This window comes from Chlorocebus sabaeus, chromosome 16, assembly GCF_047675955.1.
Source record: "Chlorocebus sabaeus isolate Y175 chromosome 16, mChlSab1.0.hap1, whole genome shotgun sequence".
Classification (NCBI taxonomy): Eukaryota; Metazoa; Chordata; class Mammalia; order Primates; family Cercopithecidae; genus Chlorocebus; species Chlorocebus sabaeus.
In genome coordinates, this window is record NC_132919.1 from 40,439,828 (window position 1) to 40,581,188 (window position 141,361).

General features: G+C 49.8%; 2 protein-coding genes across 5 annotated transcripts; both read left to right on the forward strand.

Moving 5' to 3' along the window:
- The first annotated feature begins 10,477 nt into the window (after nt 1-10,477).
- Nucleotides 10,478-104,910, forward strand: CUEDC1 (CUE domain containing 1). Of its 4 annotated transcripts, XM_008011345.3 has the most exons (11): nt 10,478-10,665; nt 80,591-81,243; nt 86,679-86,806; nt 92,577-92,703; nt 93,437-93,629; nt 94,925-95,008; nt 97,120-97,191; nt 98,032-98,125; nt 98,853-98,911; nt 99,720-99,790; nt 103,266-104,910. In XM_008011345.3, the coding sequence occupies exons 2-10, from the start codon at nt 80,908-80,910 to the stop codon at nt 99,785-99,787; spliced, it is 1,161 nt and encodes a 386-aa protein (XP_008009536.3). In that variant the 5' UTR covers nt 10,478-10,665; nt 80,591-80,907; the 3' UTR covers nt 99,788-99,790; nt 103,266-104,910. The 4 variants fall into 4 exon arrangements, with proteins under 4 accessions (XP_008009536.3, XP_072861008.1, XP_008009533.3 ...); XM_073004907.1 differs by lacking the exon at nt 10,478-10,665 and having other exon boundaries at nt 103,193-104,910; XM_008011342.3 differs by lacking the exon at nt 10,478-10,665 and having other exon boundaries at nt 98,853-98,930; nt 103,193-103,567.
- An 11,871-nt stretch (nt 104,911-116,781) lies between these two features.
- Nucleotides 116,782-127,037, forward strand: MRPS23 (mitochondrial ribosomal protein S23). The gene is made up of 5 exons (XM_008011341.3): nt 116,782-116,906; nt 117,442-117,612; nt 125,560-125,637; nt 125,770-125,896; nt 126,590-127,037. The coding sequence occupies exons 1-5, from the start codon at nt 116,863-116,865 to the stop codon at nt 126,740-126,742; spliced, it is 573 nt and encodes a 190-aa protein (XP_008009532.2). The 5' UTR covers nt 116,782-116,862; the 3' UTR covers nt 126,743-127,037.
- The last annotated feature ends 14,324 nt before the right edge of the window (nt 127,038-141,361 follow it).

The following is a 141,361-nucleotide window of genomic DNA, read 5'->3' on the forward strand; positions in this document are numbered from 1 at the left end:
AAATCCTTCTAGCCCGCTCAGTCCAGAGTCAGCCCTCGAAGCTCCAACTCCGCTCCCTAAGGTGTCGGGGACTCACTTATCCGAGAGAGGAACCAGCTCCACAGGGTACAAGGCAAATGTGAGTGTTGCCACGGCTGGATCGGTCACCTTGCTGTGGAGCCCAAACTGGCTCCACATTGGCCTGGCACTTGGTGCCCCTCACCATTTGGCCTGATCTACCCTGCCGACCTCCTGGCCTCCTCTCTGCCTCTTTCCTCCAACGGTAGGGCTGGAGGAGACCCGAGACAGACAAACAACTCTTGGGCGTGTGGGCCCTGCCCGATACTAGAGCATCGGTGGGCCGGGATTGGCTGATATCTCCCGTGTTCTGATTGGGCAGGCGGCGGCCTGAATCTCATTCACAGAAAGCATTGCTTCTCTTCTGCTGGAGCTTGGACATCGAATGTTGCTTCACTTTTTGCACTTTGCACAGTAGCTGTACCCATTCGATGTAAATAGATACAATTCAGCTATATGGTTTCCGCAGATGACGTGCCCCCAAATGCAGTGTTGGCCCCTCAGGGATGGCTGAATCTGTCCGTTTATTGTATCCCATGTCCAAATCACAGCTGTACGACTGAATGGGACCAGGCTTATGGGAACTGTGGGGGCTGCATTTTGCATACCCAGGTGAGGCCACGGTTTGTTTTGTTTTGTTGTTTAGACGGAGTCTTGCTCTGTAGCCCAGGCTGGAGTGCAGTGGCCGATCTCGGCTGACTGCAACCTCCGCCCTCCCGGGTTCAAGCGATTCTCCTGCCTCAGCCTCCCGAGGAGCTGGGACTACAGGCGCCCACCACCACGCCCGGCTAATTTTTGTATTTTTAGTAGGACGTGGTTTCGCCATGTTGGCAGGGATGGTCTCGAACTCTTGACCTCGTGATCTGCCTGCCTCGGCCTCCCAAAGTGCTGGGATTACAGGGGTGAGCCACAACGCCTGGCGAGGCCACGGTTTTATCCGGTGAGACCTTTGGCTGGGTTAGCCTTTCACCCACTTTCACCGGCAGTCCTTTCTACCATTTACACTTGTATTTCATATTTCTTTGTCTTTAGTCATGCTGTTCCACATACTAGGAAAGCTTTCTTCTCATTCACCTACTTTTAAAATGTGGCTAAAGTTCCTGCTCACTAGGACTCTTGGAGAAAAAGCCGATTGCAGGACTTGGACAGGGAAAACACAAAGTGAGCCTGGAATATTCAATATATATTTAGAAACAAAAACTTACAAAAAGTTGCAAAAGTGAAAATAGTACAAGAAATACCTATATACCCTTTACCCAAATTCACCTATTACTAACATTTTATCCCTTGCTTAATCACCTTATGGGGCTTTATCCAATTTTTTTTTCTGAACCATTCCAGGGTTTCATACATCAATTAGCTCTTACCCCTAAATATTTCTGTGTGTATTTCCTAAAAATAGAGATATGCTGTTACACCACAGCACAGTTAACTTTATACACTTACATTTATATAATATTTGTATTTAATCTACCATCCTTATTCCAATTCTGTTAGTTGATCTAATTATGTCCTTTTTCTTTCTTTCTTTTTTTCTTTTTCTTTTTTTTTTTTTTTGAGACGGAGTGTCACTCTGTCACCCAGGCTGGAGTGCAGTGGTGAGATCTCGGCTCACTGCAACCTCTGCCTCCCGGGTTCAAGCTATTCTCTTGCCTCAGTCTCCCAAGTAGCTGGGATTACAGGCGTGCACCACCACGCCCAGCTAAGTTTTGTATTTTTAGTAGAAACGGGGTTTCACCATGTGAGCCAGGATGGTCTTGATCTCTTGACCTCGTGATTCGCTCGCCTCGGACTCCCAAAGTGTTGGGATTACAGGTGTGAGCCACTGAGCCTGGCCCTAATTATGTCTTGTACAGCATTTTCTCCATTCCAGTAAAAGATCTAGTCTAGGGTCAGGTTATTCCATCTCCTTCATTCCCCACATTCACTACATCCAGAGAAGGCATCTGTACAGCTTCCCCTTATAATCTCACCGTCCCGACAATCACAGTTCATTCTTCTCTAGCTGCAAGCCTGGCACAGGCCTGACCTCCTCTTTCCTTCCTAAGAAGAAAAGGAGCGCCACCCACCTACCCAGTAGGGTGAGGGAGAAAAGCTCAAATCCTTCTAGACTGCTCACTCTTGAGTTGTCATGTCTCTCTAGCCTCCATAAATCTGGAACATGTACATAGCTGGCATTAAAAAAAATACAGACCCTGCCTTATTTTGTTTTTAATGGAACGTTCTCCATTTTGTGTTTGTCTGACTTTTCCTCATGATCAAGATGAAGTTTTGGCCAGGCATGGTGGCTCACGCCTGTAATCACAGCACTTTGGGAGGCCGAGGTGGGCCGATCACGAGGTCAAGAGATTGAGATTATCCTGGCCAACATGGTGAAACCTTATCTCTACTAAAACTACAAAAATTAGTTGGGTGTGGTGGCACGTGCCTGTAGTCCCAGCTACTCAGGAGGCTGAGGCAGGGGAATCACTTGAACCCAGGAGGCAGAGGTTGCAGTGAGCTGAGATCGCGTCACTGCACTCCAGCCTGGTGACAGAGCGAGACTGTCTCAAAAAAAAAAAAAAAAAAAAAGAGAGAGATGAAGTTCTACATTTTCAGCGGGAATACTGCATAGGCCACGTGTCCTCAGGATATTACATTGTGTGGAGACACACAATGCCCCTCTGTCCTACATACATGATGTTAACTTTGATCATCTGGTCAAGGTGTTACCCATTTTCTCTACCACATAATTACCGTCCCCTGCCCTTGCAACTAATAAACAGTCTGTGGGGAGACGTTTGAAGACCATCTATATATCCTGCTCCTCAACAAAATTTCGTCTTAGATTTAGCATTCATTGATGATCTAATTAAATCTTTACCACAATGGTTGAAATGTCTCTTTGCACAAGAAAGTAAGGAAGTGCTCAAAGAAGAGGAGGATTCAGCAGCAGAATGCCAGGAGTTGGCACATGGCCAAGTCCGAAACACTCTAAGCCAAAATAGATAAGGATAATAACAAATTATACACAATCGAAGGAAAATAGTAATCCATGAATTCATAAAGAAATGAGTGACTACATCTTCCTGCTCCCTTAAATCTCAGTTCAGCCTTCTTGTCCCTCAGTGGTAGATGTGCCCCTCTATGATACCATCTCCTGCTGTGCTTCTCAACCTGCCACAATAATGTGACACTTTCCTGACTGTAGAATGGAGCTGAACTGAGTCCTGGGCTCTACCTTCCCTACCCTAAAGGGAGCAGGCTCTACAGACTGGAGTGTGAGGCCTGAGGCTGAGGGTCTGGCTCCTAGGAACTCAGTCTTGCCATAGCTTCAAGGTCTTCTTGCCCCAGAGGCTCAGCCCTGCCTCTAGGAGGAGGTTTCTCTTTTCTCTTTTTAAGAAATAAGTTACTCTGAAGTCAGCTCTCTATAGGGTCCTCCACCCACCACTTTGCTGTGCAACCCAAGTGAGGCTCTTCCTCCAAAGAGTAAAACATTGTTGACATTTCAGCTAGTGCCCAGAACCCTGTTCAGGGGTCAATGATTTAGTGCCAGCTTTCTCTCTCCTCCTTCCCTGACCATGTGCTGGCCCAGCAGAGGTTCCCTCCCTCCAAGAAGGGAGGATTCTTCCCCAAGACACCAGGGCCATGCGGCTCCTCCACCTGCAGCACCTGCTCCCAAGTCCCACACAGGAATATTCATCCTGCTCCACCCCGCAACCTCCTCTAGGGAGCTTCATTTCTGGGAAGAACCAGATCTGAGCATCTAGACCAAATTGACCTCAGGTATCCTTTCTTGGAATTGGAAGAATGACAGTAGGAAAAACAGGCAACATTCATTGAGTATTAGAGTGATGAGGAGCAAGCCAAGGTGATGCTGGTGCGCACCTGTAGCCCCAGCCATTTGGGAGACTGAGGCGGGGGGATCACTTGAGCCCAGGAATTTGAGGCCAGCCTGGGCAACAGGAGGCAGAGGTTGCAGTGAGCCAAGATCGTGCCACTGCACTCCAGCCTGGGTGACAGGGTGAGACTCTGTCTAAAAAAAAAAAAAAAAAAAAAAAAAAGAACTTAGGTTAAGAATAATTATGGAGGAAAGTCATTTATGTTTAACTTTCCTCCTTCCAATTATAATGATTTTGAAGGCTAAATATAGACATATATACATAATCGATTATAAAGCAATGTATGTACAATGTAGGAAATTCAGAAAATCCAGAAAAATACTAATAACAAAATAAAAGTTATCTTTAAACATTCATCTAATGTTGTTAATATTTTGGCATATTTTCTTCAAGTCTTTTATGTTTATACTTTTATTTTTACCAACTAAAAATAAATAGGATCACTGCATTTTGTTTTGTAACATTCTTTTCCCCAACACTGTATCATTTTTTACATTCACTAACTGTTCCTTTCTTTTTTTTTTTTTTGAGACGGAGTCTCACTCTATCACCCAGGATGGAGTGCAGTGGTGCGATCTCGGCTCACTGAAACCTCTGCCTCCCAGATTCAAGCAATTCTCCTGCCTCAGCCTCTCAAGTAGCTGGGATTACAGGCACGCGTAACCATGTCCAGCTAATTTTTGTATTTTTAGTAGAGACAGGGTTTCACCATGTTGGCCAGACTGGTCTTGAACTCCTGACGTCGTGATCTATCTGCCTCGGCCTTCCAAAGTGCTGGGATTACAGGTGTCAGCCAACGCACCTGGCCTCACTAACTATTCTTTAAGAACAATTTTAATTATTACATGAGATTCCATTTATCTAGGTCTAATCTCCACCCCACTGCCTTGTAGAGGACAAGCTGGCAGCCTCTGTACAAAGGGGCAAGATCCCTGGAACCTCACAAACTGTTACCAACCAACGGGAAGACAGTGGTTTTTATAAAGGCAAACAGGGCATGTCTCACTCGCCTGTTAGAATTCAGGCCTTTGGCAAATATTTACTCAATCTCGTGGGGTGCAGACACTGACATAGATGGAAAACACCCCTTACCTCCCAGGAGTTCATGAAGAGACCAACTGTAATGGCACACACTCCGTCTCTCTATAGGCTGGTGGGATGGACACAGGGACTTCAAGGGAACAATTCCTTACACAAGGGAAGAAGGGCTCACAGGAACTACCGCAGGCATGATGTTGGTGCTGGCACCCTGGGGAAGGGGTGAAAGTCCCCAGAAATCCTTTCAGATAGTCATCAAATTGGCAAGCCCACAGGCAACCATCTAGCTATTATCTCACAAAGGAGTTGCTTATTTATTTATTTATTTTTTACGACGACTTCCGTGGTTCACCTGTGTGTTCTTTCAAATCCCCAAGTGATGTTACCAGTTCCTTAAAAGTTTCCTGGGCTGGGCCGGGCGCGGTGGCTCACACCTGTAATCCCAGCACTTTGGGAGGCCGAGGCGAAAGGATGGCTTGAGCCCAGGAGCTCGAGACCAGCCTGGGCGAGATGGCAAAGCCTCACCTTTACAAAAAAGTTTTTTTCTTTAAATAGCCGGGTGTGGTGGTACAGGCTTGTAGCCCCAGCTACTCAGGAAACTGAGACATGAGAATCTCTTGAGCCCAGGAGTTCGAGGTGGGAAGTTTCCTCTGAGTTCCTTGGTTAAATTGGTCAGAGGGAGAAAGGGAGAGGATTATCCAAATTACTTGGATGTTTACACTACTTGCTTTTCTACCTCTGGCCTTCTTAAGCTGTCTTTGGTGGTCCTAGGAGGAGGGGTGGGTCTCAGGGTGACAGGGGCAATGTGGTTGGTTGCAAAGCTGCTCTTCTTATCAACCATTCATGCCCTGGCATTCGCCCTGGGCTGGGGGAACTTCAGAAGGGAAATGTCCTGTTTTCCCCACAGTCCGATCAGAGCTCACCATTTCCAAGCCTGAGCCCAATGGATCTCCATCAACCTCATTCTCACAGTAGATAATGCCATATGCTCCAGTGATCTGAGCTTCATACAGCATACAGCCACAGACTTAGCAAAAGGCTTCTATCACCTTCATATTCAGTCTGTGGAAACAGCAAGTGTTCTTGGCTGGTTCTGTTTGTTTGTTTCTTTGTTTGAGTCTTGCTCTGTCACCCAGGCTGGAGTCAAGCATGATCTCGGCTCACTGCAACCTCCACCTCCCAGGTTCAAGCAATTCTCCTACCTCAACCTCCCAAGTAGCTGGGACCACAGGCGCCTGCCACCACCCCTGGCTAATTTTTGTATTTTTAGTAGAGATAGGGTTTTACCATGTTGGCCGGGCTGGTCTTGAACTCCTGGCCTCAAGTGATACACACACCTCAGCCTCCCAAAGTGCTGGGACTACAGATGTGAGCCACGGTGCCTGCCCTATTCTTGGCTGGTTCTAGCCTGGGAGTGGGTGGGTGGCATGAGGACAGAAATGGGAGGAGCTGGAATGGAAGTTAAGTGCACCCTGGGAAGGGCCTCTCTTAGGAGTTTAAATTTTGTTCTCGAAGCAGTGGGAAGTCATCCACCCTGTTCAGCAGGGCAGAGACATCACCAGTTTGTACTTTAGAAAAGTAACTGCTGGCACTGAAGAGGATGGATTGAAAGGCAGGGCCCTGGCAGCAGGGCCTGAGCCAGGGCAGAGGAGAAGGGGCAGATTCCAGAGAAACTCAGAAGCAGAAAGCCCTGAGTTTACTGAGGGGGTTGAATGTGGGAGGGGAGGAAGGCAGCATGTAACATCTGCAGCTTGAGTGAATGGGAGGCGCTCCTTATCCAGGACAGAGGATAAGGATGTGGAGATGATGGGCTCCAGGCTATCCACGCTGAAGGTGCAGTGGCTGTGGGACAGCTTGTCCAATGGCAGTAACACATGCCAGTCAGGGCTTGAGAGAGGGAGTGGGGTGCTTGGATAGGTCATCAGCACACTCCACTAGGAGCAGAGGGGGTAATATTAATAACATTTGGCTGGCCATGGTGGCTCACGCCTGTAATCCCAGCACTTTGGGAGGCCAACGCAGGCGGATCAACTGAGGTCGGGAGTTTGAGACCAGCCTGACCAACATGGAGAAACCCCATCTCTACGAAAAATACAAAATTAGCTGGGTGTGGTGGCCCATGCCTTTAATCCCAGCTACTCGGGAGGCTGAGGCAGGAGAATCGCTTGAACCTGGGAGGTGGAAGTTGCGGTGAGCTGAGATCGTGCCACTGCATTCCAGCCTGGGCAACAAGAGCGAAACTATGTCTCCAAAAAAAAAAAAAAAAAAAAGTAAATAAAATAAAATAAAATTAAAAAAAAAAAAAACAAAAAACAGCTGGGTGCGGTGGCTCATGCCTGTAATTCCAGCACTTTGGTAGGCCAAGGTGGGTGGAGGTCGGGAGTTTGAGACCAGCCTGGCCAACACGGTGAAACCCCGTTTCTACTAAAAATAAAAGAATTAGCTGGGCATGGGGGCGTGCACCTGTAGTTTCAGCTTCTCAGGAGGCTGAGTTGGAAGAATTGCTTGAACCTGGGAGGCAGAGGTTGCCATGAGCCAAGATCGCGCCACTGCACTCCAAGCTGGGCAACAGAGTGAGACTCCGTCTCAACAACAACAACAAAAAATGTTAGCAGTCTGCAAGTGGAGCCATGAGGGGTTGGTACCTGCCCCACTCTATTCCCTCTGTGAGAACATCTGGAAAGAGGGGTTGGTTAGAAAATTAGAGGACTCAGCCTTGGAGAAGCCCCTGGGGCAGGCAGAGCTGAAGAAATGAGGGAGTGGGTAGAAAGATGCAGAGACTAGGAAGCCATGAGGGTGGGAGGCATTAACAATATTCAGGGCTCCAATGGAGTGAAGGAGTAGGACAGGGAGGAGGCCCATAGGTTGAAGCAAAGAGGAGCCTAAGGGTGCCTCCCTTGAAATGGTATCTTCCCCTAGGATGAAGGGGAAGAAAGCCAGATTGCAGGAAGTTGAGGATTGAATGGGGCTTGAAGAAGCAGAGAGTGGGTCTGGTTGCTTCTTAGGAGAGGCCTACTGATGAATGCAGAAGAGAGAAACAGGACAATGACTTGAGGGCAGGGTAGGGTTGGGGCCAGGTTCCCTTAGAAGGGGGTATCCTGAAATGTTTGTGGTTTTGAGGCAGACGGGAGGAGAAAGAAGAACTAACAGAGTCTCCTGAAGCCTACACAGAAGGTTGGGCTGGAAAGCAAAAGGGACATCTCATCTTTGGAAGATCAGAGACAATAGGGCCTGAACCAGGCAGAAGTGGAGGAGTGGGGTGGGGAGAGAAGGAGAAATGAACAGGATCTGATAACCAGTAGAGTGCCAGGGAAGATACACAGAAGGCTGAGGCTTCCAGCCTCTGAGCCAGAGGCGGATTCAGGAGAGTAGGAGGAGGTGGCTTCGGGAGGGAAGAGGTCTCAGTTGCCTTTAGCCTCCTTGAGTTTTAGGTGTCTGGGAGACCCACAGGTGGCCCTCTGTAGGCAGCTGGTGTGAGGGGCTGGAGCCCTGGGGGCTCAGAGGCAGTGGTGGGAATGGGTGGAGGTGTCCGGGGGTGGGGAGGTTGTGAGAGGCAGGGAAAGGGTCTGAGAAAAAGCTTCCAGAAGAATAGACCCAAAAGGAGGAGTATGTTAGCAAAGCCCAAGAAAAGTGTGCTTCAAGGAAGAGTGCCCATTAGAGCAACTGGTTTTATTAATGACTATAATAATAATGTATTTAAAAATTTTATTAGCCGGGCATGGTGGTACCCACCTGTAACCCCAGCTACTCAGGAGGCTGAGGCGGGAGAATCGCTTGAACCTGGGAGGTGGAGGTTGCAGTGAGCCGAGATCGCGCCACTGCACTCCAGCCTGCGCGACAGAGCGAAACTCCATCTCAAAAAAAAAAATAATAAAAATAAAATAAAATAAAATAATAAAAAAATGTATGAGCAATCCACAGGTAAGTGCAAATGGAAATCTCCAAGTTTGCAGATGCATTTTCCTGCTCCTGAAGTGCCAAGGTGACAGGGATGAACTGCAGAGGGATCTTGCAAGTAAGCAGAAAAGTGACAAATGAACTGCACTAAGTAAGTATAAGGTAACACACTTGATAACATAATCTAGACTATATTGGCCAGGAGGACTAATCCTGAGCTCTCAGTTACAACCTCGGAAAGGAGCCAGGAGTCAGTGTAGACGTATGGGTTAGTCCCTCCGGATTAAGAATCTTTAACCTGTGGCCTGAAAACCATCTTCTGGGATTTCAAGCACCCTGCCTCCCCCAAATTGAGAAGTGTGGGGAGAGAGGAGCAGGAGAGAGGAGATCCTCAGAGGGGTTTGGAAACCCAGTCCTGGAGTTCCGTTCAACATGCTACCCTAATGTTGGGCCTCCCGAGGAGGGTGTGGTTCTGAGATTTCTCCCCCTCCCAGTTTCCCAACTTGCTGAAGAAACTTACCCTTGACATGCAAATGATGGAAACACATTGGTGTCTGGGGCACTTTGGTTTGTGGTTTTTACCATCAGCTGTCTCTGAGGCTGAGCGTGTCGATCTAGTCTCAGCAAGGCTAGCAAATTGCAAGCGCTCAGAAGGGAGAGAGGGGGCTATTCCTGGGGTCTGGGCCCAGATGGGCAAATGGGTCTGTAAGGCAGACTTTTCCAGGAGGAGGGTGCAGACCCTTTGCAAGTTGTTTGGGGACATAGCTTAGATTGCATCTGGCCTTCACCCTCCTCAGATCCCCTAGGTAGCAGGGTGCTTGGTGGTCACCACCTGATCCAGGCTACCCACTCCCAAATTGGAGTCTGAAACGAAAGCACGTGGGAAAAGAATAGCAAAGGTCAATTTCCTATTTATTAAACAAGTTCTTCCATGGAAAATCTTCCCAGGGCTCAGCAGCCCTTGAAGTGATCAGGGATGCAGGGGAGGTTGGGGGAGAAGAAAATGGGAGATGGCAGGTGTAGACGAGTGATAGCTTTGATTTGTTTCCCCTTCCCACCATCTCCTGTGGCCTCAGCATTCGATTTGGTTTCCTTTCCAGGGCCCTAATTCCAGGGAGCTGCCCCTCCTCCACACCTGTGTCCCAAGCCCCAGCTGTGCGTCCTCACCCTGGGTTCCTGGCACTGACCTGGAACCTGTCGGGCAGCCCTACTCTTAGCTCCCCGCGGAGTCTCGGAGGTCTCAGGTCTCCTCCGCCCACCCTCTCCGCAGCTGGGAGTGGCAGGATGCCCCGCATCCCGCTCTGCGCGGGAGGTCGAGGCGCCCCGCTCACGCCCTCCTGCCCACAAGCTGGGGAGTCACTGCGGCCCGGGAGGGAGGGACACGGAGGGCATTTTTCCAGTCTTCACCGGGTGCTCCCCTCTCCACCCCCCGCAACCGTGTAGGTTTCCGGACCCCCAGGTCCGCTTCCCTCCTCGCTGGAAAGGGGCCGGCCATCGGGAAACGGCCCGGGGTCGCCGCAGCCTGGCCCCCACCCCGCCCGCAGCCCCGCTCCTCCCCGCGCGGCCCCACTTGTGGCCCTGTCGGCAGCCGCGCAGGGACAGCTGCATTTCTCGCCGTCCGCCGCTAGGAAGCCGGCCTCGCCTCGCTTTCTCCGCCTCCCCGCGCCCCAGCCGCGCCGCCGCCGCCGAGCCCGGCCCCGCCGCCGCCGCTGCGGATTGCAGCCCCTCCCCCGCCCGGCCCGCGGCCCGGCCCCTGCGGCCCGCGCGGAGCGGACGCGCGTGGCGCTGCCCGGTAAGACCCCCGCGCTCCCGCGGCTCCCGCCCGGCCCTGGGCGCGGTCCTCGCCGGCGCCCCGAGCGCAATCCCGGCCCCGGCCCGGCGGCCCCACCTTCTCCGGACCCGTTGCCCAGGCGCCGCCGGGAGGGCCGGGCCGTCGCGAGTTTGATTCCCGGGACTGTCGGCGCGGCTCCCCGGGAGCTCCGCGTGCGGCAGGTCCCCGCCCGCCCTTCCTTCCCGAGCCCCCACCTCATCCCGGGCCCCGGGCGCGGGGGGCGTGCGGGCATCTGGGGGGTCGGGAGCGGGGCGCGCGATTAGACTGGGGGGGCGCGGGCCGGCGGCGCAAGGAAGGGAGACGAGGCCTCCCGGAGCCGGCGCCGCCCGAGTCCCCTCTCCCGCGGCTCCCTCTTTTGTGTGGGCGCCCCTCCCTGCAGTGCCCGGGCCTGGGGGCGCAGGCTGGGCGGCGACGGCAGGCGGGGGCGCCTGATGGGAGCTGAGCGCCTTTCAGGGGGAGGGGAGCTTCGCTTCCTGCCCCCGCCGATGTCACAGGTCGGCTCAGCCTTTTTTGGTCCCTCCCGGTCCCCTGGGAGCTGTATCTCCCGTCAGCTCGGCCAGAGAAAGTTGGGAATGCGCTGTCCCCGCCCCTGCTCCCCCGCCCCGCCGGCTCCTGTGCCCCGGGCTCTGAGCTCCAAGGGGCTGGTGTCGGCGTTTATTCATTCCGCCCTCTTCCATTTCTCAGTCGCATGGTCGCCTTACACCCAGCACTGCCCTGCCCATTTCTTTTCCCCTTAAAAAAAGTTTTAGCTCCGAGAAACGTGCACTGAAATGAAATTCCTGAGAAGGAATGTGTTTTAAGGGGAGACAGGGTTTAGATTTTCCTTTTTTTGGTGGGGCAGAAGGTGAGGGGACTCCCTGGGAGTTTAGAAACAGGATGTCCTAGAGGCGATAGATGCAAGAAGACCATCCACCGTGCTCCCCACCTGATCAGCAGGCAGCGTCTTGTAGCCAGAGGAACGAACCTTCCCTGGGTGATCCCGAAGCACCTGAGCCACCTGGCCCAGGAGAAAGGACTCAGGGAGATGTTCTGGGCCTCTCACCCCTTTTCTTTATAGCCAGCTGTGCCTGAAGGAGGTGAGGGGCCCCAGGAATTCTCTCATGGAGGAAGTCATGTCACCATGCGGTTGGGCCCCTGCTGGATCAAGTGTGAAGCTGGGTCCTCTCTGTTGTTGGGGGTCAGTCCCACTGGTACCTCAATTTGAATGGAGGGTGCCATCTCTGGGATGGAGAGGTGCTGCTGGGAGAAACCTGGCTCGGGCCTCCAGGAAGCTGGAGCCTGGGCAGGAGAGCTGGATGTGAAACCTCCCTGTCCACTTTCTGCAGCTGGAAGGGTCAGGACAAAGGAAACAGGATACTGCTACCGACCTGGGCACATCCTTGAATAGAAGAGAGACCCTGGACAGCAAGGATAGCCCAGGGATGTTGATATGACTAGAGCTGTATCCCCAGCTCCTGGGTCAGGCCAACTAGGGCCAGAGGTTGGAGTCATGGGCCCATTTGAGAATCTGGTGAAAGCTCTAACTCCTCTCCCTCCAAAATGCACGTGTGTAGGGAAACACTTGTATTCAATACGAGACAGTTAATATACCCCCTTGGAACTAGGACCTCCATTGAGACCCCTGCCCTAGAGTTACCGGCCTGACTTGGGCTATCAGGAACAGTTGTCACCTTTTTGGCTGGTCAGTGAATAATCCCAGGGTTCAAAGAGCAGACTGCTTCTAAGGTCTTTTCTCATGACCTCCCTATGCAACTCTGGGCTTGTGGCCATGGAGACCTGGAGTGTCTGGATGGATCCCAGCTCCCTACAGCTAGCTAGAGGATGGGGGCAGATGAGGTAGCCCTTTTCCCGGGGCTCATTTTGCTGTCTGTGTGGTGACAAGGCCCTGGGCACTGGGCTAGGATCACTGAATTAGAGGTAAATGGATTTGGGTGGAGGTGGATATTCTGGTGTTTCAGCTGGGTGTGAGATCCAGGCCTTTAAGAGCTCCAGCTTGTTCTTGGGGAAATGGGGTTGAGGTGCTTTAGTAGAGAGTGTTAAGTGTGAAAGATGCCTCTTAAGGAGGTCTTGGGGCAGAATTGTCCAAGGCTATGATCTGAGTATTGTCGGTTCCTTAGATCCCTTCGGACTCTTGAAGGCAAGTGGGGCCAGAGGGCTGCTGTCGCTATCCCCAGTGCAGCCCAGAGGAGGCCTGGCCTGCCTTTCCTTTTTTGGCTCACTAGGCCCTGGGCTGCTGCATAGGTGTTTGTGGCGTCTACACTTGCTAGGGAGCTGGAAGAGCTTTAGGAGGATCTGCCATTTGTGACTTCTCTACCTTGGCATTCAGAAGACTTCCTTAGGCTCAAGTTCCCCACAGAGACCTGTAGGGGATTTTTCTTTGTTTAAGTAGAGAGCACAGTGTTTGGCATATGGCACCACTCACACTGGTATTCTTCCTTTCGTGATTCCTACATTTGCTCTGGTAATAAGCAACAGAGGCAGGAGCATTCTAGAGCCTTGGGCACAGGAAGCTGGGTGTCTGACAGGGGTCACCTCTGACTATCCAAGGTGAGCTGGAGGAGGTGGTGCTTCCGTTTTACTAGCTCTTGCACTTACAGGAAGTAAGAGCTATAAAAGGCATTGGAGGCCGGGAAGTAAGAGCTATAAAAGGCATTGGAGGCCGGACTCAGTGGCTCACGCCTGTAATCCCACCACTTTGGGAGGCTGAGGCGGGTGGATCACGTGAGGTCAGGAGTTCCAGACCAGCCTGGCCAACATGATGAAACCCCGTCTCTACTAGAAATACAAAAATTTGCTGGGTGTGGTGGCGTGTGCCTGTAATCCCAGCTATGCAGGAGGCTGAGGCAGGAGAATCGCTTGAACCTGGGAGGCAGAGGTTGCAGTGAGCTGAAATTGTGCCATTGCACTCCAGCCTGGATGATAAGAGCAAAACTCCATCTCCTAAATAAATAAATAAATAAATAAAATAAAATAAAATAAAATAAAATGAAGGGCATTGGAGACCCTAAAGGGTTGTGGTCCAGTGGTCCTTGACTTGGGAATTGAAAGTCTCTTGGTGGCATGCAAAGATCCTTGTTGCAGTGTCTGAGGATTCACCTTCCCCAGTGGCCATGACTTCTCAGTCATGCTGTGGCCCTGGCTACCATGGGTTGGCGAGTTCAGGATGCTAGCTGTGTTGGCTCACTCAGTACTCCTCTGATCCCCTTGGCTTCCAGGCTCCCAGAACCTCTGATGTGTCAGAGCATTATCACAGACTCTTGATGATGCAGCTAAATGTCTTATCTTTAAAGCAGGTCATAAATGATAAATGTGATAACAGTCCTTGTAAACATAAACTCCCTTCTTATAAATGTGACCATTTCATTTCCATTGGGGCAGCACCAAGGGTCTTTGAGGAATTCTTGGTAGGATAAAAATGTTTAGGCTGGGCATGGTGGCTCCTGCCTGTAATCCCAGCACTTTGGGAGGCTGAGGCAGGTGGATCACCTGAGGTCAGGAGTTCAAGACCAGCCTGGCCAACATGGTGAAACCTGTCTCTACTAAAAATACAAAAAATTAGCCAGGCATGGTGGTGCGTACCTGTAACCCCAGCTACTTGGGAGGCTGAGGCAGGAGAATCACTTGAGCTCGGGAGGCAGAGGTTGCAGTGAGCTGAGATTGTGCCATTGGACTCCAGCCTGAACAACAGAGTGAGACTCTGTCTCAAAAAATAAAAAATAAAAAATAAAAATAACTAAAAAAAGTTCCAACTCCATTGGCCTACCTTCCACCCCCAGGAAGCAACTGAGTTATTTTTGCACATTTTCATCATAGCTTAGTTGTTTAGAGTGTAAGATCTGAAGTTAGGCATCCCCAGGTAGAATCCCAGCTCTCCATCTTACTCTAAGACTTTGCAAGTGCCTGAGTTTCCTATATTTAGAAAGAGTTAAAAGAGATGTCACATGTATGCCAGACAAAGAGGAAGTGTTCATTACATTGAAGCTATTATTATTATTATCATTTCTGCACAGGGGTACACAAATTCTGAGGCTCATTATTAAGGAAATCTTTGGTAAAAACTGTAGGGGCTGAGGATGGTTTTTGGAAGAGTGGGAGGGGTTGGGGTGAGGCGCTTGAATGATGAGCAGAGAGGGCCGCACACTGGAGGCGGGGGTGGGGAGACTGAAATGTCATGGGTGACAGCTAAGCATATTTGGGGGCAGAATGACTCAGCATCTGTAGCCCTGCTGTGGAACCAACTCTTCTCCCTTTTCTTTGGAAAATTTGCCCCAAAAGCTGGGGGCAGGGGTGAGGAGGCATAACCAGTGAGGAGGGTTGAATGGCATAAAATTAATGCTAACATTGGTCCAGAGGAACAGGGCAGAGTTCCCTGGAGGAAGGGAACCTAGTGAGGGGATGGGGGCAGGCCCAATAGACAGTCAAGAGTGCAAGCTGGCAGGGCGTGGTGGCTCACGCCTGTAATCCCAGCACTTTGGGAGGCCGAGGCGGGTGGATCACCTGAGGTCAGGAGTTCCAGACCAGCCTGGCCAACATGATGAAAGCCCGTCTTTACTAAAAATACAAAAATTAGGCCAGGCGCGGTGGCTCAAGCCTGTAATCCCAGCACTTTGGGAGGCCGAGACGGGCAGATCACGAGGTCAGGAGATCGAGACCATCCTGGCTAACACGGTGAAACCCTGTCTCTACTAAAAAATACAAAAAACTAGCCGGGCGAGGTGGCGGGCGCCTGTAGTCCCAGCTACTCGGGAGGCTGAGGCAGGAGAATGGCGTGAACTCGGGAGGCGGAGCTTGCAGTGAGCTGAGATCCGGCCACTGCACTCCAGCCTGGGTGACAGAGCGAGACTCCATCTCAAAAAAAAAAAAAAAATACAAAAATTAGCTGGGCGTAGTGGTGGGTGCCTGTAATCCCAGCTACCCAGGAGGCTGAGGCAGGAGAATCGCTTGAACCCAGGAGGTGGAGCTTGCAGTGAGCCGAGATCACGCCACTGCACTCCAGCCTGGGCAACAGAGCGAGACACCATCTCAAAAAAAAAGAAAAAAAGATGCTGGGCACAGTGGCTCACATCTGTGATCCTAGCACTTTAGGAGGGCGAGGCAGGAGGATTGCCCGAACTGAGGAGTTAGTTCAAGACCAGCCTGGGCAACACGGTGAAACCCCCATCTCTATTAAAGTACAAAAAATTATCCAGGTATGGCGGCAGGTGCCTGTAGTCCCAGCTACTTGGGAGGCTGAGGCAGGAGAATCGCTTGAACCCAGGGGGTGGAGGTTGCAGTGAGCCAAGATTGCACCATTGCACTCCAGCCTGGGTGACAGGGTGAGACTCCATCTCAAAAAAAAAAAAAAAAAAAAGGTGGAAGCTGTGGGGGCCAAGGGTTTCTGTGAAGGAATAGGCTTGGGAAATAACCATTGCGGCACTCACAGAGGGGTCGGACCCTTTCCAAGTGCTTCACATGGATCAGCTCGTTTAATCCTCGCAGGACCTATGAGATATTATACCAATTTTTCAGGTGAAGAAATAGAGACATAAGAGACATCAAGAGTTTAAATAACTTGCCCAAGATCACATGGCTAGAAAGTGGCTGACCCAGGATTTGAATTCAGGAAGTCTGGCTGCAGGCCCACACCCTTAGAGAAACTGTCAGAGAGAGCTGGGTGTGGTAGTTCATGCCTGTAATCCTAGCACTTTGAGAGACTGAGGCTGGTAGATCGCTTGAGCTCAGGAGTTCTAAACCAGCCTGGGCAACCTGGTGAAACCTCATCTCTACAAAAATTAGCTGGGTGTGGTGGCATGCATCTGTAGTCCCAGCTACTCAGGAGGCTGAGGTGGGAGGATCGCTTGAGCTTGGGAGGCCGAGGTTGCAGTGAGCTGAAATTGCACCACTGCACTCCAGCCTGGGTGTCAGAGCCAGACCCTGCCTCAAAAAAAAAAAAAAAAAAAAAAAAAAAAAAAAAAGGTCAGAGAGACCCCTACTGAGCTCAGGGAGTGGTCGTGGCCGGGGACGGTAGAGATGGGGGGTTGTGGGGTTTGTGTCCTGCTTGAAGGGCTGCCAGTGCAATGTCCAGCCATCACTGGAACATGCCTGGAGGGTTCAGCTTAACAGAGTCTGCTAAGAACCACAGGCCAAGTGCCAGATACTCTGCTGGGGCCCATCCTGGAGCACAAAGATCACCAAGCCGTGGGCCCTGCCTTCAAGATGCCTCCTGTCTAGTAAGAGAGACAAACATGTTAGCCTGGAATTTCAGTTGCTGTGGCAAGTGCTGCGATAAGACAAAGCACTGAGGAAGGGGGCACTTTGCCAGCCAGAAGAGGAGTTAGGGCAGGGAAGGCTTCCTGGAGGAGGGGCCGTCTGAGCTGAGTGAGGACAAGAAAAAGTGGCTGCTGCCTCCTGGGCTTTTGATCTGGCATGGGAGCACATTGTTCTCCCCCTTGGTGAACTCTGAGTAGAGCTAAGTGGCCAGCGTGTGGGTTTCAGAGAAGGGTCAGGTTTTCTGGATTCTGTAGCACCATTGCCAGGGTGAGGCAGGAACTGGGCAGTGTGGTCAGCTTTCCTGATGCCTTTGTGGTTTTTAATAGCTGAGAAACACTGCCACCTCTTGTAATGCCTGCAGTGAACGTGGTGAAAAAGACATAAAAGTCTCTTAAGAGTCATTGCTCAGAACGCAGTGATTCAGTCTTGTCTCTCTGCACTTAGAAACAGAACCAGAGGCAAATGAATTTAAACTACGGAGGGAGGATTCAAGTAAGGTATGAGGAAGACATTCCAGATAGGATGTGAGATGTAAGAAAAGTGACTCATAGGCACAGAGGGGAATGGCCTCCCCTGAAGGTCTTCAGAAATGGGAACAAGTTTCATTTGTCTTTGTGGTTTAAGAGGTTTCGTCTGGAGACAGGAAGATGAAGTAGAGGCCCCTAGAGGTCCATGTCAACTTGGTGATCGGAGGATAAAAGGAGCTGGAATTTTTGAGCTAGAAGATTACTTAAATCTGGCCTAACCTCGCCTTTGACTGTTGCAGTGATTGAAGAATGCCTGATAACACTGAGCAGCTCATCCATTAATGAGTGAGCCAAGGCACAAACAGAGTCTGCCCAACAGCTGGGACCCTTGCCTGCAGTGTTCCCGGTCAGCGTCAGCGGGGGTGCTCACTGGGAGGGACCTACAGCTCTACGGGATGGAGTCCAAGCCTTGTGAGGAGAGCTCAGGAAACCTGGAAGTAGTGGAGCATTTGTCTTGGTATTGGAATACAGAAAGCATCAGCCCCTATATACACCGTGTTTCTGAGAGTGGCACTCTCAGTTGGAGCTAGTGGGTTATCTCCTAGATGCACCTAGAAGAGTTTTAGACATATATATGGGGCCCTCAGTAAACTTTGTTGGATGAATGAGTAAATAACAGATAATCCAAGACTTAATCTCTCTTTGACCATACCATGCCCTTGTTGGACCAGTGCACTTAACCCTTCTTATTCTGTTTTACTTAAGCTGACATTAGGCTTTTTTCGTAATACTGCCCAGTCATAAAGAAAGGTGCCCACAAGTATGCTGGGGGCAAGGGTAGGAAGAGAAAACACAGGTTAGGATCCTTCTCAATATTTATACTTCTTTGAAGGATCATCAAGACCTGACATTATGTTCAGTCATAATGGCTTTTTCTTTTTTCTTTTTTATTGTTTCAAGTGCAAAAGTGTTTTTATTTTTTATTATTTATATATTTATGAGACAGGGTCTCGCTCTTTCACCCAGGCTGGGGTGCAGTGTGGTGTGATCTCAGCTCACTGCAACCTCTGCCTCCCAGATTCAAATGATTCTTGTGTCTCAGCCTCCTGAGTAGCTGGGATTACAGACATACACCGCCACACACAGCTAATTTTTTTGTTTTTAGTAAAGACGGGGTTTTACCATGTTGCCCTGGCTAGTCTCGAACTCCTGAGCCCAAGAGATCTGCCCGCCTTAGCCTCCCAAAGTGTGAGCCACCGTGCCTGGCCCAAGCACAAAAGTAAAAGCCTTCATTTTTCAAATTTAGGAAAAACATATAGTATAACAGTCTTAGCCACATTAGAGCACGATGGTTACAGGGATCTCAGAAGAGAACAAAGCTTGCTCTTGGAAGATAATCTGATTAAGAGTGAACCAAATATGAACGGATGCTGGACAATGAGTTTAAAAATAATACCGGGTGGTGAACTTTAGCTCATGGGGTGAACTGAAATAGACTTGTACAAATAAGAAGTAGCAGCAGCAAACATGATGGCAAGAACTTTTGCTTCCTCCTTGAATCCCATGATTCCCTATTCATTAAGAAAGTATTTGGTGTTAGGAGGGCACTGCAGAGCCTTTTTTTTTTCTCCTGGTGACCAGCAAGCTGGATTTGGAGCTCTGTTAAGGGGAAGCCTCTCTGTGGTCATGTAGGGTGATCAGGCTCCTGAAATGATTTCACTTTGCTCTGGTCTGAGATTAGTTTCAGTTTCAGGCTGTACCCACAGCTGGGAGAGAGCTAGTGAGCTCCAGGGAGGGTCAACTGGGGGAGTTTCACTGTTGGCTGTGTCAGCCGATGGCAAGGTACGTGAACAGGGAACTCCTGTGCCGAGCAGAGAGAGGAAGAAGATGCGTCTGAGATGGAATTTGGGAAGGCAGCACTTGTGTGTTCGTGTGTCCAGAGACTGGGCTGGTGATGATGAGGAGGAGGGAGCGTATGAAGTATCAGATGTGCAAAGGACAAAACCCCCACCCATATAGGACCACTGAGCCTCGGGCTAGGGAAGTCTTAAAACAGATTGCCTGGGCTGGGTGGATTTTCCCTGAGCCGGTGTACCCCTGAGAGGAAAGCAAGTGTAAGCATGCCACAGAGTCAACATACATCTTGTACTGGCATCCTTAAGATCAGCCTCTACGGTGCAGCATTTTCTTGCATATGAGTTTCCTCAAAAAAAAAAAAAAAAAAAAAAAAAAAAAAAAGTCAAATTAAAGTTTGAGAACTGATAGTTGTGAACTTGCAGACCATTGCATGTTGGTGGATTCTCTAAGAATTTCAAATTGTCATTTTTCCTGAGACGGCTTGAGGCCAGTCTGGTTGGTTCACAGGGCATCATTACCCTAGAAAATCAGCAGTTTTCCTCCCCTGACTGGTTCTGGGTGAGGCATACACAGATGTTTCCTTCCCTCTTAGCAGTACTAGAGCATCATTACATTTTATTTCTCAAAGTTATAAATTCATTTGATTTTGAAAAGAGAGAATCACTGAATTTTACCGCCGGAAAGGATTCTGAAGACTGCTTGCTTGGTTGCCTTCTGGAGGAATCTGAGGTTCTGGGTCGTTAAGTGCTTTGAAAAGACCGATGGTATGTAATTAAGAATACTGAATCAGAATGCCTGTGCTTCATCCCAGCCTCTGCTAGTTACTGCCGCGTTCTTGGGGCAAGTTACTCAATCTCTCTGAGTCTTAGTTTCCTGATCGACACAGTGGGACTGATAATATTACCAAATGGTTTCTTGGTTGGTGGTTTTTTTGTTTTTTGTTTTTTTTTTTAATTTTTGAGATGGAGTCTTGCTCTGTCGCCTACAGCTTCCACTCCCCAGGTTCAAGTAATTCTCCTGTCTCAGCCTCCTGAGTAGCTGGGATTACAGGCGCCCACCACCACACCAAGCTCAGCTAAATTTTGTATTTTTAGTAGAGACAGGGTTTCACCATGTTGGCCAGGCTGGTCTTGAACTCCTGACCTCAACTGATCTGCCCGCCTCAGCCTCCCAACGTGCTGGGATTATAGGTGTGAGCCACCATGCATGGCCAAAATATTACATAATGGTTGTTAATTAGTACCAAATACTTGTTAAGCCCCTAGCACAGTGTTTTGCATATTGTAAGTCCTCATTAAATGTTAGCTGCTACTGTTATTGTTATTATTTTCATTTTGTGAAATCACACAGCTACTTGGCGGTAAAGCCAGGGCTACAATGTTAAATTCTTTTTATTCCAGTTCTTTTCAGCATGGCCAAAAGAGTTCATCACAGTCTTGAAATATGAGAAGACCTTTACGAAAATGTTTTTGCAGATGTCTTCTAATGAATGTTCATAATAGAGCTAGAAGAAACGGGCTTAACCTATTTATTAGATGTAGTTAGACTTTGGGCATGAGGGCATATGTCTACCAAATAATTTGTTTCCACAAATATTATTCACTCGTGTTTAAAGGTTTCCTGAATGCCAGATTTGTTGCTTCTGCTGGAAGATTGGGGTGTTTTTAGATGTTTTCATTGAAGAGTTCTTCTCAAGTTGGAAACATCCATTTCAATGAGTTGTGGTGGCAAAGCAGGCTTTTGTGTGTAAGGGAAATATTTCTGTAGCCTGGCTGCTATTTATCAAGGGTGAAGACAGTGCAGATGTTTTGAAAAAATATATGGGCTTGGCAGAAGTCCATGTGTCTTAGGCCATGCCTACACAAATCCGTTCCCAAATGATCTGTACTGACCTTTGGCAAATCGCTGACAGCCTTGGAGCCTCCCAAGGGAGCCGTTTTTGTCTGAAACATTGTTGAGGCCAGTGTGAGCGCTGGCCTTGCATGGTCCTTGACACCTCTGACGGGGTGCCACCCTCTCCCTAAGGCAGCTTTGGTGTGTTTTCTTGGACTATGAAGAAGAATGGAAATGAATTTCGTTTGGTGAATCCTGAAATACTTCCTGGAGATACTGTCGCTCTCTAGAGATTATGGAATTGAAATCTGGTTTTGATGCTGATCCGTGGGACTTCTCAAATTTCCATGCCTGAAGGAGACAGTGTGTTAAAGTGTGAAATGTGTGAGTGTGCAAATTGGAGTTGACGACTGGAGTTCCAGTCTTAGCTCTGCTGTGTGTGGGCTGTGTCATTCTGAGCAGGTCACTTAAGCTTTATTTGTAGTTTTCTTGAGGCCAATCTATTATTATACTCCACAACAACACATGGCTATTGACTACATATGTTAAATAGAGCTGGTAAGAATAATCTCTGTGGCACAGGATTCTCGCGATAGTCTAATAATAGCTAATGGCCGGGCGCGGTGGCTCACGCCTGTAATCCCAGCACTTTGGAAGGCCAAGGCAGGTGGATCGTCTGAGGTCAGGAGTTTGAGACCAGCCTGACCAACATGGTGAAAACCCGTCCTTACTAAAATTACAAAAATTAGCCGGGCGTGGTGGTGGGCGCCTGTGATCCCAGTTACTCGGGAGGCTGAAGCAGGAGAATCACTTGAACCCGGGAGGCAGAGGTGGCAATGAGATCATACCACTGCACTCCAGCCTGGGTGACAGAGTGAGAGTCTGTCTCAAAAAAAAAAAAATAATAATAATAATAATAAATAAATAAATAAATAATAGGCTGGGCATGGTAGCTTATGCCTATAATCCCAGCACTTTGGGAGGCCAAGGTGGGCGGATTACCTGAGGTTGGAAATTTGAGACCAGCATGACCAACGTGGAGAAACCCCATTTATACTAAAAATACAAAATTAACCGGGCATGGTGGTGCATGCCTATAATCCCAGCTACTTGGGAGGCTGAGGCAGGAGAATCACTTGAATCTGGGAGGCGGAGATTGCAGTGAGCCGCGATTGCACCATTGCACTCCAGCCTGCGCAACAAGAGCGAAACTCCGTCTCAAAAAAATAAATAATAATAATAGCTAACATTTATTGCATGCTTACTGCATGCCAGTAAGCTTTCTAAGCATCTTGGGAATATTAATTTATGTAATCAATCCTAGATGAGAGAGTAGTATCATCACTTTATGCAGGAGGAGACCGAGGCACAGAGAGGTTAAGTTAACTTGCATAAGATCACACTGCTGGTTAGCTGAGGAGGCAGGATGTGAGCTCCAAAGCCAGGAGGCTGAGTCCATAGATGTATTTACAAAAGTGCTTTATAACTTTGTAGTGTTAGGATTCTTATTATTTGACTGTTACTGTTCTTATTTGACAATCCCAGGGAGGGATAAACTGAGCCTAGAGGTAGATTAAGTGTACAGATCACAGTGTTGGAAAGAATGAGGGATGGAGCATATGAGAGTTTTTTTTGGAGTTCTGGGGAAACAGCTGTTTCTAAGTGTGGGGCAGAGCTGAGGAGATCTGGCAGAGACAGAGAAGGATTTTTTTTTTGGATGGATTTTTACTTTCTGCTTTGAGGGTTGCATGTATGTGGATTTAAGAGCCATGCGAGTCTTGCCCCTCCTATCCCATTTTATTTGGGTACTTATCTTTAAATTCCAACTCACCTCTCCTCCCTGGCAGCCTTAGAAACTTAGAAAACTGCCTCTCCTCCCTGGCAGCCTTAGAAACTTAGAAAACTGCCATGGATGGTGAATTCTTGAGACATGAAAGGAAAGGTGAAGAGTGGGGTTCTTAGTGGAATTTCTTCCTTGTGGTAGCATTTCTATTAAGTGCATATGGGGAATGGGCCATGGGGTGGCTTATGTTTGGTGGAGAGAGGTATGGGAACTCTGGTGACTTCCCTTTTTCTCATGAGCTGATTTAATAAGAGAATGAATCATCCTAATAGCTTTAATTCTGGAAAAGAAAGAAAGGAGAGGCAAATGAGTGAGATGGCATTTGACTGAAGCCAGAAGCCTTCCACGTCAGTCTCCTAGGGCGGGCACTAGGCTGACACCCAGGGCCCTGGCAGTTCGTGCCAGTGGTGAGTTCCCTCCAGGGGCTTTGGGAAGGGCACCCAACTTCTGGTCACTGCCACTGTCACCATCAGCCCTCTCATCCTTGTGAGGCTCTGGAACCTAAGGCCTTGAAGGGAAATGAATAGGGAGGCATGTCAAAAATAGACTACTGGTAAAATTCACATATAGTAGTGATCATTTTGAAGACGTTAACATAAAAATTCATCTCATAAAACTGGACAATTTGGCCGGGTGCGGTGGCTCACGCCAGTAATACCAGCACTTTGGGAGGCTGAGGCGGGTGGATCACCTGAGGTCAGGAGTTCAAGACGAGCCTGGCCAACATGGTGAAAGCCCGTCTCTAGTAAAAATACAAAAATTAGCTGGGTGTGGTGGTGCACGCTTGTAGTCCCAGCTACTTGGCAGGCTGAGGCAGGAGAATCACTTGAACCCAGGAGGCGGAGGTTGCAGTGAGCTGAGAGCACACCATTGCACTCCAGCCTGGGTGACAGAGCAAGACTCTGTCTCAAAAACCGAATCAAACCAACACCCCCCCCCAAAAAAAAAAACAAAAAGCAAAAAATTAGACAATTCAAAAATAGTTTTTGACCTATGGGGATGTGAGTGGGCTATTCACACCCCATGGAGGTGGCAGGTGTCCTCTCTGTGCTAATGGCTGACCTCCTGGAACATCTTAGGAAAAGTCCCGTTCTCTTTTAGGACTTCAGATGTGAGCACTCCCAGGCCAGCCAGCCCCACCTCCCAGCTGCCTAGCCCTTCTCTGAGTTTGCCGGGAGGCTGGGAGCACATCCTTTTCTAAGCCACTCTTTGTGGCCTTTCTGTGGATCACTGACCTTAATTTGGATTCTGAGCCAAGCCTGGGGTCCCCAGGGAAGTGTAAAGGCTGCTAACGAAGAAGGGGTTGCATGAGAACTCCTTCAGACCAGCCCTGCCCCCCAAACTCAATTTAGGAACATGAATAGGGTGGTCGTATTTTCGGACTCTGACTTCTCGGCACACATTTCTCAAAGGCTTGCTTTTTTAGACAATGTCCCTCTGTCCCCATTCACCTCGTTTTCCTTCCTGGCCCCAGCCATCAGCAGTGGCTACTGTTAATAGTTCCCATTTGTAAGAGGACTTGCTCCATGTCAAACATGCTACTTATGTAATTTAATTTAGTCCTTATGCTGACCCTAGGAGCCAGGGATTATTGTCTTTTTGGATGTGGGAACTGAGGCTGAGGGTTAAGTAACCTGGCCAAGTAACACACCCACTCACTTGGTGGGGTGTTTATTTGGTTTTGGTTTTAACCTTTTACTGTGAAAAATGTCAAAAATCTACAAAAGTAGAGAGGTTAATATAGTAACTTCCCTTTGCTGTTATGGAGAAGCCCTGGCTCCAGTTCTTCTGTGGCATACAGCAGACACCTTTGGGTGAATTAGAAGAAGGTGCCCTTCCTCTAGGGCGCACAACTTGGTAAGCAGAGTGTAGGCTGGATTCCAGCTCCATTTGCCCCTTTGGATGGGTGCATTGTAGTGAACAGCCTGCATAGCTGTATATGGCAACCCTGTCTACCTAACTTCTTATCTAGCTTTTGGCGTAAAGAAAGGAGACTATACCCAGACACCAGTTCCTGACAGAGTAATGACTTCTCTGCTCAGTCCTCAGCTATGTGGGGTAGGGGGAGAAAAACTCAATCATGGGGGACTTTTCCAGTTAAAATGAAACAGGGAGATGATTCCCAGAGGAGATATTTCTGCTGCAGAGGAGGGTGGGGAAGATGAGCGGTGTCTTTTGCTGCTTCTGTTTTCCATCAGCCACCTGCTCTCTTGACGAATCCTTCTTGATGCCCGCTCCCCTCTGTATGTGCCCAGAGCAGGGGAAGCACTTGTAGAGTTGGTAGAGCCTTGGGTGTGAAAGCCTGGTGTGAACTCACTCTTGGCTGCCACCCTCCTGGAGTCACTACGACAAGCTGTCTTTGCCTGGCAGCTTAGCTTCTATGGGGCTCAGGTTAGCCAGGGGCTGCGTGGGAGTTCTGCTTTGCACCTGTAGAACTGTTTCTTTTAGTCCCAAGTGGGGCTTATGAGTCACCAGATAGGGTGCTGCTTAAGGGTAGCTATTGTATTTTTTAAAAAATGACTGTGCCCTTGATTATACCCATGACAGCACCTGGCACTGGTGCTCCAGAAATATTTGTTAGACAGATGAATGTTAAACAAATGAATGCAGCATCCTGCTGAAGGGCCCAAGCTGAAAAATTCCTGTGCTTCAGTCAGGAGAGGCTGGATTATGCTGCAGGAATAATCAAATCCTGACATCCCAGGGGCTTGACACCATCTAGGTTTATTTTTTGCTCATGGAAAGTCTTGTGGGTCGGGCAGTCCACCTCCATCTGTAGCCACATCATCTGGAATATAGGACCTTCAAGGTTACTGCGGGAGGGAAGGAGAGAGATGGAGGAAACTGACACCTGTTACTTCCATTCACATTGCCCAGAGCTGGTCATGTGGGGCCGACCTCACTGCAAGGAAGGTTGGGAAATGCAGAGGAGAGAAGAGCTGTCTTTGCAGTTCTAAAGAAGAGGATTTTGAATTTCTTGTTTCCACCTTCAATCCATTGGAGTGCCTCTGGCTGAATGGCTTACTGTGCCACCATTTTTTTTTTTTTTTTCCTTTTTGTGGAGAACGGGGTCTCACTATATTACCCAGGCAGGTCGCGAACTCCTGGGCTCAAGCTATCCTCCTGCCTCTGCCTCCCTGAGAGCTGGGATTACAGGTGTGACACCATTTTTTTCTAAGCACTGACAGAAAGGGAATACCTGCCACTCCCTTTAATCCAGGGAAGGAGGCATGGGATGGCACTGAAGGAGAGTCACATGGCAGGGTTTTTAATGGTTCCTTTATTACATGTTGACTATATGACGTTCATTTAGTCATCTCTAGAGCCTCTTTCCTCATCTGTACAGGGAGGATAGTAATGCCAGCTTGTTTCTCAGTTCAGACTCTACTGAAGGCAAGTAACAGAAACCAGCTTGAGCTATTTGAAGCCATGGGGGAATTGAAGACTCAAAGGAGGAAGTGCCTGGTCTCCCAAGTGCCGGGGGTGTGTGTGGGGGTGGTGGGGGTGGCTGGCACAGCTGTTCTCAGTGAGTCTGCATGGTGCCCCTGCAGGACGCCGCTGCTGCTGTGGACATGCACCAGGTGGTGTGGCCCCTCAGCTCCCAAATACACCTGTCTGCTTTCCAGTAACCCTCAGAGACTGAATAGCGTCTGAATCTTGATGTGAAATCCTGAGGAGAGAGTCTGATGGGCTCGTGTGGATCAGCTGTCTACCACTGGGCCAGTCAGCTGGGACCAGGAGGGCATGATCACACAGCACCATGGGGTAGGAGCTTTCCCCTGTGAATGGGAGTGGCGGTGGTCCTCACAGGAGGGATATGAGCTGGTCAGACACCTCCAAAAGCTGTTCAGGGCAGGCGAAATGGTTCGCCTGTAATCTCAGCACTCTGTGGGGCCAAGGCGGGAGGATCACTTGAGGTCAGGAGTTCGAGACCAGCCTGGGCAACATAGTGAGACCCCATCTCTACACATAATTTGAAAAATTAGCTGGGCAGGCATGGTGGTGTATGCATGTAGTCCCAGCTACTTGGGAGGCTGAGGTGGGAGAATCACCTGAGCCCAGGAGTTCAAGGCTGCGGTGAGCTGGGATTGCTCCACTGCACTCCAGTCTTCACCCAGACTGAGATCTTGTCTCAAAAAAATAAAAAGCTAGACAGGGCATGGTGGCTCACGCCTGCAATTCTAGCACTTTGAGGGGCCAAGGCGGGCAGATCACTTGAGGTCAGGAGTTCAAGACCAGCCTAGCCAACAAGGTGAAAGCTTGTCTCTACTAAAATACAAAAATTAGCCAGGCGTGGTGACACACTCCTGTAGTCCCAGCTATTCTGGAGGCTGAGACAGGAGAATCGCTTGAACCCAGAAGGTGGAGGTTGCAGTGAGCCAAGGTCATGCCACTGCACTCCTGCTTGGGTGACAGAGCGAGACTCCCCCTTAAAAAAAAAAAAAAAAAAAAGCCCAGGCACGGTGGCTCATGTCTGTAATCCCAGCATTTTGAGAGGCTGAGGCGGGCAGATCACCTGAGGTCAGGAGTTTGAGACCAGCCTGACCAACATGGAGAAACCCCATCTCTACTAAAAATACAAAATTAGCTGGGCGTGGTGGTACATGCCTGTAATACCAGCTACTCAGGAGGCTGAGGCAGGAGAATTGTTTGAACCCCGGAGGTGGAGGTTGTGCTGAGCTGAGATCGCACCATTGCATTCCAGCCTGGGCAGCAAGAGTGAAACTCTGTCTTAAAGTAAATAAATAATAATAAATAAAATTAAAAAACAAAATAAAAAGCTGTCGTCCGTGTTTAGCTGGTTCAAGGTTGCTGAGCTGGCTGGGTAATGTCTGTAAGAACACCTTGAACTGTCAGGTATTGCATACATGTGCTCTGGTATGGTGATGCCAGGTCTCTCATTAGGAATCATGGAGATTGCACCGCCCTGAAGGTGCATGGGAAGGATTATAACTCTCTGAGGGAGAATTTAAAAGTCTTGGTGGAGGCAGGTGAGCTGTTTGTTGGAAGGCCATGGAGCAGGGATGGGAGGGAGTGGTCAGGGCCAGGGCCAGCACAGGGCATTGCTGGGGTTAAGCTAGGTTTATAGGGTGTTAGGCCATGACATCATAAACCAGAGAGTAAATGTGTATTTATCACCTGTGTAAGTACAGATGCTTCTACACTTGAAACTGTGTCATGGAGAAAGGATGTTAGTCCGGATATGGCACTTTGGTCCCTAGACCAAAATCCATGTCCCCAGACTGTCTCAACTGGCTGTGTGCCTGTGAGCAAGTTACCTCATCTCTCTGGGCTTGAGGATCCTGTGTGTGCAGCCTGTGTCCATATAGCATAGGGGTTAAGGCCTGAAGACTGGGATTAGGCAGCTGGCTTTGAGTCTTATTCTTCACTCTCTGTGTGATCTAGGCAGATTATAACACATTTTTTATTACAATTATTTTATTATATTTTTTGGCTTCTCATGCTTATTTCCTACCGAGGCAGATTTTTAGATTTATTTTTTAGTTTTTCTTGAGACAGGGTCTCTCTCTGTCATCCCAGCTGGAGTGCAGTAGCACCACCGCAGCTCACTGCAGCCTGGATCCCCTGGGCTCAAGGGATTTTCCCACCTCAGCTTCCCTGAATAGCTGGGACTACAGGCACTCACCACCATGCCTGGCTGATTTTTAAAATTATTTGTAGAGACAGGGTCTTGCTATGTTGCCCAGGCTGGTCTTGAACTCCTAGGCTCAAGTGATCCTACCAACCTCCTAAAGTGTTGAGATTACAGGAGTGAGCCACTGTGCCCAGCTTCTAGGCAGATTTCTTTTCTGTGTTTTTGAGACAGGGTCTCACTTTGTCACCCAGACTGGAGTGCAGTGGCACAATTTCGCTTACAGCAACCTAGACCTCCCAGGTTCAAGCATCCTTCTACCTCAGCCTCCTGAGTAGCTGGGACTATAGGTGCATGCTGCCACACCTCACTAATTTTTGTATTTTTTTGTAGAGATGGGATTTCACCATGTTGCCCAGGCTGATCTTGAACTCCTGGACTCAAGCGATCCTCCCACCTCGGCTTCCCAAAGTGTTGGGATGACAGGTGTGAGCTACTGCATCAGGTCTCTGGGCAGATTTCTAAACCTCCCTGAGTTTCAGTTTCCTCATTTGTGAAATGAGGATATTCATAGTACCTGCTTTATGTGGTTATTGTGAGGATTACATGAAATGAATGTGCAATCAAATATTAACTAATATTATTAATAGAAGCTGAGGCCAGGCTGATTCCAGGGACCCATGGCAGGGTGCCCAGGCCCTTTAAGAGTATGAATGAGGCCCGGACGCAGTGGCTCACACCTGTAATCACAGCACTTTGAGAGGCTGAGGTGGGCGGATCACAAGGTCAAAAGATGGAGACCATCCTGGCCAATGTGGTGAAACCCCGTCTCTACTAAAAATATAAAAATTAGCTGGGCGTGGTGGCACGTGCCTATAGTTCCAGCTACTTGGGAGGCTGAGGCAGGAGAATCACTTGAACCCAGGAGGCGGAGGTTGCAGTGAGCCGAGATCACGCCACTGCACTCCAGCTTGGTGACAGAGTGAGACTCCGTCTCAAAAAAAAAAAAAAAAAAAAAGTGTGAATGAACACGGAGGGCTGTGTGGGGGCAGGATGGGCTGGGGTGCAGGAAGAAGCCCTGAGAAAGGATAGACAGGAAGCTGGAGTGGCAGTGGGCAGGAGAGTGGAGCTGCTGACAGAGGTGGGTCTGAGCCTCACCCAGGTTGTGGCTCAGGTCTTTCTATTAATCCAGTTCTGCCAGCACAGTAGTGTCATGCTCTATGGAAACAGCCCTGGAGCCAGCACTGCCTCCTCTCCTCCCACTGCCCATCTGCGTACCAGCCACTGTCCCTGAGGCCTCAAGATGTGTTGAACCATAGGGACGAGTCTGCAGAGTCCTAGAAGTTGGGTGCCTCCTTCTCTGCCATCCTAGGCCGGGGGCTTGAGAGGCACCTGGTTGTGAGGGCTGGGATTAGAGTGCTTCCATTGCGAAACTGTGGAGCCTGGAGAGTGAAAAAATAAATGAAGAAGCTCTGACCACAGAGCAATTTGAGGGCTGAATTATTTAGAGCCTCTGCTCCCTCTGGCTTCTCCTGGGGAAGGGCCAAAGGAGGAATGTGGAGCCCGGGAGGGCTGAGCTTCCCTGGCCAGGCTTGTGCTCTCTGGGGCCCTGGGAGTCCACACTGTCCCGCCCGCCGTGTCCTCAGCCGCCTCTGTCCTTGGGTCACAAGGCCCCTGTGGTTTCCCGCAGCCCACAGGGCCTGACAGGTTCAGGTTGAGGCTGAGAGGAGAGACCCCCGCTTTCCTCTTTGCCCCGCCCCCGGTCTGGCCTCCCCTGATGCTGCTTGGCTCCAGGACATAGCGATAATGAATGACATAAATAAGTCATTCTCATTAGCAGTAGGTGGGTCACTGGCCTAGGAGACAGGACAGCAGCAGTGGAGGTGGATGTGGGCAGGGCTGGTCAAGTGCCCTGGTCTTTCTCTCAGGAGCCCCAGAGGGAGGCTTAATCCTCTTTCAGTCTCTCCAGGATTATGTTTTCAGCTTGGGGGACTTGATGAAAATCCATGCTTCTAGCAGTCAAGGGGGCCCAGGAGAGGGGTGCCAGTAGGGTCCCCTAGGAAGGAGTTGGGGTGGGACGGCCAGGCGCTGAAGCTGCTCCAGGCAGGCCTGGCCCGCCAAGGTGGACCGTGGCCATGGCAACCCCTGGCTGCACCCGGGGTAAACACAGGCTTTCAAAGGGGGCCTTGTTTTGTTCCCTGTGGAAGCCTTTCAGTTCCAGCCTGCTGGGGCTTTTCAAACCTCAGGAGAAAAGGGAGGGCAGCGGGGAGGGGGCGGGCCTGACTATGAGGAAATGTCGGTCCTGGACCCCCTTCACCCCGGCCCCAGGCATATTTCCTGGAGGCCCCAGTTTCCAAAGCTCCTGCTTCTGGAGAATGAAAAGAAGAGTAAGCACCAGGAATGTGTCCAGTCTCTAGGCAACAGGGTGTGTGTGTGTGTGTGTTGTCTAATGGAAGGGAGGGAAGCTTAAAAAAAAAATCACTGTCACACTGGTCACTCAGGATGGAAGCCTTCAGTGCTCTACACTGATTTCAGCAAGCTAGCCGGGGCCGCCTGAAGCAGATCTTTAAGGATTGCTCATCCTGTTGGCATGGAATATCAAATAAGTAAAATCTCAGAGAAAACGCTAAACCATTCATTAAATGTAAGGTAAACAGATTGGCAATTTGCATTCTTGTGTATTAGCCAGTGAGTTTTAGTGAGAAAGCCGATCGCGGGTACTTGAATAGCCTTTGCTGTCTTGGGGAGCTTGGTCCCTGGATTCTATCCCCATCATTTTGTCTGTAAGCTTAACCCAAGTATAAAAATCGGGAACGGGCTGGGTGCAGTGGCTCATGCCTGTAATCCCAGCATTTTGGGAGGCTGAGGCAGGTGGATTACCTGAGCTCAGGAGTTTGAGACCAGCCTGGCCAACATGGCGAAACCCCGCCTCTACTAAAAATACAAAAATTAGCCAGGCATGGTGGGGCACACCTATAATCCCAGCTACTCGGGAGGCTGAGGCAGGAGAATTGTGTGAATCTGGGAGGCGGAGGCTGCAGTGAGCCAAGACCGCACCACTGCATGCCAGCCTGGACAACAGAGTGAGATTCTGTCTCAAAAAAATAATCAGGAAGGATGGCATGTCTGCCCCTCTAAGGTATTCTGTATGTATCTGTTAAAAAATGAGATGACAAATGCACTTCCACTTCTTAAAAAAGATGGGAGTTCATATCCAAATATTGTCTTCCTTTCCTTTTTTTTTTTTTTTTTAGAGAGACAGGGTCTTGCTATATTGCCCAGGCTGGAGTACAGTGTCACAATAATGACTCACTATAACCTGGCATTCGTGGGCCCAAGCAATACACCTGCCTCAGCCTCCCAAGTAGCTGAGACTACAGGTGTGCACCACCATGCCCGGCTATTTTTATTTTTATTTATTTATTTATTTTTGAGACGGAGTCTCGCTCTGTTTCCCAGCCTGGAATGCAGTGGCGTGACCTCGGCTCACTGCAAGCTCCAACTCCTGGGTTCAAGCCATTCTCCTGCCTCAGCCTCCCGAGTAGCTGGGACTATAGGCACGCGCCACCACGCCCAGCTAATTTTTGTATTTTTAGTAGAGACGGGGTTTCGCCATACTAGCCAGGCTGGTCTTGAACTCCTGACCTCATGATCTGCCCGCCTCAGCCTCCCAAAGTGTTAGGATTACAGGTGTGAGCCACCGCACCTGACCTTTATTTTTATATTGTAGAGAAGAGGTCTCGCTATGTTGCCCAGCCCAGGCTGGTCTCAAACTCCTGGGCTCAAGCAGTCCTCCAACCTTGGCTTTAAATATTCTTTCTTGACACTGCATTCCTCTTTGCCTTGTCTGAAGAGGTGGTGAGCAGGATGGGGAGAGGAGCAGGAGGCAGACATGACTACATTTGTTAACATTGGGTTGGCCTCTCTCAGCCAGGTCCCCAGATGCTCTTAGGGATTCTTGAAGGAGGTGTGGGGATAAAGATCCCAGCCCATAAGTCAGGCTCCGAATAGAGCTGTTCTGGGCCTGCGTTCATTTGTTCTCGAGTCACTGTCGGCCTGGGGAATGCAGCATCCGATCTGGTAGATGGGAGTTTACTGCTGAAGACCCCAGCCTCATGCCTCCCAGTCTGGCCAGGAGAGGTGGGGCTCAGGAAGTATGAGTATACCTAGCCCAGCATCCCGGCAGCTCAGCAAGCTTTCCCCACAGCTGGAAGAGAGCACGAAGGGTCTCATTGCAAGGCCACATCAGGTGGCTGGGTCCTCCTGGATTCCCATCTCTTCTGTCCCTTCCTCCCTTTGCAAATTCTCCCTTGTCATATGCTGTTGAACTAGGAGAGATGAAAGTGGCTTCTTCATCTGAGGGTGGGGTGGAGGGGGGCTCATGAACTTGCCCAGCTTTTTTGATTGGTATAAAATAAGAGGCACTGCAGACAGCTTTGTGGAGGCAGGGAAAAACAAGATACGGTTCCTGCTTCTGGAGAGATTTGGTCTAATGGAGGGACCGACCAACACATTAGAACATCAAGGCTATATAAAATTACAGACATTGTTGTTTACTTGTAGAATCTTAGACCGGCTAAGAGGTCCAAAATGTCCAGAGCAGCTCTGTTCAGTGGTTCTCCACCTTGCTGCCCGTGAGGCTGTCTGATTCTGCTAGTGCTGGGTGGGGCCCAGGCATCCGTAAGTTTTATGCGTTGCCCAGGTGTTTCTGTTGGGCAGCCAGGGTTGAGAACCATCTATCTAGTGCAGTGGTTCACAAGTGGGGATGATTTTGCCCCCAAGGAGGTATTGTCAGTGTTACAACAGGGGGTGATGTTACTATTGGCATTTGTGGGTAGAGGCCAGGGATGCTGCTAAACATCTTCCAATATACAGGACAGCCCCTTACTCTCTATTACTCTCTAGCCCCAAATGTCAGTTGTGCCTAAGGTTGAGAACCCTTGCTCTAGCGCCTGGACGAGACTTTGTTTTTTGTTTTTGTTTTTTTTTTAATAACAGAGTTTCGCTCTTGTTGCCCAGGCCAGAGTGCAGTGGCACAATCTCGACTCACTGCAACCTCTGCCTCCTGGGTTCAAGCGATTCTCCTGGCTCAGCCTCCCAAGTAGCTGGGATTACAGGAGCTCACCACCACACCCAGCTAATTTTTGTATTTTTAGTAGAGATGGGGTTTCACCATGTTGGCCAGGCTGGTCTGGAATCCTGACCTCAAATGATCTGCCCACCTTGGCCCCCCAACAGACATTTTTGTCTTTTTTCAGACAGAGTCTCGCTGTCGCCCAGGCTGGAGTGTAGTGGTGCGATCTCAGCTCACTGCAAACTCCGCCTCCTGGGTTCACACCGTTTTCCTGCCTCAGCCTCCTGAGTAGCTGGGACTACAGGCACCCATCACCATGCCCAGCTAATTTTTTTTGTATTTTTAGTAGAGATGGGGTTTCACCGTGTTAGCCAGGATGGTCTCGATCTCCTGACTTCGTGATCTACCCATCTCGGCCTCCTAAAATGCTGGGGTTACAGGCGTGAGCCACTGTGCCTGGCTTTTTTTTTTTTTTTCCCCAGACACAGTGTCACTTTGTTGCCCAGGCTGGAGTGCTGTCACGCGATCTCGGCTCACTGCAACCTCCACCTCCCGGGTTCAAGAGATTCTCGTGCCTCAGCCTCCCGAGTAGCTGAGGCATGCACCACAACACCCAACTATTTGTGTGTGTGTGTGTGTGTTTAGTGGAGACAGGATTTCACCATGTTGGCCAGGCTGGTCTCGAACTCCTAACCTCAGGCAATGCACCTGCCTCGGCCTGCCAGAGTGCTGGGATTACAGGCATGAGTCACCGCTCCCAGCCTAGAGATACATTTTAAGCAGAATTCTGAAAGAGGGAAGGACACAACTGGGTGAGAGGAGCAGGGATGGGGGCATTGTGTAGGGAAGCAGCACATGGCAGGGTTTGGAGGTAGGAGAATACGATCTGATATTTGCAAAGAAGAAATAGGCTCGTGGTTTCATGGGGGTCCTCTGCAATCCAGAGGAGGCTTGTCAGCTGGATCCTCCCTGGATTCACAATTGTGTCTTGTTGAGACACCTTTGGTCAGGACATGAAGCCCCTCTGACTGTGTTCCTTTGTGTGTTACTAACCCTCAGGCCTTTCTTGGCCCTCTGTGAGTAAAGTGAAGGAGATCTGTCAGCCACCATCAACTTCAATACCCAGTCCCACCCTGGGGCAGGCTTTCCCTGAGTCCATGCATATGTGAGAGCTTCTGCCCAGCAACTCCATTCCCCCCGCACCCCCACCCCTCCACCACTGCAGGAACAGCAGTGCCCTTTGACTTAGTTAACGGCCTCATGACCCGTTTATTGCTTATTCCCCACTTCTTTAGAGGAGGGTAAGGAGAAGGCCCCAGCCTGTGCCTCTGTGCCCACTTCCTGACAGTGCCCGGCATGTGGCAGTGGCTTCATCAATGTTTTTGAATGAATGAGCGACTGCCCTGAATGAATGGGAGATCTGGGGTTTTTCCTGCGAATTGCACCTCTCCCGCTTTTTTTGTTTCTTTTCTTTTTTAAACAGGATCTTGCTTAGTCACCCAGGCTGGAGTGTGAACACAGCTCACTGCAGCCTTGACTTCCCAGGCTCAGGCGATCCCACACTTCAGCCCCCAAGTAGCTGAGATTATAGGTGTGTGCCACCACCTCCAGCTAATTTTTGTATTTTTTGTAGAGACATGGTTTTGCCATGTTGCCCAGGCTGGTCTCAAATTCCTGAGCTCAAGTAATCTGCCTATCTCGGCTTCCTAAAGTGCTGGGATTACAGACATAAGCCACCGCACCCGGCCAGCCCCTTTAATAAGTCCTTCAGTCCTTGTACCAGAAATGGAACTAGGAGAGACTGAGGTTGGCACTAACGAAGGTTTTTAGTGTCAAGAATTTCCAGGGAGTAGAGCAGGTCATGGGAAGGTTACCTGCAGGAAGTGGGGACCGTTCCCCCTTTGGAGTTGGACTGTTGGTGGCTCTTTCTGGCTACAGGAGTGGTCACAGACAGGTCATTTCTGCCCTCCTGTGTTGACCACAGCACATCCCTTCCTCTGAGGCTTCCAGCTTTTAATTAGATTTCTCAGCTCTCACGATAGATGTGGATATCTTCTTCTTTTTAGGAAGTAGAAAGTGCTGTCCAAACACATGTGTGATTTTCCCAAGCCATCACTGTCTGAGACCCAGCTTCAGTCTGGCTTGAGCAGAACCAAAGAAGTGGGCACAGTTTTCTCAAAATGCTCCCTCCTCTTGGCTGTGGTTGTGGGTAGCGTTCCTCACAATGTTTGCAAAGGCTTCTGAGCTGCTTTTCTCTGCCTTCTGTTAAACCCCTGGTACTGAAAGGGCTTTGGTTTCTGACTCAGGATAAAAGGGCCCCTGGGCATCCCAGATGCAGCCTGGAGTTGGGGAAAGGTATTTGTGAGGGCTACCTTCTGGCCTCCTCACAGCCGGTGCTAACTGGTGAGCCTTTGCTGGAGTCCGACTTGTTTGCCAGGTGAAGTTCGCAGCATCAGCCTCGTTGGCTCCGGTCTGCTTGTACAGTTGGAGACTTGCTACCCAAAGTCAGGTCCCCAGACCAGCAGCGCTGACATCACCTGGTTAGAAATGGAGAATTGCGGGCCCCACCTTGAACTTCTTGAATCTATCTATATTTTAGAAGGTCCCCAGTGTTTGTGTGCACATGACAGTCTGAGAAGTGACCGTGCGCAGTGGCTTACGCCTGTAATCCCAGCACTTTGGGAGGCCAAGGCAGTGGATCACCTGAGGCCAGGAGTTCGATACCAGCCCCACAAACATGGTGAAACCCTGTCTCTACTAAATACAAAAAAAATTTGCTGGGCGTGGTGGCGCCTGCCTGTAATCCCAGCTACTCGGAAGATTGAGGCAGGAGAATCGCTTGAACCCAGGAGGTGGAGGTTGCAGTGAGCTGAGATTGCGCCACTGCACTCCAGCCTGGGCAACAAGAGCAAAAACTCCATCTCAATAAAGAAAGAAAGAGAGAGAGAGAGAAAGAAAGAGAAAGAAGAAAGAAAGAAAAGAGAAAAGAAAAGAAAAGAAAAGAAAGAAAGAGAAAGAAAGAAAGAAAGAAAGTAAGTCTGAGAAGTGCTGGGCTACAAGACTTTGGATGCTGCAGGGACAGCTGGGGACGTGCTGAACCTTGTTTGAGTGTCTTCTATGCCCCATCTTTGCAGTGCTTTAAAACAGTGCTTCTCAAAGTATCTGAGGTGAAGGACAACGTGTTCTGTTCCTTAGTTCAGGGACCGATGAGCATGACCAGTCTGAGCCAGTCTGAGAACATCCAGACTGGTCTATACCCTGTTCTAAGAGGGAAGTCCACAGATCACATGCTTGCATATTGTACTAATGTCAGATTGCTATAAACGTTTTAAAATCCTTCCTTCCTTTCTTTTTCTGTACTTATTTGGTAAGGACCCACAACTTAACAGTTTGCAGGTGGTCTGTGGACATACTTTTAGGGGCCCTGGTCTAGAGCCCTGTCTTTCGGGTCAGATAGATCAGGTTTGAATCCTGGCACTGTCACTGACTTGCGGTGTGTTCTTGGGCAGCTGTTTAACCTCTCTGGGGCTTAATTTTGTCATCTCTGAACTGGAGATGATAATGCCTCTGCCTCATAGGACTGGAGTGAGGATTAAATGAGATAAGTTTGGGTAAAGCTTATCATTAAGAGCCCAGCACACAGAATTTGGGCTTGATAATATTGGGTGTCAAATGTTGGCAGCAGCATCATTGTCATTGTTTGCTGTCTTGGAGCATCTGGAAATGAGGACAATGGCCTCAGTTAAGGAACACCGTTGTTTTTAGACAGACGGTGGCCTTTAAAACTGTAGCAAATTAGTATGGAATGGAAACTTTTTTCCCCGCCTGCTAATTTCTGATAGTTTGGGGCTGCCCTAATGAATTATTTTTCTCAGTGTGGATCCAAGTAAAACCCAGGATCAGAATTGGGACAATGTTGAAACTTGTTTTTAAGTGATGGAAAGAAGTAATAAACACAGTGTAGGAAATCTTTTAATCCCGCAGGACCTGACTGTTAACCCTTTCCCTCCCGCTCCCCACCCCGAGTATATATCCTGGATACTCTCTCCCAGTCAGGCTGGGTGGACTGTCAGTGCCAGGTGACTCTGATTCTCGAATGCCAGTCTATTCTCCATTTCTGGAGAAACTCAAGTTGCCCTCTTCGCTATTACTTGATAGCAAAGAGGTGGCCTGAAAAAGTAGAGGACTCAAATCGGAAGATCTGTGTTCTAGAATGGACTTCACAAGGCATCGGAATGTTGCTACCTTATTGGCCCTAGGTTCTTAAGCTTTTGTCTGGTCCCAGATTCCACGGATAATCTAAAGAGAACTTTGACACCCTCCCAAAAAGCATAGGCACACACAAACACATTAAATTGTGCATTTGATTTTGGGGATGAGGGGTTCCGTAGACCTCACAGAAACCTCACAGAGCCTTTGCTAAGAACCTTGTGCCAGGCTGTAAGCTTCACAAGGCATGTTTCTACTGCCCAGTGACTATCTGAGTGCCCCGTGGCATAGAATAGGGGTTAAATACACAGGCTTTGGAGTCAGGATGCCAGGGTTTGAATCCCTCCTCTGCTACTTGTGGGCTTGTTGACCTTGGGTACAGCTATTTATCCTCTCTCAGCCTCAGTTTCCCCATCTGTAAAGTGGAGGAAAGAATAGTACCTACCTCACAGGGTAGTTGTGAGGTGAGATGGGACAATATTTTTAAAGGCTTACATTGCATGAATTGTTTTGCCTACAGAATGTCCATTGCCATCCGGAGGAGTCTCATGTTGGTAGCAAGAACTTGTACTGTCTTTGTTGCAGAGCAACAGGTTATTGGGCTGTAGGTTAATGTGAGGCTTTCTTTGGATGGGTGGGGTTGGGGGGCAGACCCCCAGACATACCTCTTGGAAATATGAGGGGTTGGGAGCTTTGGAGCAAGGCTCCTAGAAGCCTGCTAGACCCAGCTGCTCCTGTTCAGTAATTTCCATGTGCTGTTGTTGATTTTGGCTTTAGGCATGGAGAGCCCTGCCTTGGGAGCTTCCTTGAAACTGGATGCCCCAACCCAGAGGGTGTGGGCAGGAGGGAAGCCTCAGTGAACACTGGAGAAGCAGACTTTTTTCTCTCTCTAATTAACGCTGGCATTTTTTTTTCCCCCCCTCTCTGGTCTTTCTGCAGCAGCCCCAGCAATTACCAGGAGTGTTAACCCGGGTCAGGGCAGTGGCAGGGCTTTGGGAGACTCCCGGGGGGCAGTGGGGAGGAGGAGGAAGTGCCTCTCAGGCACCCTGGAATGAGGGCTTCACCTCCTGCTGCCCAGGCCCTCCTGCCCCTGAATGCCCTTTTAACTGAGCTGCCCAGAAACCCGTTGGCACCATCCATAACAGCCCCACTCTCTGTCCCAGGCGTTCTGTGAGAATGGCAGGGAGTTAAAGGACTCTCAACATTGGCCCCCACCAAGCCCTTAATTACATTAACACACAAAGCAGCAGGGCCGGCCATCCCTGTGAACAATTGCCGGCCTGTTTCCCCCAGCTGCGCCTCCCTTTCATCTGGGCCTCTTTCCCAGAGATGCCGGGTTCCAACCTCCCTACTTTTCCTCCTGTTTCATTGGTTTTGTCTCTTCCTTTCCCTCTCTGAGTCATTCCTTTCCCGCTTTGGTCCAAGAGGCCTGGTGTGGCACCAGCCGCTGAGCCCCATTTCCTATGTTCCAGAAGCAGCCCATAACTCTGTTTTACAGTGGATACATGAGTGGTCTGAAAAGAAAACAATGCAGTTATTTTTTTTTTTTGCCTCTAATTTGCATATTGTCCTGAAAGAGAAGCAAAATGCCTTCACTTTATAATGACTTTCCATGCATCTTAATCACACTTTCCATTTGTTTCGATTTTAACAGCTTTACATTTATTTTTTATTTTAAAATTTGTAAATAGAGACAGGGTCTTGCTATATTGTCCAGGCCGGTCTTGAACTCTTGGCCTCAAGTGATCCACTCACCTCAGCCTCCCAAATTGCTGGCATTACACAGGTGTGAGTCACTGCACCTGGCCAGAATTTGGTTGTTTTTAGAAGTCCCATCTCATACATTTCTCACCGATCTGTAAATGTTTTGATGTAGTGTCTAGGATGGGTATCACACCTATTTCAGGGGGTGAAGGGGCTTGAATGGGGACAAGATCCGGCTAATCTGACTGCTAGGCCAGTGCTCTTTCCTCCTGCCCACCTTTTGGCTTGGTGTGGGCCTCTTTGGGTCCTCTCCAGTGTCTCAGCAAAATGCCAGCAACAGGAGGCCATGCAGAGGCACCTTTGGTGATGGTGAACTTGAGCTCCTTGCTATGAGTGGCAGGTGAGGGACCCCTGGAGAACGGGCATTTTTCACCTCTGCACTTGACTGTGCCCCTCCCGCAACTTCAAGGGATGAATACTTCACTTTTTTCCATTCCAGTGTTGGTGGGTCTCTAACATTTCCAGAGAAGGAAGTTCTCTAGTTATCCCCACGTTCCAGGGTCTCCTGGCACAGGGCCCCTGACCCTAGGATGAGGACATCCCAGTAAGCTTGGGGCCTCCCCACCCAGCTTGGGGAGCCATCAGGCCTGCAGTCCCAGCCAGACCACCCTTGCCACCTCTGGGCCAACCACAGGCGGCAGAGAACAGGCAGTCGAGGACAGGCGGCCGAGGACAGGTGGCCAGGTGAACGCTGAGCTTGAGAGCATCTTTGCTGGCAGTACCAGGCCTGACTAAGGCAGGACGGCCCTGTAATTAGTGTTCTTTTAGAGACAGCTGCTGCAGCTCCTTCTCTTTTGACCCTCTTCCTCCTTCACATTTGCACATGGCTTGGGGACCTGCCATTCTCCCTCATTCAGGCAGGCATTCCCAGGAGGTTCCTGCACCCCAGATGGTGAAGCTTATCTCTTTTATATCCTCATGCTTGGGGGTGGCAGCGCTGGCAGGGATCCTCATTGGCTGGGGGTCTCTAAGGGACACTGGACCCTGCAGTGGCAGCTGTCTTCTGTCTCTTTGCCTGGGGCAGAGCACCTGAGCAGGCTGTGTTTCACTGCAGCATCTTTGCCAAACTCCTTTAGAGTACTCCAAGGGCTAACGGGCTTTTGGTTATGTTCCCTGGAGAATTTCTGCCCCTGGGGAAGGGTAACCCACTGGCTTGCTTGTTTAGGTGTGACCACAGCAGAGCCCTGAGGGCCTCCAGATTGCAGCTGTGCCTGTCCCATCTCATTGCTGTGGGCTGCCTGGAGGGGTTTATGCCATCCCAGCAGCTCTTCATCCTGACTTCTCAGACACACGGGTTTTAGTCGGAATGTATTCCCTTTGCCCTCTGGGTAGTTTACGTGCTCGTTAAAGGAAAACTGGAAAACGTTTAATTTCCAGTAAAATCGATCATTCTGATAATTTCAGTACTACTGCTGAAAACATTTGGTTGTATTTCCCTCTGTTCTTTTTTTTTTTTTTTTAATGTGCACAGGTTTGAAAAACTAGTTGTGATCTTACTGATTTGCATACCTTTGAATCTAGCTTTTTGGTGTAACACTACATAATGAGAATTTTGAATGGAACGATGTGGTTTTAAGACACTCTTTTAAGTGGCTGTACAGTGTTTCATCCTGTGGCTGTACCACTGCTGACTATTGTTGACACCCCCTCCCCTCCAAACTCATCTTTATTTTAAGCCTCAGAACTTTATGGAGCGTGAAAGTCAGGAGCCATTTGTTTGGGTTCTCTTGGTGTAATATTAATCCAGAGTTGGGGCCTCTCCCCGCTTGCCAAAGCGCTAGCAGGAGGGACGTGGCTGTGGTACAGGTCTGGGGCCTTGATAGGACAGCGGCTTCTAGCATGGCCTCTTTAGCCCTCAGCTCCATAGAAGTGGGATGCTCATTTGCGCGCCCTTTGACAGCTTCAGGAAGCTTCTTGTGGCTTATACAGGGGTGGGGTGATGGGACCCAGGCTCAGGTTGGCTCTCGGTCATTCATAGAGTCTCATTTGCAGCCCTGGGCCTGGGGCTGGGTGCCTTGCTTAGCCACGCAACACATGGGATAGACACCACTTCCAGTTCTATTGATTTACACACTTTCCCCTTTCTTCTCTGCCCCAAATGAAAGGGTAAAATGAGTCGCAGAGATTTTTAAGAGTTTTGAGCAGCAACGTAAAGAAGCAGGAAGAGGCCAGGCACAGTGGCTCATGCCTATAATCCTAGCACTTTGGGAGGCCGAGGCAGGTGGATCATGAGGTCAAGAGATGAAGACCATCCTGGCCAACATGGTGAAACCTTGTCTCTACCAAAAATACAAAAGTTAGCTGGGCATGGTGGCGTCCGCCTGTAGTCCCAGCTACTTGGGAGGCTGAGGCATAAAAATCACTTGAACCTGGGAGGCAGAGGTTGCAGTGAGCTGAGATCACGCCACTGCATTCCAGCCTGGCAACAGAGTGAGATGCTGTCTCAAAAAAAAAAAAAAAAAATTAAAAAAAAAAAAGAAGAAGAAGAAGCAGGAAGAATTGGAGCACAGTGGTGTGTGCCTGTAGTACCAGATACTTGGGAGGCTGAGGCAGGAGGATTGATTGAGCCCAGGAGCCCAGCCTGAGCAACACAGCAAGAGCTCATCTCAAAAAAAAAGTAGAAGTAGGAAGTATTGGACAGGCTTGAGTTTCATTTCTGGCTCTGTCCTGTGTAAGTTCCATTGTTACTTATCTATCGAGCCTGTTTCCTCAGGTGTACAATGAAGATGATGGTGCCCGCCTTGCAAAGTTGATGTGATTATCAGATGAAAATATTTATGTAACATTGTCTGGCACATAGTAGGTGTCCAGTCAGTATTGTTTTGTTGATATTCAGGGTCACAAAATGCACCAACCTCAAAGCCAGAGGGGCCTGCCACCCAGCTCCCCACCAGCTCTTGTTTCATGGGAGCCCATCAACTGTGCCTTTACTTTGCCAGCTCCTGGTGGGAAGCTTTCCTGGTTGGCTGATCAGAGGAGTCTGGTTGACCAGAGTGGCCATTGTTTCAGCTCCTTCTGGCTGGGACATCCAGCCAAGGCAGGCCATGCTCTCTTATACCCTGCTTATCTGAGTGAAAATGACCAGGGCCCTTGTCTTCTGACTCTCCCTTGGATGATCTTGAGACGGTAACTCTACGTGAATGCAGGGTGTGGCACCATGATTAATTTGCTAGTGCATCTTTGTGGCCACACTTGTCTGCAGCTCTTGGTAGAACCCAAAAAGCCAACAGGAAACCAAAGAGAGAGAGAGAGTCACCTGGGGTCAAGCTTTGGTTCTGAGTCTTCGTGCCCCAATCATATAGTTGACTGTCTGCTTCCAGGAGGTAGTGCAATCTAGCTTGGCTGGACAGAGGTGGCCTTTGAGACTGTCCAGGGATGAAGATTCATACAGCCTTTCCAGGCATCTGCCCAAGATGTTGAGTCTTGGGTGCCATGGACCAGTGGCATTGGCATCACCTGGGAGCTAGTTGGAAATTGGTAAACAAAAAATAAAATTCACAGCCAGATGCCGAGGCTCATGCCTGTAATCCTAGCACCTCAGCAGAGGCCGAGGTGGATGGATTGCTTGAGCTCAGGAGTTTGAGACCAGCCTGGGCAACATGGCAAGACCCCGTCTCTACAAAAATTCAAAAAATGAGGTGGGAAAATCGCTTGAGTCAAGGCTGCAGTGAGCTATGTTCGTGCCACTGCACTCCAGCCTGGGCAACAGAGCAAGACCCTATTAAAAAAAAAAAAGAGAGAGAGAGAGGGAGAGGGAGAAATTCCCTAGGTGATTCTAATGTGCAGCTGGATTGGAGAACTGATTTAGACCCCTGTCTTTGGGATGGATGGTCTGGAATGACAGTGATCATGATGGTAATAGTTGCTGTTTATTGAGCTCTTACTATGTATGAAGAGCTTTATCCTTATTTGTAATCTTCCTTTTAAACTGAAAAGTGGTAGCACTCTTCCTGTCTTGCATATGAGAAAACTGGAGGCTCAGAGAAGTGAATCAAGTCACCTAAGGCCACTTAAATAGTGAGTCTGGAATTGTCTGCCCTGAGGCGTCCTTTGCCATTACTTTACCGTAATGAAAGCTCATACTGGTTTAGACAGGTCTGGTTCTCCATGGAAAATCTGGCTGGGGATTCTCTTCTGGGTCAGTTTAATGATACTTTCAGACTATGTGGTTTTAGGATTGTTCTGTTTGAGGAAAAGCACAGCAACTTTTAATCCCCGGATTCATGTCTCCTAGAATGAACAGAGGGGTGAGGTCAGTGACAGACAAGTTGCAAATGAATGATAGACAAGTCTTAAGGAAAGGAGGTTATTTCCAAAGGTCATAGAGGAAGCAAGGATAAAGAAGCCTGGACTTTGGGGCCAGCGAACCCCACCCAACTCTGTTTGTTTTAAGCCGGCTGTATGAGTTTGAGCAAGTCACTTTATCCCTCCATATTCAAACTCCACACCCTCCAGATGAGCGAGGGGTAGCATTTGCTGCTCTTTCTGCAGATCTGATTTCTTTTTGTTTTTTGAGACGGAGTCTCTTTATGCCCCAGGCTGTAGTGCAGTGGTGCGATCTCGCTCACTGCAACCTCCACCTCCTGGGTTCAAGTGATTTGCCTGCCTCAGCCTCCCGAATAGCTGGAACTACAGGCACATGCCACCACTCCTGGCTAATTTCTGTATCTTTAGTAGAGACTGGTTTCACCACGTTGGCCAGGCTGGTTTTGAACTCCTGACCTCAAGTGATATGCCCATCTTGGCCTCCTAAAGTGCTGGGATTACAGGTGTGAGCCACTGCGCCTGGCCAAGTCTGACTTCTAAGATAAAAAGTGGAAAACAGAGGCAGCGGTGAGAACTGAGCCGAACCACAGACCCCAAGTCTTTTGCTCTAAAAGCAACTGAGAGGCAGCACTGGAGACAGGTGCTGGTAGAAAGCCATGAAAGCAAAGGAGAGGGCAGCCACTGTGCCCAGACAGGAAGCACACAGAACACTGGGACAGAAGCTCCCCAGACTCATGAGCCTGCAGAGAAACCGGGAGAGAAGCACAAAGCAAATGGGTCAGACATTGAGAAATAGCCCTTTCTTTTCATGTTTTGAACCACGTCCAAGCCTAACTTCTAAGTTCGAATAAGGATTTGAAAATCAGCCTGAGGCTCCCACGGAATCTAAATCCAGGTTACTCTGTATATCTTCCTTATAAAGTCATGGGATATCTGTATTTGGGGAATGGAATGAGTGAGGGTGAATGTTTCACTGCTCTTTTTTTTTCATCTCTTTTCTTTTCAAGAAAACACTCGGCCCTTACATTGCCAAGCACCTTGCAGTTCACGAGGAACTTTTATGCCTTTCACTGCACTGTAGGTCCCTAAAAGGGGAAGGGGATTCCCCCCATTTTATAGCAGAGGAAACACAGGCCCATGGAGGAGAGCCTCACGATCGCACAGCAAATCAGGGGCAGAGCCTGGAGTGGAGTCTTCCAGCTCCAAGCACAGCGCTCCTTTTGTTCCACCAGTACCTCCCTGCTAACTCCCTACCTTGGCTTTCCAGAGTCTGAGGCCGGATAGCTGACAGTAACCTTGGATAGACGGAGCTCATAAAATACAGCTAATTCCCAGTGATCTGTACATGTGTTTTAAAACATGCTTTCCTTTTAAATTATATAACCTATTTACAACTATACCCTGTTTATTAAACATTTCAGCTGGGCATGGTGGCTCACGCCTGTAATCCCAACACTTTGGGAGGCTGAGGTGGGCAGATCACCTGAGGTCAGGAGTTCAAGAACGACCTGGCCAACATGGCAAAACCCTGTTCTCTACTAAACATACAAAAGTTAACTTTGCATGGTGGTGGTGGGCTTCTGTAATTCCAGTTACTAAGGGAGGCTGAGGCAGGAGAATCACTCAAACCTGGGAGGTGGAGTTTGCAATGAGCCGAGATCGCACCACTACACTCCCACCTGGGTGACAGAGCAAGACTCCATATCAAAAAAAAAAAAAAAGAGAGAAAAGAAAATAAAATTTAGATAATAAAAAGCCGCCTTTGGCTCCTCCTAATCCCCCCATCGCATCCCATTTCTCAGAGGTAACCACTGATGACAGTTTGATGTAGATCCTCTTAGCCCTTTTTTAAAAATGCATTTTGCATGTGTTGCTGATGGATTATTATAATCCCTGACCATCTTGCTTGCTTTAATTGCCAGCTGTGTATGTGTGTGTGCATGGAGAAAGCAAACATTACATTACCTTCAGCAAGATAAAACCAGGATGGTAAAATCAGCCAGACTAGAGGTTTAGAGCAGTGATGATTCTCAAACTTGGATGTGCATATGAATCCGTCATAGATTTTGCTAAAATGCAGATACTGATTCAGCATGTTTGGAGTAGCTCCTGAGATCCTGCGTTGCTCATAAGGTACCAGTCTCTGTTGATGCTGCTGGTCTCAGGCTGCACTTTGAGTAGGGAGGGTTTTTAGAGCACAGTCACTGGAATCAAAAAGACCTACTGGGCCCTTAATTGCTGGCTGAGTGAGTTGAGCAAGTCTTTAAGCTTTCCATGCCTGTGGATCAGGAGTAAGAATGGTACCTTTCCTGCAGGGTTGTTGTGAAAACAAAATGAGCCAGGGCCTGTGAAGCACTTAGTCCAGTGCCTGGCACGTAGTGAGCGCTCGATAAATGTTAGTTATTAATATTGTCTAGAGACAAATACCAAGTTGTCCAAGTCAAACAGAAAACGCCTGCTGGTTGGCTATTACTGGGGGCTGTTTGTGCTGATGCCCTTTCTCTTGTTCATTTAATGTCCTCCTTGTCATCAGGATTTTGAATATACCTTGTATGGTATTATCTCCATGTACTTAGGGAGAAACTGAGGCTCAAGGAAGATGGGTGACTTAACCTTCTGAGCCACACAGCTAAGAAGTGGCAGAAATAAAGTTATACCCAGGTTTCAGGTCTAGTGCTTGTTATATACACTGTAGCTACCTTCTCTTGAGAACTTACTATGTGTATGACTTAGTGGGTCTGTTGGTATGGGAGCTTAAGCCTTTGATCATGGCTCCAGGGAAGGAAAGCAACAGGCTTCAAACTTCTTTCACTCCTATACCTCAAAAGAATTTTGAACAACTGTGTATCCCCTCATATATTAAAACATTGGCATATATTGCTGGGCACACGCCTGTAATCCCAGCACTTTGGGAGGCCAGGGAGGGAAGATCACTTGAAATCATGAGTTCAAGACCAGCTTGGCCCACATGGTGAAACCCTCTCTCTACTAAAAATACAAAAATTAGCTGGGCATGGTGGTACATGCCTATAATCCCAGCTACTTGGGAGGCTGAGGCAGGAGAATTGCTTGAACCCAAGAGGCGGAGGTTGCAGTGAGCCGAGATCACGCCATTGCACTCCAGCCTGGGTGACAAGAGCAGAACTCTGTTTCACAAAATAAAAATTAATTAAGAAAAAAAAATTGACATATATTTGCTGGATGCAGTGGCTCACGCCTGTATTCTCAGCAGTTTGGGAGGCCAGGGCAGGAGGATCATTTGGGGTCAGGAGTTCAAGACCAGCCTGGCCAACATGGAGAAACCCTATCTCTACTAAAACACAAAAATTAGCCAGGCGCGGTGGCGGACGCCTGTAATCCTAGCTACTGGGGAGGCTGAGGCAGGAGCATCGTTTCATCCCGGGAGGTGGAGGCTGCAGTGAGCCGAGATCACACTACTGCACTCCAGCCTGGGTGACAGAGCGAGACTCCGTCTCAAAAAAATACAAATAAAAATTGACATATAAAATGTTTTATCATAACTTTAAGTGGAATGTATTTCCAGGCCTATTGTATGCCATATACTTGCTTCAAATTTATTTTTGTCAAAGCCTTAGAACGGCAAACCCAGCCCAGGCAGTTGTGGAAAACGTCCACCATAATTCCTAATTGCCCAGGCTGGATCTTGTGGTTAGACCAGCCAGCCAAATCATACTTTGTGTCGGAAAAACTCTGACTCCTCTTTTTAATTCAAATATTTATTAAGCAGGTTAAACAGGTGTCCCTGTGTCAGCTTCCTAATTCTAATCCTAAAATAAACAGATGGGTAGGTAAGATAGATAAGGCCCCCTTTCTCAACGTCTGAAGGAAGTTCTTTGTCCTGCTGGAACTCCTCCCATGAGGGCTGCATTCTTCCGTTGTCTCTTTGTTTGGTGGCTTCTATAACCCAGGGCAGGATACCAGGGTGAGGCTGGGATGGCTGGGGGTAGGCCTTTCTTTTGGGAAGAGTTTACGAGGGCCTTGGTGAAGAGAGAACTGGCAGACACAGAGGGTTCCCAGCTGATCAGTTTTAGGAAGAAGCACAGGAAGTGGAGCTTTTAGAAGTTGATTCGCTGGAATGCATCCATGTCTGAATACCCCTGGGAAGTCCCCAGGCTCCCTGAGGGTTTTGCACATGTACTCTGGTGGGAAGACTGTTGAGTAGCGGCCTGGAGATGCTACCTAGGGTTTTGCTCTGTGGACATTACAGAGCTTGTGGATCTTTGTGACTGAGCCTGCTTCTCCCACCAGCTCGCTAGTAACACCTTGAATGCACACCCCATGTTTCTTCTCAGCTCCTCTCCATGAGACAGCAGGGGCTCACACTCTTAACGATGCCACCTTGTTGCAGGGGGTAAACTGAGATCCAGAACAGGAAAGTGACTACACAGAGAAGTCCACATACACCACCAAGAAAGCCAGCTGGCATTCCTAGAGGAGGCCTCACAAGGCAAAAAAGCCTTGGGGTGGGTCAGGAGAACTGGTCTTCAGAGTTCAGCCTCTGCCTCAGTGCATGTCACCTGCCTTCTCTCAGCCTCACTGTCTCCACCTGTTAAATGAGGCTGATGTGGCAGGTGTTGAGCCTGCTGTTCACAGGCTCTGAAGTTGGGCAGACCTATTTTTGAATCCTAGCTTTGCCAGTTACTCGCTGTGTGACCTTGGGCGAGTTATTTACCTCTCTGTGCCTGTCTCCACATCAGTCAATGGCGAGAAGAAAGGCCTCTCTCTCATGGGTGGTTGAGAGGATCAATGAGACAAGTGTTAGCGTCAGGCCCACACGGCATGCTCAGTAAATGTTATTGTTATCCTTGGTTTTTGTTCCCTGTAAGAATTATAGTCAGGAAGAGACTCAGTGGAGTGAAGGCCTGGTTGAGACTCTCCAATGGCAGGGTTGTGTTGGTGCGTGGCCTTGCCTCTTTGTCCCAGGATGACCACATGTGCTAAGTGGCACTTAGTATGTGTCACCTGATGAACAGTGAGTGCCAGTCAAGAGGCCCTTATGACAGCCTCTGAGCCCCGGCCATCTGCTGGGCCTCCTGTTGGCATCTTCCTCCAGCCTTCACCCGGGGAGGCATCAAGCCACTGGCCTTCTCGTTGCCCTGGGGGAGATTAGGCTGACCCCACATTTCCTCATAGCCCAGTGGCTTTGAGAGCGCCTGTGTGCCCTGGTGGGACCTGTGGCAACCTCAGGGACCTAGTGGGACACTTGTTGCCGCCCAGCCTTCTCTGCTGTTCATGTTCCCATGTCCTCCCTATTGGATGGGCCTCAGGCACTCAGCCTGCTCACCTTTCTCTTCTAAAGCTGCCACGTCTCCATTTTCTTGTGGGCCTCTCCTAGGAGATGTTTTATGAACAGAGTCCAGTCCCTACCCCTCCATCCCCTCATCTCTTCTCACAAACTTTCCCCTGGAAGTTACTCCCTTGGCCTCTTCCTCCTCCTGTTCAGAGAAGTGAATACTGAAACAAAACAGACAGTGCACTCCAGGTGGGATTTTGCTGCTTGGAGGAATCCCTTAGTCAAGCAAGGAATCCTTTTGTAAAGTAAGTGCTTGCTGTGGATTTCCGTCTGGGACTTTTTGCGTGGACTGGTTCTCGAGAGTGGCGCCCAGGCGAGTTTGCGGGCCTGGGGGTGGGGGAGGCTGCTGGCCTCCTCTCTGTGGCCTGAAAGGGCTCCCAGTGTGGCTTCTAGATCCACTGATTACCTTTCATCCTTCCGCTGTCTTCCTGTCAGGGCTCTGGTCCGCCAGCATCGATCACACTGGCCTGGAAGGTGGTGACGGGTTTGTGTTTCTCCCTGTTTTGTTCCCTTGCTTCCCCGTCGCATCTCCATGGAAACAGGCGCAGCCTTTGTGTTGCCTTTGCTTTGGGCGAATCGATGCCAAGTGGGGACTTCTCTGGACTCTCCAACCCCTCCCCTCTTTGAGATCAAAGCCGGAGGAGGGGGCAGTGCAGGGCCTGACAGGAAGCCTTTTGGGGGCCTGGAGGGCCTGGGGTGGGAGACCCTGCTGCATGGCTGCTGTCCTGGCCTGCCCTCATGCCTCAGGCATCACAAGGCCATCGGGATGGAGCAAGAGTGCTGTGATTTATAAACACTCTCAGCCCCCCTCGGCCTTCTGTGTTCTCAGAGGCAGCTGCTGGCCACCTGCGGCGGGTTGCTGGGTAGGAGTCGGAGAGCTGGCACCAGCTCGGATTCTTTGGTGGGACCTTAAGGGCGAGGCCTTTAACCTTTCCGGGCCTTGGTTTCTCCTGAGAGGGTGGAGAGGTTTTGAACTCGTGAGAAGATGAGGCTTCGGTAACATGACTCCTCTTTTACCTTAAGGAAAACCTACATCTGGGTAAACTCTGCAAAGTTTTTTTCATATGGTTGTTCTACGGTGAATAGTAAATTCTGTATTTGATGCAAACCGGCGAGTTGCTTGGCAGGAAATGAAACCTTCGGCTTGGGAGCGTGTCTTTAGACAGCCTCCTGAGGCCCCTCCTCCCTGCTCAGCTTGTTCCACCTTCCCAGGCTCATAACAACCTATTAGGGAGCCTTCTGTTCCAGGCCAGAGCTCAAGTGTTGGCCCAAACAGCCGGGGGCAGCGGCAGCCCTGCCTTGAGTCCCCAAGGTCCTACCAGCATTTTAGCTGTGGCACGTGGGCGAGGGTGCCCAGGCAGGACAGGGCTCTCTAAGGCCAGGCGCCAGTTTTCTGCCTGAGCTGTTGCTCAGTCCCTGCTGGTTTGATAAACTGCATCATCCAACACTCATGTGCTAACTTTAACGTAGCCACAGTAACCTCATTGATGACACTGGCAAACTCCAAACCCTGCCCATTCATTAAAAGAAGACTTCATTTTAATATTTGAACTCTATGCCTATCTCTTTGTTAAATTTAGCAAAGGATGTGTTTCACTTTAGATTTTGCATTGTCCACAAGCCTCACTTGAGATGGGAGCTAGAGCCCAGTCACCTGAGGGGACCCCTGAGCATGCCTGTGGTGGTAAATGTCAAATTGTCCAGTCTCCTGCCTGCAGAATGGGCATTTGATGTGGTTGCATCTTTCAGGGATCTGTCCTAGGAAATGAACTTTCTAATACCTCTTTACAGTCAGGAAGGTTTTTTTGGAATCCAACCTAAATCCCATTTTATTTTGTTCTGTCTTTAAGAAAGATAGCAAATGAAGAGTAAGAATCCTTAATGCTTTACTTGAAGACCCTTAAATCTCTACTTGGCCTTGGCCAAACACCCCCAGGTTTTGAGGGTTGCCTCCTGGACTTCTCTCCTTCCAGCAGAACAATGCCTGAGTTTCCTGTTGGTGAAACAAGGAGAATAGTAGCTGCCTCGTTGGGTTGGTGTGAAAATTAAATCAAGACTGTGGGGACGCACCTTGCCAAGTGCCTGGCATATGGTTCATTTTCAATTACACTAGCTGACTCTGAATACATTTTATTTCCTGCCTACTTTAATGCCACTCAGAGTTCCTGCTTTTCTTCATAGTCTCCCTTGAGTAATGCACCCAGGATTAGTGGGCCTCCTCCTGCCTGGTCTGATCGTGGCCCCAGAGAGGCCAGGTGGGGCAGGTGCAGGCCACACCCCTCTGCTTCTCTCAAACCATCAGGCTAGGAAACTTGGAAGCCTTCTCTCTCCCCTGGGAGTCTGGACATGGGAAAGAAAAGCCCTTTCATGCTAAGGCCCCAGATAGCATTATCCTGTCCCTTTTCTAAATTGAGCTCCAGGAGCTCCCAGTTGGGACAGCTGACTCCCAGACCCTCCCAAATGGATGCAACAGGATCCCTGGTACCTCACTGAGAGAGACTTCCTGCAGAGATAAATTGCTCCTGTCCCTGTACACAGCAACCTGAACCTCTGCTTTATCCAAAGGGTGAAGTTGTAGAGTCACTGTGACCTCTAAGGCACAGGGAGCAAGGACTTCAGAGGTAGCTCCTCCTGACCCCCCAAGGTATAACTCTTTTTCTCTTTGAAGCAGAGATACCCTGTGGACTATTCACCACCTGTGTCTCAGGCTTCTCTCTCTGGCACACAGGACATGCTAATATAAGTATTTGCTATAATTTTCCTACAGTTCTGAAAAATGTGCCTAGGAGAACTGTTTGATTTAAAATCTCCTCCTCTCCCTTTCTTCTGATCAGCATAAATAGACATATTCCTTGCCTGCTCTATGCTGGGCACTGAGCAAGGTGTTGGGGACCGAGAACTGAATGAGATCCAATAAATCCCGCCTTCCAGGTGGGCACCATCTGTTGGGGCTACCAACGGGCACAGTGGCAATCATGAGAACATGTGACTCGTGCTGCCACATTGATGGTGGAGGAGAGAGAGGGTTCAACAGGCTAAAGCCACGTGGGAGTGAGCCAAGAAGAGCATGTGAGATGACTTTCTGGAGGAGGAGATCTACAACCTGAATCCTTGAAATAGAGAGTTGCAGTTGGCCAGGATGAGGCTTCTGGGATCAAGGAGTTAGAACCCAGGGCCAGGGAAATATGCTGGGGTGGGGTGCTGGCCAGTGGTGGCCAGAAGGAAGAGTGGCCCAGGACTCAGCCATGCATTGGATGAATCAGCAGGTCCCTGGAGGACCGGTCAATCCAGATAAGGATGGTATTTCCTCTCTAGAAATCCCCAGATGGGGGGCAGAAATGAGGGGTTCTTCAATGTTGACCTCTCCTCCCCAGAGTCCCTGGGCCCTGTCCCTGCTTTACAGCTCCTGCAGCCTCTGCTCCTCCCTGCACTCCTCTTTGACTTGCTTGGGGTCTTGGGGATGGCGTTTGGGTGCACCTCAGGAAATTCTGATTCAGTAGAATTGACAAAGACACCTGGGGCTTTTTCTCTGAAAAGCTCCCCAGAGGCTGGCACAGTGGTTCATGCCTGTAATCCTAGCACTTTGGGAGGCTGAAGCAGGAGTACTTGAACCCGGGAGATGAAGATCAGTCTGGGCAACATAGTGAGACCCAGTTTCTTTTTTCTTTTCTTTTCTTTTCTTTTTTTTGAGATGGAGTCTTATTCTTGTCTTCCAGGCTGGAGTGCAATGGCATGATCTCGGCTTACTGCAACCTCCACCTCCCAGGTTCAAGTGATTCTCCTGCCTCAGCCTCCCAAGTAGCTGGGATTACAGGCACCTGCCACCACATCCAGCTAATTTTTTTGTATTTTTAGTAGAGGCGGGATTTCACCATGTTGGCCAGGCTGGTCTCGAACCCCTGACCTCAGGTAGTCTGCCCACCTCAGCCTCCCAAAGTGCTGGGATTACAGGTGTAAGCCACTGTGCCTGGAGACACCCAGTTTCTACAAAAAAACTGTTTAAAGTTAGCAGCTGGACCTGGTGGTGTGTGCCTGTAGTCCTAGCTACTCTGGAGGCTGAGGTAGGAGGATCGCTTTTGAGCCCAGGAGGTCAAGGCTACCATAAGCTATGACTACACCACTGCACTACATACAGCTTAGGTGACAGAGTGAGACCCTGTCTCTGAAAAAGGCAAGAAAGTAAAAGGCTCCCCAGAGATTCTGATGCACCCATCCAGTTGAGAATCAGTGCGCCAGGGAGGCCTTTATTCTTCCAAATGGTGTCTTTGTTGTCGTGTGTGTGTGTGTGTGTGTGTGTGTGTGTGTGTGTGTGTGTGGTTTTTTTCTTGACTTTACTACTTTTTTTTGAGTAGTAAATATTAGTACATAGTGAAACTGAGGCACAAAGAAGTAAAAAGTTGTCTAAGATCACAGAGAAACTAACATCTACCTTCCAGAATCTATGATCTCTTCAGCCTGCTCCAAATGTCTCGCCTGGCAGAGGGCGTAAGTGTCCGGAACCCCAGATATTTGAAGAAATGGAACAGGAGTCTGTTCCTCCGACATTTACCGCCTATTAATTAGGAGGTAGTGTCTTCTTGACTCCCTCCAGCGGGTCCCAGGCCCGCCTGCCCGAACATCTGTTCTCCTAACAATGTCTGCCCATAAATCCTGTCCCTGAGTGCAGGGTGGCTTAGCTGGGGAACAATGGAGCCTATGATGGCAGCCAAATCCTCACCATGGTTACATGAGGGTGTGACTGCAACTGTGTGTGCTTGTTGGCAGGCACCAGCACCTGCAACTGGGGCCAAGGTTGTGTGTGTGTAGTGGTCTCCAGGGCCAGGGGTGGGGGCGTTGGACTGCATTTGGGAGGGATCCTCACAGAGCACCTTCTGTAGGCTTCTGCTGCCACTCATGCTATTGTAATTCTTGGCCTCTGTGAAGAAAAGAGGGTTTTATTTTGCATATCCTGACATACAGTAGGTGCTCAGTAAGTGTTTTTTTGGACTGCCAGTGAATGAGCGAGTGAATAATTAGAAGTCTGTTTGTGAATGTCACTGGGGTGCCTGAGAACGAGACAGATTCAGTTCACCTGGGACATGAGGAATGCCTCCTGGGTAATGAGGAGTCACTAAAGAAATGTCTGTCCCAGTCTGCCCTTAAGAGCTGATAGGGGACGGGCACGGTGGCTCATGCCTGTAATCCCAACACTTTAGGAGGCCGAGGAGGGCGGATCACTTGAGGTCAGGAGATCAGTTGAATCAGGCCTGGCCAACATGGTGAAATCCTGTCTCTACTGAAAATACAAAAATTAGCCAGCTGTGGTGGTGCGCGCTTGTAATCTCAGCTACTCAGGATGTTGAGGCAGGAGAATTGCTTGAACCCAGGAGGCAGAGCTTGCAGTGAGTCAAGATCTACCACTGCACTCCAGCCTGGGCGACAGAGCAAGACCCTGTCTCAAAAAAAAAAAAAAGAAAAGAAAAGAAAAGAAAAAGAAAGAGAACTGATAGGATGAAGGAGAGCCAGCCACACAAGACAGCAGGTGTTGAAGTGCTACACTGCCCCTGATTATGGCCGCTAAGTGCTCTCCCCAGTTACCAAACCACCCTTAAGAGGAACAGGTGTTCTGGGAGGGCAGAGAGAGATCAATATTGGCTGAAGTTCTCAGAGATTGCCTCATGGGACAGGGGAACTTGAGCGAGGTCTTGAAGGATGGACAGGGCTTGTTTAGGGAGAACAGGTGTGGTCCCTAGACCAGTGGCGTCAGCATCACCTAACAGCTTGTTAGATAGCAGATTCTTGGACCTCACCCCAGACCCAGGGAATCAGGAACTCTGGGGGTAGAGGCCAGCAATGTGTGTGTAACCAGCCCTCCAGGTGACAGTGATGCTCACTGAGCATGAGGACTGCTGACGCAGAGGGAGGGATGTGATTTTTTGTTTGTTTGTTTGTTTGTTTGTTTGTTTGTTTTTTGAGACAGAGTCTCGCTGTCTCAGGCTGGAGTGCAGTGGCGCGATTTCAGCTCACTGCAAGCTCTGCCTCCCAGGTTCACACCATTCTCCTGCCTCAGCCTCCCAAGTAGCTGGGACTACAGGCACCCACCACCATGCCCGGCTAATTTTTTGTATTTTTAGTAGAGACGGCATTTCACCGTGTCAGCCAGGATGGTCTCGATCTCCTGACTTCGTGATCCACCCGCCTCGGCCTCCCAAAGTCCTGGGATTACAGACGTGAGCCACTGTACCCGGCCTGGATGTGATCTTTACATAAGAGACCGAGAAGTTTGGAAGGGACCTGGCCTGCTCTTCTGTTGGTGGCATAGAGAGAAAATGGGAGGGAGATGGCAAGAGGAGCTTAAAGGCATCAGGGAAGCAGGCTTGGGAGGCTGAGGGTCTCAGCTGGATTGGTGGTAGCCATGGTAACAGAGCAAAGCCACGGGGTACTGTGAAGGCCTGGTGATACACTGGATCTCATGCCATACTTTAAGGGCACTCTTCTTTGAAATGTTTTAAAGAGAACTTGTCACCTCATGATCACATTATGATATGCCAATTGTGGAAAAATAAAGGAAGAAAAAGGGGGTGCTCCCAAAATTTCACCATCCAGGACAGTTATTGATATATTTGGCATATTTCTTTTCTTTTTTCTTTTCTCTTTTTCCTTTCCTTTCTTTCCCTTTCCCTTTTCCTTTTCTTTCCTTTTTTTTTTTTTTTTTTTGAGATGGAGTCTTGCTCTGTCACCCAGGCTGGAGTGCAGTGGGGCGATCTCAGCTCACTGCAAGCTCCACCTCCCGGGTTCACACCATTCTCCTGCCTCAGCCTCCCAAGTAGGTGGGACTACAGGCGCCCGCCACCATGCCCGGCTAGTTTTTTTGTATTTTTAATAGAGATAGGGATTCACCGTGTTAGCCAGGATGATTTCCATCTCCTGACCTCGTGATCTGCCTACCTTGGCATCCCAAAGTGCTGGGATTACAGGTGTGAGTCACTGCGCCCAGCCTGCTTTCCTTTTTATAAGAGACAGGATCTCACTGTGTTGCCCAGGGTGGTCTCAGACACCTGGGCTCAAGCGATCCTCCTGCCCCGGCCTCCTAAAGTGCCGGGATTACAGGTGTGAACCACTGTGCCCCACCCTAGCCATAGATCTTTTTGATCCTTTTCTCTATGCATTTTTTTTCTGTAGTTGAAAACATAACATATATATGTCAATTTGCATTCTGTGCTTATTTGCATCTTGTGTTCTTTGCTTAAACTACCATAAGCATTTCCCTATGTGCTTTCAGGTGTATTTTTTATTTTTATTGTCACAGGAGCCCCATGGGTTGAGCAGAGGAGGTCACTGAAGTTTAGCAAGAAAAAAAAAAAAAAAACTTACTCCATGAACTCCAGTCTGTGGGGAAGGCTAACATTGAATGGCCTGTGTTCTTTAACACAGAAGTTGTAAGGAAAAGAAAGGGATGGAGGGAGCTAGGCATGGTGGCGTGTGCCTGAGATCCCAGCTACTCGAGAGGCTGAGGCAGGAGGATTGCCTGAGTCCAGGAGTTTGAGGCTGCAGTGAGCTATGGTCCTGCAACTGCACTCCAGCCTGGGCAACAGAAGAGAGAGACCTCATCTCTAAAACAAAACAAAACCAAACCAGAATCAAACACCCAGTCATTGTGTTGCTAGAACCTCTTTCAGTTATTTCCTTAGCCTGACCATTGGGTTCTCTTTAATGTGCACTTACCCGCTCTCTACCCTCACACACATACATATCCCCGCCTCAGCTGCCCTTTTTCTCTAACTCCTTCCCATTGCTCTGGAGAAGCCCAAGAAAGCAGTTTTGCATTTGCACACCCAGGACAGGGAACAGGGGAGGAGCCTAGGGATGCTAAGACATCCTTCTCCCTGGTGAGGCAAACTGGGAGAGCCTTTCTGAGCCTGGTCCTCGGAGGCCTGGGCCCTGCCAGTATGGACATCAGAATTTAGGCTCCCAGCTGGACCCCTGCTTCTCTCTGCTTGGGTGTCAAGTTTCACAGGAAACAGCCAGTGCTTTGATCTCGGATGAGGCTGAGGACTCAGTGATGAGAGGACACAGAGCTCATCCCAGCCGTGTCTGCCCAGGAGATATGGAGGGCTCCTCTGCTGGGGATTGACCATCCGTAGTCCTTGGTCTCCCCCAGAGAGTCATAATAAAGCCCTTCCAGTTACAGTGAATCAGGGCTTATGTTCCAAAATACGTCCTGTTCAATATCATGGCCATTAACCATAATGGCTGATGAACACTTGAAATGTTATGGGATGACCAAAGAACTGCATTTTACATTTTATTTAATTTCAGGCCAGGTGCGGTGGCTCACGCCTGTAATCCTAGCACTTTGGGAGGCTGAGGCAGGCAGATTAAGGTCAGGAGTTTGAGACCAGCCTGGCCAACATGGTGAAAACCCGTCTCGCCATAACAGAATGAGATTTCTTCTCCAAAAAAAAAAAAAATTAGTAAATACATATTAATTAATTTTAATTAAAATTAAAATTTTTATTGTCACACATGACCAGTGGCTACCTTATTAGACAGTAAGTTCTAGAAGAAGTAGGTCTCTGAGACAGCCATAGTGGCTACATTATGATCTTTCTTTTTTTCTGAGACAGTCTCACTCTGTCACCCAAGCTGCAGTGAAGTGGCGCCATCTTGGCTCACTGCAACTTCCCCCTCCTGGGTTCAAGGGATTCTCTTGCCTCAGCCTCCTGAGTAGCTGGGACTAGAGGTGCCCGCCACCACGCCCAGTTGATTTTTTCTATTTCTAGTAGAGATGGGGTTTCACCGTGTTAGCCAGATTGGTCTTGGTCTCCTGACCTTGTGATCCACCCGCCTCGGCCTCCCAAAGTGCTGGGATTACAGGCATGAGCCACCACACCCAGTCACATTATGATCTTTCAAAACTGCCTGTCTTCTTTCTAATGCATGTAGACACACAAATGCACACATGTAGAGACAAATAATACCTGGCATGTTTCAGAGAGCCCCTGGATACAACATCCTTTTGTTTAAAAATCTACTCTTTAAATATCCTTATCTCAAGTGAGGCAGAGCTGCTGCTGACCACAAATGTGCTCCATGCAAGGCTTCTCTTAGTCCTTGCGTGATTGGAGATAAGTGGCTAAACCTCAGGAAACCATGCCCCTGGGAAACCTGTCTTGGCATCACAGTTCTCAGCATGCGGGGCCCTACTTGGGTGTGCCCAAGCTCCTCTGTGCTTCTCTCCTTCAAGAGGAACCTGATGGCCAGGAGTGGTGGCTCACACCTGTAATCTCAGTACTTTGGGAGGCCTAGGCAGGTGGATCACCTGAGGTCAGGAGTTTGAGACCAGCCTGGCCGACATGGCAAAATCTCGTCTCTACCAAATATACAAAAATTTGCCAGGTGTGGTGGTGAGCACCTGTAGTCCCAGCTGCTCAGGAGGCTGAGGCAGAAGAATCACTTGAACCTGGGAGGTGGAGGTTGCAGTGAGCTGAGATCACGTCACTGCACTCCAGCCTGGGAAATAGAGCAAGATTTCATCTCAAAAAGAACCTGATGCCTGGTGGCTGGCCAGTGGGCACACGTGTGAACAAGGTCCAGTCACAATGGTGTTCAGCTCACCCTGGTAGTTTTCATCTTATTCCCTATTCTGGATCCTATGGCTTGGCCTCAAATCACAGGAATTTGGGCCTTCTGCAAGAATAGGGGGGTGGGGTGCACTGGCAACTTTTTCATTCTCATTTTAGATAGGTACCATATATATATATATATTTTTTAATTTTTTTATTTTTTTTGAGACAGAGTCTCACTCTGTTGCCCAGGCTGGAGTGCAGTGGCATGATCTCAGCTCACTGCAAGCTTCACCTCCAGGGTTCAAGCAATTTTCCTGCTTCAGTCTCCTGGGTAGCTGGGATTACAGGCGCCTGCCACCACGCCCAGCTAATTTTTGTATTTTTAGTAGAGACAGGGTTTAGCCATGTTGGCCAGGCTGGTATCGAACTCCTGACCTCAAGTGATCTGCCTGCCTTGGCCTCCCAAAGTTCTGGGATTACAGGCATAAGCCACTGTGCCCGGCCCAGTATGTATTTTTGAACAAGATTTGTGGCGATACTGAAGATGTACAGAGGTATTTACCAGATGTAAATAGGGTCCTCTTATCCCTTACCCCCACTTTCCCACTACCCTGAACCTGGGAGCGTGCTCCTGTCTGTGGAGTGAATGATCCAGCCTGGCTGAGGGCCCTCTAGGACAGACTGTCCGCGGATGCTCTTCTCCCAGCCTCTCCTGCCCGCTTCCTCCAGCATCTCTCTTCCGTAGTCCCCTCCTGGCCAAGGTTCCCTGATGCGTGCTTTGTTTTCCAGCACACGAACCTTTTAAAATAACTGTTTCCTAGCGTATCATAACCCAAGGATTTCAAATGTCTGGAAAGTATCCCTGCAGTGCCGTCTCCCCCAGCCTTGTGGCATACGTGACTCTGCAGGCCATCTGAACAGCCCTCATCAACAGCGGTGTCATTGTCTTCCAGCCCACTCCATGCAGATGGGGACAGAGCCCCTCTGTGCAGGCCAGGATTTCCTGTGTGCTGGCTGCCCTCTCTCTAAATAGCCCAAGTAGTGCCCTCTTCTGCCTGGTGATGGTGATTCATGATGTTGTCTTTTTTTTTTTTTTTTTTTTTTGAGACGGAGTTTCATTCTTGTTGCCCAGGCTGAAGTGCAGTGGCACAATCTCGGCTCATTGCAACCTCCACCTCTTGAGTTCAAGCGATTGTCCTGCCTCAGCCTCCTGAGTAGCTAGGATTACAGGCACCCGCCATCATGCCCAACTAATTTTTATATTTTTAGTAGAGATGAGGTTTCACTATGTTGGCCAGGCTGGTCTCGGAACTCCCTACCTCAGGTGATCCACCCGCCTTGGCCTCCCAAAGTTCTGGGATTACAGGCATGAGCCACTGCGCCCGGCCTGACTCATAGTGTCTTCTACAACCTGGTGCCTTATTTGTCTTTCTCTCTTGGTGGTAAAACATACTAAATGTAAAACTTACCATTGTAACCATTTTTAAGCGTATTATTCAGTGGCATTTAGTACATTCACATGATTGTGCCACCATCACCACTATCCATTTCCAGAACTTGTTTACCATCCCAGACAGAAACTCTATGCCCATTAAATAACAACTCCCCAATTCTCCCCCTTCCCTCAGTCCTTGGAAACCTCTATTCTACTTTCTGTCTCCATGAATTTACCTATTGTAGGTTCCTTATATAAGTGGAATTATACAATATTTGTACTTTTATGTCTGGCTTCTGTCACTTAGTATAATGTTTTCAGGGTTCATCCGCATTGTAGCCTATGTCAGCATTTCATTCCTTTTTGTGGCTGAGTAATATTCCATTGTTCTAAGTATGTAGAGTACGTTTTATTTATCCATTTATCTATTGATGGACAGTTGGGTTGTTTCCAGCTGTGGACTATTGTGAATAATGCCACTATGAACATTGGTGTACAATGACCTATTTGAGTCCTGTTTCCAATTCGTTGGGGTATATACCCATGAATGGAATCACTGGAGCATATGGTAATTCTGTGTTTAACTTTGAGGAACCACCAAACTGTGGTTTTTCACTGTGTTTCACTATCTTTTTCACAGTGGCTGTACCATTTCACATTGCCACCAACAATGAACTTTATTTTGTTTAATATCTTATTTTAGACTGCAGAAATAATGCATATTTCTTGTAAGAACACCAAAGGTTGCAGAGGTACATGAAGCAAAGAGAAGTTGCCCCCATGCAACCCTTCCTCTTAGGTAACTGCTGCGTGAGATTTGGTGCATATCCACCCAGACGTCTTTCCTGTGTGTACCCAAGTATACACATGGACATCCAGACATTTGAACAAAAATGGTATAGTGTACACATGGCCTAGTCACTTGGTTTATTTCATGCGATCCTATTTGGCACTGGAAGGTGTCAGCTGCATGTGGTCATGCCCTGTGTTGTTTATTGCATATAGGGTATTGAGAGACAAGTGGGTGGTTCCCCATTTTAGCTCTGCATTTATGGCTTTGCACATTTGGGCCTACCTTTCACCAGATCACAGCCTGTTTGGGGAATGTGAGCTGAGCACGCACTGGGGAGGCCCTCCAGCCCAGAGCCAACTTCCCCACCAGCCTCAGTCTTTCCCGAGTTGCTTGCCACCCCCAGTGCAGCTAAACTGAGCTGAGCTGTGAGCTTCCTTGTGAAGGAGGGCCACCCACCTGGCCTCAGCATGCAGGCAGTGCAGCCAGGCATCCCCTCCCCTCTGGGAATACCGGAGTGACTTAGAGCTGGGTGGAGAGTTGAGCAGCAGGCTGGAGTGTGTGTGTGTGTGTGTGTGTGTGTGTGTGTGTGTGTGTGTGTGTCAGAGAGAGAGAAGCCGTCGCCATTAGCCTGCTGGTCTCTAGTGGTACCGGGTGGCACTGTTCTTCGTGGTGACTTGTAGGGCCCTCGAGGCGTACAGCCCCCTCGCTCACTCAGGAAGGCCCAGTTAGGCCTGGCAAAAGGCCACCTGTAAAGCCAGGGACCAGCCGGTCTTTCTCCAGCACCTTTTTCTGCAGAGCCCGGGGCAGCTGGTGGGAGAGTACAAAGGGGCCTGGAAATTCCATACACTGCATAATCAGCCCCTGCATCTTGGCCGCTTGACTCTGTTTATTGCTTCCTGTCCCCAAAAGCCCTTTACAAAAAGAGCCGCTTTGGTGAGGGGTGAGTTGGACCTGGTGGGTGGCCTGCCCCTGTGGTCCCAGCACGGACGGAGCAGGCAGCTTCCCTAAACAAGCCACCTCTGCTGCAGCCACCCTGCAGAGCTGAGGAAGGGTGGGAATGAGGTCGCCCCCCACCACCCCCCTGCCACGGTAGCGAGATCCACCCCCACGCCGGGCCCCTAGGGCCATTTACTTTGTAATTGCCAAAGGACAGGGTTCTCGTTTCTCCTAATTTCCTCGAAGGCCTCAAGGTTAAGCTCTCATGAAGTGCAGGAGGGGAGCAGAGTGAAATCTTAGCCTCTTGATGACCCCTGTGAAATGGGACAGGAAGCAAGGGCCCGTTCCCCGGGAACGAAGGACAGGCCTGGGCCCCAGGGCTTATGAGGCTTGCTCAAAGCCTGTTTTTTTGTTGTTTGCATTATGTTTTTCGAATCAGATTTTTCCTTGTTGACTGACTTTTTTCCTCTGGTGACCATATTCCCTTCCTTCCCTCCCACTTCCCCAGCCTTCATCCCTCTTCTCCAGAGTTCAGCCTTTCCCACCACTCCTGGTGAATGACGTGTGACTTTTTAAGGGAACAGCTGCAGCTCTGAAAAGTTGCCCGAGACACAGTGTTTCAGGGTTGCTGGGTGCCCGTGAGGACAGTTATGGGTGTTTTCCTCGCCTAGGAGATGCGGTGGGGTTGGGGGGCCAGGACACCTGCATGGTTGGAGGAGAGGTGCCATCTTTTGGCAAGGGGGTGTAGGAAGGCAGCCTTTGTAGAGCTGGGGCTGCCCCCTGCCAGCCGGGGCGAGGGGGTGTCTTTCATCTCTCCCAGACACAGGGCTCCCACTGGGGTCTGGCTGCGCAGTCCCATCCTTCCCTCTGTGGCCGGCCTTGTGTCTCCTTCACTTGGTCTCCTTGACTTGGAACACCTTTGACCACAAAACCCTGATTTTTATCCCTGTTGGAAATCCTCTCTGATTTCTGTTTTTGAAACAGGGTCTCTCTCTGTCACCCAGGCTGGAGTGCAGTGGAGCCATCATAGCTCACTGTAGCCTTGAACCCTGGGCTCAGGTACTCCTCCCATCTCACCCTCCTGAATAGCCGGGACTACAGGTGTGCACCACCATGCCTGGCTAATTTTTCCTTTTGTATAGAGAAAGGGTGTCTATGTTGCTCAAGCTGGTCTGAAGCTCCTGGCCTCAAGTGGTCCTCTCACCTCAGCCTCCCAAAGCACTGGGATTATATAGGTTTTCATATACTGTGCCCAGTCTCTGATTTAAAAGACAGTGGAGATGAGTTGGCCTGTACTTTCTCTGTGGACCTGCTATATGGGGCCGTGGGCTGGCCTGCACTTTTCTGCAGGTGGCCTGTCTAAGCTGACTTCCACCTGGGACCTGTCTGTGTTTGAGCCTGTGCTTTGATTGTGCAATTCTGAGCCTGCCCCACCCTCCTAGCTCCTTCCTGAAAGTGAAATGCTACAGTCTTTGCTCAAGAACAAAGGCCTCAAGCTCAGCCCTGCATGTTAATAATTTTCAAGTGTGGTCACTTCCTCTTGCCTGGCCTGACTCACCCTGGCTGCTGCCCGTTGTGGCTGCCATGGAAATACAACTCGACGAGAGCCCAGACCAGGACAGGGAGGCCATGCTGTGGGTGGCAGTGGAGCCTGGCAAGGTGCCCTCCTGGCCTGGGACTGCTGTGGCAGACAAAGCATGTGGTGGGGCCTCACCTGCCCAGCTCAGAGCTGAGGTGCCCCATTGCTTTTTTACCTCCCTGCTGCCTGGCTGGCCCACTGCACCTACACACTCAATGCAGCGGCTTCGCTCCTGCTCCTGGATGGCTGGAGGTGGGATCATTGCCAGGATGGCCTCATGTGCCCAGGTCTCCTGGAAGACTCAGTTTCCCTCTTTGTCCCATGCAGAGGTGCAGAGGTTCATTATTGTAAGTGGGGTGACAGCGTGGTGAGGGGTTGGAGTGTGGGCTCTAGGGTGGAATCCTGACCTGGTTACTCCTGGCTGCGAGGCTTGGGGCAAGGTATTTAACTCCTCTGTACCTCAATCCCCTCCTCTGCAAAATAACAGTCCCTGCTTCATAGGATTGTTGTGAGGATGGCATGGCACCCAGGCCAGCTCTCTGCTATAGGGTTTGTGCCCAGCCTGGAGCCTGGCTGAATGCAAAGGGTTTGGGGACTTTCCCGCAGCATCGTAAGCTGTTGAGTGCTGTGCACACATAAAGCACAATCATTGTGGATAGTCAGTGTGGTCAGAGTGAGAGGATGATCTCTCTTGGGATTCTCAAATGGCTAGGATCAGCAGATCCTGGCTACAGTTCACAGATGCTTCCCCTGTGGAAGCTGGGTTTTCATCCTTGCCTTTCCTGTTCATCCTTCCTCTTTAGTTATTTTGTACATGCACACAGGTTCACCATACACAAAGGTAGCATGAATCTCAGTTCATCCCGTGTCTGGGCTGTGGGTCTGATAATCCCCACAACTCTACTGTTAGGGATCCACAGACCTTGAAGAATGAGGCAGTCATATGTTTGCCACCAGCAAGCAGTGTTCAAGCCCTACCTGAATGCATCATGGTCTTCTTTTTGAGACGGAGTCTTGCTCTGTTGCCCAGGCTGGAGTGCAGTGGTGTGATCTCAGCTCACTGCAACCTGCGCCTCCTGGGTTCAAGCACTGAATGCATCATGGTTTTTTGTTTTTTTTTTTTTTTTTTTTTGAGGTGGAGTCTCACTCTTGTCTCCCAGGCTGGAGTGCAATGGCGCAATCCCAGCTCATTGCAACCGCTGCCTCCCTGCAACCTCTGCCTCCCGGGTTCAAGCAATTCTCCTGCCTCAGCCTCCCGAGTAGCTGGGATTACAGGTGCCTGCCACCGTGCCTGGTTAATTTTTGTATTTTTAGTAGAGATGGGGTTTCACTGTGTTGGCCAGGCTGATCTTGAACTCCTGACCTCAGGGGGTTAGCCCGCCTCTGCCTCCCAAAGTGCTGGGATTACAGGTGTGAGCCACCATGCCTGGCCAATGCATCATGTTTTAATGATGATCATCAGAGGAGCCAAGGGACTGAGAAATGTCTAGCTGCTTCTGGAAGATTCTAGCAACTGCTGGCTGCTTCTCATGCTGTTTTCTCACATCCCTTAAGTCTGATTAAACTTGTAACCCATTTGTAGGCTAGGGCCGTTTCAGCTACATCCTCTATACAGCCCAGTCCCTCAAGTCCATTCTGTGCTGGGAGAGGGGGAGCACACCATTCACACCTCCCAGGTGGCTGCTTCCCTGTGACAAACAGAGTAGGTGCAAGTTTGGGCTTGTGAGGTGATTTGGCAGTGCCTTTGTTTGATGACTGTTGACTAAGCCCAGGTGTGCAGACTCAATGTTTACAGAGTCCTGGTTGGCTCACGGCTGGGGCTGGAATGAAGAAAATAAATATTTAGGGGAGGGGTAGGTGGCATGGATGATCCAGAAGTCATCTGTTTAGGGCCTAGAGCCAGAGGTAAGGTATTTTTGCAGGTTTCCTTAAGTCAACCAGACAGGAAGTTTTTGTCATGAGTATCTACAGTGTGTGCTGGCTGCTATAGGGACCGAGCAGTCCGTGAAACTCAGTTTATATACCTGTGGACCAGCTGGGAACCTAGAGTGGACACAGAGGATGTTGGAGGTGAAAGGAGTCTTGGAGATTATTTAGTCCTACCCTCCCATTTTCCAGATGGAAACCTGGAGGCCCAGGAGGTAAAATGATTTGTCCAAGGTCACTTGGCTAATTAGTGATGGGACCAAAACCAGCATCCAGGTCCTGAACTGCATCACCTTGCAAGAGAGTGGTCCTCACACTTTCCTGTGCATGGGAATAACCCAGGGAGCTTGTTAGAAAGCAAATCCCCAGGCCATGTCCTCAGAGATTCTGATTTAATAGTGGGTTAGAGAATATGGGGAGTCTGAGGAAGGTGGTCGCCACCACCCTCTGAGATACACTGCTGTAGTGCAAAGAGCATTTGACTTCTTAGACTGATGGAAAAGCTCATTGCATTTCCTGAAGCCTCATCAGTAGCAGTGAGCGGAACAGGCAGAGATGCAAACAATTTGAGAGATGGGAGCATGAGGGATTAAACCCAGGCTTTAAAATGCATTGCAAGTAACTGGTATGTCAGGAGACTTGACATGTACATGCAATTTAAATGTGGCGCAGTCCTGGACAATCTCTAGGTCACACACGACTCGGTGTATCTATCTATAAAATGGTCATGATGATGGTGGAAGGTAATAACCTACAGTACTACATTGTCACGAGGATTAAACGATGTGATGCATGAGAAGCACTTTGCCTAGCACTCGCTAAATGGCAGCTTCTCTGATTATGCATAATTGCTGGGGGTGGATAAGGGCAGGTTTCTGTTTAATGCCTTTACATAATGGACTTCTGCTGAGGGTTTCATTTGAAGAAAGGGGTTCCGGTTCTGTAGCTAAAGAAAGTGTACAGACCCTTCCATCCCTGGGGGACTAGGATGCAGCAGGCTGTTTCTGCAGGGGACTCATCCCAGTTTGCACCTAGAAAAGTGGTACCTTTCTCTGGTCCTGACCTACTCCGCCAGCCCCCACCTATATATCCCTGGAAGATTTCAATGATCAGACCAAACAGGGACTGTTTCTCTCCATTTTCTAGAAGTAGAGATTGAGACCCTCGGGAGGCAAAGGAGGCTGGTTATGGGACCCCTAAGAGCTCTTGTTCCCTTCCCCTGATTGTTAGATTTGGGGCCGAGGTTACCAGCCCCAGCTGGCCTGAAGTCCTTCCCTGCGCTGCCTTCTAGGAGCTGGGCCTGCAGGGAACCAGGAAGCTGGTGTCTTGGCCAGGGTGTGCCACTTCCTGGTTCTGGCCAGTTTTGCTGCCAGTCAGGTCAGCCTGACCTTACCAATGCTGTAAAATCCATTCTGGGTGCAGATGGGGGAAGAGAGGGATCCCAAGGCCTCATCTGGCCCTGCTATTGGCCTAATGAAGGGGGTGGCTTGGAGGGTGGGCTGTGGGAGGGCTGAGGGTGCTGTCAGTGCACACTAGTGAGTGCGTATAGAAGAGTGACTGTAATTTTAGCTTCAGAGTTGGGTGAAGAGGGGAGTAGTACATTGAGTGCCTGGGCTGTGTGGGACGGTTCAAGAAAAACCCTAAAGCGGTGTCTGTGTCCTCTGGCTGCGAGGGCCTGGGAGGAGCATGTGGCACTGTGCAAGTGAATGGGGTTGAGGGAGCTGGTGTGTGTGGCAATGAGTGGGAGCCTGTGAGCACATGCATGGGAGCTGTGTGCTGGCATGTGTTGCTGTGTGTGCCCATACAAGGAGAGAGCACTGGCCAGGAGTCTCACGATCTGGGTTCGAATCCCAGTGCTGCAGCCACTGGGCTCTGTGACCTTTGGCAACATGCACCATCTGGAAGTGAGAACATGAGGTTTCTCCTGCCTCCCTAACCGTGGCAGCTCCAGAGTATATGTGTGGGCACGTGGGTGTGCGGATGGGCAGGAGAGGGGACCTAGGCAGCTGGCATCTGGGCGCTCCTGACTGTGCAAGGGGAGCTCTGCTGCTACACAGGCAGAGCAGGGGCCGAGGCCGGGCAGAGGGAGCAGTCTGTGGTTGGGGGGTGTAGTTGGCCCAGCAGTAAGTGGCTCTAAACTATCCCATCTGCTGTCTGGGCTGGGCCCTTCTCACTCTGGGTGGAATTTCTGATGGTGTCCCGGCTGCCTGAGGCGGGCAGCCTCCCAGCCGCAGCTGCTGCCTGCTCTTCTGAAGCTCAGCCCTGGGCCAGCCACCCCTCCCTCCCAGCCTCTGTTCCTCTGCCCTGGGCCTGCATTCCTCAGCTGCCAGAGAAGGCATTTCTGAGAGGGCCGCTCTGCCTGTGCTCCTGCTGCCCAGGGCCCATGGAGCCCCTCCCCTGGGGGGCAGTTCCAAGCCACCTCCTTCCCCTGGGTAGGAGTGGGCACCCTGCATTATTCCAATCACTTCTCCTACCCTTGGAAGCTTAGCTGGAGGGCAGGGTATTGGCTGCTGGCCCAGCTCCCTGCTCTTCCCTTAGGGTCCCTGAGCTCTCCCAGCCGGAGGTTGTAGAGGTCCCTGAGTAGGGAGGCCTTTAGGCTGCACATTCGCTCCCTTCAGGGCTGGACTCAAGGTCATATTCCCAGGCCAGACGTCTGGGCCAGACTCGAGACTCAGCCCCTTGGAACTATATGGCCTTGGGGTGCTATGGCCCGTGCTCATAGAGTCTTACCAATAGCTGCCCCTGACTGACAGCTTCCCTTGTGAGGTGCTGTGCATGCCACCACAGTGAATCCCCTGCAGGAGCCCCATCTGAGAAGGTATAGGTATCCCCATATTACAGATAAGGAAATATGCTCAGAGCAATCCTGCTTGCCCAGTAAGCTGCAGGATCAGGAGGTAAACAGAGGACTGCCCAACTCCCGACCACTCAGGCTAAAGCCCCACTCCTCACCACTCAGCTCCATGGCTTCCTACCCCAGACATAGCACCAGTAAACATCAACTTGTGGTTTCCCCTCCACCAGGAGTTTCCTGGCCAGACCCCCAGCCCTGCTGTGCCCCAACAGTCCCTCCACACCATGGTTCTACCTCTGAAACAGCTATGCTATGAGTCAGCACTTTGCCCACTCAACCCTCATTCCTTCCCTGCATCCCCAGCAGGAGGCAGGTGGGTCCCTGACCAAGGTTGGAGGGTGCCCCACGGGGGTGCGGTGACTGGAGAAAGCCTGCCTAAATGATCAGAGCAGGAAAGATTGGGTTGGGATTCTTAGGATTGAAAAGGTTTAAAGCCCTGGAGCCTCTGGGGTTTGCTTCCTTAAGATTTTTTCTACCATAATTCAGTTTTTTTTTTTTTTTTAGACCTAGTCTTGCACTGTCGCCCAGGCTGGAGTGCAGTGGTGCAATCTCGGCTCATTGCAACCTCTGCCTCCTGGATTTGAGTGATTCTCCTGCTTCAGCCTCCCAAGTAGCTGGGATTACAGGCCCCTGCCACCACACCCAGCTAATTTTTTGTATTTTTAGTAGAGATGGGGTTTCACAACATTGGCCAGGCTGGTCTCGAACTCCTGACCTCGTGATCCACCTGCCTGAGCTTCCCAAAGTGCTGGGGTTACAGGTGTGTGAGCTACTGCACCTGGCCATAATTCAGGCTTTTAAAAATTTTGTTTCAATTAGAGAGTAAAGACATTCTAGAAAAACTTTTAATTAGAGACACTATAGGTTGGAAGTTAAGCAGATTGTGGACTCCGGGGCCAGACTGTTTGGATTCCAAATCTGGCTCTGCCACTGACTGTGTGACCTTGTGTAAGTTATTTAATCTCTCTGAGCCTTAGTTTTCTTTTCTGTGAAGTGGATGCTGTACTGTGGGGATTCGATGAGATAATGCATGCCAAGTGTATAGAAAATACACGCACCTAGCAAGTGCTCATAGATGTTTGCTGTAATTATTATTAAATAGTAACTTATGTCTGTTGTAGATAATAGAATATGCAAAAGACATGACTGGGTGCGGTGGCTCACACCTGTAATCCCAGCACTTTGGGAGGCCTAGGCAGGTGGATCATCTGAGATCAGGAGTTCGAGACTAGTCTGGCCAACATGGTGAAACCCCGTCTTTACTAAAAATACAAAAAATTAGTTTGGCATGGTGGCACGTGTCTGTAGTCTCAGTTACTCTGGAGGCTGAGGCAGGAGAATCACTTGAACCTGGGAGGCAGAGGTTGCAGTGAGCTGAGATCACGCCACTGCACTCCAGCCTGGATGACAGAGAGAGACTCCATATCAAAAAAAAAAAAAAAAAAAAAAAGCAAAAGATATAATAATCACTGGCAATGCTATTAATGTTCTCAGTAATCCAATAATAATGGATTATTTGCATATTTTATTTTTAAATTAATAAATGAGTATCAATCAAAATTTTAAAGGTATATAGGAATCTATAGTGGAAAAGTTTCCCTGATCTATCTCTTATGACCCAGTTCTCCCCAGGGGAAACATGTAAGTTTCTTGTGAATCCTTTCAGAGTTCATACACACACACACACACACACACACACACACACACACACACCCCATAATGCACTATAGTAGAGTGACTATACTCATTGCTTTGTACCTTGCATTGTTCCCTTAGGTCTTGGGCTAAGGAGGCATATTGAAATCCCTCATTTTTGTTTGTTATTGAATAGCATTATATATAGAGAGGAGGATGCTGATAATGTATCATATTTTCATCAGCCTGCTACTGGGTAGACTTGTAGAGTGTTTCCAGTCTTCTGCTGTTACACTTACAAGGAATATCCTTATGCACATACACAGTTGCAAACATATCATCTGTAGGTAAATTTCATAGAAGTGGAATTCCTGAATCAGTAGGTCGGTGCAAAGTGTGCCTTAGTGTGGAGGGTAGGGGCAGGGGTTGGGAGTTCTGTTTGCAGGACCCTCCTCTGCCCATCCCGAGCACTCCTTTCTAATCATGGGTTCCTTGGCCTGGATTACCTGGGCATGTTCAGATGCTACATTGTGGGGCATTGATTGCTGCCTGTCCCGGGGGCCCAGAGGTGTCTCCTGCTGCTGTCCAGACCTCAGCCTGTTGGAGGACTTCAGCCTGACTGCCTATAGGAGAAGCCCAGGGAGGAGCAGCTGACCCCTTTTCCCAAGAAGCTGGGCCTGGTCCAGTATGAGCTCATGCCTGGAGCCAGCCCAGCTTCCTTGGCCGTGCACCTGAGTTACTGGTGGCCTCCTTCCTCCAGCATGGGCCCTTTGACTTGGTAGCATGAACGCGCATGTTCCTGCTAGCCCAGTGGGGTCCCCTAGAGCTGTGGCACCTGTGGGGGGGGGCAGGGGGGAAAGTAACCCCCCTCATCCACTGAGGTTTGATCTCCTCCCAGGCACCTGAGTCGAATATCTTGGCTGAGCTGGTGGCTTTTGTTTATGGAGAGAGGGACTGTTGTGGAGATAGTCCCCAGCCAGTCCAGGTTGTGGTGGAAAACAGTTGGTTGCTCAGGCAACTTGACAACTTCAGTAGGGTGGGAAAAAGTGTTTGTGAGGAAACTGCCACAGTGTTGTCTTCTCCCTTGCTTCCTGGACATAAGCACCATCCCTTATAGCTCCAGCGGCACCCAGGCACCCCCAGCCTCTCCAGGGGCAACCCTGCCCTTTAGAATTCAATTTAACTCCCAGTTATTGGGTTCTTGCTGTGTGCCCAGCTCTGTGCTTGGCTCTAGGAAGTATGGAATGGTGATCAAGCCCAGTGGATACAGAGCGTGAAATCTGGAATCGGACCTTCTGGGTTCAAATTTCAGCTTGGCCGCTTAGCTGTGTGACCTTGAACAAGTTACTCAACTCTTCTACACCTCATTTTTCTACTATAAAGTGGAAACAGCAGTAGTAATATGCACCTCATAGAGCTGTAGAGAGGATGAAGAGAGTTAACATGCAATAAGGCACTTCGAGTCGTGGCTAGCATATAAGGAAGAAGGCAATAAGTGTTATCTATTCTCATTATGACTGTTATGACCATTATCTTGCTAAGATGAACCAAACAAATAACATGTTTCTCTGCTGAGGAGCCTCATCTTGGATCTTTTTCACTGGAAGGCAGTGTTGGCTTCTTAATGGTGCCTTTTGTGGCAGCCACGCCTGATATTTGGGCCTCAGGAGCAGAGATGAATGATGATATCCTTAGAACTGAGGCTCTGGGACCAATTTGTCCATGAGGGACCTCATTCACCTCCTCTGAAACCTCTTGCCCTCGTCCCTGCCCCACATCTCCCATTGGCTACAGACATGGCCACAAGTGTTGAGGCAGGAGAGAGAAAAATTAGAAAAGAAAAGGTCTTTTTTTAATCTTTTTTTTTTTTTTTTTTTGAGACAGAGTCTCACTCTGTTGCCCAGGATGGTGTACAGTGGTGTGACCTTGGCTCACTGCAACCTCCGCCTCCTGGTTCAAGTGATTCTTGTGCCTCAGCCTCCCAAGTAGCTGGGATTACAGGTACGCACCACCACACCAGGCTAATTTTTGTATTTTCAGTAGAGATGGGGTTTTACCATGTTGGCCAGGCTGGTCTCGAACTCCTGACCTCAGATGATCTGCCCACCTCGGCCTCTCAAAGTGCTGGGATGACAGGCATAAGCCACCAAGCCTGGCCTTTCTTCTGATTTTTAAAGGTTAAAAACAAATCTTAAAGGAATGCCCCACCCTTACAGATCTAAGTGATAGGGGTGGGGGTGGCCAAGGCGTCATGCCATGCCCAGCCTGCACAGCTCATGGGGTAGCCTTTGGAAGGCAGGGGCTGCCCCTAGCCTCACCCCTGCCGGCAACCCTCCTGGGTGGGCATAGAAACCAGGTGTCGTGTTTCTCTGGGTGACAGTGGGGCTTCTTGCTGGCAAAGAGCTTGAGGAGTCCTTTCATCGAATCCTCATGGTTTGGTTTTGTTTTGTTTTTGAGACGAAGTCTTGCTCTGTCACCCAGGCTAGAATGCAGTGGCATGATCTTGGCTCACTGCAACCTCCACCTCCTGGGTTCAAGCAGTTCTCTGCCTCAGCCTCCCAAGTAGCTGGAATCACAGGTGCCTAGCACCATGCCTGGCTAATTTTTGTATTTTTAGTAGAGATGGTGTTTCACCATTTTGGTCAGGCTGGTCTTGAACTCCTGATCTCCTGATTCACCTGCCTTGGCCTCCCAAAGTGCTGGGATTACAGGCATGAGCCACCACACTCTGCCAAATTCTCATGTTTTACAGATGTAGAAGAGATCAGTGGTCCAGAGAAGTACCCAAGGTCACACAGCAGCGCATGACAGCATTGTCTGTCTCTCCCCTGCTCCTCCTCCTCCTCCCCTAAGGTCCAGCAGTCTCTTTTCTCCAATGGCTGTGCCCGAGGGTCCTCTTTGCCCTTCCTGGCTGTCTGGGGGCGGGCACAGGTGTGGCTGCCCAGCAGCTCTGGGAGCCTCGGGAATGAGGCTGGCTTTGTTGCAGCCCCAGCAGCTGTGGCCATTTGGGTCGAGTTTCCATTAAGCCTTTTCCGAGCCTTGGGCAGGAGCAGGAGGCTCAGCATTTAAAGGTCACTCAGCTTTTGAAGCTGCAGCGACATTAATAGCTTGGGAAGAAAACAAGCCTGTGCAGGGGCAGGAGGACAAGGCGTCTCTGTCAGGGCTGCCTGACACACACACACACACGCACGCACGCACGCACCCTGAGAGCCTCTATCTGTCTCTTGCTCTCCTCTCCCCTTCCTTTCACCCCCTTTTGGGGCCTCTTCAGCTCTGAAGCCAAGAAGCTCAGGCAGATTTCCCTGCACCCCACCCGCTCTGAGGTGACAATTGGCCGAGGATGCAGCTGCCCCAGCCCAGCAGCCTCTGCCATTACCCACTTGAGGTTTCCGCAGGACTCAAGCATGGTTACACAAGCCTCCCAGGGTCATATGACCTCATTCTGGCCCCACTGGCTTTTGCAGCCTGGATTCCTAATGAGACAGTGAGCCTGGGCTGCGTCTCCCCATACGGGAAATGAGAGCGCTGGCAAGTGGGTTGTCTTGCATGCCAATTCTAATCACTTGGTCGTGACTTGTGCAGAGGCCGTGTTGCAGAGGGTTCTGAGGTTGTGTGGGTTCTGTAGGACAGTAATACCTGGATGGATTAGTGATGTCTGCCAAGGACGAGGGCTAGAAGGTGGTGGCACATGTGCCACAGATCTCCCGCCTAGGACTAAACGATTTGACAACTCTGCAGGTCTTGGGTACTAAGACGCCTGAGGCAATTGGGTAGTTCTTCTCCCTTTTAATCAGTCCAAGGGTGGGGGTGGGGCACATTCTTGGGTTCTGAGAGAAAAGCCACTCTGGCCCTTTCCCTGGGAGCTGCCCAGGCCTGAGTTCTGGGACACCACCTAGTGGCCTGGCTTGGCAGTGCCACTGGGCTGGGCCCAGATCTTAGGCAAGAAGCAAATCCCTCTGCAGGTAGGCATCACGACAATCACAGATGGACACAGGGTCTGCTCCTTGGTGATTTTCAGAGGAGGGAGGCTGGGGTGTGCAGAGACAGAGCTGGTCTGAGGAGTCCTACCCTCCTTCCAGAAGAGTGACCTCTGGGTGGGGCACAGGAAGGTGCTGGCCGTTGGGACCTGTGGCTTCCTGTTCTAACTCCCACCTTTCAGGGTTGGGCCCTGATCCTCTTGGGGGGCAGAATGGAAGGTCAAGTCAGATCTAGGAGGGGGTCGACCTCCTGCCCCCGGTGCTGGCATTGGCTTGGAAAGGGGCAGCCTGCCATCAGCCTTGTGTCCATGTCACTGGGCTGCCTTGGCCCCAGACCCCTTGTCTCTGAAGTGAGATAATAACACATTTCCTTATATATCTTATAGGTTTGTTGTGAGGAGTAAATGAATGTGTGGGGGAGAGAGGGCTTTGGAAACTGAAAAGCCCCCCGCCCACCATTGCTGTGAGCCAGAGGAGGAAGGGAAGGGAGGGAAATGCACAGTTATTGCACTCCTCCATCTTTCCTTCCCTTCTTTACTCATTCGCCTAATAAATACCTATTGACCATGCCAGGCACCAATTCGGGCACTGGGGATACCACAGTGAGTATGGCAAAGCCCCTGCCCTCATGGAGCTTACATTCTTTTTTTTTTTTTTTTTTTTTTTGAGACGGAGTCTTGCTCTGTCACCCGGGCTGGAGTGCAGAGGCCGGATCTCAGCTCACTGCAAGCTCCGCCTCCCGGGTTTACGCCATTCTCCTGCCTCAGCCTCCCGAGTAGCGGGGACTACAGGCGCCCGCCACCTCGCCCGGCTAGTTTTTTGTATTTTTAGTAGAGACGGGGTTTCACTGTGTTAGCCAGGATGGTCTCGATCTCCTGACCTCGTGATCCGCCCGTCTCGGCCTCCCAAAGTGCTGGGATTACAGGCTTGAGCCACCGCGCCCGGCCGGAGCTTACATTCTAATGGAGAAGATATCAGTGACAAATGTATAATATCCATGGTGGTCTGTTTCATGAACAGGACAGGTAAGCCTAAAGGGTTAGGAACACTGGGATGTTGGGGGGTGGACTTGCCTCTTTGGTCCCCACTCAAGGTGATGGTTGAGTAGGGACCAGAAGGAAGGGAGCCGTGCAGATACGTGGGAGCAGAACATAGCAGGTGGTGGAAAAAGTAAGTTCAGAGGCCCCTGGGTGGGAGTGTGCCTGGCTCATTGGTGGACTAGCAAGGATCCAGGTAACTGCCGAGAGTGAGGCTCTCTCCATATGTGTGCATGCATATTTGACAGCAGGGTCAAAAGGTGTCATGGGCAGGACCATGTGGGTTGGCCACAGTAAAACTCTGGGTATTCTGGGGACATGGGAACCACTGGGAGGTGTGGAGCAGAGGAAGGGCATGACCCCTGCGATGAGGGGTCTCTAGGCTGGCAAGTGGGAGGCAGGGAGCTAGGGAGGGCGTGGTAGCTGTGGAGGTGGTGAGGAGTGGCCAGATTCAGAAATCATTTGGAAGAAGGGGAAGACAGGCTTTGCCATAGATTGGACACAGAGTGTAAGAGAATGAGAGCACTCCAAGATGGCTCCAAAGGTTTTGGCCAAAGCCAGGGAGAGTTGCCATTAACAGAGATGGAGAAGGCAGGGGAGGAACAGGTTGGGGTTGGAGGGAATCACAGGTCGGATGGATCCATGTTGTTGGAGCTGCTGTTGGGTGTCCAAGTGGAGGCAGCAGGAAGGCTGTATGAGTGTGGGGTTGAGGGGAGTGCCCACAGGAGAGGCTAGAGCACATGAGAGCCAGTGTTCAGTATGCACATGGTATTCCAAGCTGTGGGCTGGATGAGATTGCTCAGGGAGTGAGTCTACCCCAGGAAAAGGTCCCAGGCCTGTGCCCGAAGCCACAGCAGCCTGTCTCATTGGGTGCTTATTATGCTCCAGGTACCCATGTACGTTCTATTAATACTCCTTCCAAGGAGGTGCTATCCCTATGTCTACAAATGAGGTAGCTGAGGTTCAAAGAAATGAAACAATTTCCCCAAGTCACACAGCCTTACTAGGGTCAGAAAGTGCACCCAGGGCTCTGGCTCCCTGGCTCTCACAGCCCCCATGCAGACCGTCACTGGCCTTGATGCACCAGGCAGGAGGCTGGCTGGGATGACCTTGGGCAAGGCCAGATGAACTGCACTGGGGCAGCTTGCCCACCTCTGTGGGCCAAGCCGGGAGTGACTCAGGCCTTGGCTGCGTGCTCATGCTAGGAGAGGAGGTTGGCTGTTTGCCGCCCCTGCCAGGCCTGGATTCCTTTACAGGGGAGGTGGAGAGCCACTCTGATCCTGGCTCCCTGGGACCTGGAGGAGGACAGGTGTGGGGTTTCTGCTTCCCAGGCCCCAGGTCATCCACAACCAGGAGTTCGGGGGAGCCTTTGAGTCAGCTTCCGAGAGGTCTGATAAGCCCCGTGGGTTGTTTGCTTCCTTTTTCAGAAGCCAGTCAGGGGTTATCTCCCTCTGTTTCCCTACCAGTGCTCAGCAGCTGGGGTTCTGAGAGGTAGTATGGTTTCTCCAAGGTCACAGATCCAGCTCTGGAGCAGAGCCAAGAGACCTTGCTACCACGCTGTCTGGGTCATGTTTCCTCTGCCGAAGTGTCCTCTGGGCTATGCCCAGTCTCCTGAACCTGGGGCACACATGGCTGAATTTCTTATGCTCCTTGGCTCATAGCCCTGTGAGCCTTACTTGACATTTTTTGCCTCTTAGGAAGTGGGTTCCTAATTCTGGCCTCTCCACATACTGGCTGTGTGACTTTGGGCAATTTACCTAACCTCTCTGAAGTGGTTCCCACAGCTATGAAATGGAGGCAGCAACACCTGTCTCATGGAGTTGTGGTAAAGATTAAATGTGAAAGCACGTGGCACAAGCTCATAAACCTGTCGCCTACTTGCCTCAGTCCTTTCAGGTATTTTAAACTGCTTTTCATTTGAGCAGTGCTAGTTGCAAAAAGCAGCCTGGCAGGGACAACGCTGACCCTGCTCCCAGGCACACCACAGCCATGGCCTCAGACTCTGCCCTGAGCTTAGCCAGGGGGAGAAAGGGAAAGTGCTCTGAGAATTGGGAACCTCTATAGTCCACCTGGTTCTATAGGCAGCCTGGGAGTCTCAGACCTTATAAAGTCTTGTGGAAATGGTGCTTCTGTAAATCAAAATGTTTCCCATTACTGTTTCTGAGCCACTCTCCTCATCTACAGAACCACCCTTTAATAGAAAAGTCTAGACTTTGCCTTTACTCACTGTGTGTCCTCAGGCAACTCCCTCCTAGACTTGGGTCTCAGGCTCTTCACCTGTAATGTGAGGCGGGGTGTGGGCCCGGGCTGGAGTTGTCAGTCCTTTGCATTTTGTGGTCCCCACAAGGATGCTTTCAATGCTTTGCACCTGGGCCAAATGGAAGCGGCTGCACGAGCTGCTGTGTCTCCAGTTGTCCAGGCCAGCCCAGCCTCCCCCGGGGCCGTGAGGATCGATATTTCCTTCCAGAGGCCTGAAAGAGTTCCAGGGATTGACATCCAGGTGCTGGGGAAAACTCCCCTAGAATTTCCCTACCCCATCCCCCTGCGGGGGCGCTTGGCCAGTTTACCCACTGCTCCTGGCTCTCTACCAGCCTCCTGGGGCAGTGATAACTCGAATGCCACCTTCTAGGCAGTGTGCTGAGGATTATCTTATTTCATTCCCATTGAAACCCCCTAAGGGGTGCATCGAGATGAGGACATAGGGCCATGGAGAGGATGGGAGACTTGCCTGAGGCCCCACAGCTGGGGAGTGCGGACGGGGACCTGCAGCCCTGTCTGAACCGGTGTGCGCTTCCTATAAGTGGCTTCTGGAGCTTCTCAACACTCAGAGAGGCCCAGAACCCGAGGGAGCTGTCCAGAGGGCTGCTAATGGGGAAAATGTAGGTCTTGCCATCTTCCTTTTTCCTCCCCTGAGCGTGACCCAGGTCATCTTTCTCTGAGGGATTGCCTTTGGCAGAGTGAGAGCCAGGTCCCTCCATCTCTCTCAGTAAATTACCGGAGGGGCAGGGAGATGATTGATGGTTTTACTCCAGAAGGCCTTAACACAAGTCACTGACCCCTGTGTGTGATGACACTAGGGCAGCAGACAGTAGCCCAAGGCATCAGCTTCTGGGGCCTCCTGGCCCTGAGGTCTGTGTTAGAGACTTGAGGGCAGGTCCCCAGAGCCCAGGACAAAGGCAGTGGTCAGGGTGGAGCCCTGCCTGGGAGGGCATTTTGGCTGAGGCGAAGCTGCATACTCTTCTGATGTATGTGGGTTGGTGGGAGATGTGGGTGTGGGGGTGTTGGGGTGTCTAAAGCCAGCTATGGGAAACCATGTCATACTTGGCTACCTTCCTGTGTTCCTTCTCACAGCAAAACTGTCTTGGACTGATCATTTGAGGTGTCTCCTTGTGAAATGACTTTGGCCCCTCTGGGCTCTGACTTGCTCATGTGGGAAGAAATGGGGTAGAGGGAGTTGGATAATAAATCATGCTTCACTCAGTCAACAGAATACTATTCAGACACTAAAAATGATGGCGTAGCCCTACATATTCTGACATGGGAAGATGGCCACAATATCTTATGTGGAAAAAACTAGTTGCATAGAATTTATGGTTTGATTACATTAGTAAAATAAATTCATTTATGGTGATATATGCCAAAAAAAAATAATGCCAGGCGCAGTGGCTCATGCCTGTAATCCCAGCACTTTGGGAGGCCGAGGCAGGTGGATCACTTGAGGCCAGGAGGTTGAGACCAGCGTGGCCAACGTGGTGAAACCCCATCTCCATTAAAAATACAAAAATTAGCCCCAGGTATGGTGGCGCATGCCTGTAGTCCCAGCTACTTAGGAGGCTGAGGTGGGAGAATTGCTTGAACCTTGAAGGTGGAGGTTGCGGTGAGCCAAGATCGCGCCACTGCACTCCGGCCTGGGCTGGAGCCAGACTCCATCTCAAAAAAAAAAAAAAAAGAAAAGAAAAAATGAAAAATTGAGATGTAGACACACCAGAGTGTGAGTAGGTTTTCTCAGGGGTTGATGTGCTCACGAAAACATCTTGGCCAGGCGTTGAGGCTCATGCCTGTAATCCCAGCACTTTGGGAGACCAAGGTGGGCAGATCACTTCAGGTCGAGTTTGAGAACATCCTGACCAACATGGCAAAACCCCATCTCTATTAAAAATACACACACACATTTAAAAAAAAAAAAAAAAAAAAAAGGCCGGGTATGGTGGCGTGCACTTACAGTCCTAGCTACTTGAGAGGCTGAGACAGGAGAATTTCTTGAACCTGGGAGGCAGAGGTTGCAGTGAACCAAGATTGCACCACTGCAGTCCAGCCTGGGCGACAAAGGGAGACTAAAAAAAAAAAAAAAGAACATTTCTATATCAGCTGTTAAGATTGTGACTCCAAGTCCTAGAAAAGTGAAGACAAGTTTGCACTTGTTTCATCAAACTCAAGAATATTATTTGATGGAATGGTCTCTTAAAATCTGCCACTTTTCTACAATTAATGAAATTACTGTAAGGCTTGGAGCAGGCATGAAAAAGTCAGAGTTGGTGTTTTTAGGCACACTCTCTTCCCAGTGGTCTGTGCTAACAGAAATGCAACCTTGGCAGTGGTTTACATGCGTAGGTTTGAGTGGGCCAGGCAGTTTTCTGTGGCAGATTTAGGTCGCTCATTGTGCTTGATATTCAGTTCCACCCATACATGTTGTCAGGACACTGTGCTGACCCTGGGGGCTGAGGGACACACATTGGCTGGGGCAGGGGAACTGGGCGTGGTGGGGATAACAGAATTTATGATGTATATGGTTTCTCAAGACAACTTTGAGAAAAAACTTCTGGGATTTTAAAAAATATTTAGGGACACCGAGTGTTCCACAAGAACAAACGTGTCTGTGATATAAATAAAACATGTCGGCCTGACATTGGGGTGAGGATAATGAATTCCAGGAGCTGACAATGGCCTTGCATCTCTCTGTTGGGCTGGTGCTTCTCAGGGGAGCGGACTGAGTTTTAGGACCTGACATGAGTTTACCAAGAGTGGGAACTGGGCCTCCCCATCAGCCCGAGGCTCTGCAAGGATGGAACCCTGTTTCCTCTCTCAGGCCAGAAGCTCCCGGTGACACTGGAGGGTCCTGTTTCTCATCACTGCTGTCCCTGGGGTTTGGTGGAGCTCTGCACAAGATGCCTGCCCTGGTGGTGGGACCACGACGTTGGGGCAGTGATGTGAGAAGATGAGAACAGGGACTAGAGATCAGAGAGGCAGGACATCTTTAAGAGCCCCTCCTGCCTCAGTCAGCTCTTCAGGGGTCCTTGGCAGTATGTGTAATGGTAGAGACCAGTGGCTTGGGGGCCATATGTCCCAGATTCAAATCCTGACTCCTCCACTAACTCAGCATCTATACCTCACTTTTTCCATCTGCAGCATGGGGATACTAGTACCTACCTAACAGTACTGTCATGAGTTGGCCCCCATAGAACGCTTAGGATGGTACCTGGGTCAGAGGAAGCTCTTGCAGTTCTTTACTAGCTGTCCTGTGCTAGTAAAGAACTGCAGGGATTTCATTATTGAAGCTGGGGAGAAAGCAGGAGGAAGAAGCAAGTCTCCCTTGAGCATGGTAGGGGTCGCGCCTCCCTGCCCTCATTTCTTAATAGCCCTTGGCCTGAGCTCATGTTTTGCTAGTCTCGGCCCTGACTCCATCTCCCTCGGTTTCAGGTGGGACCATCCGTGAAGCTGGTGCCAGGATGCCCCGGGGGTGTGGATGACCGGCCGCCCAGCCCCAGCACGGCCCAGTCCCGCATGCCACCGCCCCGCGAGGACCACTCTCCGAGGGCCGCCTGGGGCCCCGCGCGCCCGTAGTCTCCTAACCCGGAGCCCTCGGCAGCCCATTCCTGCCTGGCCACCCGGGGCGGAGGAGGCGCTGGAGTGAGCCGCCCGAGGCCGCAGAGCAAGCAAGTGGCTGACCGCGGAAAGACCCCAGGGAAGGGGCTTTGCGGCCGGCTAGAAACATTTTCTCCAAGAGGCTCCGCAAAATGACCAGCCTGTTCCGCCGGAGCAGCAGCGGCAGCGGCGGGGGTGGCACAGCCGGGGCGCGCGGGGGCGGGGGAGGCGCGGCCTCCCCCCAGGAGCTCAACAACAGCCGGCCGGCCCGCCAGGTGCGCCGCCTGGAGTTCAACCAGGCCATGGATGACTTCAAGACCATGTTCCCCAACATGGATTACGACATCATCGAATGCGTGCTGCGCGCCAACAGCGGTGCTGTGGACGCCACCATTGACCAGCTGCTGCAGATGAACCTGGAGGGCGGTGGCGGCGGCGGCGGTGTCTATGAGGACAGCTCCGACTCGGAGGACAGCATCCCTCCGGAGGTAGGGGCGTGGCCCAGGTAATTCCAACCACCGTTGGAACCTCTAAGAAGACCTGGGTTACTCCGCTGTCTGGGTTCTAATTAGCAAGCAGCCTTACTTCCCCTAGGGAAAAGTACCATCCGTCAGTGACCTTATTTTATGGGCAGAAATCATGCAGTCATTCAAAAACACTGAGCACCCACTCAGTGGTGTGTGAGACGTGGCAGTAGACCCTGAGTCAGGAGGCATCACAATCAAGGTGCTTGTTACAAATGCAGGTGCCTGGGCCCCACCCCAACATACTGAACTCCACTTCCAGGCCTAGAGTCCGCTAGTGGCCACGTTAGACCAGGTTTCTGCCCTCCTGGAGCTCAGAGTCCAGTGTGGACTAGAAGCGCGAGTCCCATACTGACGGCCAGAGTGGTAAGTGCTCGATGGAGACGTGGAAGCAGCAGAAAGGGGTGGCTTCCCAGAGGAAGAGATGGCTAAGCCCAAACCCTGAGCGGAGACCCAAAGGAAGAGTGAAGCCGGGGGAAGGGTGTGTAGGCAAAGGGAACAGCTTGTGCAGAGGCTGGGAGGTGAAATAGTGTCTGACTGACTAGGGAACTGGCAGCAGGACCATCTGTCAGGGTCCTAGAGTGAGGACCCTATCAGTGAGGTTGACAAAGCCCTGACGCTGAGAAAAAAGAGTGTGGCTGTATCCTGGGAGCATAGCCATGGAAAGGTAGTGAGGAATCAGACTTGCCAGTTAAATCCCTCTGACTGTGGCCTGATGGAAGCAGTAGTGAGCCATAGCCAAGCAGTCTCTCCAGGGAGGTGACTGGAGAGAGGGGACCTGCGTACTGCATCAGTACCCATCTGCTGGAGGTTGTGAGTCCCACCCGAGTTCAGTGGACATCTGGCCTGCTAGTATCAGCAGAGCCTGAGGTGCTTGGTGCAGAAGGGTGAGGCACACAGAGCCTGTTAATCAGAGGGGTGCTGTCCACAGGGCCATCTGGGACTTGCAGCCATGGACAAGACCAGGACCCAGCAGGTGGAATTTAACTCCACTCTTTATTGAGTCCCGACCCATGCCAGGCATCATCCTAAGTGCTTTAGATGTATCATCTCTACTTTTTTTTTTTTGGGTGGCGGGGGACAGAGTTTTCCTCTGTCACCCAGGCTGGAGTACAATGGTGCGATCTCAGCTCACTGCAACCTCCATCTCCCAGGTTCAAGCGATTCTCCTGCCTCAGCCTCCCGAGTAGCTGGGACTACAGGCATATGCCACCACACTCGGCTAATTTTGTAGTTTTAGTAGAGACAGGGTTTCACCATGTTGGCCAGGCTGGTCTTGAACTCCTGACCTCAGATGATCTGCCTGCCTCGGCCTCCCAACGTGTTGGGATTACAGGCATGAGCTGCCGCACCCGTCCCGATGTGTCGTCTCTTCTAATCCTCACAAACTTTGTGCTGTGGCGTTATTATTACCCTTGTCCCTGTTCTCCATCAGTCATCCTGCAAGGCGAAGTCTCCTTGCTTTTCCTCCTTAGTGTGTGCTGCTGAGACTTCTCCTGGGGGTGGAGAAGCTCTGTTGGCAAAGACATCTGGCTTATACCTGTGTCATCTGCAGCACCCAGGACGATCCAGGCACATAGCAAGCACTTGGGGAGTGTTTGTTGAATGAATAAACGCTGCTGCTGTCTTTGTACAGTTTTCCATTGTCTCTCTCCTTGGGAGACCACTCCTTCCATCTACTTGGAGTAGGTGGTGGAAGGAGTATGGGAAAATATGGATCCTCTTTGTAGAAAGAAGGAGAGAGAGAGTGAGAGTGTGCGTGTGTATGTGTGTGTCTGCAGATACAATTGACCATTGAACAATGCAGCTGTTAGGGGCAGTGAATCCCCCCATGCAGTCAAAAATTCACTTTTTAATATAACTTTTGATTTCCCCAGAAATTGACTACTAATAGCCTATTGTTGACCTCAAGTCTTACTGGGTTTTTTTGTGTGTTTTTTTTTGTTTTTTGAGACGGAGTCTCGCTCTGCTGCCCAGGCTGGAGTGCAGTGGCCGGATCTCAGCTCACTGCAAGCTCCGCCTCCCGGGTTTACGACATTCTCCTGCCTCAGCCTCCTGAGTAGCTGGGACTACAGGCGCCCGCCACCGCGCCCAGCTAGTTTTTTGTATTTTTTAGTAGAGACGGGGTTTCACCATGTTAGCCAGGATGGTCTCGATCTCCTGACCTCGTGATCCGCCCGTCTCGGCCTCCCAAAGTGCTGGGATTACAGGCTTGAGCCACCGCGCCCGGCCAAGTCTTACTGTTAACAGAAACAGTTGATTAACATATATTTTGTATGTCATATGTATCATATATTGTATTCCTACAATAAAGTAAGCTAGAGAAAAGAAAATGTTAAGAAAATCATAAGCAAGACAAAATATATTTTCTATTCATTAAGTAGAAGTAGATCATCGTAAAGGGCTTCATCCTCATCGTCTCACATTGAGTGGGCTGAGGAGGAGTGAGAGGAGAGGAGGGGTTGGTCCTGCTGTCTCAGGGGTGGTGGAGGTGGAAGAAAATCTACCTGTAAGTGCACCCATGCAGTTCAAACTCATGTTATTCGAGAGTCAACTGTATACGCTTTAAGTGTGAACTGGAAAGAAAGCTCTCTGCAAGCTCTGACCCTTTCTGCAGTCTGATTTGCCCTGACAGTCTGGCAGGTAGGGTAGTATTTCCTCCTTTGTCCAAGGCCCCCACAGCCCTATAAACCTCTGCAAGGCTTCACCACCCCCTAAGTAGGCCCTTGCTGTATGTGCACTTCTGTTTTTCTAAGAATCTTGCTTTCCAAATTGAGCCCCCTCCCCTCCCTTGGCAGTCTCCCCAACCCCCCACCTTTGGAACTCTGCCTGGGCCCATAGGCAGGCAGCTCCTGAGCCAGCGGAAAGTGCTTCGGAAAATTTATGAGCCACAGCTGGAATGACAATAACTGCTGAATGGAAAAAAAAACCTTTCTGGGGGCTGATGGATGGTGGGCTGGCCCGAGGGGTATCCTTGCCATGGAGAAATATCTCCTGTCAGATAAATGGCCTACACCCTGCCCCCCTGGAGCACCTGGCAGGCATCCATCACCCACAATGAGTTAAGCCAGAAGGCTGAAAAGCCCAAAATTTCAGCACCTTTAGAGCCAGAAGAACAACCTCTTTGTGGCTGGTGGCAGTGGGAGGGAGAGGCCAGGGGAGACCAGCGGCGCTGCTGGGGTTATTCTCCTTGAGACTCAGGCCCTGCATTCTGGAGCTTGCCTGGCCGGCCATCTGCCTTCTCTGTGTTTCCCAAGTCCTCTCCAGGAGGCTCTGATGAATGTCTGTCTGGTCTTGCTGCCCTGGGAGGCTGCACGGAGGAGCTATGTGGGGGGGCCTCCTGGTGTGGCTGGGGAGGCCTGATTGCCCTGAGTCTGGGGGGCTGACTGCCGCTGGCCACGGTCAGAGGAAACCCCAAGCAGCTTCCTTTAGGGGACAGTTTCTACTGAGCTCTCCTCCCCTCCTCAGCCACCTCACTCCGACCCACATCAGTGGGAACAGCCCAGGCCAGTCACCCAGACCCAGCACTGCTAGCCTCAAGGCCGCAGCCCAGAGCCCTATGCCTCAGAGCAGAGGGGTCTGGGAAACAGGGTGTCGCGGCTGGGGGACAGCAGCAGCAAGTTCTCTGAATGAGCCAGGTACTTGCGGGGCCACTGTCCTGTGCCAGGCACCAAAGATTCGCCAGGGAACAGGAGCAGTGCTTACAGTGTTCTCTTTTTTCCTTTCTTGTGGAAATTTAGGGTAAGCAGAGCAGTGGCCTGCCAAGTGCTACATTCTTCCTTTCCTGCAAAAGCATCTGTTTAAATACTTTCGGCCTCAAAGAAAAGAACGTCAGTGCATTCCAGGGCGCGAGGCCTCCTTGGGTTGAGCTAGCTGTGTATGCGCAGAGCACTGCAGAGAGCACGTGTGCATATGTGTGCATGTGCGTGTGTGTGTGGGTATGTGTGTGTAGGTGTGCTCACACGCACAGGCTCACCTCCCTACCCACCAGGTGCCCCTGGGAGGCTGTGTGTGCTGGGCATGGCTGGTCTCAGAGCAGAGATATACCAGTGCAGCCTGGCCCAGCCCAGGCTTATACAGGCAGCATGATTATGGTGACTTCTGCAAACTCACTTGAGGTCTGGGGGCTCTGGGGCACCTGAGAGTCACAGCCTCTCTGAGCTCCTCCCATGTTCTTTGATCTTGGAGGAGATGGGAACAGAGTTGTGGGGAGTGAACGGGAGGTGAAGGTGTAGGCCAGGTTGGGCTGTGTGGTGAAGGATCTCCCAGTCAGGGGCCGCCTCCTGTGGTGGATTACTTGAGGTCAGGAGTTCAAGACCAGCCTGGTCAACATGGTGAAACCCCGCCTCTACTGAAAATACAAAGATTAGCCAGGGGTGATGGTGCACGCCTGTAATTCCATCTACTTGGGAGGCTGAGGCAGGAGAACATATACTTTGATGTCTGTGGAGTGTGCCAGAACTGGAGGGTCAGAGGTAGCCATGTGTTTAGCTGCCCCAAACTCCTCTCTGGGCCTCTGGGGAAGAATCTAGGTTGGTCAGTGGAGCAGGACCCCAGACTTTGCCCAGTCCTTGGCCTCTCCCTGGCCCTCTTCTTGGCTCCTGGAGAATACAAGGGCTTGGGAAGGAGAGCAGGCATCCTGGGCACTCCCCTTGCTACTCTCCACCCTGAGAGTCCAACCTGAGTGTGCAGCCAGTGTGCCTGAGGGAGGGATCCTTGTGGTCCAAGTTGAAGACTCTGTTCTAAAAAGCATGTGGCTTTTGCCATGTCACTTAGCCTAGGCCTGAGTTTCCTTCTGTGTCAAATGGGGTAATGAGCCATATCCTACAGTACCAGGTTGTTCGAGGTTAAGGTGACATCAGAGACGTGGAGGTACTTTGAGAGAGGGTATGAATGATGTTATCATCAAAGAATAGCGTGGGTACAGGAGCACATGAGTCACACGTGTGCAGCTCAGTGGAGTTTCACAGCGTGAATAAAACACATTATCAGCACCAGCTCAAGAGCCATCATCCCCAGAACCTGGAGTGCCCCTGGTGTCCATTCCCACCCTTACCCGCCCCACAGAGGGCACATCGCCCTGACCCTTACCACTGTGTGTTTGTTTCTGCCTGTGTTTGAACTGCACATGGAGGGAGAATGCTGCTGTGAACATTCTTTTGGGGACGTATACTTTGATGGCTGTGGAGTGCGCCAGAACTGGAGGGTCAGAGGTAGCTATGTTTAGCTTTTTCAAAAAGGCAGTTTCCTAAAGTGGTGATTGTATCGATTTACACTCCCACTAGCAACACACAGAGTTCCTTTATTATACCTGCCCTCCCACACTTGATTTTGTCTAAATGGTATTTAAATTCAAGGAGGGATGATTAATATTTCTTTCTCTGTTGCCTCTGATTTAGATCTTGGAAAGGACTTTGGAACCCGATAGCTCGGATGAAGAGCCACCGCCTGTGTACTCCCCACCAGCCTACCACTTGCACGTGTTTGACCGGCCCTACCCTCTGGCTCCCCCGACTCCGCCTCCCCGGTGAGAATCTGTCATGTCTCAAAGCACAGGGTGGTAGGGAAGAGGATCAGTGGCTGGGGCTGTGTACAAACAACAGGAAACTTGGCTGGACCCCTCAGTATATTCTCCAAGAACAGGCTTCTACTGCAGCAAGAGGCGTTTTAGCTAGATACCAAGGAGAACTTGCAAAAGGTAAGGATTGCAAGAGCAAACATTTCCTAAATTCCTACTGTAGGCTAGGCGGTGTGTCTCGTACCATATGGGACACAGAGTTAAGTAAAGCTCAGCCTCTGCTTTCTGGGAGCTTATAGTCAAGGGAGATGCCAGAGTAGGAATGACAAACAGGGAATGTGTACTGACACTTCCCCTCCCAAGCCCACAGCAAACATGACTGATTCATCACTGTGCTCTTTCCTGCTGAGTCAAGACAGAGCCTCAGATCCTCCTCAACACAGAACACAGCCTTCCCAGCCAGTCATCAGTAATTGATGGAATGGCTAGCTGCCATCCTTGGGCTAGGGATGTTGTGGGGATTTTTAAGCAGTGAGAGCAAATCTCTTTCATTAAGGTAGTTTGATAACTGGAGGCAGGGAGGTAGACTGCAAGGTCCCTGGAAACTTCTTCCAGGTTAGAGACTCTGTAATTTGGAAGCTTAAAATGAAGCTAGGCTGGGCACAGTGGCTTACGTCTGTAATCCCAGCACTTTGGGAAGCCAAGATGGGTGGATCACTTGAGGTCAGGAGTTCAAGACCAGCCTGGGCAACATGGTGAAACCCCATCTCTACTAAAAATGCAAAGAAGAGCCGGGGGTGGTGGCGCACGCCTGTAATTCCAGCTACTTGGGAGGCTGAGGCAGGAGAACCGCGGGTCTCTGGGGTGCTTGTTTTTCTGGGCTCCACGTTTGTGCTGGGGCTGCTGGAGCTGGGGTGTGGCTTCTTTGCCCTAGAGCTGCTGTTTCTTAGAATGGCTCAGGCCTGGAGTGGTAAGGGGGTGCGGAGATGATGGGACAGGGCACCTGCCGCAGTTGGATCTTCCCTTCTCCCCAGAACAGCCCTAGAGCAGTGGTGAACTCTGTTATCACACAAGTATAGCTAGCATTGACTAAGCACCCTTCCAATGCCAGAAGCAGAGCAGGTTCTTTACCTACACCATTACATTTAACGCAGAGGCGGGCACTGTTGTCATCACCCCTATTTATGGACGAGGAAACTGAGCCTTGAGAGATGCCATAACTTCCCCAAGACTAAGAGCTGGAGTTTGAATCCAGGTCATTCTGACTTAAAGCTAATCACTCTTCACTGCTGTGTCCTGTCACCTCCCGAATGAGAAAAATCTCTGTGATTGCAGCTTAGGGAGCTCATAGAGTCAGTCCTAGAAAGTTACTGAGGGAGGAGGGAGGGAAGTGTTTTGAGTCAGGGACAGGAACAGAGCTGGGATCTTTATCACGAATGGTACCAGGAGCTGGCAGGCTGTACTGGAGTGGGAGGTGGGGAGTGAGTGAGTGGGTCTGGGTGAGACATAGGCAGGACTTGCAGCCTGGGATGGATCACAGAGCCCCGGGCTAAATGATTTTCCTTTCTTTGACTTTTTGTTTTTTTGAGTCGGTGTCTCACTCTATCATCCAGGCTGGAGTGCACTGGCATGATCTCTGCTCACTGCAACCTCTGCCTCCTAGGTTCAAGTGATTCTCCTGCCTCAGCCTCCCGAGTAGCTGTGATTACAGATGTATACCACCATGCCTGGCTAACTTTTGTATTTTTAGTAGACGGGGTTTCACCATGTTGCCAGGCTGGTCTCGAACTCCTGATCTCAGGTGATTCGCCCATCTTGGCCTCCCAAAGTGCTGGGATTACAGATGTAAGCCACTGGACCTGCCCCGACCCCCACCTTTTTTTTTTTTTTTTTTTAATATTCCAAGATACTTTTGCAAAAAGTTCAGTTTCTGCTAGGCAGAGTGGTTCCACCTATTTTTCAGAAGGGAAAACTGAGGCCATAAGAGAAAGGAGTTTTTTTCTTTAAATAGAAACAGGGTCTCACTATGTTGCCCATGGTGAATTTGAACTCCTGGCCTCTAGCAGTCCTCCCGCCTCAGCCTCCCGAATAGCTGGGATTACAGGGCATACCATCATGCTTGGCTGAAAATCCCAGTATAAATGTGGTATGGATATCCATGCCACATCCTCCCTCGCTACTCTGGCTGGGTGTTCAGCCTGCTGTGGGGGCGGGGGGGCAGGGTGGTGCAGTTCAGTGATGGGAGTCCCACTTGGGGGCAAGGTAACCTCAGCACTAGACCAAGGCTCAGGAGACCCCGTGGGCTTTCGACAAGTTACTGCTCTTGCTTGAGGTTCTGGAGCCTGACTCAGGAAATGAAGGCTTTGCTGGGTTGGGAGTGGATGTACTGAGGAGAACTTGACTAGTGGAGTCAGACAGAAGCAGTCTGTTTTCCCCACCCCTTCCTTCACCTGCCTAGCTTAGAATTCTCCAGGCACCTTTGCAATGTGGCCTTTGGCTCATTGCTTGACCTCTCTGAGCTTTGTCTGCCTCCCCTGAAATGGGAATAGTAATTTCCACATTAGCACTGAGGAGGATTGAATGAGATGTGTGTGGAGCACTTAGCACAGTCCCAGTTATAGACCAGATCTATAATCAGTGGTTTACTGCTCCCTCCTGTCCCCCAGCTACACTGGCTGGCCTCTGAGTTTAGCTCTAACATTGAACATTGAGACCAGAGGCGAGGCTTCCCCCAGGGGCCAGTGTTCAGTAGAGGCACGGGTCCCTTTGCCCCAGGATGGCTCTGCTAGACCTGGGCCTCTAGGCCATCTCCAGTGCCTTGTCCAGTCCCTCTATCCAAGACATTCATTTCCAGCATTGACTGAATTGCCTGCTGTGTATGCAGGTGCTGAGCCATGTGTGTGATGAGGTGGTGAGCACAGCACTCCTGAACCATGTGTGTGAACCATGTGCTGAGCCATGTGTGTGATGTGGAGGTGAATACGGTGCTGCCTGTTTCCCCACACACTGCCAAGGAGATCAGGGTCTAGGGAAGCCCAAGACACAGGGGCAGGGAAGGCTGCCAGGAGAAACTGATATCCAGGCTGTGACCTGGAGGTCACATTGGCAGTAATGTGGAGAAGCAGAGGACAGGGAGGCGCTCAGGCAAAGGAAGGAGCACGTGCAGAGGCCTGGAGGCAGGAAAGAGGGCCCATCTGGGGACCTCCTGGAAGTATCTACCGGTGGGTAAGGCTGGAGAGGTAAGCAGATCAAGGGCCCTGTGGCCTTCCAGGGAGCTTCCATCTTTTCTTGCAGCCAGCCAGGGAGCCATTCAAGGGCCTTAACCTGGAGAGCGACACAATCAGGTTCATGTTTTAGGACTCTTCCTCTGGCTGCTGAGGGAGATCAAATTTGGGTGGGGGAATGGCCTGGCCCCCTTCTGCTACCTCCAGTCACTGGGGTGCCGAGAACCTGCAGATGGGGCAGAGTTTGGGAGCGTGGGCATTGGCCTGCTAGGGCAAAAGAGGCAGGGCCACCCCGGGGAGCATGCTTCAAATGTCATGATCCCTGGGCCCAGGTTTTGCCTGGATGATGTGTGTGTCCTGGGACATGGCTTGAACCACCTCTGGACTTCAATGTCCAGTTTTTACCAAAAATTTTACCTGGAAGGCCTGTCTCTGAAATCCCTTTCCATCAGGTCTGATGTTCCATGGGTAAACCTGGGGGTCTGATGGGGCTTGAAGTTGTAGTTTTGGGGTCCAGAGTCAGAGACTCTGGGCTGGGAAATCCTCCCGCCTCTCTCCTTCCCCTCCCCCAGCCTGTCCTTCCTTCCGTCTGTCTGAAAGAAAGACAGTCTCTGAAACCCAGGGGACCCATCCACACAGGCCGCCTGCTGTTTTTCCGTTAAAATTACAGCCTTGGAAGTTTTTTTTTTATTTGCGTCTCAGCTCATTTCTGACATTCCTTTCCGACCACAATGGAGTTGCCTGGGCTGCCTGTACTCAGGGCCCCCTGGCTCACGCAGCTGTGGGCTGACCTCATCTCTACCAGTGCCAGGCAAGGGGCCGGGAGGGGGCTGGGCCTGGCCTTCCTTCAGGACCACAGGCCCAGCAGCAAGGAAACTCAGCTGAGAACAGGGGCCTCCTCCACCTTGTCCCCTTCTGCACTTGGAGTCCTCATGGCTAGAGGAATCCAGATGCACCTCTGAGGTTCTCCCTCCGCTGCTTTCCTGGGTGGCTCCGAGGTGTGGTTAAGTTGGGGGTGGGCACCCGTGTCCCAGATGAAGACCCTGAGACCCCAAGAACGGGTAATACCCCTGGCAAGGGTCCCTCCCTGCTGTAGCCTGGGGTGGTCTGCGAGTCCCTGAGAGATGGGCTTCCTCTCTCCCCATCTCTGGCCTTTGGAGAAAAATGAAGCCTCCAACAGTGGCAGAAGGTGGCAGTGATGTAGAAAAAATTTGGCCTAGGAATGGGAGTCCCGGGTTGTGATGCAAGCTCCTCTCCAGACCATTCCCTCTCCCCTTGTGTCTGTGCAGCCAGAGGGTGGACGAGGCGTGCTGGGGTTCCCTTGGCTCCAGTCTGCAAGAGCTGAGCTCCCACCAGGCACTTAGCAGCTGGTTATCCCGTCTGCTGCCGCCCCCGCCCCTTCCCCTCGCCCCCGCCGCCGGCCACCCGCCCAAAATAGAAAAGGAAAGGAAGTTATTTCCATAGTCAGCTGCAGCCCGGAAAAGCTCCCCTCCAGTGAGGGGGCGGGCGGGATTCCTAGAGCTGGAGACCAAATCAAAGCCAGGCCCGAGAGAGCGAGAGCGGCCCCCACCGCCCGGCCCTCGGCTGCCTTCTCAGTGTGCCGTTTCCCTGACTCAGCGGAACACGTGTCCTGCGGTTGCCACGCTGCAGGCTGCCATGGAGCTGTGGGGAGCTCCTGGCTGGGCTCCGAGCTGCCCTCAGGCCCAGGGCGGTAGGGCGGGAGCCTGAGGGTCAGGGAGGGTGTGTGTGCCACCCCCTCTTCCTCTACTGCCTTGCCCAGCTGTTGGCTCTGCCATGGCACAGAGCTCCTGCCACACACACAACAGGCCTGGAAAGAGTGGTCCCAGAGCACCCTGAGAGCAAGATCCCTTCCACACTCACCTCTCCACACACCTTTTCAGAACATTGCTCGGGACACGGCCTCCTGAGGGGCTCCCCAGCACCTGGGCAGGGAGGCAGCAGTTTCTAGCTAAGGAAACCGAGCTGGAGAGGGGAACAGGGGCCCACCTAAGACTACCCCGTCGGCTGGTGGTTAAGCCAGAACTGGAGCTCGAATCTGCTTTACCCTCTGTATGGATCCTGGCGTCCCCATATGCCCCCTCTTCAGCAAACCAACATGCAGCAGGCTGTGCTGTTGGTGGCTTATGTGTCTGTTCCTTTGGACCATACCTGCCACTCAGCACCGTGAGCCTGGCACTGTGTAGGTGCTAGAAGCATGAAAGGATACAATCCCTGCTGTCTTTAGGGCACATTTGTAAACATCTATAGCTAGATCCACAGAGTTCCACGTGTGCACCATGGACAGACGGCGCTGAAGGTCTAGAGACCTGGGCGGGCATGTGACTGGACAGCATGAATGGCTGGGGAGTTCGCTGAGGCCGGTGGAGACATCTCCAGTGATGACACAAAGTGACGGGCCTTTGTTCTGGGGGCAGTGGAGGCCATGGGAATCTCTGAGCAGGATCTGACCTGCCTGAGGACCTGGTGTAATGGGGCCAGGAGACCTGGGGTTGGGCTTAATGACTCCCTCTTCCCTGTCACCTCCCATCCCCTAGTATTGACGTGCTGGGCTCTGCAGCCCCTACAAGCCAGAGACGCTATCGGAACTGGAACCCACCACTACTGGGCAACCTCCCGGATGACTTTCTCCGCATCCTCCCCCAGCAGCTGGACAGCATACAGGTAACGGGCCGCCCCCGCCTTCCACTCCCACCTGCCTGTCCAGCATCTCTCTTTGCCCACACAATTTGTGCCAGCCAGTTTTACTTCCTGATGTTTAAACCCAGGCTGAGCTATTTCTGTTGCCCTGGGTTCGTAGGGAAGGAATGCTGAACTGAAAGCGTCACTTCCTGCCTGGGTCTGGAGGTTTCCTGTTCTATCCAGGGAAGGTGACAGCCTAAGGAAGCTGTCTGCTGCAGCAGTCACCTCAGGCTGGAGAGAGGCGGGCATGGGGTGGCCAATGGTGGAGGGCCAGAGCACCCCCCTTCCTCCCTTGGGAAAGGGCCAGAGGCAGCTTCTCGATAGATGTTGGCATGCCCCAAGGTGCCCCACAGCGGGGCAGGTCCACCCTGAGGCTGCTGGTGCCGGGAGAGGGTTGAGTTTGGGAATCCACGTATAGGCTGTTCCACAGTTTGCAGATTTCTTTTCAGGATTGTTCAGGTTGTAGATGAAGGTATGAGGTGGTCCGTGGCGTGGAGGAAAAATAGTTTTTAAGCTACTGCTGTGTCCCCTGCAGTGAGGGCTCTGACCTGTCCATTGGATTTTGGCTCGCCACCAGGTTCCATTAGGAGGTGTGAGCCTCAGGTGAGGGCTAGAGGATGTTGGACAGGGCGTGTGTGCAACCAGAGGGATGTGGATGTTTGTGCAACATGTATCCTTGTGTGTACACGTTCAACATGCTCGCCCCCCTCCTCAGGGTAATGCTGGGGGCCCCAAGCCTGGGAGTGGAGAGGGAGGTCCGCCTGCCATGACTGGGCCAGGGCCCCGAGACCAGGAGAGCCGCTGGAAGCAGTACCTGGAGGATGAGAGGATCGCGCTTTTCCTACAGAACGAGGAGTTCATGAAGGAGCTGCAACGAAACCGCGACTTCCTCCTTGCCCTGGAGAGAGGTGGGCAGTGCCTGCAGCCACTTCTCCCTGGCTGAAGAAGGGAGGTGATGCTGGCTTTAGCCTTGGGGCTCAGAAAAGCACTGAGCTGGGGGCTGAGGGGCCAGGTGCTTTCTGTCCTACTGAGCCTTGACTCCTACCAAGTTATCACATGGGAGCCTCAGAATTTTGCCTATGGGGACCTGGGTCACTAACCCACCCCTTTCTCCCTCGGGACTCAGAGGAAGAAGGGTGTGCACTCTTAGGCCTTCTTCCCTTTGCATACCTGCTCTGTGCCAGGAACTGGCCTTGGCACAGGGCAGCAGGGAGAAGAGCACTGCCCCTCCTCACAGAGCCCCAGCCCCAAGGCAGGCGTGATGTGTCTGGAGCTCCGGGAACAGAATGACTGGGTTCGTGAACGCCAGGGTTGGGGAGGCTCTTGAGTGGAAGACCTTAGAGCAGGGGCTCTGGAACTTTGCAGGTATTTGGGTTGTCTCTGGGTTGGAGACCCTGCTCCCCAGCCTGGCTACCTTTTCCCTGCAGGGTGGGAGTACGTTTGGGATAGAGGAAATGAGAGGGCAGTGGAGCTCTGTCCCTGTGATGGCCACAGCGTGAGAGCTTGTGTGTGTAACTGATGGTGTGTTGGTGGGGGAGGAGCAAGTTGTCAGGGAGAAGGCTGGGCTGAGGCCCAAGGTTAGCCCCAGCTCTGCAGCAAAGGTGCTGGAAGGCTCAAGGCCTTTCCGTTTATTTTTTATTTATTTATTTTTTTGAGACAGAGTCTGTCGCCCAGGTTGAAATGCAGTGGCTCAGTCTCGGCTCACTGCAACCTCCGCCTCCCAGGTTCAAGTGTTTCTCCTGCCTCAGCCTTTCAAGTAGGTGGGATTATAGGCACACACCACTGCACCTGGCTGATTTTTGTATTTTTGGTAGAGATGGGGTTTCACCACGTTGGCCAGGCTGGTCTCAAACTCCTGACCTCAGGGGGTCTGCCCGCCTTAGCCTCCCAAAGTGCTAGAATTACAGGCATGAGCCACCGCCCCTGGCCGAGCCTTTCCTTTTAAATGAGGGAGTTTGGACTCTACAATCTCTCCGAGTCTTTTAATTCTGACATTTGAGATGGCTGTCAGGCAGTAGTTTCTCTTACTGCTGGTTCTTTGAGAGCTGGTAGATGTTGTGTGCACTCATATTTTGGGTGCCTGTGTGTGCTCATGTGCGATTCTGGGGACTTAGCCTCTAGCAAACTACTGTGTCCCAGCCCAGCCTGCCCCTGGGAGCCCAGGAGCTAACCTCCCTGACCTATGAATGTGGTCCTTTTCCAGATCGATTGAAATACGAATCCCAGAAATCTAAATCCAGCAGCGTGGCTGTCGGAAACGACTTTGGCTTTCCGTCTCCTGTCCCAGGTAACTTTGCCTTCTGGGGAAGGAAACCTAGAGGCATGGGGGGCTCATACCCAACTTTGCTTTGCATATTTGGAGTTTGGGAGTAGGGGGAAAAAACAGATTGTGGAAGGGGGCGTGGGCCTCCTCAACAGGCTGTTGGGGCCGCTTCTCCCCCCACCTCCATATCCACTCCATTTAGCTGCTCTGGGGTCTTTCCAATCCATCCACTGCTGGGCTTCTGAGCCCCCATTTGTGATCAAATAACATAGGCTGGCTGAACTCTCAACCTATGCCTTGAGTATAGGCTAGTCAAGGACACATGGCCAGGTGCAGTGGCTCACACCTGTAACCCCAACACTTTGAGAGGCCGAGGCAGGTGGATTGCTTGAGCCCAGGAGTTCAAGACCAGCTTGGGCAACAAAGTAAGTCCCCCTGTCTCTACCAAAAAAGTACCAAAAATTAGCTAGGCATATTGGCATGTGCTTGTAGTCCCAGCTACTCAGGAGGCTGAGGTGGGAGGATCACTTGAGCCCAGGAGGTTGAGGCTGCAGTGAGCTGTGATTATGCCACTGCACTCCAGCTTGGGTGACAGAGTGAGACCCTATCTCCAAAAAAAAAAAAAAGAAAAGAAAAGAAAAGAAAGAAAGAAAAGAAAAGGACTCCAAAATGCCTTATGGTAGGACTCAGAGACTGATAACTGTTGGTCTGTGTCCTGAGGAAGTTTATGGTCTTGTAAGGAGAAATGCCCAGAAAACAGGTAGAACGAACTAGCAAAGCTGAGGACTTATTGATTTTAGCAAATGCATGGAAAAAAAGGAGGGCAGGATTAATCTGGGGAGTTGACTCATTCATTCATGACGTAGCTGGAGAATATCTCCCATCTGTTGGACCCTGCCCTAGGTGTTGGAGGAAGAGGAATTTCTAGCTTTGTGTACAAGGTGGTGGGAAGTAAGAATTGCTGGTAAAGAGGGCCAGGCTCTTCTGCTTAGAAGCTCTAATGGCTGAAGGAGGGTTGGATGGGGGTGAGGGGTAGCAGTGCTCCTGGGATACACAGACTACTGGGTGGAGCCACAGCTGGGAATGACGACCTGGTGCCTGTGTGCGAACAGTGGCCCCTCGTCAGTCAGTGCCCCCTGCCCCACGCGTACACAAGCCGCCCGCCTCGCAGAAAGGCTCTTGCCTGGAATAGACCTTGCATCATGCAGTGGAGTTGGGGGTGGAGGAGCAGAGGGATGGGGAGCTGAGCTGACCCCAGCTTGAAGGGAGAAAATCCTGTGGAACTGACTCATAAGCAGCAGGCTGGGCGCTTAGGCCTCAGCAGATGTGCAGCTGGGAGTTTTAAGCAGGAGCCTCTTGTCCTTGATCCTGAATTAACTAGAGATACCGGGGCTGCTGAGATGGATCAGAATGACTCAAAGGGGACTTAGCAGGCAAGGTGACTGGGGATTAACCAAGTTGCGGGACAGAGAGCAGGGGTTTCAGAAAGGCAGCAAAAGACCCAAGCGGATGCTGAGCGAGCCCGGGAGACCGCGTGGCCGGCAGGGTTCTGACTCCAGGACTAGTCCCATTCTATTCCTACTCATTGTCTAATAGCCAGAAACCCTGTGGCTGGGAGGGAGCAGTGGATGGGCTTACCCTGGCAGGAAGGACAAGGGACTTGCTACAGTTGAATGCCAGCTCTGAACCAGCACCTCATTTGACCGTCACATGAATGTCGGGGTGCAGGAGGCCCCTCATGTGCTGGTGAATGTTTCACAGCCAACTCTGGGTGCAGCAGGAGCCTGATATGTAGTGCTTGGTGACCTCCGTGGTGGAAGTACTTCCAAGCTACCACAGTGATGTCATGAAACATGGAGTTGGTCAGAGCGTGGACAGTTGGGAGCAGACACGAGCTGGCTCTCTGCACATACAGTAGACCACTAAACCCTCCCCATTTTTACGGAGGAGGAAACAGAGTCCACAAGGGGAAAGAGGAGCTCCTGGAACTCCACATCCTCCTTGCTTTAAACTCCCTCCTGGTCAGGGAAGAAGCCTGCTCGCTCTTTGCATTTGTCCTCAGATGGGTGGGTATGGCTGGGACAGCGGCCATGGCTGGCCACACTGGCCGGCCTTCAGCAGGTGTCTCCTTCCAGGAACTGGCGACGCCAACCCCGCTGTGTCTGAAGATGCCTTATTCAGGGACAAGCTGAAACACATGGGAAAATGTGAGTCCCTCAGGCCCCGCTTCCCTCCCCAGCTTTTCTGAGACAGGCCCTGTGGCCTCCCAGGAGTAAGGGAGCCCTCTAGAATGTGTAATGCAGCTGACTCTTGGTGAACCAGTGACATTTTCATCACAGGCTGGCTCCCTCAGCCTTCCTACCTCACTTCCCTCTACAGCTGAGTCTAGAAACAAATTAAGTTTTAAATCCTCTTGAGCCAGATGTCTACAGAAAAATAACGTGCCGCACATGCTCTCACCACAGTCCTCATGTTCACATTCTCTGTGACTTGAGGAGGCTTGGCTGGAGCTGACTGCACAGAGAGGCCCTTGCTAAGCCTCTGTGGGGGTGGAGGACCTCTTTCCACAAAGTCCTAGCAGCCTTGAATGCCCCCTTCCCTCCCCCTCACCTCCCCGCCACACAGACCCACAGCCATGTGTGAATGAGGCTGCGATCCTCTCAGGCTCCATTTCAGGGAAAATCTCGGATTAGTCATGGAAATCCCAGAACCAACTTTGGAGGTGGCTAGGGGAGGGGCGGGAAGGCGGTGGTGGTGGGAAAGCGAGCCAAGATGCGTTGCAGTGTGTTGCAGCTGGGGAGGGAATACTCAGATCTTGAGCCGCCTGCAGTCCCTGGACCTGGCTCAGGGTGTCCTGTGCTGCCCCTGCAGGCTGACCCAGGATGCAGCCTCTCACCCCTGGGGTGGTATCCTCAGGGATCTGTGATTCCTGTCACCTCTCCCTCCCAAGGGGTCTGGGTCCTCCCCTGGCCTTGCCCACACCTGGGAGGAGGCCATCTGGTGTGCTGGCTGGCAGGAGAATGATTGACAGGTCTCTCTGCCCCCAGCCACCCGGAGGAAGCTGTTTGAACTTGCCCGAGCCTTCTCAGAGAAGACCAAAATGAGGAAGTCAAAGAGGAAACACTTGTTGAAGCATCAGTCGTATCCTTTCCAGCCTGGCACTGGTGGAGGTGGTGGAAGCCAAGGGCTACGGAGCAAGACCCCTGCTGAACTCCCTGCAGCTGTGCCCTCCCCTGGGAGTGGGACGAGGCTCTGTGGCCTCCCCTTCCTCCTCCCCTTCCCTCCATGAGCTTGGCCACCAGCCCAGTGCCCATCTCTCATTGCCAACCAGGGACCAGACCTAGGGACTAGGGCAGCAGCTCCTATCTCCCTTCTGTAGGCCCAGAAGTTGTCCTATAACTTTTTTTAGTCTGAGGTCATGTACTTCTTGGGAGAAAAAGTGGTTCTTCCATCAAAATCAAACCTTCCCCTCATTTCTCTAGTTGAACTAGTGCACGAGTCCTCCTCACTCCAAGCATGTTGGCCCTGCCTTCCTCGAGTAGAAATACGGCTTTGCACATTTTTACCCGAACTCCTATTCATGCTTCTCAAACAGGGCCTAGCATAGCAGAGACTCACAGCCAGAGGGAAACAGGGAGGAAGCTTTTTCTCCATCCCCAGAGATGTAAGCGGGGTGAGAGTGTCAGGGCCTGGCCACACCACTGACCTCAGGAAAAGGAGCCCGGGGGACAGTACTAGGGGTGTGGGGGGTCAGGTGGGTGTCCGATACCTCAGAGCCTTGAGGGGTGGGGCAGAGAGTGGGTGCGACTGGGAGGACTAGGGCAGTGTCCTCTCATCCCTGGGACGGTTTTCCTGAATGGCCTGGCAGGCTGGGGGCTGCCGCGTCAACAGCCAACCTCCTGGATGATGTGGAGGGCCATGCGTGTGGTGAGGCTGGAGGGGAGTCGTAAGCTCCAACTTCTCTATGATTGGTGATCTCCCAGCGGAGTTCCTGGGTGTTTTCATGGGAGCACCCACCCTGTCCCTTGGAGGAGCACACTGCGGGTTGGTGGGCAGGTGACCCAAAGAAATGGATCCCCCCGACTTGGTCGACATCACCTCTCCCTTCCTGCAACCCCCGAAAGGGGACCCTCCCCTACTTCCATGTAGATGTGTACCTGTAGCATGAAGTGCCAGGCACTGTTTCTGGGGAATATTCTCTTGGGTGTGAAGTGGCAGACAGGCCTACCCCCTTGGGGGACCCTCGGCCTGAGAACCAAGCACTGGGCAGCTTCCGTCTGTGGGCCCAGAGGCTTCTCAACTTTCACCCAGTCCCTTCCAAAGGCCACGTGGGCCAGAAGACTGCCTCAGACCCTACTGGGCCCCCAGCTGATCCTTGATCCTCACGCCACATTCGAGGGTCAGGAGGCATCCAGAAACAAGGACCGGAAGGGCCTTGGAGGTCATCTAGATAGTCCAGCTTTTCCATCCGTTTTATAGATGAGGAAATTGAGGCTCAAAGACGAGGGGAGAACTTGTCCAAGGTCTCAGAGCTCAGTGGTGGACCCTGGCCAGCACCTGAGTGTCCTGCTGCCTCTCTCCCTGGACCCATGCATCATCCACCTGGGGGGATCTTCATGGGCCCCAAATGAAGGGGGCAGAGAGAGTTGGGTCAGCTGTCTTGGCCAGTCTGGGGGCTGTGCCTGAGCGAGGCCCTGCGGGGTAGAGGATGAGGCAGCTTCCCTCTCCTTTTCAGACGAAGACTTCCGGGGACGGCATCAGGAGGTGCCCAAGGTGGAGGAAGGCCTGCGAGAAGGACAGTAAGAGGTAAGGCCTGGAGCCATAGCTACCCAGGGACTGCCCAAGGCCAGGGCCCCCCACACTGTGCACCCCATGTGTCGTCCCAGGTGTCCAGAGGCGCTGGGTTCAGGCAACTGGGTAGTACAGGCCCCACGTGTCTTCCCTTATAGTTGCGGCAGGGACACGGGAATGGGAATTAGTCCATTGCATGTCTTTTTTGGTTATTTATTCATTTGACAAAAGATAAGCACACCTGCCTATGACAGATGTTGAGAACAGGAAAATAAAATCAGCTTTGACCTTGAAGAGTTTATAGTCCAGTTGAGAAGACAGTCCAGGACACACATAGCACACTGAGAGGACAATTTAAGAAAAACTGGCTGGGCACGGTGTCTCATGCCTGTAATCCCAGCACTTTGGGAGGCCGAGGTGGGTGGATCACCTGAGGTCAGGAGTTCGAGACCAGCCTGGCCAATATGGTGAAACCCTGTCTTTGCTAAAAAATACAAAAATTAGCCTGGCGTGGTGGCATGCACCTGTAATCCCAGCTACTTGGGAGGCTGAGGCAGGAGAATCACTTGAATGTGGGAGGCGGAGGTTTCAGTGAGCCCCGAGATCGCACCATTGCATGCCAGCCTGGGTGACAAGAGTGAAACTTCATCTCAAAACAACAACAACAACAAAAATGAAACAAAAGAAAAACTGCGGTGGTCTCAACCCGGCTATGCACACACAGAGCTCTTTCCAGCCCCCTGCTTGGGTTGGGTGGGCTGCGATCTGCCACACCAGGATGAGGAAACCCCTCCTGAGGCAGCGGTTTCTGGCTGAAGCCCCAGGCCTCCAAGCCACTTCTCCTCCTCTCTTCCTGTGCACCCTGTTGGGGAGAAAGAGAAAATGCCAAGGCCTCCTCCAGGACTTGGCCAGGACAGCTGTCCCTCTTCCAGCCCCCTTTCCCATGGGAGAGGGGAAGCTGCCCGGCCTTCCCCAGCCACTGGTCTGGTCCCAGTGGGCAGCATCTACAAGGCTTTCTTGAGTTGATGGCGTGGCAGGCATGGCCCTGTGGCAGACCGTGGAGAAATACTCGCCTGCCTCAGGATAGTCACAATGGAGAGAAACCAGGAACAAGTAAATACAAGTGTCCTCTCCCCTCTGCCTGGGCAGCTGGCCCCCACACCTGTTCCACCTGACTCCCTACCACATCTACCAGGCACTGCAGCCCCTTCCATTCCCCTCAGGCTTTCCTCAAGCACAGAGCCGCAGCCCACTTCCCACTGTCCTGGAATGCCCAGAGAGAGCCTGCCAGGGAAACGCCTCCACTGTCACCCCACGCTGCTACTGTCTCCACGTCCTTCTCCTTCCTACTGGTCCCCAGGGAAAACAGGTCCTGTCCAAACCATGCCTACATCAGAACCTTGCTCATCATTCATTCATTCATTCACTCATTCATTCATTCATTCATTCATTCATTCTGAGATGGAGTCTCCTTCTGTGGCCCTGGCCAGAGTGCAGTGGCGCAATCTTGGCTCACTGCAAGCTCTGCCTCCCGGGTTCACGCCATTCTCCTGCCTCAGCCTCCTGAGTAGCTGGGACTACAGGTGCCCGCCACCATGCCCAGCTAATATTTTGTATTTTTTTAGTAGAGACGGGGTTTCACCATGTTAGCCAGGATGGTCTTGGTCTCCTGACCTCCTGATCTGCCCACCTCGGCCTCCCAAAGTGCTGGGATTACAGGAGTGAGCCACCATGCCCGGTTATTTATTTATTTATTTATTTTGAGACAGAGTCTCACTCTGTTGCCCAGGCTGGAGTGCAGTGGTGCAGTCTCAGCTCATTGCAACCTCCGCCTCTCAGGTTCAAACAATTCTCCTGCCTCAGCCTCCCTCGTAACTGAGATTATAGGCACCCACTATCATGCCTGGCTAATTTGTTTTTGTATTTTTAGTAGAGAAGGATTTTCGCCATGTTGGCCAGGCTGGTTTCAAACATCTGACCCCAGGTGGTCCGCCCACCTGTACCTCCCCAAGTGCTAGGATTACAGGTGTGAGCCACTGCACCCAGCCTCATCTATTTCTGTCCTAGGACTTCCAGCTTGTCCCTTTCCAGCTCGTTCCGCAAGTTGACATCCTCTTCCTCCTCCCCTTAAACACCAGGGGTCCTCAAGTCTCCCTTGCTATCCTCCTTCATCCTCTACAGGCTAACAGCCCCTCCCATCATCCAGATTGACTCGGAGGTTACCCAGCAGCTCAGGGCCTTAACCTATTCTGCATTCTTCTGGTGCTCTTCTACACACCCTCCCCTGATCTTTCCCGAAACTGCCCTCCTTTGGCTCCTGTGACCCCACGAAGCCTGATTCTCCTTCCTCTGACTGGCTCTCCTTGTTGCTCTGCCCTTGACCCTCTGTGAAGTCTCCTCACTGCCCACTCTGGCAGTGCCTCCGCCCTCTTTTATAGCACCAGCAACACTTCTGTGCATCTGGCTCCTACATCTGAATCTCCATCACAGTTAGGCTTCCAGAGCTGCTTCGTGTCCCCAGCTGCACCCAAGATTTTCTTTTCAGCCTTGGGTGGCAACTCAGTCTCTCCTGCTGACTGCCCCCTTTCATTCTCTTTTCTGTTCCTTCTATTACCACCCTGATTGATGCTCATCACCTAGGTCACAGCCCTGCTCTCTTCACTGCCCCTAGCTACTCTGATTATCCCACCACCAAAACCCCACTTTAGTTCCATTTCTCCTATGCTCTTTGAATAAATCCTTTTTTTTCTATTTTTTTTGGGGGGGAGGGATGGAGTCTTGCTATGTTGCCCAGGCTGGAGTGTAGTGACGCAATCTCTGCTCCCTGCAACCTCCCCCTCCGAAGTTCAAGCCATTCTCCTGCCTCAGCCTCCCAAGTAGCTGGGATTACAGGCATGCCCCACCACGCCTGGCTAATTTTTGTATTTTTAGTAGAGACGGGGTTTCACCATGCTGGTCAAGCTGGTCTTGAACCCCTGACCTCATGATCCGTCTGCCTTGGCCTCCCAACGTGCTGAGATTACAGACGTGAGCCACCGTGCCCAGCCTGAATGAGTCTTCTGAGTAAAGTCTTAGGATCTCTTCAGCTTGGTGTCTGAGGCCTACCAGGTTCTGCCCCCAGTTTACTTTTTTCCACCTACAGATCTCTGTGGCCTAGCTCTCTTGAGCTATGACATATTAGAATGGGCCAGGTACCCTCCCACCTTGAAGCCCTCCCCTATAGCTGCTTCCCCCCAGGATTCCATTCCTCTACTCCATCTCCTGCTGCCAGAGTCCCTGCAGCTCCGCAAGCTGGAATGGTTCTAGGAATTCGAATGGCGGGGATGACCCAGGCAGAGTTCTACGGTTGACCTCGAGTCCCTGGAGAAAGGGGAGGGCTTAGGTCTTTGGTAACTTCTCCCAAAACTGTCTCTCCAGGAACCAGTGACCAGGAAAGACCATTGGGCTCCTTTGAAAAAGACTCCTCCCATCCCCTTTTTCCCTCTGCCAGATGCCAGCAGCTCTTCCTTGCCAGAGATGATCTGAACCGGTGGGGGCAGCTGGAAAGCAACACTGGCTCCCAGCTGAAGGGCCCAGCTGCAGCCGGACAGATGGTGCTTGAGAACCGAGGCCCAGTGATCCTCCAGCCACAGTCCAGCCCAACCACTGCCACTTTCCATGGGACTTAGAACTTCCGAGTTGCTGCCTTGCAATTGGAGGAAGGACCTGGGGCCCCTAGAGGCAGCAGCCAATTACAGCTCCTTTTGTAGCCAGGCGTTCCTATGGTCAATGAGTGGAAATGCAGGAACCAACCTCCCTTGAAAAAAAAAAAAAAATCCAGAAAGCAGATAAAAATTGGAATATGGAAAAGGGCAAGATGACCCCACCAGAGGCTCTTTGGCCAGAAGGTGGAGTCCCTGCCTCCCTCCGTTCCCTATCTGTCCTGTCACAGACTCTGCCTGACCCCCTGTCCACTTCCTCAGCTCCCTCCAGGCACTCCCTTCCAGGGCCTCCCATATCTCAGCCTTCCCCCAGGGCTGCTGGCCCAGCACACAAGCCCTGCACCCAGCCTGAGTGGGAGGTCCCCGGCCAGTCCCGCAGGCACTCTGAGGCGCTATGGGCTGCTGCAGAGAGCATCTCTTGACTGCCCCATCTGGCCTCATCAGGCTGCTGCTGTTGGGGATGGGCTCACTCCCAGCAGCTCCCCATCACACAGCAGGGGTGGGGAGGGTGGCCACCCCAGGGTGGCAGGGTCTTTAATTCGGCAGCAGACAAAAGCCAGGTCTGGAGTCACACCACAGTGGAGGCTCACAGGGGCTCTGACTCCCCAGCTGGACTGGAAGCCCAGCTGTCCGAGGGTGGACAGCAGTGGGCCCTGGAGTGACCCCTTTGAGCAGGTAGCAGGGCTGAAGAGCAAGGCGGAAAGGCCGCCAGCCTGGGTGGGAGCGCCTAGGGCAGAAGGGCTTGCTGGGTGCCCCTGAGAAGGGCGGGTGATCTGAGGAGGAGAAGTCTGATTCTAGGAAGGCTTACAGGGCACTCACCACTGCCACGGGGAGGGAGGCTGCCCAGCCCGTGGCCCCGCCCTGGACATGGGAGCGCGCAGACCTTCTGGAGAGCCGGGAAGCCTGGGCAGGCACGAGGCTTCGGCGCGGCTTCGGGAGGTTGGGAGTGGGATCCGATCCTTGGCGCGGCCCTGGTGGCCTCAGTGACCCCAAGATCACAAGGGCGTAGCGAAGGCGAGCCGGCGATTGCACCTCGTCCCACCCACCCTGCCCGGACTCCCGACGCCGAGCTTCCCCTCTCTGGGGAGGGCCGGGACGCGCCGCCGCCGCCGAGCGTGACCAAGTTTGGAAACGCGCACGGCGCTGGGACGCTGGCTCAGGGGCCCTGCCGAGGAGCAGCTGCCCCCTCCACTGCGCCTCGCGCCAGGCCTGGGGTCCTGGAGGGAGGGGAAGGTCTCCGAGGAGTGCCTCGGGTCCCCAGCTCGAGTTCCCGACGGGTCTCTGAGCCTTCCCCGCGCCAGGACCGGGCGCGCTGCGGGGGAAGCCCCAGCCCCACGTCTGTGAGTGTTGCTTGTTATTTTTTTTCCTCCTATGTGTGGGTTTTTTCTTGGAGCTGTTTCATAGGAATTCCTGTAATAAAGAGTTGGTGTTCTCTTGGTGCTCTGATGTGGCCAGCGGCGTGGGCTGGATCCTCCTGCTCCCTCCTCCCTCCCCGCCTGGGGCAGGGTTTGTCCCCTGGAGCCCCGCATCGCATTCCTAGGGTACCCCTGCCTAGCCTCGCCCATTCACCCGCAGCGCTCTCCGACTGCACTCTCGAGGTGACACCTGCGGCACCGCTGCACCGCTGCACCGCATCCTTGCGGACCGGCCGTTTATGTCTAGCGCTGTCGCCTTCCTGTTTGGCCCAGGACAGTAAACCGCTTGCTGATAGGCAAGGGAAACACCCCTATGGGGAAAGCCAGTCTGTTGCGAAAGCTCCAGACGGCCACCTCCCTAAATAAACAGCTTCTGGATTAAAGGCAGACTGGAGGCTGCAGGGAAGTGCAATTGCAGACTTCAAAGGGAGCTCAGAGATTGCCCAGTTGATACATCTCTCCTTCCTCCTCCTCTCCAGCTCAGCTGGACTACCCCCCATCCTCCGCCACAGGGACAGGGCCGTCGCTGCCAGAAGAGGAAGCTGGTGCCGTTTCCAGACAGGGCAGTTCTCAAGGTCGAAGTTTTTCCTTGTGTTGAGCCAACGGCCTTCTAGGGCTTCCAACCACACGTCTTGCTCCTGGGCTCTGGGTCACCGTTGCCAAGGCTGCCTCTCTTGCCCCTGATGCCATGTTTCAGCTCAGTGACCTCACCCTCTCTCTTCCCTGACAACTCATCTGCTTCCTGCACTCCCTGCGGGGGCCTCCCCACCCATCAGGGTCTGGCCCTACCCCCAGTCAGACCCAGGGGGCTTGTAAAGTGGCACACCTGCGACAGGGTGATGCTCCACATGAGCTGTCCTGAGCAAACCAGGATTATCCTCTAGCCCTGGTTCTCTGCATCGTATTCATTGCCTGGGAAGCTGTTCCAAATGCCAATTCCGAGACCTACTTAGTCAGAAACTCTGGGGGTGCAGCCCAGCAACCTGTGATTCTGATGTGCACCACGGTTTGGGAATCATGGTACCAGGCCAGTACCTAGCACTGGCTGTACAGAATTACTTGAGTAGCTTTAAAAAAAATCCTGGGCAAGACTAGGCTCGGTGGCCACACTTATAAACCCAGCACTTTGACAGATTGAGGCAACAGGATCGCTTGAGCCCAGGAATTCAAGACCAACCCGGGCAACAAAGTGAGACCCACCCCCGCAAACCCCCACATCTCTACAAAAAAAAAAAAAAAAAAAAAATAGCTGGGTTGGTGGTACACACATGTAATCCCAGCTACACGGGAGGCTGAGGTGGGAGGATCGCTTGAGCCCAGGAGGTCGAGGCCGCAGTGAGCTGTGATCATGCCACTGTATTCCAGGCTGGGTGACAGAGCAAGACCCTGTCTCAATTAAAAAAAATAGATCCTGGCCAGCCCTTGTGGTTCATGCCTGTAATCGCAGCACCTTGGGAGGCCAAAGTGGGAGGATTGTTTGAGGTCAGGAATTTGACGTTACAGTGAGCTATAATTGAGCCACCGTACTTCAGCCTGGGTGACAGAGCAAGACCTCATCTCTATTAAAGAAAAAAAAATCCTGATGTTCAGTACCCTAGACCAATTAAATCAACTATGGGTTTTTTTGTTTTTTGTTTTTTTAAAGCTCCCAAGGTAATTAAATTTGCCATCAAGTTTGAGGACCAGCCCACTTGGCAATCTGTTAGGTGTTTTATATTAGCCCATTTGATCTTGCCCAGTAACGATCACTTTACAGATAGTATAATTACAGTTCAGAGACATTAAGTAACTTATCCAAGATCACAGAGCTAGAATGTCATGAGGCCAGAAAAGGAGGCCGAGGGCTGCCTGACTCCAAAACTTGTGTTGCCTCCTCTGCACCCCTGCTGCTCAAAGTGTGCTCTGTGGACCAGCAGCATCGCCATCCCCTGGGAGCTTGTTAGGAATGCATATTATCAGGCCCCATTCCAGATCTGAATCTGAAACGGGCGTGCATTTTAACAAGCCCTTCAGATCATTCTGATACATGCTTAAGTTTAAGAACCACAGCTCCACAATCTGACTACTCACAGCTTGGTCTATGGACCAGCAACATTCTTTATTACCTGGGAGCTTATTAGAAACACAATCTCAGGCTCTGCCCCAGCCTTACTGGATCAGAATTTGCATTTTAACAAGCTCTTCGGGTGACTTCTATGCACATTGAAGCTAGAGAAACACTGCTGTAGAACACTGGTCCTCAAACTTGCTGTACATTAGAATCATTTCTGATGTGTGGGTCTCATTCCCAGAAATTCTGATTTAATTGGTTTGGGATTTAGCCTGAGAATCAGATTGTAAAATCCCAGGTGCTTCTAATATGCAGCAAGTTTGAGACCCTTACACCATTTTGTCTGTTAGTGTAGACGACACTGGAGATGACTATAATCAGAGAGAGAAAGAGAGGGAGAATGCTTACCAGGTCTACCAAGGAGTGCAAGAGATGAAGCCTCTGCTGGAGCCCCTGACTCCTGGTTAAAGATGGCTGTGGGTCCGGGGATAGGGACAGGCTGGACCAGATGACTGCCTTAGCCACCTACCCTCACGCTGCTTGCTCATCTGCAAGTGCTGAGCTCCTGGTATCCACAGGTGATACCTGCAGATTTATCCTCTGCAAAAATGCAGAGCTGGACTATCTGAAGTCTGGTCCAGCCAGGTCCCCTTCCCCATCTTGAGATGCTTTGATGTCCTCAGGGATCAACCCCAACTTGAAAGGCGATCATAGGTCTGGAAAATGCTGTGCCCACAAGAATTGGCCTGGTTATTACCAGGCTGGGGTCTCAACCCTCCCTCTGTTTTCTTGAAGCAACTGGTTGGAGATAGGGTCTGGGGGAAAAACAGGAGAATTTGCTGAATTTGCTCTGAAGAATGAAGGAGGCAGGCAAGGTATGGTGTGATGAAGATGGTAGCTCTTTATCGAGTGTTTATTGTGTGCCAGACACTCTCCTAGGGTACTTTACATGCATTATTTCACCGAATCCTTCACAACAATTATATGAAATCAGTATTACTACTTGTGTTTCGCACAGAGATGTTAAAGGCCTTGCTCAACATCTACCCTCAGTAACAGGTGGTAGGACCTGCATATGAACCCAGGCAGCTGAGCTCCCAAGATGATACCTAAACACTAAGCATGGTGGGGTCGGGTTGGGATGCAGGGGGATGGGGTTAAGATGCAGCACCCCTGCACAGATGCAATCTGTGGAGCACAGAAAGGGCCCACTTGCTCAAAAACGTCACCACAGTGATCCGTGATCCAACAGAGTGCCTGGAACGCCTCCATTAGCATTCTTTATCTAGTTTTAAAACCAATCTCTTAGCATTTCCATTAAATGGCAAATATGCTATTGAGAGAGAAGCACAGGAACTCCTTACACCCATTATCACAGCATAGATTAATTTGTTGGATTAATGGGCTGCACCGGCTGGAGGAAGAGTTGGAAATTTCTGGAGGTGGCCAGGTGGGAGAGGGCGGGCATGTGAAAGGGGCTGTGTGAATCGACTGCCACCTGGTGGTCATCTTGCAGAAGTGGCAGTCACTGGCCACTGAGACACCCAGAATGATTTTCCCAGAAGGAAGATGTGACCACCTGTTTGACCTTAGGCCAAAGAGACAGAGGGAAATGTACTCTGTTCACATGGTCATATGTTTTGTAAAATTTGCAAAACAAAGATATTTTCTTTTTCTTTTCTTCTCTTTTTTTTTTTCTTTTTGAGATGGAGTTTCGCTCTTATTGCCCAGGCTGGAGTGCAATGGCATGATCTCAGCTCACTGCAACCCCCGCCTTCCGGGTTCAAGCGATTCTCCTGCCTCAGCATCCTGAGTAGCTGGGATTACAGGCCCCCTGCCACCACGCCTGGCTAAATTTTTGTATTTGTAGTAGAGACGGGATTTAGCTATGTTGGCCAGGCTGGTCTCGAACTCCTGACCTCAGGTGATCCACTCACCTCGGCCTCCCAAAGTGCTGGGATTATAGGCCGTGAGCCACTGTGCCTGGCCAGATTTTTTCTTTTTCTTTTTTTTTTTTTTTGAGACAGAGTCTCGCTCTGTCGCCCAGGCTGGAGTGCAGTGGCCGGATCTCAGCTCACTGCAAGCTCCGCCTCCCGGGTTTACGCCATTCTCCTGCCTCAGCCTCCCGAGTAGCTGGGACTACAGGCACCTGCCACCTCGCCCAGCTAGTTTTTTGTATTTTTTAGTAGAAACGGGGTTTCACCGTGTTAGCCAGGATGGTCTCGATCTCCTGACCTCGTGATCCGCCCGTCTCGGCCTCCCAAAGTGCTGGGATTACAGGCTTGAGCCACCGTGCCCGGCCAGATTTTTTCTTAAGAGAGCCACTAAGATTAGATAAGCTTCAGGCCCCACAAAACCAGCATCTACCCTGAAGAGCTGAGGCTTGGAGTCAGGTGTCCTTTCCAGAGAGTAAAGGGTCACAATTCTTTATCAGGACAAGAGGATTATTCCAGGGACTCCAGTAGGAGGAACTGTGAAGCTCAGTACAAACAGCACGTGCTTCTTTGCTCTGACCTTGCCATTCAAAATGTGGTGTGTGGATACAGCGACCAACTGTCCTAGTTTCCCTGGATGCAGAACTTTCAGTGCCGAAACTGGGAAAGTCGTGGGCATACTTGGGTGGGTTAGTTATCCCAACTGCAGATTTGCAGCATTGGCATCAACCTGGAAGGTTGCTAGAAATGCAGACCTAGACCTACTGAGTCACACTGCATTTTCCAAGATCTGCAGCAAATTCATGTGCATATTAAAGACTGAGTTGCTGTGACTTCCCCAGGAAGAGAAGGGCCCACATTGGCCCTGAAATGTATGCCTTCAAGGGGTTTGGTGGGCTGCAAAACCCCACAGAGTGATTCCAACTGGCTTTGAATTCCAACAATAAAAGGCCAGCTTCTTGCTCCAGGCCAAGCTGGCCCCTTTTCCCCTGGTCACAGTGACATAGGCCCCCCAGGGCGTAAAGTACTTATTTCTCTTCCTGAACTGGATTCTTCCTGGAGGCAAGCCCAGGTTTGGTGAAGAAAAGAGTGGGTGGCTAAATGAAAATAGTTTGTAGGCTGGGGGCACGATGGCTCACACCTGTAAATCCTAGCCCTTTGGGAGGTCGAGGTGGGTGGATCATCTGAGGTCAGGAATTCGAGACCAGCCTGGCCAACATGATGAAACCTGGTCTCTACTAAAAATACAAAAATTAGCTGGGCGTGGTGGCGTGCGCCTGTAATCCCAGCTACTCAAGAGGTTGAGGCAGGAGAATCACTTGAACCCAGGAGGTGGAGGTTGCAGTGAGCCGAGATTGTGCCGCTGCACTCCAGCTTGGGTGACAGAGCAAGATTCCATCTGAAAAAAAAAGGAAAGGAAAGAGGAAAGGAAAATAGCTTGTATGTTGTTAGGTGAGTTATTTTCTTTTTTTTTTTGAGAGAGAGTTTCAGCTCTGTCACCCAGGCTGGAGTGCAGTGCCACAATCATAGCTCACTGCAGCCTTGACTTCTGGGGCTCAAGCGATCCTCCCACCTTAGCCTCCCGAGGAGCTGGGACCACAGGCTCCTACTACTACGCCTGGCTAATTTTTTGATTTTTAATAGAGACAAGGTCTCTCTGTATTGCTCAGGCTGCTCTCAAACTCCTGGGCTCAATTGATCCTCCCACCTCGGCCTCCCAAAGTGCTGGATTACAGGCATGAGTCATGGCAGCCAGTCTCAGGTGAGATTTAATTCAAGGACATTGTTGCTCTTAAACGTAGTCAGAAATTGCCATCACTCGTATTTATTGAGTAGTTACCATACACGGGATACTGTTTTAAGCACTTAACAAGTATGAACCCACTGGTGCCTCACTACAAACCCTCTGCTAGGTGCTATCATTATCCCCACTTTACAAATGAAGCTGAGGCCCAGGGACTGTAAAAGAGAACTACCTGTCAGTGAGGCACACAGGACAGTCAGACCGGAAACGCTCACGATGTGCAGTGAATGGTGAGGTAGGGGATTATTTCCGTTCATCCACAGCTCTCTCCCTATCTGTGTATCTGGGGAAGGCCTCAAAGGAAAGCTGGGCTTGGGAGGGGCGGAGGGAGGGCTGGGTGTGGACAGGCAGTGAAAGGAAGGCGGAGATGACAGCATCCTCATTTGTCCTAATTTGGCTTTATTTATCCATGAGGTTCACTAGAAAACTCTAAGTAAGAGCTGTGGGCCAAGCACCAGGCCTGGTGTGGGGAGGCAGAGCTAAAAGTCCTAGTTCCTGCCCTCAAAAAGGCCCCTGTAGCCAGACTCAGACAGGTAAACAGACTTCCAACACATACAGAGCCCTGAAAGAGATAAGCATAGGGAGGGAGGGAGCAGGTCTGGGCACTCACTCGATCTTACTGAGTGTGTGCTGGGGGCCAAAAGCTTTCCCACCTGAACTTGACAGTTCCTTGAAGCCTAGGAATGGGGTCTGAAGGGGAACTCTCAGAATAGGGGCACAAGCCCCGCAGCCGGAAGAAAAGAGAAGGCACTCTGCCTCCTTTTTTTTTTTTTTGAGATGGAGTCTTGCTCTGTCACCCCAACTGGAATGCAGGGGCGCGATCTCAGTTCACTGCAACCTCCACCTCCCAGGTTCAAGCAATTCTCTTGGCTCAGCCTCCCAAGTAGCTAGGATTGCAGGCGCCCACCACCATGCCTGGCTAACTTTTTGTATTTGTAGTAGAGACAGGGTTTCATGATGTTGGCCAGGCTGGTCTCGAACTCCTGACCTCAAGTGATCCACCCACCCCAGCCTTCCAAAGTGCTGGGATTACAGGCTTGAGCCACTGCGTCTGGCTGCCTCCTCCTTTAATAGCCCTCCCTGCCCTTCATCCTCCTGGTCCTCAGACTCATGAAGCCTATAATTATTTATTGATTTATTTATTTTTAACTGATCCTGATATAATCCTCTCTCTCTTAAAGTTCTCACTTTGTCACCTAGGCTGGGGTGCAGTGGCACAATCATAGTTCACTGCAGCCTCGAATGCCTGGGCTCAAGCAATCCTCCTCTCTCAGCCTCATGAGTAGCTAGCACTACCAGCTTGTGCCACTGCACTGGCTAACTTTTTTCTTTCTTTTCTTTTCTTTTCCTTTTTTTTTTTTTTTTTTTTTTTTTTGTAGAGACAAGGTCTCGCTATGTTGGCCAGGCTGGACTCAAACCCCTGGCCTCAAGTGATCCTCCCACCTCGGCCTCCTAAAGTGCTGGGATTACAGACATGATCCTCCACAGCTGGCCTGATATAATTCTTAAACTGCGTATTGAATATACTGTATTGCTTTTCTCCCTTTAAAGCTAATTGCTCCCTGATTTTAGCTGTCTGCCATAGATGAGTAGCAGCATTCATGATTTCATCAATATGCTGGGAGTTTCACAAAGCTGTTCCACTATTGGGGATGATGCTGTTCCTCATTTTGTCTGACAAATTCCCACACACTATTTATTTATTTATTTTTGAGATGGAGTCTTGCTGTGTTACCCAGGGTGGAGTGCAGTGGTGCAATCTTAGCTCACTGCAACCTCCGCTTCTGGGGTTCAAGTGATTCTCCTGCCTCAGCCTCCCAAGTAGCTGGGATTACAGGCGTATGCCATGACACCCGCCTAATTTTATTTATTTATTTATTTATTTATTATTATTTTTTATTTTTAGTAGAGACGGGGTTTCGCCATGTTGGCCACGCTGGTCTCAAACTCCTGACCTCAAGTGATCCACCCGCCTCGGCCTCCCAAAGTACTGGGATTACAGGCATGAGCTACCACGCCTGACCTCCACGCACTATTTAAATAAGGGCATTGTCACAAAGATGCAGGCAGAGTGATGGGAAGCCACAAGGGATGGCCTAGACCCCATGGTTAATAACAGAGGGGCACAGCTTGCCAACTATGTCTAGGCTTGAAGGGGCAGGAGAGGGACAGTGGCTGGAACCTGGTGAGAGAGCTGTGATTTTGTGTTCTAGAACTTTATGTTCCAGGAGGGAGCCAGTTGGCAGTACCAACTGGAATCCAGCCAGAAGCAGAGGGCAAGGAGCTGGTGGATGCAGGCCACAGAAGCCAGCCTCCCGAGGCACAGAGCAGGGCGAAGGACGGCAGAGAGTGGGTGTGGAACTGCTTGGGCAAATGGGAACTATTCAGCACTTAACTGATCAATGTTAGGGGCTGAGTTGTGTCTCCCTGAAAATCGTATGTTGAGGTCCTAACTCTCAGTACCTCAGAATGTGACTATAATAGGAGGTAGTCTTTGAAGAGGTAATTAAGTTAAAAATGAAGTCAGTAGGGTGGACCCTAATCCAGTAAGACTGGTGTCCTCATAAGAAGAGATTAGGACAAAACCTTCCCACAAAGAAGAAAGACCATGTGAAGACGCAGGAGAAGAAAGCTGTCTCCAAGGCAAGGAGAAACTAGCCATGTGCACAATAAACTAAACTTGCAGACACCTTGATCTTGGACTTCTGGCCTCCAGAACAGGGAGAAAATAAATTTGTGTTTAAGCCATCCACTCTGTGTGCAAGTGGTGTTAGGGCAGGCCTAGCAAACTTCATACAATCAATACGCTATTCAGCACATAACTTAATATGTATGTATTTGCCTCTGTCTTCCCTACTGGACAGTTGGATTCTCTAAGACTCAGAATAGTCAGGGACGTGTTTACATGCTTCTGGAATGAATGGATCATCTAACAAGAAAGTAAAACAGTAAGGCAATCTATGAAATATTATCAAAATGCTGCAGTCCAGGTGGCAATGGGTGGATGACACAGCACAACAGCAATAGCGATGCCATTACAGTCACCAGGCGTGTCGCTGCTCACAGGCACTCACTATGTCCCAGGTGCTGTGAATAGTGCTTTACATGAATGATCTCTTTTACTTTTGCCACAAGCCACGAAGATAGTTGACACTGCCATCCATATTATTATTATTATTATTTTTGAGACAGGGTCTCAGCTCTGTTGACCAGGCTGGAGTGCAGTGATGTGATCATGGCTCACTGCAAGCTTGAACTCCTGGGCTCAAGCCATCCTCCCACCTCAGTCCCCTGAGTAGCTGGGACTATAGGCATGCACCACCACACCTGGCTAATTTTGCCCAGGCTGGTTTTGAACTCCTGGTTTAAGCAATCCTCCCACATTGGCCTCCCAAAATGTTGGGATTACAAGCACGAGCCACTGAACCCAGCTCCACATTTTAACTGTTGGAGAAACAGAGGCTTGAAAAGTTACATAACTTGCCCAGAGTGATGCAATTAGTGGGCACATCTACAATGAAACAGTGGGATTAATATGAGGCTGAGTGGTGGTGTAGTGGAAGGAACATGGCCTTTGTGAGCTTACAAGCACCACTTCCTTACCTGTAAGATTATCAGGACATTACCTATGGCAGCATGTGGTTGAACAACTGAATGAGACACTTGAGGTTCCTTTGTACCTCCTGCGGCACGGTAGTGCATGGTGTAAGTGCCCCAGCCCCTCACAGCCTTGGGCGGCTGTGGTCCCTACTCAAGAAGACAGCCTCAGATGTCCATTCTGCCTGCCTCCTGCTGCCCAGCAACTCCCTCCTGTATTATGAATGAATGTTTCTTGGGTGTGTACTTCTTATGCAGCCTCGGAAGGCTGTTATCCCTAAAGTACCCACAGTCTGCCCATCAATATTCTGCTCTCAGTCACAGAAGCAGGCTGGAAAGGCAAACTTCAAAGGCTTGGAAGAGGAAGGGACTACCCCAAGATTAGAGAGAACATTTCTGCCTTGCAGTTCTTCCCCTATTGAGGGTTTGCGTCTTTGTTCCCCCTCCTTGTTCTTAGAATAAACCCTTTAACTCTTTAGCTGCAGTGACTGCACTAACCTACAGTAGCAGTTCCTGGTGGGAGAAGAGAAGTGTGCCTGTAATCTGGGCTGGCAGATAGTGCTGGCTGGGACAGAATTAGAAAGTTGTTAGGAGGCCTGGGAAGACTATATTTAGCTGGGAGCATGTTTACTCTCCCCAGAGCATGGCCTTTTAGACCTCCTGAGGGCTGGGAGACTACAACCTTTACACTTGGCCTGGGGCCAGAGCTGTGCTGTTTCTTCTCTGTTCCAGAGGATCTGGAGGCAGCAGTGAAATCCACCACAGGTTAGCCCTGGGCCTCAAATCACTGGATTCCTGCTCTGTGTGTGTGTGTGTGTGTGTGTGTGTGTGTGTGTGTGTTGTGGGGAGGGGGGCGGGGGAGCAGCCTTCTGCTGGACTCTTGAGCCTACCAGCCTCCAGCTTTAGGCATAGCTTAGGCAGCAGTGTGAGGTCTTGGAAAAGGCCCTGTCTGCCCCGCCCCCCCAGGCTGGCTCTATCAGTTGCTTATCAGACAAGTTTAACTTCCTGAGGCCTTGCTTTCTCATCTATAATGAGGATGTTAATAGCTACCTTATGGGAAGGTATGTGGATTCAGTAAGATAACACACACAAGTAGTAAGTACTCATCAAACAGTCCCTTCCTCCCCCTCACCAGCCTCTGAGTGGGAGGACTCTAGCATGACTTGACTAGGTTCCCAGGAGACATTGTGTGTGATTCAAAACATTCATTGGATTAAAAGTTCAAATATGAATACCATCTCTTTACAAGTCAAACTCTGAAGCACGTATAAAGGAAGAAAAAATTCTCCCTTCCCTGCCTGCAATTTCACTCCGAGATACCCAATGTTCACAGCCTTGGGTGTCCTTCTGCAGAATTTCTATCCTCAAACACAAACATATATAGAGGTGTTTCTTTTTCTTTTTCTTTTTTCCTAACATGTTGAGATTCCATTAAACATGTTTCTTTGCCACTTCGTCTTTCATTTAAACATAAGTCGTTTCTTTTTCTTTTTTCCTAACACGTTGAGATTCCATTAAACATGTTTCTTTGCCACTTCGTCTTTCATTTAAACATAAGTCATGTACGTTAACCTAGGTAAATACATATGGATCTAGCTCATTCATTTTAATAGCTGCATAGGGTTTCAAAGAAAGTATGAACAATAATTTTCCAGCCATTTCTCATCTGATAGATTTTTTTCCCACTACAAACAATGCTGCAACGATGATCCTTGAGCAAACATCCTCATGAATTGATGTTTTAATTTCTACGGGATTCTTTCCCCGAAATCTGATTACTGGGTCAAAGGGTATACGCTACACACAGTTTATATTTTTTTTACAGTTTAACACTGAGAGATGACTTTCTGCAGATTTTTTCGTTTTCTTCTCGGCGTTTGTTTGTTCCGGACACTTTCACTTTTCGAGTTCCAAGGAGGAGGTAGCCCGCAACGCCGGCCGCGGGAAACACGAGTTGCAGCCAGCATCCCAGTTAGCGTGGATGCAGGTGGCACTCCGGGGACGAGGGGCTTAGTGGGAGCACTACACAGCCAGAGGCGGAGGCCCGAAATCTAGCACGACGCTGGGCAAGTGACGGCCCCTCTCCGGCCTTCGTTTTCTTCTGCGTAGTCTGTGACTCTGAACAACATTAGGCTCAGCCTGGGCCTAGAGCTGGTGACCTCAAATCTCGGCCTTTGTTGGCTTCCCCAGGACCGTAGGCTGCGCCTCACCCCTACTCTGCCCCACTACTTCTCCTCCGCGTGGCTCCACCTTTTCAGAGGAGTTGGCTCAACAAGTCGATAGAGAGTAAAGCAACCACCATAATGAATCCCTCCCCCAGCTCGGTCATTTATTATTTCTGTCCGGCTTTGGCTCGCTCCCTCCCTTTTGGCTCTGCTATCGAGTGCTCCTGCCTGAAACTGGCAAGTAACCTCGGAGCGCGCCCGTTCGGCCTATCACTTGCTTCTGCCTGCGCCGCTCTCCCGCAGGGGCTGTGGTGAAAGCACAGTGATCCTCGGCTCGGCCAGCAACTTATGCGCCCTTTATCTGAAGCAGCCGCTTCCGGTTCCGGTAGCAGCTAGTCACGCTTGATCCCAGGCGCAGATCATGGCAGGCAGCCGGCTGGAAACCGTAGGGAGCGTCTTCTCGCGGTGTGTGCTCCGAGCCACGGTGGGCTGAGGGTGCTTCCCCCAGGCTGGGGTTCTCAGCTGGTCACGCTCTTCCTTGGGGCGGACCTGAGCAGGGCGAGGCGTTCTGCAGGGTGCGGGGCTGAGCTGGGTGAGATTCCCATGTTTTCTTCTGGCTCCGAATAGTTGTGCCTGAGGATGCCTCTCCTTGAGTTTATGTGTCACGTTAAAGATTATTGCAGCCGCCTCTCCCCGAGTGGAGGTCTCTGGGAAGAGGAAGGGAGGAAGAGCCCGATGGGCCTGACTAGACCGCTCTTGCATTTTTCCGTGACCGAACGTGGGTGGGACGCACAAAAGAAGATAGAGGGATTTAACCCCTGAGCGTTGTTAGTTTGGTTTGGGATGTGGACAGACCTTCCCTGTAGGTGGGGAGCAGTCCTCCCCCGATCTGTGTTGCAGACCGCGTAATACCTTTAATGTCCCAAGCTGTGCTAGACTGATTCAGGGGCTTTGGCAGGCTACTGCAAGTGACCCAGTTTCATTCTGTTTCCTCTCTAAGGACTCGGAACCTGATTCGGGCCGGGGTGCTGAAGGAGAAACCTCTGTGGTTGGACGTATATAACGCCTTTCCCCCGCTGAGGGAGCCCGTCTTCCAAAGAACCCGATTGCGATATGGCAAAGCCAAAGCTTCCATCCAGGACATCTGGTACCACGAGGATCAGATTAGAGCGTGAGTGCTCAGCCCTGTAGTGGACAGGAGGCAACAGAACTTAAGAAGGGGAGGTTTCGGTAGCAGTCTGGGAATTCAAATATGAAATTGAGTCAGGGGCTTGCCCTGTGGAGAAGACTTATCTAGCCAAATTAGGGAGTCAGCACCCCTTCCCCATAGTGAAACTGAAGTTCTGAAAACTGGAATCTGGAGCCCAGCAACTGAAAGATCATTGCAATTATAGCTGCCTGTTTCTGGGCATCTGCTTTGGGCCAGGAACTGTACTAAGCTCTTTGCAAGCATTATCTCATTCTCTAAGGCCTTACTCTAACTTGTAAGGAAGTATTGTTGTTTCCATTTTATTCAAGGAGAATGCGAAGCTCCAGGAAATTAGCTAACTTCTAGTAATTACTAAATACATAGGAGGGTGGCAGATCTGAGAATCACATCTCTGACTCCAAGCTTATGGTGATCATTATGCCTGCCTTCTCCAGGAGTAGAGATAGGAGGAACGTGGTCTATGGATCTAGTAGTCCGGATCTTTGAAGCCACTCAGATGAAAGGATGCTTAAAAGTCTAAGAGAGGCCGGGCGTGGTGGCTTACGCCTATAATCCCAACACTTCGGGAGGCCAAGGCGGGCGGATCACCTGAGGTCAGGAGTTCGAGACAAATCAGACCAATATGGTGAAACCCCGTCTCTACTAAAAATACAAAAATTAGCCGGGCATGGTGGTGGGTGCCTGTAGTCCCAGCTACTCGGGAGGCTGAGACAGGAGAATTGCTTGAACCTGGGAGGTGGAGGTTGCAGTGAGCCGAGATTGCACCACTGCACTCCAGCCTGGGTGACAGAGTGAGACAAATCACTAGGAATTTAAAGGAAAATCATGTGTTCTTTGTTTATTTTTTTTAGCATCCCTTTTCTCTTTTTTTCTTAAGCTCAGTGGCAAGAGTATTTCCTCTTTTGTTCTAAAAGCAACACATGCTACTTACAGAAAATTTAGATACACGAGGAAAGCATAAAGAAGAAATCACAGGCTGGATGTGGTAGCTTGTGCCTGTAATCCCAGTGCTTTGGGAGGCGTAGGCAAGGGTAGCTTGTGCCCAGGAGTTTGAGACCAGCCTGGGCAACACAGCAGGACTTGTCTCTACCGAAAAAAAAAAAAAGGGTTGTCTTAGTTTACACTCTGATTAGCAGTTTCTGAGAGTTCTTACTTTATCCTTGTCAGTATTGGTAATGATTATTTAAGAATTTTTTTTTCTGAGCCAGGTATGGTGGCCCATGCCTGTAATCCTAGCACTTTGGGAGGCTGAGGCGGGCAGATTGCCTGAGTTCAGGAGTTCGAGACCACTTTGGGCAACATGGTGAAACCCTGTCTTGACTAAAATACCAAAAATTAGCCAGGCATGGTGGTGGGTGCCTGTAGTCCCAGCTACTCTGGAGGCTGAGGTGGGAGAATTGCTTGAACCTAGAAGGTGGAGGTTGCAGTGAGCTGAGATTGCACCACTGCACTCCTGCCTGGGCAACAGAGGGAGACCCTGTCTCCAAAAGAGACAGGATCTTGATCTAGGTAGGTTTTTTTTTTCTTTTTTTTTTTTTTTGAGTCGGAGTCTCACTCTGTCTCCTAGGCTGGCGTGCAGTGGCGCGATCTTGGCTCACTGTAAGCTCTGCCTTCCAGGTTCACGCCATTCTCCTGCCTCAGCCTCCCGAGTAGCTGGGACTACAGGCGACTGCCACCATGCCTGGCTAATTTGTGTATTTTTAGTAGAGACGGTGTTTCACCGTGTTAGCCAGGATGGTCTCGATCTCCTGATCTCATGATCCGCCTGCCTTGGCCTCCCAAAGTGCTGGGATTATAGGCATGAGCCACTGCACCTGGCTGATCTAGGTAGTTTTAAAATAATAACCCCAGCACTTTGGGAAGCCCACGCAGGCGGATCACGAGATCAGGAGTTCGAAACCAACCTGGCCAACATGATGAAACCCCGTCTCTACTAAAAATTAAAAAATTAGCTGGGTGTGGTGGCCCGGGAATGTAATCCCAGCTGCTTGGGAGGCTGAGGCAGGAGAATAGCTTGAACCTGGGTGGCGGATGTTGCAGTGAGCTGAGATGATGCCACTGCACTCCAGCCTGGGCGACAGAGCAAGACTCTGTCTTGGAAAAAAAAAACCAGTAATTGTGTCTAGAGATTTTAATTTCTGTTTCTTTGACAGGTTTCTCTACTTTCATGATTATTGGCCATTTGAATTTATTTTTGAAATATCTGTCTTCTTTACCTATTTTAATAATTGTTATTATTGATCAGTAAGAATTCTTTATTGAATTGAATATACTAAGTCTTTGACATACACTCCAGACATTTATTTATATGTTATTTGTTATTAATAATGCTTGTTTAATTTATAGAAGCTAGTTATTTCATTCCACTAATTTTTTTGGTGCCTTCTATGTGTTAAGCATTGTGCTAAACATTGTGCTAGGCACTGAAGTATTTTATGTATTCAAATCTACCCACTTTTTCTTTTTGCTGGCTTCGTTGCCTTTAGGCTTAGCGGGTTTGGGAAAGTCTTTTTCAGTAAACTCAACTTTCTTTTTCTGAGTTATCTTTCAAAGTGCAAATGAGGGGTTGAAACTAGTAGAAGCATTCATTCCTTAATTTTCTTTCCTCCTTCACTCTCCTTTTCCCAAAACTTAGTCACAGAAAATGTGCTTCTAATGGTTTCCTAGCAACATTCTTTGTTGTTGTTGTTTTTGAGATGGAGTCTCGCTCTATCACCCAGGCTGGAGTGCAGTGGTGTAATTTTGGCTCGCTGCAACCTCCACCTCCCGGGTTTAAGCAGTTCTCCTGCCTCAGCCTCCTGAGTAGCTGGAATTACAAGTGCACGCCACCACGCCTGGTTAATTTTTGTATTTTTAGTAGAGATGGGGTTTTACCATTTTGGTCAGGCTGGTCTCGAACTCCTGACCTTGTGATCCTCCTGCGTCGGCTTCCTAAAGTGTTAGGATTACAGGTATGAGCCACTGTGCCCAGCCTTCTAGCAACTTTCTTAAAAATGTCTTTAAAGTTCTCTATTTTTTTCATACTAAAAAAAAAAAAAATAGATGTCACAACTCTTTTGGGACTACTTTTCTGCTGCCAGTCAGTTTTCATGTTTCCCCTTTTGCATGCCCTGAGAGCTTTGTTCATACTGCCCCTGTTGTGGCCTTAGCTTGTCTTTAATAGCTCTACATTACAAATGCCCTGTCTTTATTCAGTAACAAACATTCATTAAGCACTGTCATAGGCCAGGCATTGTCACATTCATTCCTGTAACTTTAGTGCCTAGCCCAATGTGTGGCATATAAGTTGCTTATTAATTGTCTCTTGAATGAAGAAGCTAATGGATTAATGAACAGATGAACTACGAGGCTGGTAGAGAGAAATGCAAGAAAATTCCTTGGAGAGGAGTGGTGGAGGGCCAGAACTGGGACTGTTTGGAGAATGGCCATCGGAATTTTATTAGTTTTCTGAAACAATTTCAGGAACAGTAGGCTGGAAACCACTTCTGTGGCCACATTTAGCATCCCTATACATTTATCTGAGATCTAAATAAGTGGTAAATCTCTCACTAGGAGTTTACTGACAAAGCCCCTCCCCTTGAATACATGTTAGCTTTTAGTACCTAGATTTGTCTAGTTCCTTTTTCTCTTAAATATTTAGACCAATGAATGTGCCTAATTGACTTTGATAATACACATCCGTTATTCTTACTGTTATTTCAGGATGCTAGAAAATGGAATTTATAAGGTCATTATGTTCTGAATTGGGGCCCAGGCTTCCCCCTGGGACCCCTAACCCCAGCATTCTTTTAAGGTAGCAGAACAAGTATGTTCTTGCTCTACTTGGAAATTTTCGGCATAGGACATGAGATCTTTAAGGAGATTAAATGCTTTTTCAGCACCTTTCTTCTCAGACCCATTGCATGCACTTTGTGGTTCACTGATACATTAAAATCATTTGTGCTTTGCTCTCAGGTATAATCCCGGCACTTTAGGAGGCTGAGGCGGGTGGATCACTTGAGGTCAGGAGTTGGAAAGCAGCCTGGGCAACATGGTGAAACCCCATCTCTACTAAAAATGCAAAAATCAGCCAGGCGTGGTGGCGTGCACATGTAGTCCCAGCTAATCTGGAGGCTGAAGTGGGAGGATTGCTTTAACCCAGGAGGTGGAGGTTACAGTCAGCTGAGTTTGCACCACTGCACTCCAGCCTGGGCAACAGAGCAAGACTCCGTTTCAAAAATAAAGAAATAAAAAAAAAAATTAAAAAAAAATCATTGTGCTTCTGCTCTAGATAGCATTGGAACTGGGTGATAAATGATTGGAGAATGTGGAATAGTTTACTGGTCTCTCTTGTTAAATACTACCTTTTTTTTTTTTTTTTTTTTTTTCGACAGAGTGTTGCGCTCTCTCTCTCTCCCAGGCTGGAGTGCAGTGGCTCAATCTCAGCTCACTGCAACCTTCACCTCCTGGGTTCAAGCAGTTCTCCTCCTTGGCCTCCCGAGTAGCTGGGATTACAGGCATGTGTCACCAGGCCCGGCTAATTTTTTTTTTTTTGTATTTTTAGGGAGATGGGGTTTCACCATGTTGGCCAGGCTGGTCTTGAACTCCTGACCTCTAGTGATCCACCCACCTCGGCCTCCCAAAGTGCTGGGATTATAGGCATGAGCCACCATGCCCAGCCTGTTAAATATTATTTCTTTAAATTCTTTTTTTATTCTTAAATTTTTTACTATTGTCAGAACATATAAAAATTATTTCTATTAATGCCAAAATATTATCTTGTATTTATATAATTTATTGAAGCTCTTTGTGGCCCTCTTTTTTTTTATTTTGGTGTTTTTGATATTTAAAAAAGCTTATAGAGTGGTTGTACATGCCAGTAGTTCCAGCTACTTGGGAGGCTGAGGAAGGAGGACCATTGGAGTCTAGGAGTTCAAGGTTGTAGTACACTATGATTGTACCTGTGAATAGCCACTGCACTCAGAACAGCCTGGCAACATGGCAAGACCCATCTCTTAAAAAAAAAAAAAAAGAACTTACTTACAACAAAATAAATAAAATAAAAAGATGTATTAAAACCTAAGTGTAAAAAGTGAGATCATAACAGTACTGGAAGAAAACATGGGAGAATTAAAAAATCATCTGAGTGATAAAGGTCTTTTTAAGCATGATATAAAACTCCGAAGCCATAAAAGAAAATGTTAAAATTTTCTGTATAAAAAAGTACCATAAGCAAAATCAAAAGACAGCCAACAAACTGGGAAAGATCTTTGCAATGGACTTTTGCAATATGACAAAGGACTAATTTTGTATGTATGTGGCTACAAAGTTTGCTTAGAAATCATTAAGAAGAGACCACTGTCATAGTTTGGGCTGCTATAACAAATTACCCTAGACAAGGTGGCTTATAAACAAACGAAATTTCTTTCTTATAGTTCCAGATGCTGGGAAGTCTGAGATCAGGGTGCCAGTAGGGTCAGGTTCTGGGTAGGACTGTCTTCCTGATTCCTCACATTGAGAGGAGCAGAGAGTGGAAGCAAGCTCTCCTATCTCTTATAGGGGCACTAATCGCATCACGAGGGCTGATTACCATGACCTGATTACCTCCGAAAGGCTCCATCTCTAAATAACATCACATTGGGGATTAGGATTTCAACATACTAATTTTGGTGGGACACATTTAGTCCATAGCAGCCATCAAATCAAAAAGCGGACAAAGAACTTGGACAATTCACAGTAAAGGAAATTCAGTTTGCTTTTAAACTCGAAAAGATGTCCAGTCTCTTTCAAAAGAAAAGCAAATTAAAACTATAAAGAGTTCTGGTTTCTTACCTATCAGGTTGGCTAAGATCAAAAAGTTGGAGAACGTGTGTGTGTGTGTGTGTGTGTGTGTGTGTGTGTATTTTCTTTTTTTTTTTTTTTTGAGACAGGATCTCACCCAGGCTGGAATGCAGTGGCACCTATCATGGCTTACTGCAGCCTTGACCTCCTGGTCTCAAGTGATCCTCCCACCTCAGCCTCCTGAGTAGCTGGGACTACAGGTATATGCCACTATTCCTGGCTAATTTTTAATTTTTTTGTAGAGATGGGGTCCCACTATATTGCCCAGGCTGGTCTTGAACTCCTGGCCTCAAGTGATCCTCCTGCCTTGGCCTCTCAAAGTGCTGGAATTACAGGCATCAGCCACCACACCTGGTCTAAATATATATATATATATATTTTTTCACTGGGATTACAGGTGTGAGCCACTGCACCTGGCTCGTGTATGTGTGTGTGTGTGTATTTTTTGTTTGGTTTTGTTTCTTTTTCTTTTAGAGACAGGGTCTCAGGTCTCACCATGTTGCCCAAGCTGGTGGTGAGCTTCTGGCCTGAAAAGATCCTCCTGCCTCAGCTTCCCAAGCGGGTGGGATTATATGTATGAGCCTCTATGCTCAGCTGGACAATGTCATTTGGTCAGGGTGTGCGGAAATAGGCACTCATATATTACCGATGTGAATGTAAATTGGTGCGGCCACTTTGGAAAGCATTTTGGCAATTTGGAAGGCTTAATTACAAAGGCATATACCTTGATCCAGTAATACCACATTTGTGAATTTATGCCACAGACTTATTTACGTGGTGTGCTAAAATTATAAATAGAGATAATGATTGCAGCATGGTTTAGAGTAGCAAAGGACTGGAAACAATCTCCATGCACTGATAAGGCAAGATGTAGGGAGGAGAAATGGGGAGTGACTGCTCAGATACAGTGCCTCCTTTGGGGGTGATGACAGTGTTTTGGAACTAGATAGAGGTGCTAGTTGCACAGCTTTGTGAGTTTTCTACATGTCACTTAATTGCACACTGAAAAATGTTAAATTTGGGCTGGGGACAGTGGCTCATACCTGTAAGCCCAGGATTTTTGGAAGCCAAGGTGGGAGGATCTCTTGAGGCTAGCAGTTCAAGACCAGCCTGGGCAACATAGTGAGACTGTATCTCTACAAAAAAATTTAAAACTTAGCCAGGCATGGTGGTGCTGCGAACCTGTAGTTCCAGCTACTCAGGAGGCTGAGGCAAGAGGATTGCTTGAGCCCAGGAGTTTGAGGCTGCAGTGAGTTATGATCACAGCACTGCTACCTGCCTGGGTGACACAGTGAGACCCTGTCTCTTTGGGCCGGGGGGGGGGGGGGGGGGAGTTAATTTTATGATGTGTGAATTTTATCTCAGTTTTTATTATTTATTTTTATTTTGTTGTTATTTTTTGACACAGAGTCTCGTTCTGTCACCCCGGCTGGAGTGCAGTGGTGCGATCTCCACTTACTGCAACCTCCGCCTCCTGGATTCAAGCGATTCTCCCACCTAACCCTCCCAAGTAGCTGTGACTACAGGCATATGCCACCATGCCTGCTAATTTCTTTGTATTTTTAGTAGAGATGGGGTTTCACCATGTTGAACTCCTGGTCTCAAGTAATCTGCCTGCCTCAGCCTCCCAAACTGCTGGGATTATAGGCAAGAGCCACTGTGCATAGCCATACCTCAGTTTTTAAAAAGGCAAGATGTAGAGCAAGGTTTACTATTCTTTGGGTTAAAAATGTGGCTGGGGACAGGGAATGATAGTGCATATGTACTAGTATATTAGTGGAATATTTCTGGATGGATATACAAGAAATTGGTTAGTGTTGCTTCCTGGGAAGGGAACTGGGGGGGCTGGGGTGCAGAAATGGGAGGGAGTGTTACTTTTCACTGGCCACCCTTTTGTGCTATTTGATGTATTTACCATGTGCATGTGTGCATTACTTATCTAAAAAAACAAAACTGTTCAGCTTAGGCTTTGTGGGTTGTACTGTACTTAACTCTTCAGGAACTAGCACTTATTCTTTCTTTCTTTTATTCCATTCTCATTCACAGTCTATAATCAGAGATTTATATTATGTTGTTTGCATTTTCTAGGAAGTTTTATTCAGTGTATGGGTCTGGTCAAAGAGCTTTTGATCTGTTCAATCTAAACTTCAAGTCTACCTGTCAACGGTAAGCCATTTTATAAGTCCTAGGCTATTCGTATTATTTTTTAAGGATTTCGTTATCCATTTGATACTGTGTAACAGCGTGTCTTAACAACACTTACAAACAGACCTAAAATGTGACTGCTTGGAATTACAGGTTTGTGGAGAAGTACACTGAGCTGCAGAAACTTGGAGAAACAGATGAAGAGAAGTTATTTGTGGAAACAGGGAAGGCTTTATTGGCAGAAGGTGTCATTTTAAGACGAGTTGGCGAAGAAAGGACTGTGAGTAGTTCATTGTTAAAATTGTTACTGGGTTTATAGTTGTCCCTCAGTATGCACAGGGGTTTGGTACTAGGGCCCCTGCGGATACCAAAATTCACGGATGCTCAAATCGCTTTTATAAAGTGCTGTAGTTTTTGCATATAACCTACACATATCCTCCCATATACTTTAATCATATCTAAATCACTTACATAACACAATGTAAATGCTATATAAGTAGTTATACTCTATTTTTAAAAATTTATATTTTTTATTGTTATTTTTTATTTTATTTATTTACTGCTAAAATATTTTTGATCTGTGGTTTGTTGAATCTGCATATGTAGAACCTGCAGATGCAGAGGGTTGACCAGAGTTGCCAATCTGATGGAAGTTAAAGAGAGACTTGGTTTTCTTTCCCTAACCTTGGCTTATGTTCTTAAACCCCAGGTCAAATACTGTTACACTGAATATACTAGGATTTTGTGGTAATGAGTGCTACTTGAAACAAGTGAGTCGTCATTAGGGCTTTTGAAATTGTGGTTCTATAGACTTTTTAAAATCATGTTTACTATTTGTTATAGTAGAATTGGATCTGAGATATTAGTGCTAAATTTTTCACTCAGTGATAGAATATGCCTAGTTATATATCTTTAGCCAATTAATTGAGTGAAAATATAACACCTGTGTGATACTTACATCTGGTCTTTTAAGCAACATGAAGGTAGTCACGATTCCTGGAAATTCGAACACTTGAGTGTCAGACCACAGACTGCGGTGGAAGAGAACGAGACTCAGAAAGAAGTTCCACAGGACCAGCATTTGGAGGCACCTGCAGACCAGTCGAAAGGTCTCTCGCCTCCCTGAAGGACCTGTATACCGTGTATGCTGGCATTCACGCTACTCACTGGCTGAATGTTGAGCTATTTTTAAACAGTTGAACTGTGTAAATGTTTCCTGATCTCTAAGGTATTATGTTTGCCTTCTCTTAGTTATTTCTGGGTTGTCATAAAGCTCGGTATCATGGTTTGACAGAAGCAGTTATGCGAACTTTTATGTTAGGACATTACTAAATAAAGAATTCCCTAGCTGCTTATAAAGTAAATTTACTTTGAATTGTAAATAACATGAAGAAACCTTTATAAAGATTGTTCAAATGGGACTCAGTCTGACTAGGCTTGCTTTGATGTTTGTTAGTATGTGGGCTGGCTACATTTGATTCCCTGGTACATATTTCTTCTGATCCATCAAACTTCTATATGTACACATGGTGTGATCCCTTGGCTAACTGGTTTTGTCTGCAGAGAATCTTTGTACTTCTTGCTATAGAATGATTATCTCTCCACTTGAGAGGCCAAGCTGACTTGCGCTTTGTGGTAAGAGTGAGGACCTGTCATTGCTAATGCACAAAGGCCAAAACTGTAACTTTAATGTCATGGATTGAGTGTGCTGGAGACAGTTAACATAGGTCTGCACAGACTAGGCTGTTCAATAAATACTTGCTGAATGAATAAGTGAATGAATGGTTATATCCAGCTAAAGACTGGATTCATATGGTGTAGATAACAGGATTGCCAAGAAAGGAGGCAGCTAATTTAGGTGATGCTCTCCACCAGCATCCACCTGCCTCCCTGGGGCCAAGGTGTACCTACAAGTCTTTATCAACTGCCCTGCCTTCCTCATTTCCCTAGGTTTTACTAAATACATGAAATATCCCTCTGAGATTGCAGCCTTTGTATATGTGGTCAAGCCAATGGTTTTCAGCTGTCAGTAGTAAGCTGCTTCAGAAATTCCCTATTTTAAAACTCATGTAGCTTTTCTATCCAGTGGTTCTTTGTGTGTGGTCTCGTCTCTCCTGGTACGCTGTGAGGCAGGTCCACATCTCACAGTCTGGACATGGTACACATCCATGCACGTGGGTGCTCAGTTATGCAGGTGAATGAATACATGAGGCAAAAGCAGCTCTCAGCCATGCTGCTTCCCCCTCGACCTTTATCACTGTTTCACAATTGCTTGCATTTGGAGAATGCTTTACTTTTTGGTAGGGAAGTAAAGTTCATCCATTCAAAGACATTACACAACCATTGAGACCAAACATCGGGCCAGACCTTGGGAAGAGGACTTAAAAAGCAGATGAAAGACACAGTCTGTTCTCAGAGGAACAAAGAATTGAGGGGTCACTCATCTCTTTAAACCTTAGGTTTCTGGGTTTTTAAGGGCGGGGTTTTTTTTACCACAATGATGAAGGCTTAAAAAAATTTTTTTCCTTCATGTCTGGGTTGATGTCCCATTTTTGTTTGTTTTCCTCCTCTTGTAGATTTTTAATTTTTTTTTTTTTTTTTTTTTTTTTTTTTTTTTTAGCGATGGAGTATCACTCTGTTTCCCAGGCTGGAGTACAGTGGCGCCATCTTGGCTCACTGCAACCTCCGCCTCCTGGGTTCGAGCAGTTCTCCTGCCTCAGCCTCCCGAGTAGCTGGGATTACAGGTATATACCATGAAGCCTGGCTAATTTTTGTATGTTTAGTAGAGACAGGTTTTACCATGTTGCCCAGGCTGATCTCAAACTGCTGGCCTCAAGTGATCCACCTGCCTCAACCTCCCAAAATGCTGGGATTACAGGCGTGAGCCACCATGCCTGGCCTTACATTTTTTTAAAATTTTAGGAGATGGGGGTCTCACTGGGTCACCCAGGCTGGGTGCAGTGGCGCATATGCTGCTGCAGTCTTAAACTCCTGGGCTGAAGCCATCCATCCTGGCTCACCTCCCGAATAGCTAGGACTACAGGCATGTGCCACCACGCCTGGCTCTTTAACCTTTTTTTTTTTTTTTTTCGTAGAGATGGAATCTTGCTATGTTGCCCAGGCTGGTCTGATCTCAAACTCCTGGCCTCAAGCGATCCTCCTGTCTCAGCCTCCCGAAGTGCTGGGATTATAGGCCTGAGCCACTGTACTGGGGCTGAAGACTTTTAAAGAAGTTATTTGTTGCATAATTCTTTTAAAAAATTATACATGCACATGGTTCAAAACTTAACAGTAAAAAGCTAGTCTACCACCGCTGTTCACCAGCCACCCTTTTTCCCTTCCCTGAGGCCACCACTGTCACCATTTCCTTGTGTGTTCTTCCAGAAATATTTTGGGCATGGATGGGACACTATGCATACTGTTCTGTACTGTGCTTTCTAGTTAATATGTCTCAGAGATCCACTGTGATTTAATCAGTGCCCGACTGAAGAAAGTGTTCTTTGTTTTACTGTGTTGCAAATGGGCTGCTAGAATTACGGGATGCTGGATCAAGGAGTAGATCATTTTGAGTTTGCAAATCTTCGTCCATAGAAATTGTGCTTAACTATACTCTCATAGCAATGTATGAGAATGCATTTCCCTACACATTCTGATCTTGTTAAACCAGACTGGGACTCTGGACCAGAAGGGAAAGACCATCCCTGCATAGCAAATTTCTGGATGGGGAAAAAAGCTGCTGTCACTCATTGACTTCTTTAGGTTGAGTCTTAGTGATCAAAACATAGTGAAAGGTATGAAGCTTACTCTGGAAACTCAGAACTATTCCCACAGTTTGGGCAAAAGCCATCATCAGATCCCCATCACATTTTGGAGAGAATACTGCATTCTTGGCTTTAAAGAGCTTAAAATCAGGCCGGGCTCCGTGGCTCACGCCTGTAATCCCAGCACTTTGGGAGGCCAAGGCGGGCGGATCACCTGAGGTCAGGAGTTTGAGACCAGCCTGGCCAACATAGTGAAACCCCATCTTTACTAAAAATACAAAAGAATTAGCTGGGCGTGGTGGCGTGTGCCTATAATACCAGCTACCTAGGAGGCTGAGGCAGGAGAATTGCTGGAACCCAGGAGGCAGAAACTGCAGTTGAGCTGAGATCGTGCCACTGCACTCCAGCTTGGGTGACAGAGCAAGACCCTGTCTCAAAAACAACAACAACAACAACAACAACAACAAAAGCTTAAAATCGAGTTGGGACCACAGGAGTGACTTGTGAAACAGCAAGATGAACAGGAATCCTTTTAAACTCTGATAGAAAAGTACAGTAGAGGTTCAGGGGCAAGGAATCAGTTCTGGATTTGTCTAGGAATACTGCATGAGACCCTGGAAAGGCAGTGGGATGGACATGTACAGGCAGTTCCTTTGGCCAGGAACACCGTCCCTTCCACCATGGTCTGTAGGAATTGAACCTTCCGTGCCCTTTTCAAATGGTGTCTGTGCTCAGAAACTACATAATATCAAGTCCCTTACTGAACCCCCTACAGATTGTATTCATAAGGTGCTTCACTGCTGTTGGTCTACCTGGTCTACTGTTTGTACTCCTGCCTCATTTACTGTGGCCTTCCTTCAAGTAGTAATGATTCTGTACCTATTAAGAGTATAGGGTGGGTGTGGTGGCTCATGCCTGTAATCCTAGCACTTTGGGAAGCCAAAATGGGCAGATCACCTGAGGTCAGGAGTTTGAGACCAGCCTGGGCAACATCATGAAACCCTGTCTCTACTAAAAATACAAAAATTAGCCAGGTGTGGTGGCAGGCACCTGTAATCCCAGCTACTTGGCAGGCTGAGGCAGGAGAATCGCTTGAACCCAGGAGGCGGAGATTACAGTGAGCTGAGATCATGCTACAGCACCCCAGCCTGGGCAACAGAGGAGACGCCTTCTCGAAAAATTTAAAAAAAAAAAAAAAAAAAAAAAAGTAGTATAAAAGAGGGCAGACATTCCTTTTTTTTTTTTTTTTTTTTTGAGACGGAGTCTCACTCTGTCACCCAGGTTGGAGGGCAGTGGTGCGATCTCACTGCAAGCTCTGCCTCCTGAGTTCACGCCATTCTCCTGCCTCGACCTCCCGAGTAGCTGGGACTACAGGCGCCCACTACCACGCCCGGCCAATTTTTTGTATTTTTAGTAAAGACGGGGTTTCACCGTGTTAGCCAGATGGTCTCAATCTCCTGACCTCATGAGCAGCTCGCCTCGGCCTCCCAAAGTGCTGGGATTACAGGTGTGAGCCAGCGCGCCCAGTCAGGAGGGCAGAAATTCTTATTCTTTTAACCCATTGAAACATTAAACAGCCTTTCAGGAGCAGACCCTCCTACGGGTTTGCTGAATCCAAGGTGCGAGGAAGGTATATATCCAGGTTACAGCGAAGTTTGCACCAGACAAGTAAAGAAGATTTGGGTTCTAGATCTAGATACTCCAGGCAGTTTTTACTGTGTGACCCTGTGCCTGTCACAGTATTTCAGCCTGTAAAATATGGACACTGTTTGCCTTTTTGGCTTCCAGTTAGTGGTGTGAGGATTAATTGAGATATTGAGTGCAAAGCTCATTTGTAATGTGTGGCAGGTGGTTTTATTGCTATTTTGAGCAGTGGTGGAAAAGCCCACTTGAACAGATAGGATGAGATAAGAGCACGGTGGCCTTGACAACTACCTGGAGGAGCCAGTTGGGTATGGGGAGGTTTGAGCAGGGAAAGAATGTAGTGAAAGCAGTGTCAGGTCAAAGAAAGGTTTGCCTAGGAGTGATATAAAGAATGGGATGGAGGAGTGGGCAGGGAAGGAGGAAAGAGGAGACATGTCAGAGGGACCAAAAAGGAGGCAGCAAGTCCAAGGTCACAAACCTGATTAGAAAACTTAGCAGCATCACTAACACCCAGTTGGTGACGTGGAACTGGTGCTCTCCGGGGAGAGAGCTTCAATTCTCAACCAACTAAGTTGAAGGTGATGGTACCATGTAAGTGGCAGACAGAGATAAGGGATAGGTGTCTACAGGGGTAAGATTTGGAGCCAGGAGAATAAACGAGCTCTCCAAGGGTAGTGGAGAGAGACCCAGGATGTGGGGGGCTGGCAGGTAAATGCTTTAAGTGATAGAATAGGAGGAATGAGAAAGCTAGCAAGAGAAATTCACATCCCACATCTTCCATCACTTACATGTCCAGACTTGTTGAAGTGGTCCCGGATTCACCAAATTTTATAGAGCTCTGCCTTTGCTTTTATTGGGTAGGCCTGATTTTTGATGGTGTCCTTAAAAGGCTAGCCCGATTCTTCTTGTAGTTTTGTAGAACACTTTGTATCGAGAGTTCTCTGATAACGAAAGTAGTATTACAGAATAATCTGCTCCCGAAGGATTCCTGATTTTGTTAAAGTGATACCTTTCTCTGTAAATAAATGATGGTGTGCCACTTAAAAACCTTCAGCAGATTTCTTTTTTTAAGCAAAGCCACTCAAGTGGGACAGTAAGATTTTCTCTGAGGCTGGCACTGGTGCCTGCCTCTGCTCCAGGGAATCCAGACGTGGCACACCAGAGTTGGGCCTCATCCATCCTCAGTTTTCATCTGTGACCAAGCCTGACTCAGAATGGGCTGGCAGTTTTCCTGAGTACATGGGAGTTAGGGCAGAGAACACGATGTGGTGCTGATAGTCAACGCAAACTGGCGCAGCCTCAGCCAGAAGACTGGAGCTCGGAGCAAGCAAAGGCGAGTAGAGGAGGGGATGGGGAAGGCCAAGGCTGTTTTCTTCCTGGCCTCTATGTTCCTGAGCTCAATTCCAGAACAGCCGAAAGGTGGGAGCCTGACTCGGGCTAAGTTAGTCATGCGTTCTGAGCCTTTGACCATGCTGGGTAAGATGAGGGATGGCTGAGCAGGTTCAGTGAGCAACTTGGTCGGGGTCACCTTGGCTGGCAGAGGAGGGGCACCTGCCCTCCTGTGGAAAAGACAGGAAATGGCTTTCATGTCACTCCTAGGGTAGCGCTCAATGTGGCAGGCGGGTCCCTGATTGGATGAGCCCAGCCCTGAAGCAGTTTCTGTGGTGATGCTGAACCAGACAAGTGGTTATTGCTGCAGCACGAAAAAGAAAAGGTTGCTAGGGGAAGGCAGAGGAGGCAGGAAGTTAAGTGTTACGTTCCCTGCAAAATGTTGCCACTGCCAGCCACCACCACCACCACCACCCGCCATCCATGCAGATTACAGATGGGGTTTCTGGGGAATACTAGCTGACAATGAAAATACATTTCAAGTATCATTTTACCCTCAACAAACGCTTTTCCTGGACTGCAACTGAAATAAATGTCAGTCACCTGACCTTCTAGCTGCTCAGTTCTTTTAATTAAAAGATAGTTCTAAGCAAGATCCAATAGTGGTCTATTTATTATTTATCAAGCATTTTCCTTCCAGCAGTTAGTGAAAGGTCAGTGGCTTCAACTGAGCTTTGTTTTTGGTGAGCAGCTTAGATGAAAAAGATATACAATCAATCTCTCCTGTTTGCTCATGGGCAGGACACTGTTGAATAGTCATTGTGGCATTTAGGATCGCAGGCCTCTGAAACATGCAGAAAAGTGCATGTGCCCTTGCTGCTGAACATTTCTCCAAAAGTAAACATCAGGTTGTGATTATGGTTAATAATGAGATATTGATTGTTTGAAAATGTCACTGCCTGGGACCTGTTGGTTTCAGCACCACTAGATGGCGCTGCACTCTCATGCTGTTCAACTACAGTCATGTCATTTCCTTGCCTCGGGGTACCTTGCCTTTCAAGGTTGACGAGTGTCCTTGTAAAATAATGTTCTGGCTGAAATTTAGGAAGCTGAGGTCCTGGGGTGCTATTGGGATGGGGTAGAGATGGAGGGGACAGGCCACGGGACAAATGACAAAGGCCTGCCGGGGACAGCGGCACTATTTGTACCATAATAGGAGCTGGAGAAGGAGCTTACTGTGCTGAGCCCCTGGAGACTCTGCCCAGAGCAGTGTTTCCTAACCTTCTCCAGTCAATGACACATCTGTGAATTGGCTGTGGAGGACAGCGGGAGAGAGAACAGTGCAGGCAGGGAGGCGGAGCAGCGGAAAAAACCCAGGCCTTGGAGAACAGACCTGGATTTGAAACCCTGATCTGTTGCTTTGTCTGGTGACATTAGGGGAGTTAGTAAACAGTCTGAACCTCAATTTCCTTATCTGTAAAACAAGGGGTCTACCTCACTGAGTTGCTGTGAGGACTGAATGAGAACATGAACAAAGTTCTTGCCGAGTACTGTCTTTGCTGTCAATGCCTAGAAGGCTTTCAGCCACTGTCTTGGGCGGGGAGGGATTAACATGTGCTAGGTTAACACGGAGAAGAAACAAGAAGGGGTATTGTGTCCCCTTTCACCAGCCACTCGTCTAAACACAGCTTTCTGTGTCCCTCACCCCTAGTAGATACTCTGTCCTTTATCTCCTTCCAAACTTCTAGCACCAAGTAAATGAATCAAATTAAAAAAACACCACCAACAACAACAAAGGAGGAAACTAGAGAACATCTTGGGAACTATCCACTTTTGGAACTTATCCCATGCTGGTAGGTTTCACTGGAAAATGTGCATTTATTTAGTAACTTCTTGGATTGTGTATGGGCGTGGGCAAGCGTGTGTGTGGAAACTAGCATTTTAAATGACACTCAATGACACTTGTTCTGTTTCTTCTTTCCTGCTTCCTTTTTTAAAAAATAGGGACAAAGTCTCGCTCTGTCACTCAGCCTGGGGTGCAGTGGTGCAATCATAGCTCACTTCAGCCTGAACCTCCTGGGCTCAAGCAGTCCTCCTGCCTCAGCCTCCCAAGTAGCTAGGGCTGCAGATTCATGCCACTATGCCAAGCTAATTTTTAATTTTTAATTTTTTTGTAGAGATAGGGTCTCTATCCTGTGTCGCTCAGGCTGGTCTCAAATTCCTGGCCTCAAGTGACTCTCCCACCTTGGCCTCCCAAAATGCTGGGATTGCAGGCGTGAGCCACCATGCCCGGCCCTTTTCTGCCTCCTTGCTGCCCCTCTGCACTCCCCCCCACTGCCTTCCTTTCAGCACACTTTTCTGCTTTCTTCCTCCACCCTCTTTGCCCCAGATGATGGAGGAAAGCCAGAGGGTCACTACCTAGAGGCCTGGCCAGGGAAAATGGGTCCAACGTCAGAGATGTTGTTTTGGGGATGTGGGGCTAGTCAGCAATTAGGGAGGAGTTTCTGAAACTCTTTCTGGAGCTTCTCCCTATGAAGGGCACGGGGAGGCAGTGGGTGCCAGGGCAGAAATGATGGGCAGGGTGGGGGTGAGGCCTGGAGGACCAGAAAGATCTATCCATGACCTTCCTGCCCTTCCTACTGTCTCATACCCTCCCACTCTATTTTGCTCTGGTGGTCTGCAGGTGTATGGTGAGCCCCTCTGCCTTGGATTACCTGGGTTGTGAGGCCAGAGGAGCACAGAGCTAAGGGTGCCACCCAGGTGGGTTACAGGGGAAGGGCTCTGACCTCTTTCCTCTCTCAGTCAAAAGGACTGGGTTCAAACCAGTCCTTTGTGGCCATGGCTTTGGAGAAATCACTTGACCATTTTGAGCCACATCCAGCCCCAGGAGAGAATCTGGAACCTAATAGATTTTTGGAAGTACATTTGTCCAGTGAACAAATGAATGATTTCCCTGTTTTTGACACAGGGAAAATAATATTAGCATCAAGTATGTTTTGGGGTGCAAAACCCAAACAAGATGCTGGCCGTGCAGAACTTTGTAAACTCTCAAGCCTTCTACTGTTACACAAAATAACAATTCAGAAAAGAAGAACATGGCTGTGGGGCGGGTGGTGATGCTACTGGCCTTCAACCCAGAAGCAGTGTAGCTTCCAAGATGAGGGCCTCCGGAGAGGGAGTGTGGCAGGATGAGGGACAACTAGTGGAAAAGTTCAGCTTTCTAGTCTCTGCCTCCTAGAAAATTCTGCAGGAAATGCAGGATTGTTCTACAAAGCCTCTCCTCTCCCAGGTGCTCGGTGGAAACCCTAGGTGTGCTCAGGGTTATCTCTGGAACATTCAGTGCATACGAGGAGATCCTGAGCTTTATCATCAGCCCCCACTGGCTCCCGCCCAGTGGGGTGAAATGGCCCTGCCCCTTCTCTGCAGCTCAGGTGACCTCCTCTGCCCTCCCGGAGCCCATTGCCTTCTCGGGTCTGGCTTCCCTCTGAGAACCAGGCTGGTACAGATGTCACTTGACTGGCTCCTCAAGGCTTCCAGCCCCCTTGAGTGTGACGTCAGGGACAATAGGCTGGCTTTGCCACTACTGCCAGCAGCCACAGGCTGACTCCCATAGCATGGGCAGGGGCTCCATTTTCAGATGGGAAAAGGGAAGGCTCAGTGCCCGGGATCCAGGTCACCTCGGTGAGTGTGCCTGAACCACATCTGGTTTCTCTGCCTATCCACTCTCCTAGGGCCCCCAAAGTTAGAACAAGAGGTAGTGGGCTTAATCCCAGAAAAATTCCAACTTAAATATAAGAGGTAAAGCCTGTCTTTGGCAACTTTGCCCCATCCCCAACTTTCCTACTTTTGTATGTGAGAGAAGACAAAAGCGCTGTGGGAGATGGGCCAGATAAGGAGGAGGGTCTGGCAACCCAAGCTCCAGGCAGATAGAAGGCACCAGAATGTCCACAGTCCTGTAGCATTCTGACCAGGCCCCTTCTGGCTTATTGGGCAACCTAACCTCTGATACTTGGGACTGTTTATTTCTTCCCTTTTGATTATTGAAATGGGCCTAGACTGGCTTTTTTTTTTTTTTAATTTTAATTTTAATTTTAATTTTTTTAGACGGAGTTTCAATCTTGTCACCCAGGATGGAGTGCAGTGGTGCAATCTCCAGTCACTGCAACCTCCACCTCCTGGGTTCAAGTGATTCTCCAGCCTCAGCCTCCCCAGTAGCTGGGATTACAGGCATCTACCACCACACCAGCTAATTTTTGTATTTTTAGTAGAGACAGGGTTTCACCATGTTGGTCAGGCTGGTCTCGAACTCCCGACCTCAGTTGATCTGCCAGCCTCGGTCTCCTAAAGTGCTGGGGTTACAGGCATGAGCCAGTGCCCCCGGACTTTTTTTTTTTTTTTTTTTTTTTTGAGATGGAGTCTTGCTCTGTAGCAGCCCAGGCTGGAGTGCAGTGGCGTGATCTTGGCTCACTGCAACCTCCGCCTCCTGGGCTCACGTGATTCTCCTGCCTCAGCCTTCCGAATAGCTGGGACTACAGGCATGTGCCATCACACCCAACTAATTTTTGTATTTTTAGTAGAGATGGGGGTTTCACCGTGTTGGCCAGGCTGGTCTCGAACTCCTGACCTCAAGTGATCCACCCTCCTTGGCCTCCCAAACTGCTGGGATTACAGGTGTAAGCTACTGTGCCCGGCCATAGACTGGCTTCTTAAAAGAACCACTTTAAACACCTGTGAAGTCTAAGAAGGTCAAATTTAGGAAAATCTCATCTGCAGGACTGAGGTCCCCTGAGCCACTGGCCACTTGTAATTAATATTAATGAGCTCTAGATGACAGATGTTTATTGCTCGACTGACACATGCTTTGCCAACCCCCAAAGGAGTGCCTCTAAGATCTAAAGGACTTGAATATACCTCACTGTTATGTTGAAGAGAATAAAACTTTCAGGGTATAGTCAGGGTTTGTTTTTTACGTATGAGATCCCAGTGACCCATGGGCAATGTCTGCCTTAAGAAAAAAAGAACTGAGCGTACTCCGGTTGCTTATTGACATTTAAAAATAGCTCCTTTTGTCCAAAAATGAGGCAGACGTGAGACTGTAGACAGGACACTGGGTAAGGCTCCTGGAGACCCCAGCCTGGCCCCAGCTCATCCACTTGTTGGCTGTATGACTTTGGTAAGTCTTCAAACCTTTTTAGCCATTGGTAAGATGAGGGGGTAGAGCTACAGGATCCCTGAAGTCCTGTTCTTTGGGTCCATAGGTCCAAGCGGAGCTCCAAGATGAACAGAATCAGCACCTTCCAAGATTTATTAAATACTTATTTAAAATCTTTTCAGACTGGGCACGGTGACTCACACATGTAATCCCAACACTTTGGGATACCAAGGTAGGCAGATCACTTGAGGCCAGTCGTTCAGGACTAGCCTGGGTATCATAGTGAGACCCCATTTCTACAAAAAAATTTTTTAAAAATTAGCCAGGCATGTGTGGTAGTGTGTGCCTGTAGTCCCAGATACTCCAGAGGCTGAAGTGGGAGGATCCCCTGAGCCCAGGAGTTTGAGGTTTCAGTGAAACCTCGATCTGTGATCATGCCACTGCACCCCAGGCTAAGGGACAGAGCAAGACCCTGTCTCAAACCAAACCAAACCAAAACAAAACAAGCCCATTTTTTAAATTTGATTATGGAAGCATTCATAAAAGTAGAGAGAATTGGCTGGGTGTGGTGGCTCACACCTGTAATCCCAGCACTTTGGGAGGCCGAGGCAGGTGGACTACCTGAGCTCAGGAGTTCGAGACCAGCCTGGGCAATATGGTGAAACCCCGTCTCTACTAAAATACAAAAAGTTAGCCAGGCAGGCATGGCAGCGTGCACCTGTAATCCCACCTACTCGGGAGGCTGAGACAAGAGAATTGCTTGAACCTGGGAGGTGGAGGTTGCAGTGAGCTGAGATTGCACCTCTGCACTCCAGCCTGGGCGACAAAGCAAGACTCCATCTCAAAAAAAAAAAAAAAAAAAAAATCATATAAAGATCCTCCATATGTTTATCATGTAGACTAAGCCATTATTAATATTTTGCTATTTTTGCTCATCTATATTTTTTCTGAAGTGTTTTTTGTTGTTATTTTTTGTTTGTTTTTTTGAGTCAGGGTTTTGCTCTATCACTCAGGCGAGAGTACAAGTGGTGCAATCATGGCTCATTGCAGCCTCAACCTCCTGGGCTCAAGGGATCTGCCCGCCTCATTTTTTGATTTTTTGTCGAGACAGGTTGTTCAGGCTGGTCTCGAACTCCCGGACTCAAGCAATCCCTCCAGTTTGGCTTCCCAAAGTGCTGGGATTACAGGCATGAGTGATAGCTTCCAGCTTTTCTAAGGTATTTTAAAGCAAGTTCCCGCAAAACCTCTCTCACCCAAGGCTTCAGCCTACTTCTCTGGAAAATAAGACCCTTTCTTGTATCAATACCACACCATTATCAAACCCAACACCATGGCATTTAACAGCCAGTTTTTGAAGATTTCCTCAAACTCAGTCCATTTTCAAATTTCTCCACAATTTTCTGAACAGGCTCTCCACCCCTCCGACCCCAGGCCTGTTCTTGGGGTCAACTAGTTTTAACCATTTCTGTTTTTAGTGCATCTGGTGGGTACCTTTACATCTCTAAATAATCAGCTTTTTTTTGTTGTTGTTTGAGACAGAGTTTCACTTTTGTTGCCCAGTCTGGAGTGCAATGGCACGATCCCATCTCACTGGAACCTCCGCCTCCTGGGTTCAAGCGATTCTCCTGCCTCAGCCTCCCACATAGCTGGGATAATAGGCATGTGCCACCAGGCCTGGCCAATTTTGTATATTTAGTAGAGATGGGTTGGTCAGGCTGGTCTCGAACTCCCGACCTCAGGTGATCTGCCTGCCTTGGCTTCCCAAAGTGCTGGGATTACAGGTGTGAACCACCGCGACTAGCTGGCTCCCTCCTTTGTAAGATGAAGGTAAGAGCCAACGGTTTCAACAGACAGCTGGATGGACTCAGGGTCCAAGAAGTCTGAGTGATCACGAGAAGAACTAAACAAAGGGTGAATGCTTTCAGATCCCAGGACTGTAGGATATCCTGATGACTGGTCTGCAGCTACGGGTCCCAGGCCCCTGAGCAGGAGTCTGAAGGAGGGTCCTTCCCAGAGTTAAGGCTGTGTCAGTCCCCAGGCTACCGTGGCCAAGTCGGCCCGCTTCCCTCTTTCTTACGAAGGTCTGTTCTCTCTGGAAATGTCCCAGAAGCTGGCAATAAAGACAGTTCCCCTTATAGAGCAGCTTCTTCTTTTTAAAAATGTAATTATTTTTATTTTTTCTTTTGGAAACAGGGTCTTGCTGTGTCACCCAGGCTTGAGTGCAGGGGCATGATCAAAGCTCACTGTAGCCTCAACTTCCCAGACTCAAGTTATCCTCCTGCCTCAGCCTCCTGAATAGCTGGGACTACAGGTGTATGAGACCCTGTCTCATTTTTCAATTTTTTTTTTTTGTATAGATAGGGTCTTTCTTTGTTGCCCAGCCTGGTCTTGAACTCCTGGGCTCAAGTGATCCTCCTGCCTTGACCTCCCAGAGTGCTGGGATTACAGGTGTGAGCCACCTCGCCCGGCTGAGCCGCTTCTTCCGAACGCTGCTTTGGCATTAAGCCATTACAATGCATCGAGGGATGCTAGGAAATGGTTGTAGGAGGCAGACTTTCGTTTTTTTCTATAGGAATGTTATTGCCCATTTTTTCCTCTATGAAGGCCCATGGGAGAAATATCTTTCACACTTTAGCTTAAGAAAAACAAAAACTGTGTTGCTTTTGAACAACTGGGGTGGTTTGCTTCTGTGGTCTTGGCAAATTTGGCATCTTAGTTTCCCTTTTAGCTTTGGCTGTGGGTAAATTCAGAGCTTAATTTACAGTTACATCCAGCTCTGGAATAGGCACTGAGATGGCACTGTTTTTGATTATTATGAAATACTTCAGGCATTCAAAAATTACAGAGACTATACACAAATATCCACGTACCCATCACCCAGGTTAAGACATGAGCCTCTTGTATCCATTCGTGATCTCTTTCTTCTTATCCCTACTCTTGTGGTGGATGTTTTCCTGGACTTGGTATTTATCTTTCCCATTTAAAAAATGATAATTTTTTTCTACAAACACATGCATCTATAACAAACATACAGTATTGTTTACACATTTTAAAATATTATAAAAGTGGCTTTATACTGCCTGTATCCCTCTGTAATTTGATCTTTTTACTCAAGAGTTTTCTTTTGAAACCCACCTGTTTTGCCACATATAACTCTAGTTAATTCATTTTCACTGCTGTATAGTAATCTATTCTAAGACTAGATGTATGAATACATAGGGTTTAAGAGTACGGCTCTGGGGCCAGGCTGCCTTGGTTCAAACCCCAGCCCTGCCACTTACTAGTTCTGTGACTTGGGCACATGACTTAACCTCCTCCTCTTGTGTCTGTTTCTTCATCTGTAAAATGGGGCTGATGATACCACCTGTCTAACAGAGGTGAAAATAAATGATTCAATAGGTGAAAAGCATTTAAAGTATTCCTGGTATGTAGTGTAAGACTTGGTCTCATAAGCACTAATGGAACATTCTTTTAAGAAATGCCATATCACTAATGTCCTTCATAGAATAGAACAGGAAGGTATGTAGAAAAGCACAGACATCAATGACACTGAGTCCGAAAGGGATTCATACATGTCAGACTGAACAGGAAGATGTTTTAAGACCACATTAATAAACTTAATTCACCTGTAGCTTCTATTTTTATGTATGTAGTAGAATGAAAACACTATGTAAATAAATTAAAAAGAGTTCATAATTTAAAAATAAACATTAGAAGTAATTTTTGGCTGAGCATGGTGTCTCACACCTGTAATCCCAGCACTTTGGGAGGCCAAGGTGGGGGGATCACCTGAGGTCAGGAGTTTGAGACCAGCCTGGCTAACATGGCGAAACCTCGTCTCTACTGAAAATACAAAAAT

Excerpts from the sequence above, each read along its gene's own strand:
- CUEDC1 (XM_008011342.3), top strand. The coding sequence starts at position 80,908 with ATGACCAGCCTGTTCCGCCGGAGCAGCAGCGGCAGCGGCGGGGGTGGC. Across the intron at positions 86,807-92,576 it reads CCCCCGACTCCGCCTCCCCG|TATTGACGTGCTGGGCTCTG; the intron begins GTGAGAATCTGT and ends CCCATCCCCTAG. Across the intron at positions 98,931-99,719 it reads GGTGAGGCTGGAGGGGAGTC|ACGAAGACTTCCGGGGACGG; the intron begins GTAAGCTCCAAC and ends TCTCCTTTTCAG.
- MRPS23 (XM_008011341.3), top strand. The coding sequence starts at position 116,863 with ATGGCAGGCAGCCGGCTGGAAACCGTAGGGAGCGTCTTCTCGCG. Across the intron at positions 117,613-125,559 it reads CACGAGGATCAGATTAGAGC|GAAGTTTTATTCAGTGTATG; the intron begins GTGAGTGCTCAG and ends TGCATTTTCTAG. Across the intron at positions 125,638-125,769 it reads TTCAAGTCTACCTGTCAACG|GTTTGTGGAGAAGTACACTG; the intron begins GTAAGCCATTTT and ends TTGGAATTACAG.